The sequence below is a fragment of the Gobio gobio genome (assembly GCF_949357685.1).
Source record: "Gobio gobio genome assembly, chromosome: 7".
NCBI classification, from domain to species: Eukaryota; Metazoa; Chordata; class Actinopteri; order Cypriniformes; family Gobionidae; genus Gobio; species Gobio gobio.
The window spans coordinates 52,159,999-52,287,285 of record NC_137103.1 but is presented as its reverse complement, the minus strand read 5'-3'; the positions used below and the strand labels follow the sequence as shown (position 1 = coordinate 52,287,285).

General features: G+C 37.2%; 1 protein-coding gene across 2 annotated transcripts; it reads right to left on the bottom strand.

Annotated features, from left to right (window-relative positions):
- Nucleotides 1-10,535: 10,535 nt before the first annotated feature.
- fign (fidgetin) lies at nt 10,536-87,664 on the bottom strand. 2 transcript variants are annotated; one of them, XM_079821423.1, is made up of 3 exons: nt 87,516-87,555; nt 86,734-86,845; nt 10,542-13,403 (listed from the first exon to the last, which is right to left on the bottom strand). In XM_079821423.1, exons 2-3 carry the CDS (start codon nt 86,756-86,758, stop codon nt 11,182-11,184), a joined length of 2,247 nt encoding a protein of 748 aa, XP_079677549.1. In that variant the 5' UTR covers nt 86,759-86,845; nt 87,516-87,555; the 3' UTR covers nt 10,542-11,181. The 2 variants fall into 2 exon arrangements, with proteins under 2 accessions (XP_079677550.1, XP_079677549.1); XM_079821424.1 differs by lacking the exon at nt 86,734-86,845 and having other exon boundaries at nt 10,536-13,403; nt 87,516-87,664.
- Nucleotides 87,665-127,287: the final 39,623 nt, after the last annotated feature.

The window sequence follows — 127,287 nt, the reverse complement described above, 5'->3', positions numbered from 1 at the left end:
CATTAAATAACGAACTAACAATGAGCAATATTTTTAACAGCTTTTATTAACCTGCTATTTGAATCAAAATGTTCATGTTAGTTCGCAGTGCATCAACTAATGTCTTTGTCTTTGAATATATTAGTAAATGTTGAGATTAACTGTAAATAAGATGAATAAATGCTGTAAAAGTATTGTTCATTATTAGTTGCATTACTGCAGTAATTAACATGAACTAACATTAACAAAATTAAACTTTATTGTAAAGTGTTACCAAATTTGCATTACATATTAACACTTTACAATAAGGTTCCTTTGGTTAAATATATTAGTAAATTATAGAGCCCGACGGATAAAGGATTTTTAAGGTCAATACCGATACAAATATTTGGTGATTTAAAAACCCGATATTCTGATATATCAGCCAATATGTATAAAAAACAACAAAAACACAAACGCGTAAAAAATTTTTTAAACAGATTTCCCTTACATTAGTTATTTGTAGGTATTCATGATCCCTCAGCCTCTCTAAAATATGATAATGCAGTTTAAAAATAAACTTTAGTTTTATTGTCACAACAGAACAGAGGAACATTTAAAATATATTAAAGTTCTGATAAATAAAATGTATAAAAGCTATGAAACGCCAACACTCATAATGTGGTTTCGTCCGTTTTTATTATTTTTTTTTAAATATTAATTTATCGGCCATCATAAATGCCGATACCAATAGTTTGGAAAATGCCTAATATCGGCTGCCCGATATATCGGTCGGGCTCTACTAAATTAACAATGAAAAATACTTCTATAGAATTTATTAATCTTAGTTATTTCCAACATTTACTAATACATTATTAAAACCAAAAAGTCTATCTTATTATTTAATGCACACTGTAAAAAATGCTGGGTTGTTTTAACCCAATTTGGGTCTAATATATACAAACCCAATCGCTGGTTTAAAAAAGTAACCCAATGGCTGGATTTGTCCATATTTGACCCAAATGTGCATTTTTTTTAAAGAGTGCTGACATGAACTAACAATGAACAGTTGTTTTTTGAGATTCGAGAATTTAGTTAGTCAATACATTAACTCTTTCCTTGCCAATGAAGGAATTTTCAGGCAGTCCGTGTTTTCACTGTGATTCGCTAGGGGTTGTAACGCATCTTCTGAAACAGTACAGAATCTCCTGATTAAAACACAGGCGAAGAAGCAGAAACAAGCAAAAGAAGCATTGCTTACACACATGTAAAATAACACGATCATCGAACATTAACAGAATCAGGGCTTGACATGAACTCTTTTACTCACCAGTGGCTAGTGGTTTTCCATTATCACTGGCCACAGTTCTGACATCGATACCATGAGGAAAAACTGCCATATAGATATTTTTAATATCTCATAGTTTAGCAGCAGGCATATTAGGCTGCTGTCACTTTAAGAGCTGACGCACGGATCCATTACACTGTTACACAAGCGTTTTCTTTCTCAGCTGTTTACGTTCACTTGAAACATTACTGACTGTGTTTACGTGGATACTCAAGACCAGTTTTTTTACATTAATTTGTGTGTTTAAGTGCAATAAGCAGCGAAAAAGAACTTTCACACTTTGGGTGTGAGCACAAAATCTATGGGAATGAGTAAAATTATGCGCAATATGTGCAATTCCACACCAAAATTCAAGCCCTGTAACAGCAAATATTCATCCGGAGTAAATGAAACGAGTGAGTGAGGGGATGCGAGTTTGTGTGTCACTCGCTGTCGGGAGAGATGAGAGAGAGACGCTGGTATTGTGTGTCTATTCTGTGGGAAATGAGTATTGGAAGCATTTCAGTTATTTCAGTATCGATATGTATTGAAAAATCTATATTTTTGACAACACACTATATTGCACTTAGTTTATTATTTTGTAGAAGACTACAATTGAAAAGTATAGGACTGTGAAGCTTTGGGGCGGTTGATGGACTCCATCTGTGTTTTGATCATCGTTCTGAATCCAATCCAAAGATATAGTATTTGACAAAAACGAGCTTTTCTCAGCTTTTTGTTCAATATTTTTTTATTAAACTTAGCCACATTCAAGTGTTGATAAAAAAAAATTAGGACAGTTTTTGTTTTGTTCAAAAGCAAGGCTCTGTTCTTTATTTTGATATAATGCATGTTCAGATATTCATACAACAAAATATTCTGGGTGTCATGAAGATTTTGTGAAAATGATAAAAAATGCTGGCAGGGAAAGAGTTACCGGTAAGCGAATTTAACTAATAGCAAAGTCTTATCCATATTATATATGGCAGCAGTAGTAATAATATGATGTATTTAGTATGGTAGACCCAAACTTCAGACTATAAAAGTATTCACTTCAAAGGCAAAAATAGGAGATAAAATCCTATAGTGTCATACTTACCAATACATTTAGATGTAGAGCTGCATTTACTCTTCTGTCCTACATCCTGAGTTTAAATGTAGGTCATTACCGTAAAGTTTGTTTTAATAATTTAATTCATTTTATTGCACATTCATTAGCCTAATTATTTGCGTAAATAAAATATAAAGCACAATGTAATGAACACAGTGCTGAGCAATACAAACGTGTGACACCTCAGCTGTGGCATTAAGGCAAAATAAAAACTGACCAGAGACTTTTGATGGTGCTAAATCCTCCTGATTAGAAGCTAGCATCAGTCGATGCATGACTCAGCAACACTAGCCGTATCGGCTGCCACACTGTGACCTATATCGAATGAGTAAAGGAGACTCGCAGACACCAACACCAGAGTTGCAGAATTAATTGCATTTTAATGAACACTGAGGCAACCTTCCAGGTATTTGAAATAAAAAGGAAATGTACAATCAAATGAGAAAGAAATTACAACGTGTCTCCCATTAATGTCAGATTCTGAAGGCGTTTGCGTGAATTTATCTTCCCACGAAGAGGCCGGCATCATAAACACACTCCAGCATTGTGTGTTTGAGGTCCGCTCGCCTTCTTTCTCTATTTAAGACATAAATTACAAATATGAACACGAGACGCCTCGATAAAAAGTACTTCTCGTCCCCTCGTTGTGATTTGGCCCGAGCGCGTTCCCTGCGTTTCTGTGGAGGACCCTGTTGAATTGCATCCATTAGGAGAGAGTATTTGAACATGTACAGCCATGGAAATGACACACAGCTCTTTACAAATGAAACCGCCATGGGCACCAAATGCACCAACTTCCCAATGTTAATTGTACTGCAGCTTCCCACGCATAGACCATCCAACTACATAATTATGCCATCAAAAAAAAAAAATCCAGGGCATTAATGGAATGTCTTATTCGAAATGAAGAATAATGAAATATCACAAACAATGGAAACTGTATTTAAGAAATGCAGCAAATGGTTTTGGAAACAGATGCTAATGGTCATCTTTCAGAAGCGTAATTACTGGGTAGCATCAGGACGACTCTGGAAACGTGCCGCTTAAACTCCAGGTATTGTGCTTTTAAAAGCTTTAGTTTTGTTTAATGCAAAAGTACTCAGACTTTTAAGTGGGTTGCGGTGTAAAAACTTCACAGAATAACATCTTCTGTGCTAGGGCTTGGCGATACAATGAAGAGTCAATACATTTACAGTGACTAAACAGCATTGTAAGACACAGCCTACAGGTAAATGGGACGAATATGAATATTTTAAATTTCAAGATGTCAGACTAGTTTTGCAATACGCTTCAGTAGCGAAAACGAGAATTTCCAAAAATCAGTTCAAAATAAATCAATTCGAAAACCTAATGAACTTTTTGTTAAAATTGCACTAGGTGTGTTATTTTTTTCCACAGTATATCATATATATACTTTTAAGCCAATTCAGAGAAAATATCTAAAAATCAAACTACATTGAATATTGCAAACAGGCTGAAAAACAAAGATTTAAAACTAGGGTAGGCAATTTCGGAGAGGCTAGCAATGGCAAGCATAACGCTTCTCATTTACTTTGAATGGGTAACGTCATGCGTTGCCGAACTGAATTGTGCGTTGCGTCGCATTACTGGTGTTGCTCGTGGCAGAAGTTGAAAACTTTAAACTCCAACGCAGGCATCAGCCAATCAGATCGCCTACACTCAAAAAAAAAAAAAAAAAAAAAGGTTCTATATGGCACCAAAAATGGTTCTAGGCTCGTAATCATAGGGGAACCTTTTTTAGTGCTATATAGCACCAATTTTGGTGCTTCAGTGGTTCTTCCGCGGTTCTTTGACTAAGGTGCCATATAGAACCTTTTTTTTTTTAGAGTGTATGCAAATACCCTATCGCAGTTGCTGGCCAATTGCGTTCATGCAACACTGGAAAAGTAATGTGATTGGCTGTTGTGACTATGACGGTCGCGTCAGCACCAGCATCAGACACGCCCACTACCAAGCGTCGATGCAACGTAATGCCGTGTTCACGTCATGACATAATTACCGTAAATAAGATTTGACAACACGTGATGCTGTAATCAGAGCTGTTCACGTCCTTCACGTCTCTTGCACTATTAACCTAAAACATTTCAGTATAGCTCTCAGATTCTAAAGTTGTAATTACTAGTTCTACGATGACGTGAATGCTTTTTACAAGGTCAGCTATTCTGATAGTTACAGTAATTACGCACCTTTAGTCTGCAAAGCATCACAAGAAATGACGTTAAATTACCTCATGTCGCAAAGCACATAACATTATAATGAATGTACTTAGAGCTCTGATTTGTACCACCTGACTGCTGCAGATTCATTTCGGCGTTGATCGTGTTGCATTGAACGCATAAATCTGAGTCTGAGGACGTGAACCGCTCCGAGTAGAACGTCACGGGTTGCCATCTTGTCATTATGTAATTGCCGTGAGCGCAGCATACTCGTTGTTTTGGTTCAGGAGGAACTGTAAAATGCGCCAGCTGTTTGTTTGGGGTGCTGCTAAAAATACATTTTTAATATTTAATTAGACCATTCCTAATATTAATGCGAAAAGGGTTTAAACCAGTAGCCTATAACAAAAAGTGTTTATGAAAAACATTGCATCCATTTTATTTGTACAGCACTTTTCACAGTGCATATACGGTTTCAAAGATCCTAAAATCATCAAATAATTCAAGCTGCATTTACAGCTCATTGAGAATTTCCTACCATTTGAGAGGGTTAACAGTTTTGTACAGATATTAGATTAGACTTTATTGGCTGGCCCCTGAAAAATCCATTAGCATTGATAAACTTGCACATTCACACAATGACAAAATTAAAGAAAAACAAATAAGTGAGATCCGATTGGATGTCTATGCTGGAGCCCAAAAGTTCACGTTAAACGTGAAAGAGAAAAAAAAACCTTAATGTTTGATATATTGTGCAGTGTATAGGTCTCTCTCTTCAATTAACCACGTCATTGCATTTCAAAGCAGATCTACAGTCGACATACAGTTCATAGAGAGATCTGAAGTAAAACTGTGATGCATGAGGAATGCAAAAGAAAAGAAAAAAACGACGTTTCAAAAGCATTTGAATTATCTTTTATTGTCCTTTGTCCCTATACATACATGAAAATACATTTACGTTGAATGTAATTATGGCAATATTGTACATACACACACATATTAACATGTATGTGGTGCGTTTCAAAATGTCATACTAATAACAAATGTACATTAAGTACACAAATGTGCAAGTGTATCTAATGTACAAATATGGTATATGAAATGCCCCTACATTTCATATAGAATTTTCATATATAAAAAATGCACACTTACACACTTCATAATAAGTGCACACACATCCACATGCACACTACAATTCACAAGGGGGAAAGCGATTTACTTCAATTGAAAAACGAAAAGAAAAACTTGCATGTAGAGACCTTGGAGAAGACCTATACAGTCCACAATATCCCAGATCACGGCGGCGTAACGAACGGTCCGAGTTCATGTGGTCAGTGTGCATCGTCTCTGCCTAATGTGTGTCTTTTCAGTATGTGCAGCTACTCCACTGCTCAGTGTACGGACAGACAGTCTTTCTGAGGTAGACTGCTCAAGTTAAAGAACAAGCCTTTTTTTTTTTTTGTTCTTTTAAATCGTTTTTATACATTTTTCTTTTTTATTTTCTTTTATACAAATGTGTGACATTCAAAAAAGACAGAACATAGGTACTACATGTCAATATGTAGCAATGAGGTAGAAATGGTCATAAAGAATAATGATTGAAAAACAAACACTGATGACAGTTACATATTGATGAAAGAAACATCGATAACAGCGCTGAAGCAAATCAACACAAACTGCAGGAAAAAACGAAACAAAAATCAAGCGATATTTTGATTTATATCTACATAGAAGATGTGCTTTAAAACGTCTTGTACTTTTTGGATGTTCCCACATTTCTTCCTTCCCATTTTACAACCAATTAAAGGAATGTTCCGGTTCAATACAAGCTAAACTCTATTGACAGCATTTGTGGCGTAATATTGATTACCACAGAATATAATTTGCACTAATCCCTCAATTTTTGTAAAAAACCAAATCAATTTCACAGTAACACTTACAATGTAAACACGGCAAAAGTTTTTGGAGGGTTTGAAAGCATTTTGTAACAGCACTTGCGTGAATTATGAATCACAAAGCTGTAAATGTGTTTAAGCTGACCGTTCTCAAGTGGAAAGACTTTTCTAGTGGATGAAATCTTGATTATCATGATAACTAGTAATTTTACTCACAAATGTTACTTTACATTGTCATTGAAGTTGAAAAATTGGATGCTTTTTTTAAATGATTTTAATCAAGCTAGACTTAAGGCCTTTACACACCGGGACGAATATCGCTTATCGCCAGTGTTTGTCGGCGCATATTGAGTGTTCACACCCAAGCAATTTTCACTGCCGATGCACCGAGATTCAGGAGATGGCGCCCGATACACAAGGTGGTGCTGCGGCGCTCACTTGTCATGCAGAAGAAGAAGAGAGACAGTATTTACGTACTTTCCGTAATTACGTACACTTTTTGCTAACTGGCAAGTAGCATTAGCAGCTCATCTTCTTCTTTGTCTACTTACTACTTCTTCGTCATTTCAATGTGTACTCGGCCAGACCGTTTTGTGCTTGAGCGCCACCAAGTTGTGTTTTACTGTAACTTCAGCAGCTCCAGGCACGTGAACAAAAGTGCCAATCTCATTGGTCGGCCAGTTTTTAACGCGTCACGTCAAACAAAAAACGAACCCAAGGAGTAAATGATGCTTTTTTTTAAATGATGCTTTTACGCCTTCCGTTTTACGCATCGGTGTGCACACTCCGTCTAGGATTGCGGTATATTCCCTGGTTTTCTCCGGTCAAATTTTAACCGGTCCAATCAGCGAACAGAGGGAGTGGCTGAGAATGATGACATTGATGTTGAGCGCTAGTTTGAGATGACATCCGTCACAACCAAACGTTAGCGATTGGTTATGGCAGATCCACAGTGGTTCTTTTTAAGTTTAAAACTATTGGATTTGCCCAGAGTACTTGCCTTCACTTGTCAATGGAGAATGGCCAGACTCTGTACAAATGAAATGTACGAGAGTCTGGTAGGACCAGGCTACACACTCACATTGGGGCCCTTTGTTTAGTCATAAGGCGTTGAACGCGTGCGAAAATCATCCCGGTGTGAACAGACCTTTAGGGTAACATGTAAATACTTCTGGCTATTATTTTGAAACAAAAAGTGTGTATTTTAATTGGCCATGTACTTTAAATGTGATATGGTGAGCATGGATAGTGTTTAAAAATTTGATAAGTGGCGATTCATACCAATGCTGTTGGGAACATTCCTTTAACCAGTTATAAAGAGATTTCAAAAGTAAATCGGTTTTGTTCAAGGGCATAAAGGCTACAAACATTAGCTTATAGCACCAGACCCGACAACGCCACCAGCAGTAGGACTAGAAGATCCTTTTTCTCTTCAGGGTCGGTCAATGTGGGTTTTGTTCGTCAGTGCTATTTGGCTTTGAAATCCAGAGTACGGTCATTTTCAACAAAACTGAGAGCAATACTTTGTGGATATCACAGGTTTAACCTATGTGACGTTCCATAGGAAGTTCCCTAAATGTGTGGATAAATTCAGATTTGAATATTTGATCTTAGTGTTATGGATCAGTTTTGGATTTTAAATAGTTTTGTTCGCTTTGGTTTTGAGGGAGGACGATTAAGTATGATAGGCTTGAACACAAACATTAAAAGTGCATTTGACAAATTGCACAATAGTAACTTCTTCAAAACAAAAACAAGAATGAAAATACCACTTAAGAAAAAAAAATTAAGGTTCCACTTTAGACGACAAAACGAGGCTAGAAATCGTAGTCCTTTGGGTGAACATATCACTTTACGAACATTGTGAAGTAAGTGGTGTCTCACAGCTACTGAAAAGACTATCTGGATGTCTGTCAAAAAAGCAAACAGATTTTCTTCAAGGATATGTCATATATATACACACATGTACTGGAGGTCTGGTGCCTCCAACCGCTAAATAAGCACCTTTAAATGGTGTCAAATTACACTGCAGTGGACCAAAAAAAAAAGTTGTTGAAAACAGAGTGTGCATTCTCTCCAACATTTGAGACACATAAAGGCAGAGAAAACTGACAAGGGGAACACCAACTCTCTAGTGCTAGACAAAAGAAAAGAGCTGACTCCAATGATCAGAGAAAGTAAACATCAAAAAACAAACAAAAAATACATTCAAACACAAGATTCGTCTTACGGTTACCAACATTCTGTGCTACCTTGAGCCAGAAACATACTGTAAGCAAGTGCACAAATGGCAAAGCTTAGCCAAAACATTGCAAGGTCTTGCTTTATCTAATATTGTGATAGTAGCAAACCTCCAAACTCAAGGGGGCGATAGAGTTTCCTTCAAATGTGTGTGCCAATAAACTGGGTGGACAAACATACAAGTATAGACAGTTTTGCCTTATCCAAATACCCACACTTGCGGTCTTGGCCACTTGAGAGCGTGTGCAAGCGTCAGGAAGTATCAGAAAAATGTCTTAAAAGTGCAGTGCCCTTAAGGCGAAGCGTATCCCATCATGCATTATGTTCGGGAACTCGCATGCCCCGAAATCACGAGATGTCGAGGAAAACGTTCCACTGCAAGTTGAATTAATTCGAAATTACGCCAACTTGAACTCTTAGGCCAAATACAGGAAATGCGTCACGCAAGTAGACAAGTGGTCAAGTACAAAGACCGCAAGTATGAGTATTTGCACAAGTGACTAACCTGCTCAGCATGACTCTCTAAATAAACCGTTGCTCTGCTATTATAGTAGTTGACCTGATAAAGTAATACCTGCTTTAGTGCCCTTGCATACTTGAAATGCGTTATAAACTGCGATCTGACGCCTTTCGGAATGCAACAACGCTTGAAATCTTCTAACTTGCGTCGCTAGAAGCGCTTGTGTACCTGCGTAGAGTATGTTTCTGGCTTTAGGCAATGCAGCCCCAATAAAGCCCAAAGTATACTTCTGTCGTCCGCACTCCATGATGGTCTACGCACTGTCTGTGTGGTGCACCCTGTCACGTGTAGCCCGATTTTTGTGTCCACGCGGACTGTGCACGTTCAACAGCGCATGTGCAAGTGACTTGAGTAAACAGAGTCCAATAGACAGTGCGCACACGGCGAACGCGTCTTTCCACGCTTTTCAAAGGGAGTGGAACGCGGAAAAACGAAGTATACCCAGGCCTTAAGTGGCCCCATTGAAACCCCATTGATAATGTGGGGTTTTTAGAGTCATCTGGGCACTCTAAGCAGAAAAATTGCACAGGTAGTGTGAGACAAACGTGTTGTATCTTCTTTTTTTGGAAAAAAAGGCATCTTGTTCTTTATGGAGGCTTCAGAGTGGAGCAAACCTAAAGAGGTTAAAGACACCACGCTCTCATCTTTCTGTTCTAGTTGCAGAGAAAATAGTGCTAAACTGAGGTAGAACAGAACGCAGGGTACACGTGATCCTTCAGATATCTTTACACCAACACCACACAGCAGCAGGACAGAGTCCAAAACAAGAACAAAACGTACGTAACCGTGTTCCGAAGAACGTGAAAATGTTTCCACTTCAAGAATCTAGTAGCCTCTTTGTAAAGTTTTGGTTCACCCCAACGCTTCTGTCTATTCTGCAGAGAGGAGACAAACACGCAAATGTTGATGTCTACCACATACTCTGGTGTGGACGTGGTTTGAGAACAACCTTATCTACACAACAAGACAGCGTCCATCTCTGACTTGAGCATTCGTTGTAGAGTCTGAACTGTACTATGCAGGGAGGAACCGGTGCTGTAGTCAATACTGGCACACAATTCTGCTTTCGAAACTCAAAGCAATATCCACAATGGAATTTAGAAAGAACAATAAGAATATAACATAAGAAAAAGAAACTCCTCAAATTTTTCTTCCAAACAACCCAGAAATATTCTGGTTACATTCATAGTCATATCCTTTTCATTTTTTTTAATTGGTTGAGGTAAACCTAGAGTTAGAAATTAGAAACTAAACCCAATGTTGTCAGCAGTATGTAGTGCTATCGCATAATTTTTTTTTTTTTTTTGAGGTACTGTACAAATCACAAATCACTTTCCTGAGTTTTTGAAGAAAATCAAACACAAATTAATTTCATAAATTAGGATCCAGATTCAAAGTACAACATGGACCTTCTCCTACCCTTCCTGGGGTCTACAGGTCAGACTTGATTGAGGAATACTGTTGTTCTTTCGAAAGAAGTGTCGAAAACAAGGAAAGGAACAAAAAGCAGAACATGTCTGTCATGTTAAAGCTCTCTATATTAGCACATGCCACCAATGAGATGGTGAGGCAAACAAATCCAAATCAATAAAGCACCACTTCAGGCACTTCATAGCAACAGAATCTCAAAAACAGCAGAATGATATTTACACACAAAGAAGTTTGTCCTCACTTACAGAGCCCCCCGGTAAGTGGAGCTCTGCGTCTGCAGTACTGAGCCCAGAAAACAGTATTTCTCTGTCTGGATTATGTGCAAAGGGCCAGACCTTGACTTAAGTACAGTCATGCATCATTCAACTCTATCTGACCGTCCTTCAGGTTTTTCTTTAGGGGTCATCTACATTTGTAATAACCACACTGTTTAACTGCATGTGTCACCCAAAGAATTCTGAATTGTATCCCCTTTTAGAGTAGGGGAGGTCACCTCACTGATTTAGTTATGCCCTCGCTCTTTACTGACTACAGCCAAACATCTTATTCCATTCAGTGTATGTATCAAGGTCTTTTTGTGATATGCTGGGCTGGATTTTGCAAAACACATTCTCAAAGTCTTGGTATGATACCGGCCTCATCTGACCCGGCATCATCCCGGAAATGTCTGCACCGGACATGCCGTGGAGAGGACCGACCATGGCCTCTTGGCAAAGTCTGACCACATCCAGCCCGGAAAAGCCGTCTGTCCGCTGAACAAGCAGCGCAACCTCTTTGTCGCTGAGGCAGTAGTTGTGCTGAGAGAGCAGCTGGCTGATTATCTGATGTCGTGCGGTGGCATCCGGTAAGGGGACGAGCAACCGCTTTACAAAGTACCTTCGCAGAGACTCATCGATCTCTTCAGGTTTGCTGGTGGAACATACCACTAGAACATGTTCCTCTGGTGAGCTTAGGACTCCATCAAGTTGGAGGAGGAGTTCACTCTTGATTCGGTTCACCGGGCTTTCTTCGCTCAACTGGGCAGACAACAGCAGATCTACATCACTGATGAAAACCACCGAAGGCTGCCGGCAGCGAGCGACAAGGAATGAGGCCTGGACAATCTTCTCGGCTTCTCCCAGCCACTTTGTGACAAGTGCAGAGCCACTAAGCAGGAGGAAAGCAGCGCCAAGCTGACTGGCCATACACCGACTGAGCAGAGTCCGACCCGTGCCCTGAGGTCCAAAGAGAAGGATGCTGCGAGGTAATGTGGCCAATCCGCTGAACAAGTCTGGCCTCAGAATGGGCCATAGGACCTCATCTTTGATGGTGGCTTTCGTCATCTCCAGTCCAGCAATGTCACTCCAGTCCACAGGAGGCATTTGCTGCAGAATCTCAGTGGTGACCATCTCTACCAAACTAGAATCGCTGTTTTTTAACTGCTCCTCAGCAGGGTGGCTGGATGAAGTCGCCGTCCCCATGGAATGGGGGAGATGCTGTCTGTTGTCGTCACCGTGGTCACTCAAAACGGGGGAACCAAACTTTCCAAATGACTCGCCTGACCGCAGGGATCCCAAGGAACCTTTGGAGGATCCGTATGAAGGAGGGGTTAGTGCCCTGCCGGACTGGCTGCCGAACTTCCGCTGCTGATCCGGTGGCATTGACTGCTTTGTGGGCTTAAACGCCAAAGATGATGTGTCAGCATTCCTGTCAAATCCATTCCCTCTGGTTGAGTCAACAAGACTGTTGTCTGGCATTCTGTACATGGGGCTTTGAGCAGACCGCTGCTGGCTGTAGTTGAAATTTCCATAAGTGGAGTCCATATCTCCCTGGCCCGTCATGTAAAACGCTTTTCTTTTCAGTGTGTTGGCCGAGCTGCCATTCAAAGGGGTTGGTGCAATTGGCGCATGGCTGTGGGACTGGTAGGAGTAACCGGAAAGGGTGGAAGGGGGTAGGGGAGTGGGGGCAGCAATGCCTGAGGGCAAGTAAGCCGAAGGAGGGGGTGCTCCTCCTGGGCTGTAGCCTGGGGCAACAGCAGTCTGTGGGGGATACCCTGCTGGAGGGTAATTGTAACTGGAGAGATTGGGGGAACTTGCGTTGTAGCTGGGCACCAGGGTTGGAGGTGGCGGGGGTGGAGGCTGAAGGAGCCCAGCGCTGTGCAAAGGTGAGGGATGTGGGGACGGGAGAGCTGGCGTGCTTTGCCCGCCGCTGTAAGTGGAATGCAAGTACGAGCCATTGTAACTGCTAGCGAATTCCTGAGCGGGGATCCCCGAGTGCAGTGCAGTAGACACATGATTCCCACAGTTACTGCTGGAGTAGCTGGACTCGCTCAAGCTACTAGCCACCCCCGTGGAGCTGCCAACACTTGCCGTCACATCTGGAGGAGGCAGGGCGGGCGTCATGCCAGTCTTACTAGCAGAAACCACATCTGCAGCACAGCTCATTGGGTAGATCCCCTCCTGCCATGCTTCGCTCTCCGACTTGCGTCCATTCAAGAGTCCCGGGACGCTCTCGGAGTATGAGCAGAGGAGCGCCCGCTCGCTGGGACCCTCCAGGATACCAGAATACTTCTCTGCGTACTTCTTCAGAAGGTTGGAGGCCGTCAACGCTGATATATCATCATTGGCCCAGGCATACTGGTAGGTCCGCTGCAGGTGTCCACGGTACGCCTCTGCTTTATGTGCGGGGGATCGTGTGGTGGATGAGATGTCGAAATGTTGCTCGGCCCACTGCGCATGTTCTGGGGTCCACTGCATCTTTAAGCCTAAACAATCAGCAAACAAAAAGAAACAGGGTGTTAGAAACTTGGTAAAAAGTACTCATGAATACAGTCTGATAGATATGTCGAATATATGTACATTTGAGATTTTTGCTTTGGCTGTAAAGGAATTAAGTCATGTGGCTTAGTGTCAATGGGTAGTAAATATATACACAAGTTATTTTCTATAGCTTGAAAATCTTTAACAAAGATATTTTGTATGCTTAATGTTTTCAAATATGCGATTACCACTACTCATGAATTTCTTTTTTTGACACATCAATGATTCAATGAGCAACTGCTATTGAAAAGAAATGAAATGTACACAAACAACAACAACCGTAAAATATTATTTCCACATTTTTTTTTCAGCTCTCCAAGAGTCCTGGCTTCATATCGCAGACACCACTGACAGTTGGTATCGCAGGAACAGTGCAGATTTGGGCCTCCAACACCTGGTTAGCACAGTATAATGCACCCTGCACACAGCCGAGTGACACAGACATCGCAGGTCACTCTATAATCCAACTCTCATCTAAAGCAGTCCCAGACAGTTTCAAATCTGCTTGGAGGAGTGCAGCAAAGCAATCTCCCAGGCAGCGCTCTACTGCTTTCATCACACAAACCCGCAGCACAGCATGAATTACAACAGCTTTCTGTCTGCCGCCCGCCTCCCGGAGCACAGGGAACTGGAAAGGGGGGAAAAAACATGCCTGCCTCCTTCTCATTCGCTCTAATGCTCCCCTTTCTCTCTCTTCCTTTTACTCTGACGCTCTGGGTTCTGCCTCTCTCTTTCTCACTGTCTTTTCTCTCCACAGCCTCTGTCTTTTATTGGCTCCAGGGCTCAAAAGCCACCATCAAGTTTAATCCCAAACTCCATCTGCAAACACAAGCAGTTACATACGCTGTCATCTTAGACACAGCATGGGATTATCAAAGAGACATTTACTCAAGAGCCGACGGGATGACGGGGGTGGTCGCACACACACTCGCGTCTGTAGATAGACTTCTGATGACAACAGCGCTCGGCCGCAGTGTCCAGCAGGCGTGTTATTGTGCACACACCTCCCGCTTATCTGGGCTTACTGGGCCTAAGCACTCACAAACACTATTCACGGCACAAAGAGGAAAGGAGATGTCACAGAAAACGATGCCGTTTACAAGCTTTCAGCCATGTGCCCGTGTACCTTGATCTCTAAGGTCTGTCAAATTACCTACGGACTGAACCGTTTTTATTACTCTATGGCCAATAACAGAGAATTAGCATTTAAAAACTTTACACACCTCATAAAGCCAAGACATAAAAAACTAAGATAATTACCCCCATAACATGTGCATCACAAATAAAATAAATCCGGTAAGACCACAATATAGGTGGACCGAATGCATTTTCCACCTTCTGAATATATACAGATTTGATATTTAGATATTTGGTCCAAAGGAACCACCATTTTGACAATTAAATAATAAGAAATGTAATGCATGAGGCAAAATATTGTAAAATCGAGTTAAAAGCAATCTCCGCACAAACAATATTTAATAAGAACAGAAGTGCAACACTTATTTTTTCGCAAATATTTTAATATATGAAGTATGATGCACCCATGAATTTTATGCAATGGCACAAATGAATAATTTTGATGGATTATTTAAACAGGTTTACAGAAGTGAACCGAGCGAACCACTACTGACATTGAAATCATCTTAACGAGGCAATAAAGGATCATAAAACTAATTACAGTCTTTTTAAATTAATTTCAATATTATCGCTTAATTTTGTGTTGTCAACCAAATCATCACAAATAGAAAAGATATAATATTTAGTACATCACTCTGCCCTAGTTGTATTTACGGCCTCTGTGATGTCTACTCACTATGTCTCTATAAATAAATCCCCTCTGATACCCCCATCAGTGCATTGTGTGTATATCAGAGCACTTTTTCCACAATAGAAGATGGGCATGTGGTTTTCCCTCGCCTGAATCCCCCAGCAGCCTGGCCAGACACCACACACACACACACACACACACACACACACACACAGAGCTAATTAGCAGGATGATGCTGAGCTAATTGTGTTAATTTACAAGGTTTTAGTCAAAGGGATCGCTGCTTTGGCTGGCGAGGCTGTCAGGCCCGCGAGTTAATGACTAAGAAAGGCTGAAGACAAAGAAAGCTGGCAAGAACATGGCAGACATGCCAGCAAGCCCATTAATAAAGCCCAGGGATAAAACCAGCGCGCAAACCAAGACAGATGTCAGTTCTAGCACGATTATCAACTGATCAGCGATGTAACACCTATGTTTAAGACTTGCTAGCAATAAATACATTTAATTATCACAGTCCACTGACTTTTTACCTTGATCAATTTCCAAACGCAGGTCTCTACAGTGTGTGTGTGTAAGCATTTATAAGTGCAAAATTGCTACATGCAAATGTGAAAAATGAAATTATTTGGAGCAATTATGCTGTTGCAAGTGACATCTGACATCCAAAATCAAGGGATTTTTTTCAACAGACCCTCACTTTGCAGACAAATTACGTTTCACACACTGCGATTTGCTGCTTTTGTGTTGCTTTGCATCCAAGTTAATATAAAAAAAAGTGTGTTTGCAGGACTAACGTCCTTTAAAAAGTCCCTTTTCACAGGTATGTTAGTCTTTAAAAACGTGTCCACGAAAAATATACCCGTGATAAGAATTTTAACAGGAGGCTTACGTTTTATTTTTCTATACAAACATCTGCTGCTACATATCGATTTATCTTCATTAATAACCTACTAAACCCTGAACGCATATTTGCAATCATTTGAAGACGAGCTTTTCATTTTTTCTAACTGTGGCTTTAGCGCCAGGGAATATTACCTTGGGAATACAGAGGTTCAGCCTTCTCCCTGCCTCTGTACATCCACTTGTTAATACATTTATTACTCTTCTTTCATGTTCCACTTTCGAATATATATATTTATATATCGCTCCTCTCACAGGCAGGTCTTTGTGAGGAATGTGGGTGTTAACTTGCTCTACAACAAAGTAAGACATTTCAAGAGGTTGAAATCCTCCGCTGCGCACACAGAGAGATTTCAAACAATGCTCTCGTCTCGCTGTTTGATGGGTTTTATGAAACGCACTACACTCGAACAAAAGAACAAATTCACTTCCCGTCACTATTACCGAGCCATTACAAAAATAAAACCTTTCTCAACAAGATTAAAGCAGTTGGAAATGAGACATCAGGGATTTATTTTACAGATGAATAGCGAGAGTTGCTCTGGACACTTTGAATTACAGTACTCACCTCATGTATATGCCAGTATTTGTAAATTGCTTCTTTTCTATTTTTATTGAATATGCTTACTTTGACCCCTCAGTCAGTCGCAGCCCTGTCGTCCCTATAGCTTCTTTGAACATAAATTGGGAGCTTTGTACGATGGCACCACTTGAGAAAGATTTGAGGGAAATAATTGAGAGTACAAGTGAACTATGGAGGAGGAAAAACGGCAAAGAGAGAAAAGAAAATGAATCATGTGTGGTCCGAGTTTATACTTCAACTAAATCAATGACTTCATTCCACTCCACACAGCGCTCAAGTTTCAGTTAGCACTCTGACAGAAACATAAATAACACAAAAAACACATCCTTATAACCTACTGGAGGAACAAAAATGCCATTCGTGCCTCTCTAATCTGAGCTTGCTAACATGTCCACTAGCATTATGATCAACAGCGCGGTTCTTGTGGCCATAGTTCTCCATCTTATAGTTACTAAGGTCTCAATGATCAAATTATATAAATTGGTCATACATGATATACATCATACATGGTCATATAATAAAATAAATACAAACATTTAAATTGGTGATTTTGTTATTAAATAATTGACTAAAAATGAGCAATAATTCTATTAAACAATGTTAATTTCAACATTTACTAATGCATTTTTAAAAAAGGTTTTAGCATTAGGTAATGCACTGTGAACTAACGTAAGCAAACAAACAATACATTTTATTTTTGTATTAACTAAAAATAACGGATTAATAAATGCTATATAAAATATATCTATTATTCTCTCTGTTAGTTAATAAATTATATTTTATTGTCACTATTTTGTATTTTTGTGTTAATTAACAATACACATTAATATATATAAAATCCAATTTAAATAATGAATTGTATTAATTAGTTTATTATTGCCCAATTTAAATAATGAAAATAAATATGCAGCTAATGATAAATACATATGTAAAAAGTAGGTATATATATGTGTGTGTAAAAAATTAGATGCATGTATGCATGCATCTCTCTCTCTCTCTCTCTCTCTCTCTCTCTCTCTTATATATTTATATATATATATATATATATATATATATATATATATATATATATATATATATATATATATATATATATATATATATATATATAGTATGTATGTATGTATGTATGTGTCTGTCTGTCTGTCTGTCTGTCTGTCTGTCTGTGTGTCTGTCTGTGTGTCTGTCTGTCTGTCTGTCTGTCTGTCTGTGTTAAACAATACCCAATTAGTAAGTGTTAACTAATTTAAATAATCAAAATAAATATGTATGTCTATTTTAATTATTTAAAATGGATAACGCTTTCCAATAACATTAGTTAATGATATATACATACATACATACATACACACACACACACACACACATACATACATACATACATACATACATACATACATACATACATACATACATACATACATACATACATACATATATATATATATATATACATATATATATATATATATATATACACACACACTTTTCGGAATCAAATTAGGCCAATCTGCGTTATGTAACAGCTTTAAAAAAAGTTAAAAACTTAAAGATTCAAAAACTTAAAAAAATTGACTAACTTGTAAGATTAGTTTAGGAACAGAGCAAATGTCAGTTGTAATATGCAGTAATTCTTCTCTGTGTAATCTGAATGGTCATATAATTACTTGTATTTGTATTACAGGGCTGTTTGGAGACAGCCTAAGGCCCAAAGCTCAATTTCCACTGATCGACTTCTCACAAAACCCCCTTTTGTTTAATTTACCACTGTCTGCTGGTCTACTTTACGCCTGGAAAATCTTAGATTACGCTGACCATTGTCACTCATCTGGGTGAGATGCCAAACAAAAGCAGGCAAGAGTGATTGATCGCAAGCTGGACTTCCTTAGACGGGATATTCTGAAGGACTCTCTGATAATAATGCACTACTTTCCAAAAGAAGATGCGGTGTTGGTGGGTTTTTGGGTCGCAGGTCATTTCTGAGGGTCACGGACAGCAAGGAAAAACTGTTAAAGGCATATAATAAAATGCTAAATGCTCAGCGAGGGACGTGTAATAAGTAAAAAAAAAAATTCTCCAAGTATGAAGAAAACACTTCCCGTATCCCCAACAGTAATCAAACTCGAAATTCATCTGGCATTTGATATAAACTCGTCAAAATTAGACTCAAAATACATTAAATATGGCTTCACAGCATGCGGCTGGGATAAACAAGGTTTGTGTTGATGACAATATGTTGAGAGTAATGAATTATTGGTTGTTCGGAGGCTGAAACATATAGAAGCCACAATCGACTTTTATTCCATTCAACCCACGTCATTTTGAATTATTAGGCCTGTAAAGTTTATGGTATTATCAAAACATATCAGCGTTTGATTTGATAAAATACGATTTAATACAATAAAAACTTCAACAATCAAGCAGAAACCAGTGATTTACAAACATGTGCTTTGTTCAAACTCCACTATCACACCAACACAACGTCAAAAACAAGCTATACATTTCACAAAGATAATGGTCAACTTTGTCTTCCGTACATCCAAGCATGGACTCATCTGAATGATTAAAGATACGCCATACTTCCTCACCTATTACAAGCTGAAACCTGACAGTAATTACTGATCATCTGTGCTCATCTAATGGCTCTGTTAGTTCTCCGAGTGATCAACACAGCGAGTTCGGATGGAGGGGGGAGCGTGCGGGCGGGCGGGAGCGAGCGAGCGAGTGTGTGGCGATACACTGCAGTGTGTAATTTCAGACACTGTGATCATGGCCAATGAGACAGAGAAGCTGACCTTTTTCGGATCTATTAATCTGGCTAGCCTCGGCCGATTTTAAGCAAACAGCGGCGAGCTTGCGCTCTGTCTGTCCAATTTCCCAGCGCGTAAATTGGACAGCCGCTCGCACCATTCTCAATTCATTACTGTGCTGCTGAAAGGAAGCTACGAGGTGGCGGAGAGGTGTGTGTCCTGGTGTGTGTGTGTGTGTGTGTATCGACTAGGGATGTGCAGTTTGCTCATTTTGACTGCTTGAATACTCAGATAAATCAGATGAGTAACCGGATGGAGTTCGGTCTATATCTCAGTTGATAATTTACGCATATCCACCAGAAAAGAAAACTTCTGCCATTGCATTGCACCTCTTGCAATTTTAATTCTCATCTTGTTTTCCTGTAAAATTATCTATTATAGTTGAATTTACTAAATTGCACAGGATATTATTTTAATAAACAAATTTTTGTAATGCTTTTATTTTTCTTACAACATTAGCAAATAAATTTACAGAACAAAACAAGATGAACGGTAAGACTTTATTTTAAGGTGCCTTAGTTCCACATTACTACATGTACTTACTATAGTAATAACAGTAAATTATGCATAAGTAACTAAACAGCAACTCTATAGTAAGTACATGTAGTTATGAATATTACTCATGTTACAATTGTAACTACGTCCCCTTAAAATAAAGTATAACCGAGAAAACAATTGCACATGAAGTTTTAGAAGTAAATATTGTTTTAAGGATATGTAATGTAGGTATTGTTTTCTAGAAAACGTGACAAAAATGAATTAAAAAGACAGACTGATTCAGATGCAATGCATCAGCAAGAAATGACAAAAATACTGATTATGATTTTTTTTTTAATGCAGTGTGCTATTTTTATACAAATATGACCCGTGTTGGCAAAATGAGTCGGAACACACACGGGATAATTGAGCTACAGGCAAAACAAGTGAAAAATTATGATTTTGAGGTTCACAAAAATGAGTTCATTAAGCCCTCGTCTAGTGATCCCGATGCTCCAAATAGCAATTCAACATCTATAAGTATCTTTATTTGTATGTTTTCTGAGAGTAGTACCTTTCCTTTGTCCATGAAAAATTACCTTGCACTGGATGACAGATCCGAAGCGTACGCAAAGACTCACAATCCTGATATTACAAAATATCTGTCATGGAGCACAAACATTCACACAAATGTTATCTGATATATGTCTTAAGTGAACGTTTGGTTAACTGTTGGGGAAAAAACATCTGATGTGAAACATTAGATCTGTGTGGTACAGTGGATCTTAATATATAGACGGTCTCTCATTATTGTTAATCAAACAATTGTGGTATCATAGAAAAAAAAAAAGTTGAATATAGATCTCTTTTCTATAGATATGGGGTTTGACTTGATGTGTGCCAAATTTGGTGTTATTACCAGAGATTTTAAGGTATGGTTGCTGGGTCATTTTGTTTTGTAACCTTGAACTTTAACTTGATTTTTCTCAAAACGGACTCTATCAACTTATAAAAGGGTGTAGCTCAGTCATTTTTTTGTCATATTTAAACAAGTTATACATAATTTTGAAGGCTTTTTAATAGAGAATGTGAAAATCGAATTGTGCTCATTGTGACTCATTTTGCCAGCACAGGTCACATATGCATCAAATAGTTTTTCCTGTGCTTTACACCACATGCATCGAGTTAAGATGCTGTCAATTCAAAATATTTAATAAATAGGGGTGTAACATTATATTGTGTCAATATATCGCAATACAAAAATGCAACAATCTGTATGTACAATCTATAGTTTACCCAAAATGTAAATGACTGTGTGAGAATAAAATTCAAGTTTACAGAGTTTTAGCGTCAGTACTACATTAAAATACTAATGTATAAATGTTGACTATAATGTATAATAACAAGTGCTGGGAAAAATGTATCGTGATTAATCACATCCAAAATAGAAGTTTTTGTTTACATAATATATGTGTGTTTACTGTGTGTAATTATTATGTATTTATAAATACACACAGGCATTTATATATTTAAGAAACAATTTTTTTTATAAATTATATTTATAGAAGATAAATTATATATATATATATATATACACATAGTATATACATGCAAATATTTCTTAAATGTATACATGCGTGTGTGTATTTATAAATGCATAATAATTACACACACATATATTATGTAAACACAAACTTTTATTTTGGATGTGATTAATCACGATTAATTTTTCCCCAGCACTAATAACAACACAATGGGGCAACACAAATAAGCCAAATGTCTTATGTTACCAGTAAAAAGCCTTATGTTAGTTTAAATATATCTAGTCCGTGAGCGAGTGCAAGCATAGTCATCTAAAATATCTATATTTTCAGCTTCAGAATCATGAATATTTTTGTTCTGGTGCCACCGCTGTCCTGTGCATTGGGTTACCAGCACCAAGTCCAAACCTAATCATTTCCACCCCAATGTAATTCCAGATTTAGCATTTTAAATCAACAGTACATTTTTTTGTTAATCTTTTACCATATGTTTTGGAGTATCGCAATAATATCATATCGTGAGTATCATATGCAGGGTTCGACATTAACGTTTGTCCGCTTGTCCAGGACAAGTGGAAGGGGGCAAGTGAAAGAGTATCCGTCCACGTATCCTGATTAAAACATCAATAATAAAAAATAAGTAGCGTATCACCAAAATGCAAGAATGATTTTGCATTAATGTGGCGATCCATAGTGGATAATATTTAATTAACTGATGCTAACAAGGTTGCGCTATTGACGGTCGCGCAGCCTCTCGAGGAGAAATCACAACAAATGAGCGCCGCTCACACAGAGAAACTCCGCTATACTGCGGTAAACATTCAAAATGTGCAGTTTTTATATTTATAACATATGAAACAGTTAGACAACATCAACCAAGAGTGCTGTTTTCCTGAATACCATCACGATTGAAAATGTTTTCATATGACAGTTCCATAAACAATTAATTAACATTAAGTCACTTGCATTTTAGATGCAATATTCACTGTTTTTGTTCGATTTCAGCAGCAAAAATTGTTCCAAACAAAGATCACAGCAGAACCATAACGCATCTCACAGCAACATGTGTTACTGAATGATTCAGCGTTTGAATGAATCGGTTGAATCAAAGATTCAATGACCTATTCGTAAATGACTGCCTCATTCTTGAACGAATCAGCCGTTTGAATGAATCGTTTGAATGAATGATTCAATGATTCACTCATTAAGACGGTCACCTGCTGCCGCCTACTGGATGGTTTAGTTTCATGTTTAAACATACTTTCCAACATTTCTTATTTGTTTATTCAAAAATACAAATCTCATAACATTATTTAATGCAGTTGTAATAAAATTGTTCAGTGTAAATTATTTAATTTGATTGGTAACAGCCTTATAGTGACTTATTTTAATTTAATGTATAGATAAAATTTAAGTATATAAAATTAAAGCTGAAGCATAGCCTATATTTAATAAGATTAGGGGGAAAATGCCCTTTATAAAAAGGTAAAAATATCACCATTACGCAGATTTAAATATATCAAAGCTGATCGAACAGTGGTGAGAATATTGCTTCAGAATACATTAAATTTACAACACAAAAAAAAAATCAAACTTTTTTCAAGACAAGCTAATTTTTTTACTCGGACAAGTGAATGACCGATTTACTTGTCCGAAGGACAAGCCCATGAAAAGGCTTAATGCCGAGCCCTGATGATATGTATCGAATCGTGACAAGAGGGTTAATCGTCCATTTGATCAGATGTGTGCTGTCCCTAACCTGTGAGGTACAACCCAAAAATAACTATAACAACCACAATTTTAATAATAAAAATGCAAAAAGTTTAAAATAAACAACAAATAACAAGTAAATAAATGCCACTATCAAGTCACTATAGTACCAAGCAGTGCTAGTTTAGTGTCAGTGATATACTACTATTATTATAGTTTGTTGATATTTCAAATTAGACTTTCTGTTTTCATTGTAATTTTACAACTTGTGCACGCCCCTAGTAAATCCATGCAATCAGAATTCTGTTGCATTAAAGGCTTGTTTTTGCTGGTTCTCACTCTGGCGTTTCGCGCGGGTGGATGCTGCGGTTGCCCTAGGAGGAAGCTGTCATAATTGAAACGTGGCCTAATCAGACTCATTACCATTTTGGGCAATTTGCACCACCAAAGATGCTTATTAGGTAACTGTGTTTAATAAAGCGCTCTTTAGAAAGCTAACAGTAATGAGCTCTTTAAAGTCAGCTCGGAGTGTGATTACGCCAGTGGAAGTGTTTAGCCTGGCGCGCACAGACTGCTACATTTAGTCTTGTGCAATGTCATAATTAAGCCATGCAACCTGCTTTCACTGCCTCACAATGGATGCGGCTGCGGCCTGTAAAACCCGGAAAATATTTATAATTACTGATCATTACAGCCCAGGGATTTTTATCTGCGGATGTAAACACAATTATGAGAGCCTCTTGCTTTCATGTGCCTCAAACAGAGGACTCCATATGACAAGCGTGCAAATAGTGTGGACACACATTAATTACATTTATAAATAAAAACAAGCTCGTGTTTTTGTTTCAACGCTCCACAGATCTCTCTTCTCCTTCTCCTCTTTTGGTGCGAGCCTGGGATGTGCTTCTAATTCAATCGCTACTAGAAATCATTATCATTATGGCAATTCATCTTACATATCAACTTAAAAGGTAATTTGAAAATCCATGTCGTCCTCGTTCAAATGCTGCCTGAGACTAGAGGTCATCGTTTAGCCCCTAATTTACTCAAGAAATTTAGTCAAGGCCCTCTAACTGCCGTGGAGCGCTCGATTGTCCTGACCGCACGTGAGCCGTGATGGAGGAGGACATTGATGGAAGTTCTCTCTCTTTTCTCTTTTTTGGCTGGACAATAAAATTAGCATTTATTTATATTGGTGACGTTTATGCAGCCAAAACAAAATTAGGCAGTGTTGAGAGTAGCAAAAATTGTGTTACTTTAATCAAACCATCGATAGATAGATAGATAGATAGATAGATAGATAGATAGATAGATAGATAGATAGATAGATAGATAGATAGATAGATAGATAGATAGATAGATAGATAGATAGATAGATAGAACAATACAACTATAGACAGAACGATAGATGGAACGATAAAACGATAGACAAAATTATTAGAATGGTAGATGGAAATACAACTATAGAATGATAGATGGGATGATACAATGATTGATGGAAGGGTGAAACAAACAGAACAATAGATGAAATGATAGATAGTATGATATAACGATATATAGAACGATAGATGGCCGATAAAACTGTAGTACGATAAAAAAATAGAGGGAATGATAAAATGGTAGAACAATAGATGGAACAATAAACCGACAGAATGATTCAAACGATAGGTGGAAAGATAAAACTAGAATGATAAATGGTATAATATAACGATATATAGAACGATAGATGGACGATAAAATGATTGGTGGAACGATAAGATGAAAGAGGGAGCGATAAATCAGATATAACAATAAACAATATCTGGAATGATAGAATGAGAAAACAATCAATAAAATGATAGAATGATAGATGTCATGATAAAACGATATAATAATAGAGGGAATGATAGAATAACTATCTTATCATTCTATCATTTTATCTAAGATGGACAGATAGATATAGACAGACAGACAGACAGACAGATAGATAGACAGACAGACAGACAGACAGACAGACAGACAGATAGACAGACAGAGACAGATAGACCAGACAGACAGACAGACAGACAGACAGACAGACAGACAGACAGACAGACAGACAGACAGACAGACAGACAGATAGATAGATAGATAGATAGATAGATAGATAGATAGATAGATAGATAGATAGATAGATAGATAGATAGATAGATAGATAGACAGACAGACAGACAGATAGATAGACCAGACAGACAGACAGACCAGACAGACAGACAGACAGACAGACAGACAGACAGACAGACAGACAGACAGACAGACAGATATAGACAGATAGATATAGACAGACAGACAGATAGACAGATAGATAGATAGATAGATAGACAGACAGACAGACAGACAGACAGACACAGACAGACGGATGGATGGAGCAGCCAGTCCTACTCTCCACAGTGTTTTAATGAGTTAATGAGCAACATCATGAAATGAAGACACACTTGCAGTCACACAGCCTTTGAGTGCTTTCATTTCATCAAGCCGTCTAAACACAATTAATCAATTAATGAATGAATTCCTCTTCAATGCATGTCAGAGCCTGAAGTCCATCATTTAGTGATTTGGGTAATTGTGGGCGTGAGAGCAGAGACATGCAGCCACGCCTGAGATGAAGACCACGAGAAAAACTCAGTCACATGATGAGTTCTCGAAAATGTAATCTGTGTGTTCACTTCGATTCCAAGCACATTTCAAAAGCATTTATAACATTCTTACTGAAAATATTTGCCATGCCAAGTGGCATATCCATCAAGCAAACAGTCATTGAAATATTTTCCTTAGACCTTCAATGCACATCACACTTCATTTCAAAAATATTGTTCAAGGTATTTTTTTTTTCTTGAGCAATTCACTTTGAAAACATGAACTTTAGAGTCAAAAAATAAATGTTTCTCGGTTTTCTTATCACATGAGGGTTACCATATAAAATATAAAAATATATTTTCTTTAATACAATAGCCGGACAGTTGCACAACCTAAACATGTTAAGCCCATTAAAAAACGAAATTTAATTTCATTTAACCTCTAAATCTGCGCCCCTATTTTTGAGAATTTTCTGAAAACGATATACCCAAATATAAATGTCTGCAGCTCTTAAACCCTATGGTCTATATTCATAAATCTGGTCTTATTTTAAACTAGACACTTGAAATTTTGTTACCCAAGAGTCATAATAACTCAAAAGTAATATAGGAACAGAGTAAAACAAAATAACAGTAGAATGTCCATGTTTTTTTTTTTTATTGAAATGTATGAGACTTTAATCATGGCCTGAAAATAACCTAATTATAAAACTGAATGTCTGATCACGTTTTGATTCAAATCTGAGGATGATGCTCTCAAAAATGAGCTTCTGTAAGCTTTTATGTCAAGAAAAGTCTAGGTGTCCTTTCAAAAAGGCCCTTTATTTCAGAACATTTGTAATTGTAAAGAGTAGTTTTTCATTTAAATAAATCTGCAATAAACTGCTGATTATAATGGATATACAGTTACTGAAAAACTAAAGCAACCATTTATAGAATATACAAAGTGTAAAAAAACTCATTTAGTTGATAAGAAGTGTCAGTCATAGAGTCAAGGTGTGTGTGTGTGTAAACTGACAGACGCGAGTCAATGGAGACGTCAACACTAGTAGTATTCACCAATACTGCATATGAACACTGCGCAAGATGACGCCTTTTGATTGGTTACTACGTCCATCCATCAAAATTTTGCTGGCTAGGCATTGACTGGCTTTATCCAATGAAAACCATGGGTGCTATGATTGACACCTCGTCAAGCCTGTAATGAGCTTCCTGTGTATATAGAGTCACCCAAACGCCTGTGATTGGAGGAGAGAGACGAGGGAGGGCTCATATTTAGTGGAAGAGTCCAAAGTACAGGCGAGAAAATATGGATTAGAATCGATATTTCATTGAAAATGGACATGATTGATTACTTCAACTCAAAACACTCATGCAAACAAAGAAGGATTTTTAGTTTTGTTTTGTTTTAAAAAAAATAATAATTGTTTGGGATTAAAAAGTGGGATGCATTTTGAAGAGTGGACCCTTACACTGACATGTATGCTGCGGTTTCCTGGCTTCGTCCGATCTGATCCGAACGATAGGAGATGAAAGATGAGTACTGCGTTAATTATGCTAATGTTTACATGGCCGGTCCTTCAGCATTTTATTTAACCCTTTCCTCTCTGGTGTATTTATTGCACAAACAAATCTTGAGTGTTTTAGCTTTAAAATGATGCCTAGTTTGTGATGGTTGATTGTGATTATAAAACAAAAGTAAATAAAAGTACAAACACGCACCGGTGCGGGCTAAGCTAACAGGTTAATAAACAACTGAAAACATGTATAAAACATGCCGTATTTTGATGTAGAAATGAATAGATTCACAGCACAAATGGTAGGGAACATGTTCTGAGACTCTTGTACTGTAGTGTGCACTATGCAGGGTCCAGCGAGCCTGGCTCTCTCAACGAAGTGCGAGTTATTTCTGAAAGCATTTCACCTCAATCAAGCTGTTTTAGAGAGGACATAGTCACACTGAGCCGTGTGCTGCGACTGAATAGCTAAAGCATAAAACTCTTTTTCTTTCGGCAGTGGAGCTGCGTTTTCATTCCCACTGACACTCAGGCCTTCAGGCTTTTTCCAGCATGTCTGTTTAAATTTTCAGACTGACCTCTCATCTGCAGATCCACAGATGTGTGTATCCGACTCAAAACTCCTATAGTTGAAAACAGCAACAGACATTTACTTAACGGAACAACAGATTTATGAGGGCGACCACCTGAGAAAACACATTCAGAATCAACAGCGTTTGAAATCCTGAAATCAGACCATCATTCAAGTGATGTGAACATTTAAAACGATTGAAGATTGACAGATCTAATAAATATTGCAACCTCTGACAGGTGTCATTACTATACCACCACAAGCATCACTAAACAGAACGGCACAATTAAACCGGTTGTCCAAACACACTGCCATTGGCCGACCAAACAGAATGTCCCGCCTCCCTAATCACGCTATTGGTTAATGAGTGTTGCCATGGTGGGCTGCTCAAACAAACAGAACTTTGAAACACTAAACTGAATTAACTTAATTATTCATGCAAAAAAAAAAGTATTTAAAATTGTTTCAGTAACACTTGGCAAAGCGGACATGGCTATTAATATATTAATATGTACGTGTGATATATAATTTAATTTCATAAACATATATAAACTAGGGCTGTCAAAAGATTAATCGCGATTAATCTCATCCAAAATAAAAGTTTGTGTTTACATAATATATGTGTGTGTACTGTGTATAATTATTATTTATATATAAAAACACACACAAGCATGTATATATTTAAGAAAAATGTATTATATTTATAGATAAAATATTTATATTTATATAATATAAATGTATATACAGTATATACATGCAAATATTTCTTAAATATATACATGAATGTGTTCGTATTTATATATACATAATAATTATACAGAGTACACACAAATATATTATGTAAACACAAACTTTTATTTTGGATGTGATTAATCGCGATTAATCTTTTGACAGCCCTAATATAAACACATTCATACATATATTTTATATATACACATACACATTCATTTATTAATTAAGTATATCACACATATGAATATATTAAGCAATACTCTTGCCCAATTTGCTAAGTGTAACCAAAACTATTTATGTATTAAAGATTTAGTAATGTTTATGTTTAATTTGCAATCATTTAAAATGTATTTTGTGTATGTATACATTTTTTTTGAATATTTTATTTATGTATTTAAAACGCAATCCCGCACGCACACACACAAGTGACTTATACATTTATGTATTTTTTTATTTTATCAATATATTTTGTATTTATTTATATTTGTGTGTAGAAATTATATATATAAAGAAATTATATATAGTATATATTTAAATAAAAAAAATATATACACAAATTCACTTTTAATTAGATGAAAAAAAACATAAATAACATTATTAATAATAATGCATTTAATTAATAACAATGTATACATAATGTATTACATCACACACATTAACAGTCACACACACACACACACACACACACACACACACACACACACACACACACACACACACACACACACACACACACACACACACACACACACACACACAAAATAAAATTTAAATGATGGCAAATAAGATAAAAAATTCTGGCTACAGAAATTGTGGTAAAGCTGTACAATAAGGTTTCATTAACTACAGTATTCATCAATCTTATTTAATATTACTTTCAACATTTACTAATACATTATTCAAATTAAAAGTATTTGCTAACATTAGTTAATACACTGTGAACTTTAGTTAATTAATATTAACTAACGTTATCAAAGATGAATAAATACTGTAACAAATGTACTGCTCATTGTTAGTTCGTGTTGATACCTGAACTAATGTTAAGAAATGAGACCTTACAGTAAAGCGTCAGGTAACACTTGTGCTGATCTGCCAAATGAACAATAATTGAATGATGCGATGACCTAAAAATGGCCAAATATCAGCCGATACATCGGCCTATCACATTTACGACACAACTCTGCCTCTCCGCAACCTTGTCAAAAAGAGTCTTTCACAAAAGAACAGTTGGTGCGGTTGAGCACAACCTGAAGTGGTCAATCCGTCAATATGTTTGCGAGTCTTGCATATGCGCGGCGGCGAAGCGAAGCTCTACTGAAGAAACTGGAGGCGGATAATGTGATAATTTCTGTCTAATGTACCATCTGCTATTGTATCAATGTCACCGTTAGCATGAAGCAGCTTTACTTTCCGTCTGTAGCCTGATGCTCTCGAAGGCTTTCAGCGTGGACTGCCAAAGCACTTACAACAGCCCTCCACAGGCACCAAACAACACGGCCTCATCCAGACAAACAAGAGGACTGCTGGGAAACCAAAGGCCCAAATCTAAGCCTGTACCTGCCAGAGCTGCCGAGAGATTTACACTGTGTACTTATCTTTAATGCGGTTGGGCCTGTCAGTCAAGCAGTCAATTTCTAGAGACAAGGCCACTCTTTGTAAATCAGCGTAATATTCACGATTCAATTCTGAGGGAAGACGAAGCGCGGACGGCGTGGACTGTGACAGAGCTGTAATCATTTCAATCTGGTAAACACCGATTATGCCTCTCAAAGCGTCTGGCTGTTCAACTGATACAGTGGTCTCGTCTCTTCTCTTGCACGCTCTGGGAAAGCAGACACGCCGCGGCCTGAGCTTCAGCGCAGGTGTCGCACGCAATTTCAATCAATCCTGCGAGCTCCACGTTCATGATGCGGGAAATTCCTGCACGGTTTCTGCTACGGTATATAGCTGAGAATTAGTAAATTAATCCGTAAAGATAAAGCAAAATCAATCAGATGATCTTTCATGGGATCCAGACTGCGACTAAAACTGTGGTTGAATGCTTCATTTCTATGCAAATCTTCAAACACGGCAAAGTATTCCCAAAAATCATCCCAAAAACTTTTTTTTACAGTGCGTCTAAATTTTTTTTTAATAAAATATTTATAAAATTATATTTAAAAAGGAAATAAAATATGTAAAAAATATATATTTTTAAATAAAATACAATAAAATATACATTTATAAATAGAAACGTAAAAAAAGTATATTAAAAAAATCTACCAATAAAAATAAATAATATAAAATAAAGTAAAGGCTCCTAAATGTCCCTCTGTAGCCATTTTTTCTCAAGTGACTTGAAAAGACTAAAACACAAGAGTTTCATATGAAAAAACAAAGGTAAAAATAGAGAAAAGCAAGACCATTTGAGATTTCAAATACGGACATATCTGTACACTTCTGTGTGACACTGAAACAGGATATTCAATGAGACTAAAGAAAAAAACTAAGGTGTGTGACTTGATTTTATGGATAAGCAATTGATTGAAAACTGGTAGCATTTACTCTACAAATGCAAAAACAGGCATGCGCCGTCAGACGCTATCAGTGCATGAAATAAATGTATTGGGAAACCTAACATTTTGCAGTTTATTTTAGCCGCATTTCCACCACAGGAACTTTCTCCAGGAGCTTGGGACTTTGAGGTGGTACTCGGTGTGTTTCGACCGCAGGAATCGGGGTCTAAATGAAGTTCCGGGTAAATATTTCCCCCCCAGAAAGTCCCTGCTCACGAGGTAGTACTCGGGACTTGGGTGCTGAACATGCTGATTGGTTGAGTTCATGCAGCATTATGATTGGTCGACTCGACGCAGTATTTTATACATTATTGAGTTTATTTGCAAAGCCCTATGTCACCAGACTAATATTCATGGTACATTAGACCGTGATGGAAAGCAACAGGTCTGAGAAAAAAAAAAAAAAAAAAAAGAGTTCCTGGGACAAATTGTTCCGGGTAATTTTGGTGGAAACAGGGCTTTAGTAACCATTAAGCAAAATTCACTTTTGCATTGTGTTTGAACATAAATGCGTGTCGGCAGTGTGTGTACACAACCACCCTATAAATAATAGCAGCAGCTCATTTGCATTTAAAGAGACATGCATTTTTTCCCCTTCCACTCAAAAACAGACGTTTACAACATGGTATAGTAAATTATCTGTGGGGTATTTTGAGCTGAAACTTCACAGACACCTGGGACTTATATTACATCTTGGGGCTTAAAAGGCCTCCAAACCTAAAAAGCGTAAACTTCTCAGCAGTTGGCTGCAGCTGTAGTACATGACATACCCATTTTCAGCTCGGTTGCCTGTTCTTACGGTGACATTAAGGGCAACAGAATCATCTCATCTGCTTCGGTCTCATCCATCAGTCTAACTACAGTGAGCTAATTATTTAGCCCATAACCCAGACATGATGCACATTACATCGGCTGAAAGATAAATCATTACACATGCTACGCTTTCTGATATTAAGTGGTTTGTAAGTACAGTGGATGCATCATATTTCAAGAGCAGACAATATACACAGACGTGACGGCAGCTGGAGTAATGACCACCCATTATCTTATATTGCTTGCAATAATAATTTTCAAGAGACTCGTTTCGTGAAGGGTGGTCCATCAGATGTTTAGGACAAAGACTTTCCTACGTAATACAAAAATCGCTTTTTAAAGGTCGTTAAATGAAGACGCGGATAAAACCCTTGGGGGAGGTTATTTTTACATCTAAAACGCCATTGATCACTGAACATCATATGCGGTTTATAAATATATCATCTTTTATACGCTGCTACCATAATGTTATTAAAACATGTGATAAGTGCTCTATCTGTAGCAGGAATAGACAAATAAAAAGAGAAAAGGATGATACAAGATATTTGTTATATTCACAATGACGTTTTTGATCATTTTTTTATTTACAAATCAATTCAAATTGATCAATTACATAATCAAAATGCTGAATTTATTTTCTAATGATAGCATTCATTTGCCCATCGCTGTATTATCTATGAGAAGCATAACAGACACGGCAAAATTATGTCTGGTCTTGATGGCGGTCATCTGAAACACTACAATCATATCAATTGAAAATAATGAAGACAAATAAAATAAAGGATGGTGAAACAGAAAAGGCAAATCTAGTTACAATTCGTACCGAAGTGGAAACTTGCACGTGGAAAAAAAAACAACCCACAAAAAGAGATTTGATGAATGGTTCAGGTCAGATGAAGAGCTTGTGAAGAGCGTCATGCCCTTGCCCAACACAAAGCTTCTTTTTGTAACTTGAGAAAAACAATTAAAATGGCTATAGAATATTTTTTTCTTTTTCAGTACAACATTTGAAAGTGCTGGATGAGTTTAGCACATCACAACATAACTCCCCCAAACGTTATTAATTTAATTTGGTTAAAAAAACATTGAGAATGCAAGCGTGCAGCCCAAGGACGGTGAATGCATGGGGCAACGGTTTTAGAAAGAAGGGACACATTAACACTTGGACTTTTTGGAGTGGTGGAATCATTTTTATAGAATCAAATTCAATTAAAAATAGGACAATACAAATTACATCTGAATAAAAACCTTGTATGATAACATAACTGATTAATCAGGAATTCTTTCATTATGTTCATAAATCCAAATGTAATCCAGATAAAAAGCAAAACCTTCATAAAAAGCAAATACTGATACACATGTGACTTATCAGTTTATGTTCACCTAAAGTCCCACTGAAGTGCCAGCTTTATTCAATGTGTTGACGTAACTTTCAATGAAACGGGAAGACAGGGCGGGACATATCGAACAGCTCCTCCCCTTTTTAAAAATAGCCAATAGTGTTTAGTTTATTACAGCTTGGCTAGAGCCGTTGAGCTCGGTAAAGCCGCAGTTTCCTCCTAATCTCCAAATTTTACATTTTAAACTCGATCACGTGATCCGCTCTGTGCAATCGTGTCTCTGGACCGACTCGATCAAACTCAATCCATATAGAGACAGAGCGTATTTAGGCCACGTCCACACCGGGGGGGAAAACAATCCAAGGCTCTCCATTGACTTTGTATTGCGTGAGGCTGCCTCATTGTCATTTCGGACTTATAACAAAAAACTGAACAATGTATACAAGCTGATATGTGACAAGGTGTACAGCAAACAAGCTAAAAAACACAGAAATAAGTTTTTATAAGCTGTTGACCCCAAAAAAACGAGCGTTTAAGAAGATAAAAGTGGATACAGACAATACGAAGTGAAGCTTCAGCAGGAAGAATGGGTACATTTTTGGGATCCTGACACTCAATATGTCTATGTGTGCAGTAAACATTCTGTCACTGTTAAGTCAAATATCCAAATGTCCGTTTTATATATTATATTTACTGTCACTGATTACGTTCCCTTCTAGTTGCCGTAGTTCTCAGTGTAATATAACCCGTCGCGCTCTGTCTCAATGGCCTGAATCCACTTTTTTGTCCTTAAACGCTCGTTTTTTGGGTCAATAGCTTATAAAAACTTCTGGGTTTTTGGTTGTGGGTTTTGTTTAGCTTGTTTGCTGTACACTGTGTCACATATCAGCTTTTAGACATTGTTCTGTTTTTTGTTATAAGTCCGAAATGACAAGGATGCAGCCTCACGCAATGCAAAGTTTGTTTCCCCCCCCCGGTGGGCGTGGCCTTCAGATTATGACGCGTGTCGCTCTGTCTCTATTGGTGGAAGAGACTACGTTTTGAATGCTTGTATCTTCTAAATGTGGACTGTCATTGTTTTGGAGCACACTAGTTCATAGGTAACAGTGAGGCGAACATTCATACTAAAAGCCAAAAAAATCATGGGGACTTGGGGCTTTATAAGAGCAACCGCTGTAAGAAGTCTCATTCGAGCATTGATCGATTTCAGCATATCTTCAGCATACCAAACCCTGAGAGGATTTCTGGAGAGAGATTTTTAACTACACGACTGTGCAGTGGAATTCTATTCACCACTTCCAGCAAGTTTGTATAGGTGCAGAGAGTAGGTGTCTGCATTAGTTCTGAGTTTGACAGCCATGAATAACCTCTGTAGAAAACACCTCTGCTGAACCACTGACGCATTACAGAAATCATCCACATTATGCAGATTACCAGCGCATTACGCCACTCATCCTTCACCACCACACTACAGAAGAGCTGGACTCATTTAGTCCAAAACTTCCTTCCATGAGTCTGTTTCACTTGTCTAACAAATGGAACTCAAATAGTTTTTCAGAGTTATGCATTTACATGAATGCATTTAGCAGAAAAGTAAATTACTCTAAAAAAGTATTCATTCAGAGAAATAGTAGAAAAATATAAAAGCGTGCACACTACGAGGCAGTCTATACGTTAAAAAAAGTGGTTAAAGTTAAAGGTGACATGCAAACAATAGAATCTGAACAACAAACAAATGACTTTTCAATGGTCGTACTTTTAAACTGTTGTAGATGAAAGGCTGATAAATGCATGTGCACATTTCAAGTTTGGCATTTCTTGTACTTTGTAATATAATGCAATACTTTCAGTGGTTTTATGTAACACTGATAAGATAGCTGAAAAGCATCAAGCATTGCTTGTAATTTTATTATAATAACTGGCAGAATTACATGGACAAAGCAATGTTTAAATGTCAATGTTAACCGAGAACTACATGAAAGCTACAACTCAATTTGTTAACTTTTAAATAGTTTACACTGGAGCATTGAGATTCGCCAGATTTAAGTAGTTTATATTGAATTTAACACGAATGAAACAAGGCAGTTTGCACTGGTTCATGCCTAAAATTCACAACCCACGTTTGCTGTAGATCATTTTCCACTGGGAATTTCTCGGAAAGATACGTTTTCAAAGCTTCTTTAGCTGAACAATCAACACCAATAGTGATGCACATAATATCGGCCACTATATCCGTATCGGCCGATATACATGTTCAACGTTAACGGCCTGATAAGAATATTTTGCCCGTTATCTTAAAGCCGATAAATAATGGATTATTTCCTGCAGATGCGCATAATGGTTTGTCATAATGGTTTTGAATCGCAAGAAATGTGATCAGAATCACTTCAAAAAAGGAAAATACAGTTCAGTGCTGCTCAAGTCTGTCATATAGACTGCATACAAGTATAAAGTGATCATCATAATTGTGTGATTGGGATTTTAATGGTGAGACTTTTGTTTTTGTAATCAGGCTCTCAAAAATTATACAAATTTAGATTTATCGGCCAATATATCGGTTATCTAGCCTGGTCCTACCAGACTCAAGTACATTTCATTTGTACATGCTCTATTGACAAGCGTTTACTTCCTTGAAGGCGGGTACTCTGTTGAATAAAACTACTGGATCTGCCCAGAGCCACTCTGGATCTGCCATAACCAATCGCTAACATTTGGTCGTGACGTATGTCGTGCGCCGTTCGCCTTTATTTCTCACATGGAAGTCCGTAAAAATAAATGTGCAGCCACCTCAGTGATAAAACCTTGTGCATTCAGATTGTGGTTTATTCACGGTGGAGGGGAGAGTTTCGTGATCGGGAACGCATTGCTCACGTGGTCCATAACATGATTGTTTGCTGTAAATAAAATGTCATATGCTTGGTATGATAAGAATAAATGCTTCCGTAAATAATGGCCCAATTCAAATGTTTACGTGCTTTTCTTTCTTTAATTTTTGAACGGTGATGAAATGTATTGCTCTTGAAAATACTTGCCAGCATTTAAAGAAATACAATGCATCCAAATTACAGCGAAGCGCAACCGCACGGTGCTCTGCAGGCGTCAAAATATATTCAGTGATATATTCTTGAAAACTCAGAGATGTGGATTCGGACAGCAATTAAATTACCACACGACCTTGGTGTTTGTCTAAAGCAGTAGGTCATTCGGCCGGGGATTTTACGCGGGTGGTGGGAGACGGACGGCTATCACTGACTAGCCCCTGTAAATTATGAAAATACGGTCCGAATAGGACTTCAGCCAACTCCTGCACCACTAACGGAGCGAGCTGGAAAATCAAACTTTTCCCGGGCCACAACATCATGGCCACCAACAAAACTCAGCAAAGATTGTTCTTGCTCCGGCTTTAACTTCTGGATATTCGGCAGCAGTGCCACAACGGAATGAATGGGTACGTCTCAATCAGCTCCCTAGTTCAGTAGTCAGTGCACTGATTAGGACATAAGTCAATGGGCTGACTCCCTGATCAGTGCCCTGACTACTGAACTAGGGAGCTGATTGAGACACACCCAATGGCTTCGCTCGCATCTTTCTCCGCCGCCATTACTGAACTACAACTCAATCTAGCGCATGACATCAACATCATCGTTCTCAGCCACTCCCTCCGTTCGCTGATTGGACCGGTAAAAATTTTATCGGAGAAAACCTAAGAATATACCACAATCCCAGACGGAGTACTGAAGGTAAATGAAAATTGAGCGGAAGTGCGTAGGAGGGTGGAGCCAGGCTACCGGTTATCGGCTTTCAAATGTAAAGGGTTATCGGTACCGGCCAAAATTTTCATTAGCATCCCTTAACACCAAAGTATACACTTATGTACAGACTCACTTTCACCCTTACTAAGATCCATTAGTATTGACTTGGGCTGTAATGATTCATTCGGAGCCAGTTTAAAATCGATACAAATGTGTGACGATTCAAGTCGGTTGAGATGTTAAAAGAATCGCGATACACGTTTTAAACATCAGGGACGCTGAAACCATATAATGTGACCTCGCTTTACACAGACGCGATAGCAACGAGCAAATTGTAGCTGGCGCTACGGACTGTGGGTGCACACTTACGCGAAGAAGAGTGAAATCAGTGAATGTTTTCAGTTCATTCATATGTAAGTGTAGCCTGGATGCCAGCCGAATTTAGCCCCGCTCACAAAATGTTTTGCTCGGGCAATTCGGTCTGGACTCGCTCCATAGAGGAGGAATTATGCCCGAACAGAAACTGTTCGGACCAATGAAATCATCAGGGCGGGCTTTAGACGATGATGGACAGATGATCAACATTAACGTAATCATCCACATCATCGAAGGCTCTTGGGTTGAATTTGCTCTTATCCTAAACGGAGAACTTGTTCGTATATGCATTCACCTTCACTATTTCTCTCAGAAACGATGATCGTGTTGGTAAGTACTCTGTGTATCCTTAAATTATTTTATTACTGGCAAAGATCGTTTACACTCATCTTTTCTTGTAACGTTACTTAATCCAGCGTGCGTGCAGACAGGGTTTCCAAGTTTTTTTGCAATGTCGCGCACAATTGCTACTCAAAACTATAGCCCAAAACAATAACTTTCCGGGGGGTTTTCCAGAAAAAAATGGCGTTTGGTTGGCAAAATATGTTATTTTGGCAAGGTTGCCTGCTAAAATTCGCATTCCTGGGTTTATATAAATCACATAATTGGGGTCGCTTCAACCCGCGGACATGGAGAAAAACACGGACTTGGCAACACAGTGCAGTTGAGTTCTGTTGACATTTGACAACTAACGTTACGCGTCGCTCCGTTGCTCTGATTGGTTGTGGGTCTATCCAATTGAGGTCTTTCCTGGCTCGGTTGAAACACGCCCCATAATCAAAGCTCAATGGAGCGGTACCAGACTCAAATTCTGACTAGAATTGAGTATGGCCACGCCAGGCTAATGTAAGTGTGCACACACCTTCAAACAGAAGCATGGCGATGGCAAGCGCGCAGTTTATGTTGATTCGTTCAAATTGGAGGTGTGGCAGCATTTCGACTTTCCGAAGACTAATAATCACCACAATGAGCATGAAAAAAGATAATAGACCAAACCAAATATGAGTCTGATGCTTCTCCATTGGGCTGTGATTTCAACCGAACCAGGAAAGAAAATGCCTCTGCACTCAATTGGATAGACCTACAACCAATCAGAGCAACGCACAGTTGTCAACAGAACTCAACTGCACACACGCTGGAAGAAGTAGAAGAAGAAGATGAGTGTAAACGACCTTTGCCGGTGTTGTAAAAAGAATTTAAGGATACACCGAGTCCTTACCGACACGATCATCATCTTTGAGAGAAATAGTAAAGGTGAATGCATATACCAACAAGTTCTCCGTTTAGGATTAGAACAAATTCAACCCAAGCGCTCTTTGGTGGCGTGGCTGGTTACGTTACTGTTGATCAACTGTCCATCATCGTATAAAGCCCGTCCTGACAATTTGATTGGTCCGAACAGCTCTGGTTCGAGCATAGTTGCTCCACAACGGATCAAGTCCAGACCAAACTTCCCGACCTGGCTGGCATCCAGGTTTACAAGGCTGTTTTCTGCCATAGTAAATTAATTCCAGGCTCTTGCTCATCAAGAGAAAGACCAGCGCAAGGATGTATTCCACAGACGAAAGAGAACGATGTGCTGTTGCAGAACCAGCTGTTGTGTTTATTTCACTATCTATTTCTCTAAATGTGTACATTCATTTTTTTTTCTCCAATAATTAGTTGATTATTGTGGCATATTTATCTAAATGTGTTCTGTTTTTTAACTCTTGCAAGTGTAATGATGCAAATTATAATTCAAATCTTGCCTTTATAACAATGTGAAACCCTGTGAAACTTAAATTTGACAGTCTTTTCATTTCTGCTGTTCCTCAGTGCAGGACGAGGGTGAAGAAGCTGAAACAACCTCCTCCCAGGAAAACACCACTGGAAGATCTCCTTGATGGGACTTTTTGAGGACCGGGTTATTATTTGACATAAAATATATATTTACATTTTACAAAGAAATATGCAGAATTTTGTCTGAGAAATAAAAAGACACTTTCATTTTATAACTTGTCTTAAATCCCATTTTGTTAAAAGTTGAGAGTTAAGAGTTGAGTGAATCGTTACATCCCTAGTTTTGACTGTTGCAACCTTAGTGTTCACTAGTGAGTACAGTGTAAATAAGTGTTTAATACGCTTACTTAAACATTATTGGAATACGTTTTACAAGAAAGAGTTTTTCTACTTCAAAATTCAATACAACTTGCCGTTTCTTTGTAATTTACTAGCAATGTGTTAGAGAAAACGGTTTCAAAGCAAATCCTACACCTTTCTCTTTTTTTCCAGTGCATTAGCTGAGTGTTTGCAAGCCTTCCGAGCTGAGCCTGTCGTGGTTAGCCAGGCGTTTCGGTAGCCACCTCAAATTTTGTCCTCCGATCAGAGCAGTCAGATTGTGTTCGGCTGGTGAACCTGGAAGTAAGCTGGCCCTGACTCAAACTCTCCGAGCAGTCCATGCGTTGAATAATGCATCCCGCGTGTCACAAGAGGCCCTCTGCAGCAATTTCTAAGCCAGATTTAAATGTTCACACTCAATTGAGTCCAGCTATGATACATAGACTCGCTTCGACACACACACTCATCATCATCTACGTCCCACCTGAACGCGGTTTTATGATACTCTCACTGGGGATGAATATAGATCGGAAACAAACACAGATGTAAGACAAGTTAAACAAAAACCAAAGACTTGAAACACCCGAGGGCTGTTTTTCACAGGATGTTTGCATTTGGGCTGCGATTACTGATGTCTGGAGCCAAAAAAAAGGCCATGTGCTGGACTTAAATTACATTTACAATTATGGTCTTCGCGAATGCTTTCTTGCCAAAGATTACAAAAGCTTACAAGACTCGAGACAATAAAACTAAACGCACACACCACGTGCCATTTAACACCTCTTTGACTAGTGAAAACCAAACGCTGGCACCTTAACAATGCTTTAGAAGAATCCGCCTGACAGAAGAAAAATGACTCGTGTGCAGGATGATAAAATGGTTTGCCTATTTTTTAATTGCATGTATCGTTGCTTTTCTCTACAGCAAAACACTGCGTCGGCTGCACGATTAATTGAAATAAAAGTTAAATTGCGTTATGAATAAAAAGTCGCCATGTTCAAATCATCTTTCCATACTAAAAAAAGAGAAGTTAAGGGCTCCCTGTGGTTTTCAGTCAAAATCAATCAATATTAGTATTGATTAGTATGCACAGCAAACCCTTTTTTTCCATTTTAAAAGTTGCAAATCACAATTATCATCAGAAAAATCACAATTGGACTCCCCCCCCCTAAATCTGCAGCCCTAGCAAACACCATGTCTTTCCTCAAGTCCTAAGCAAAAATTATTCTCATGCTTTATAATCTAGGCGTCTAATAAACCTGGCATTGTATATATTGAATATTGCTGGCTCTTTGACTAATTGCCTTTGCTCCTCTTTTGTGAGTCACTTTGGATGAAATCGCCTGCTTAATGCATAAATGCAAAACATATTAATACTTCAGGCGGCGTTTAAGCCTTGCAGTCATACAGAAGCGCTATTTACCTTGAATAAAAACCAACACACATGTAGCATTAATCTAAATTCTGAGCTGAACAATTAGCTCACACCGGGTAAAACATTCAAATGGTTCACTAAACATGAACAGCAAACAGAACCAAGAGAGAAAAAACCCCTCAGGCGAGGTGTTAAGTGAGCAAGTGAAACAATCCACAACACATCTCCGGCGAAATTCATCACGGCATGCTTAAAACGTACTCGCGCGTCATCATTCAAATGCAAATTTAAATGCTCCAACCTTTCCACATAATCACAGATGATTTTATAGCTGATGAGTTGCGCGCTGTTGACGGCGCATACGCGAGGACTAATAGCCCATGATGGCGTTCTGCCTGACTAGCGCTTCGCCGTGAAAAGAGACAACTGTTTCACATTTGGCATTTTCTTATGCAAAGCAATAATTCACAGGGTCCTGCGCATAGGTGGGGCGTCACTATTCTGTCCAAGCCATGCTCATTAAGGCATGCCACCGGAGGTCAAAAGAGCTGAGCCCATCACTTTACTCTAAAGAACACTAACCGCCACACGAGCAGCGGGCCAGAGATGTTTCAGCCAAATACTGTCACTTCCACAACTCACAGAGAGAACTTCTGTATGGGTGGAGTGACAATACTGTAGCAAGCTCAAAATACAGCTACAGAATTTGCTATGGCGTTTATAACACGGTAGATATAGTGGCGTGGCTATTGCGTTAATTACATGTGAAAGTGATGGGAAATAATGGGATAAAACAGAGCTGCAAGTCCCAAACTACTCAAGATGAGAAAGAGCTTAAGGTCAGGTTTATTGTTTACAACTGCAGAGCAGAACATTGCAAGTTATTGATGCTAAAAAAAAAATATATGGTATTATTTTCATTAAAATGGCTTTAACCAAATTAAAAATTAAATGTATTAATTCTATGATTTCCAAAATATTCTCATTTCAAATATATTTCATATTTTATAGATTTTCTTTTAAATAATTCATTTAAAATAAATGTTTGTTTTCTAATTACAACAATTTTAGAAGCATCTAGTACAAAATAACTGTTTAAAATGCAAAACAATCTGAAGGCAATGCAAAAAGACATCAGAGGTGTTTGAAAACACCAAAGCTTGTAATTTTCTTCTTAACTTAAAACTTTAATTATAAAATATAAATCATTGGCTTCCGGCAACGGCCGTACACGTTCACAAGAGAGAACGTGTGACCTCTGACCCCATGTAGGACATAGCTCCTCTCTCATAGCTCCTCTCTTATTCTGGTTCCTACAGGTTTCTTCAAGTTAAATTCAAGTCTTTTTAAGACCATTTATATAAAAAATTAATACCTATTTTGCGCTTCTCCTTTACTTGTTGCTTGAGGTCTGTGTTGTGTTGAGTTGCAGTCTATAGTTGTGGTGCTCTAGCGCGTGATCTTAATTTACTGAAAGCATCATGTGTTCACAGTATTTTGTACTGTGACCCGGGGCTCAATTATTAATTCCGCCACTAATTATTTATACTACGTTATTTAATCAAAATAATCGTGGTTGACAAATGAAACTTTTGAGGAAAAATATAATATGGAGAAGTTACATACAGCACAATTTTTAAGACCCAGACATCAAAATTCAAGACTTTTTAAAGTCTTTTAAGGTATTTTTTCCAAATTAATAAATTCAATGCTTTTAAGGCTTTTTAAGACCCCGCGGGAACCCTGCAACTAGGGCTGCACGATTAACCTGAAATCGCGCTTAAACCGTTTTGGCTTAGTGCGATCATGAAATCAATTTTTTTTATATGCAGCTTGTCAGTGAAGCATGGCTAGTAACGCTGCTCCGTCTGAAAGCACTGCAAGCTGAATCTCTTATAACATGCATTTGAAAAAGCAACACGCGTCAAATATCTTTCCAGACATGAGAAGCATTTATGAACCTCTTGTCCAACAAAAGACATGTTTTTACTCCAAACTCACTTCATAACGACAGTTGAGCATTCTTCTGTGAGATGATGCGGCTTCTTATACAACATATTTTATTGTATTCTATAGCATGATAAAGGCTATGTCAATTAGCATTGAAGAATAAATATAGTTTATTATCATGGAAATACCCGAGAAGACTTGAAGAACTCAGATAAGCCATGTATTGTTGCTGTCGTCTGTTTATTAGTCATGTTTAATCAAAGCGTTTCAATCTTCTGTTTATTCAGATACAGTGATAGTATGATTCCCATTGGGATTTCCTGGAATGACGTGCGTTATCGTACTTTTGCAGGGCATATTTGGAGTTTCTGCGTGAGAGCGCCCTCTGGCTTTCAGATGGAACAGCATTTACTACTGATCTCAGAGCTGTGCTTAACTGACAAGCTGCGCATAAAAAAGCAGCCTTTGCCAAATTGCGTGTGGATTAATTTCGATTAATCCTGCTGCCCTACCGCCAACATTTTTCTTTAAAACTTCTCATTTTAGACTTCTAATTCGTGACTGCTGTTTTGTTTTGCTCTATCTAGGCTTGCTGCGATAGTCGGTTAGTCAGATGTTCAGGCGAAAGCGCTTACATCACTTGTCCGCCCCCACCGTCGTTTAGATTTTTATAGTAATAAAATAATTTAGTTCAGTTAGAGAACAGACACTACAATTAAAAACTGAAAATGTCTGCTCAATACAGCATGAGCCGAATGAGAGTCACAGCACAGACACAGCAGGAGTCAGATTTCATTCATCACGAGAGGCTGACCGACAAGATGATCACGGAAGATTTGGTTTCAAAGCGAAATGTAAAAGCGCATATTTAAGTGAGTTTGTCATTGTACTGATTTGTTGTTGTTTTTTTCAGTAAGAATAATAGGCTAATGAACACACAATTCAAGCAACCCGCCCCCGAATTGGCGCTAATTCTAAACCGAAACTAAAATGAGCACGGCTGCACAGTGCGCACATTTACAGACCAAGTCTGGTGTGTTTTCAGTTCATGCCTATGGAAGCTTAACTTTCATAGGAATTCACTGAAAACACTCGCTTTGATCCTTTACTTTTGGTTTAAAATTAGCCCCCGCCGGTGAAACCGGTGTTGTCACACGTCAATTAACCGGTGGGAAAATGTCCTCACCGTCACATCCCTAGCTCTATCCTCACCTAAGCTTACACTACGCCTATACCATGCATCGGGTCAGAGGTCAAAGTCAGCGATTATAGTTTATAAAGTTATAAATGTGGATATTTTTCTTACAAAAACGCATGGCTTCACTTCAGAAGGCCTTTATTAACCCCAGGAGTACTTTTATGATGGATGGATGCAGTTTTTTGGCTTCAAAAAAAGTTCAGTTACCATTCTTTCCCAAATTATAAAGCTTGGAAGAGCCAGGATATTATTTAATTGAACTCCGATTGTGTTTGGCTGAAAAGAAGAAAGTCATAAACGGCTTGAGGGTGAGTAAATCATGGGATAATTAACATTTTTGTTAGAACTATTCCTTTAACATCTTTCATTAATACTTGCTTGAAATCTATGGAGGAAAAAACAAAATGCAGCTCAAACCTATAGGCCTGTATTTCCTCCTGAAAACTGTACAAGAAAACAGTAGTGATGGTTGTGAAGATCGAAATCAGATAGACTGACTTAGAGGTTTGGATCAGTTGTCCCTCTCCAGAGATTACTTACACACTTCAAAAGATGCGGTTCCCAAGACTGCGACCTTGCTACATGAAGCCTCATTGACCAAAATCCACTTCCTCCCCAACGCGCACATCCTCAGAACTCTGTGTAATCTCCATAAGGATGTTCACACGCGGCTGCTAGCGGAAAAAGCAGGAAGTAGGGCAGGAAGGAAGAGCAGATCTGGCCGAGCGTGTTCTAGCTGCTGTGGCAGTTGCCGTTCAGCTGCTTAGCGCTTCTCTTCTGCAAATTTAATAGCAGCAGTGGGCCGTTATTTGAAATTAGGAGCCAACAGGCCCGGCCCGCCGCAAATGAACAGATTACCTTGTTCAGTGGTCCGACGCAGGATTGTGATTACCTCACACTCTCCCCTCATTACACACAGAGGAATAAAAAGCCACTGTGAATGGAAAAAAACCTGATCGGAATAATCGGATTGCTGTTAACACGCTGTTGATGGAATTAATAAACAGCTGTGCTGCTGATGTTGGCTCAGGTTCTGTTTACAGGAGTAAACATATTAGTCTGTGTGTGAAAGACACTCAGAGCAGTTCTGGAGTCAATATCTGGAGAAATAAAAGCTACACTTTAGCACAAAAATACCAGTTATTATTTCTTTGGTTACTGTCATATTACAAACTGATACAAGAATTGAGTACTAGAAAATGCCTTCAGGATCTGTCTTTTTATATTTTTGATGATAGTTGGGCTAATTTGACTGGGTAAACACAGCCCGATCCGCCGGCGATTTGATTTCGCCCTGCAACTAAGGCTGAAATGCTTCTGTTACAAATTTGCGGGGACCAATCACAAACCGGCTTATCCACCTGGCACGCTATTGGCGGGTTTAACACGATGACGGATAGAGAAGCGATGGGTCGTTGGTCTGATGGGTTGAAGGATTATCCGATTTCGTACAGAGTAATTTGAACTATGCCCATTGATCACACCTCGTGGTCTGATTGGTTGAAGGACTATCTGATTTCGTACAGAGTCATTTGAACCAGGGCTCTGAACCGGTTCAAGGAACGAAAACGAAAACCGGAAACAAACGAAATTTTAAGAGGAACAAAAACGGAAACGAAATCAAAATCAATTTGAATCGTTCTGAACAGAAACGTTAATTTGAAATGACCATTAACCGGTAAATAACGTTATTTTATCGTTCTCTTTAATATTTTAATTTGGCAGTGACCAATCATGAAATGAGTAGTACAGCATGTGACGTTGACGGATCAAGCGTGAGTGAAATGCCCGCGCACCATCATCTATGAATCTCCCGGTACGCAAGTCAGTGTAGAGCGTGCATTTTCATGCCTCAAGTACATTTCTTTCCCTGCTGAGGTCTACGATGAATGTGCAGGTATTGGAGGACATTCTTTTCGAAAGTTTAAATAAGCAGTACGGACTTTAAGCTCAAACAGACTGAGGCTTTAGGCTAGTTTATGGATTTTGTTTAAGCCTGTCCAAGCAGGCTAGCATCTATCAAACATTTTTCCTATAGTCTTTCAGATTGCCAATACAGGACAGGTCAATGTTTTCTACAGACGGTTGATGCTTCGTATTAAATGGTATGTTATATTGCATTAAATGATCAAGCTTTTATTAGCTGACTGAATTTTATTATGTGATGCAAGGACGTGTTAGTGTTTGCTTTGAAATTAGCAGTTGACGGTGCATTAAAAGAGCAATGGTTATCCAGTTTATTTATTCTTTATTCATGCAATTTTTAAAACAAGTCGTGATGAAAAAAAGTTATGTACAAAGAATGTTATCACTCTTCTGAAAATAATTAGGCATAAGAGGGCCACTTTAGATTGTCTAACGCTCCATTAAAACAGGTCCGCTGTTTATGCTTTGTAATTAATGCATGTATTTCTGGTTTTAAAAATGTTATGAAATAAATATTAAATTTTAATTACCATGCTTTATATTATTATTGAGTGAAAATAAGTCTATTTATACATATTTGTTTAAAGTATAGGCCAAATTAAAATAACGTTATTAACCGGTATTTTTTCTTATCAAACCGTTTTCGGAACAGTAATGTTTATTGAGGAACGCAAAAATGGAAACGCTATAATATCGATTCTGCTCGGAGTGAACCGATTGATTTTTTTTTCCGTTTTTAAGCCCTGATTTGAACTATGCCCGTTGATCACGCCTCTTGTGGTCTGATTGGTTGAAGGACTATCCGATTTTGTACAGAGTCATTTGAACTATGCCCATTGATCACACCTCTTGTGATCTGATTGGTTGAAGGACTATCTGATTTCGTACAGAGTCATTTGAACTATGCCCGTTGATCACACCTCTTGTGCAGTAGAAAATACAGAGCAGACTCGCCAGACAAGTGGCTAATTCCAAATTCACAAGTTTTACTGTAACGATAACTGTAGAAATTTTGATTTTGATGTAAATTAGGGATGCGTGATATATCAGCCACCATATCAGTATCGGCCGATATATTCATTCATTCATTCATTCATTCATTCATTCATTCATTCATTCATTCATTCATTCATTCATTCATTCATTCATTCATTCATTCATTCGACTTTATTGTCCACCTTAGTGGAAATTTGTCTTCATCATTACAATGAGAACCTTAGAATTGTGTGCTTGGGACATAGCATTTTATTCATTAAATGATGAGACTTTAGTTTTTATAATCAGGCTCTCAAAAATTATATACAAATTTGGATTTGTATTTATCGGCTTTCAAGTATAAATAATTATCGGTATCGGCCAAAATTTTTATTTTTATCATTAACGTATGCAAGGGTCAGGGTTTCTATAGTTATTATTACAGTAAAACTGAATTTTAATAACAATACTGTGGCGAAGTGGACGAGCGAGAGACATGGGAGGAGCGAGCGAGATCGGTGTGCGTGATTGAGAATGAGCGTCACCTGCGAGGCACACCGGTCTCGAGTCCTCTCATGAGGGAGCACGGAGGCATATAAGGACGAGCGGCTCCAGTGAAGGACGAGAGAGGACCAGGGCTGGCTTTTAAGTTTTATTTATGTTTTGTTTATGTATGCGCGCGGCAGTCGTCTGTGAGGGGCTGCCGCTATTACTTTCACTTTGTTTGTATTATTTTGATTAAAGTATGTTGAACGTTCACCGGTTCCCGCCTCCTTCTTCCCCCACGAACAAACTACATTACAAATACATTTAAAAAAATCTATATATTTTCTTCTCCCCTTGAAGATGTGCATTTGGTCTTGTGTACTCTCATAAATATTTTAAAACATAATATTAAGATAATAATATCATCATTATTATTGGTAAATTACAGTATTATTATTACTATATTACTCAATACTAATAATAACAACTGATAATAAATAACTGTACTTTCGCACTCAAATAAAAAATAATATATTTTGTTATTATTATTAATATAAAAAGAAAAAAAATACATTTTATAAATAAATAAATGTATAATAAATGATTTAAAAATATTTTCAACATTTTAACACATTTTTATTAACAACAACAACAATAATAAAAAAAATATATATAATTTTTAATATATAAAAAGTACAGTAGACAAAACATGGGGAGAAGATGATACTTTGCGTGGTTGAAATGACGGTTCCTTTGACAAAACATCACGCATTAAAGCGGACTGAAAGAAAATACACACACACACACACACACACACACACACACACACACACACACACACACACACACACACACACACACAGAGAGATTGCCAAAAGGCTGAAAAATACCATCACCAAGTCCAATACAGTAGTAGTGTGTCTTTCAGAGTTGAGTTCCAGGTGCCACGATCATCTCACATAAAGGAGTGAAACTCAATCTGTGGTCAGCGGCCTCTCTCTCTCTCTCTCTCTCTCTCTCTCATCCTCATCAGATCCCCAACACCTTCTTCTGTAATGCTACACTTCTCTCTCTCACTCTCGTGTCCTGGGACAGAAGCAGATCTGAATGCCAGTCTAAATTAGAGAAGCCTCCATTCAGACCGGACCAGATTACCTCCAGCATGGCCAGACTTTGATCAGCAGCACACGTTTTATCATTATAAACACCAAAAATGATATTTGCTAACAAAAATAAAAAAGTAGAAGTTTGATACTAGAACATTTCACAAACAATTCCAGAGAAACAGCATTGAATTAAACATGACGTTTTGAAGTTGAAACACTGAAATGGTATTTTCTTGTAAAATTCAGTCTACAAAAGATATGTAAATATGAATGAAAATTGTATTTAATTTTTATTAAGAATTGAATTTTTCATATTTTAAATCAATATTCCACACAATCCACAGTCTGATTTAATGAACATTTTGTGATGCGGTGATTAAACAACTAATAACTATTATATGAAAACTAGAGATGCACCGATGTATCGGCCACCAACATTTATCGGCCGATTTTTGATCAATTTACAACCATCAGCTATAGCATGGAAAAAGGCCGATATATATCAAACCGATGGTTTATTAATGAACTGCGTGACGGCACTGAGCTGTGTAATGTCTGCTGAAGGGCTGGGCGGTATATCGAGGTTTGTACAATATAGCGATATATTTTTTTAGAAACAATATGGAATGAGGCAATACCGTTTATATCGATATACAGTAGATTGATACGAATGCATCTGAAAAACACCGGAGAATGAGCTGATGCAGGGAAAGTGCCTGATACAATTTGTCCTAAACTTGACACATGCTTTATATTAAGGGCTTCAAAATAACTGGTAAGATATAGTCTTCGATATAGTAGATATAGTTCGAGCCACGAACGCTGTGCTAAGCTGAACTTAATTCCTATCGACCAGCTCACTTAGCACAGCGTTCGTGGCTCGACTTGTCGAGACTGTTTTCCAAGATGGCTCCTGTCTGTATACACGTAATGTACTGTCTTTATAAAGTATCTCCTTTTTAAACTGTTTGTACACTTACAAAGTTCTCAATGCTTCGGTTTGCATGTAGGGACCCTCATTATGCTACCGTGTTAGTGTGAGGCTATTTTCAGCCTTGTTAGTGGTATCAACTATTTAACTTTACTTATTCTATGCCCCATATACTAGCGTTATAAGCTAATCTGTTTTTAGAGATAAAACTCTTTACACTCGATTTTCATGAAAACGCATCCCAGAGAACGATCTACTCGGGAACCATGTGTTCATTTTTCACCGGAGTTGTCCTTTAATGCGTTTGAAATGTGGTGCTTTCCTCAGTGCATAACTTCCATTTCACAGGTATTTTCTCCATCTGTAAATGTTAGAAAGTCATGCAAATACTTCCATTTTGCTGTCAGGAGAGGACGAGCCCTTCTGCGTGTGAATCTCCGCTAAAATGCAGGCTTCCGTGAATGAGCGCCGCCACGGGCATGCGCGCCAGACAGAGAGCAAAAGATTATGAACGCAATAATTCGGACTAAAGTATACATATTTCTAAAATATTTGTTGTTGGACAATAAATGTGCCATATGTGGAATTTTAAACCTTCAAGTAAGTGTATTTTTATGAAAGTGACCATTATAATGGGGTAATCAAATATAGGCTAATATGCTTTTGTTTTAATTTTCATTTTTAGTTTAGTGAATTTAAAGAAAATATAAATTAATTTAGTTTTTAGATTGTAAACCCCCTTATATTGCATAGCCTACATTACACTCACTGTATTAGTTTATAGCCTTCAATTTTACCGTTTCATTTGACAAAATCTATCGTCATTTCATAAACACACACACACACAGAAACTCAAAGATCTTCACGGCAACCCGTCAAAATAAAAGTTTCAGTTTAACAAAGTAATTGTGACAGAAATATATTAATGTTGTACAGTAGAAGTTAGCTACGTCTCAATGTAATAATAATATATGTATTTAATTTATACAGTGAAGAATATGGAAACTGTTAAACATACCTAAAAAGCACTGTTTATTTCATACGCGTCTTGTATTTATGTTGGCCTGCTGAATGTTAAATGGATCCAGACGATGTTCATTAGAAATTATTTGATAATGCAGCAATAAACTAGCTAGGCTATAATTTCATGTGTGTTTTTTTTAACTTTGCTGATTTACAACATGATCAAAACACTCCATTTTAATGACAATATTTCAAATAAGAGGGTAAGAGACTAATATCGGCCAATAATTGCTTGTTAAAATCGGTATTGGCCCCAAAAAATCCTACAATCCCTAATGAAAACAACTACTAAACTAAATCTAGGTCAGATGCAAAGATGCAAAGGAAATAAAAACAATTCATGCACAACTGAAGCTATACACCGACATTGAAAATATAATTACCAACAGAACTAGGGAGATTTTCCCTGACGATAATAACCCTGATGGGCTCGGCCTGTCTGTGACTCTGTGCCTCGTCATCTCAGTCTGTCATTCATAAATATGTATTTCTATAAAGCCTCTCCACAGCCCTTCTGTTTGATTGCTTAACATTTGGTTTCTTGCTCTTAGAGACTAATAAAAACTGAAGTATGTGGTGGCTAAAGCGTCTCAGGCTTATGAAATATGTACAGCCAAGTGGCTATTGGATATCTGAATGGAATTCAAATAGCCTCAGCGCCACAGCGGAGCTCCAAAACATCACGCGGCCCTTTAGCTCGCTGAGATCGATAGCCCTTAAAACAGCCTGAGAGAAGAGAAGGACGAGACACAGACTATCAGTTTGGATGGAATTCATTTTTAAAATCCTTCCTCTGTTTCAAACCACACACCTCCACACGCTTTCAAATGAAACTCGCAGAGATATCTAGAGAGCATGAAGGACTGATGTAATACTAATGCTGAGGTTATACAGTACATCATACAGCGGAAGTTTGGACTTTATAATAATAATAATAAAGTAATAGCACAGGCATCAAATCGCTATTGTACAGTAGAATGGAGATAGGTCTCAATGTAATACTAATATTAATAATACATTTCTATACTTTAAGAAATTATATATTTTCCTCCATGTTTTAATTTTAACAGTCAAGCTCTGTTGTTCAGCACTTTGTTGGACAAAAAAAAAAGTTTAATTTCATATGATTAGAAGATAAATTAGTTTTATGCCTTCATTTGGGGTTGGGGGTACATATTTCAAAGGGCCCTAAAAAATTACATTTTTGTTAAACTTTTAATAAATTGTTGCTAAATTGTATTTCGTTCATTTCAATTAATTGATATGCTTTTTGATTACAAAAATGTTATTTAACAATAAAAAATTATGTCAAAAAACATTAAAACGGAAGTAACGGAATAAAAAAAGGACTTTGGGGGGAAATAAAACAGATTTCATGGGGCCCTAAAAAATAATATATTTGTGTTTTTATTAATCCAATTTATTTGAGGGGGGGAAAAAACATTTCATTCACTCTAAAAAATGCTGAGTTAAAAACAACCCAATTTGGGTTGAATATGGACAAAACCAGCGATTGGGTTAAATGTTTGCAACCTGCTGGGTAGTTTCATTTAACTCAACTATTCTTTAACTATTCTTTCAAGCAATAACTATATTGCTTGCTTAAAATGAACCCAAAGTATATCGGAAATTAACATTTATTAATATTAATAATAATAATAATAATTTTGGCTTCATTTTAAGTCAGCCATATAGTAACTTTTATACAATAGCACGCTGGGAAAACATTTAACCCAACCGCTGAGCTAAAACAACCCAACTGCTGGGTTTGTCCATTTTCAACCCAACATGGGTTATTTTTAACCCAGCATTTTTTAGAGCACAGGGCCCAAAAATGCAATTTTTGTTAAACTATCAATAAATTGTTATATGGTATACGTTTCATGATTTCAATTAATTAGACATGCTTTTTGATCACTAAAATTTTATTTAACCATAAAAAATACATCCAAACAAAATAATTTGGAATTTGGGGAAAAATAAAATTTCATGGGGCCCTAAAAATAATACATTTGTGTTTTTATTAATTCAATTAATTTGAGGGGGAAAAACTAGGGACCTAAAATGCAATTTTTGTTAAACTATTAACAAATTGTTATATGGAATAAGTTTCATGATTTCAATGAATTAGACATTCATTTTGACTATGAAAATGGAGTTAAAAAAAATTAAAAAGGGGGAAAAAAAAGGGGTCTACTTTACATCATATTTAGCTGAAGTTGAAAATATACAAACAGATGCATTATCCATTTAAATGGCAGGTAAAAAAAATTATTTTATTAAACTAATATATGTATAATATCCAAAAAAGAACAAATATCAACTAATTACGGCTAGACAATCAGGTTATGACTAATAACTACTCAGATGTTTTCCTGACAAATGGCTGAACAGGATGATAAAACAATCAGCATTTTTTTTTTTTTACTGTAGTTCTGCTTACAGTAGAAAAACAATCAGAGCATGTTTGGTCCAAACGTCCAGAGAGTGACCCACGGGTCTCCGGCATTGAGGCAAACGTGATGTTGAAGTAGCAGACATCTTTAAAAAAAGATTTCATCTAGGTCAGACTGAGTGGAGCGAGACTTAAGAAAGAAAAAGAGATTGGGTTAAACGAAAAAGACAGACAGAGAGAAGCACAAAATCAAAGCATCTCTATCATTGCAGGCCGAATAAACAGCAATTAAGAATCTCAATAATGCTTTAATTAAGAAAAGAGCCTTGAAGAGGGAAACAAAGCCTGGATGGTTGCGTTCCCCTGCTGTAAATTGCACCGTTGTGTCCAGGGCCCGCAGCACTCGCAGTCACTATTGACTGCAGCCACTAAGAAAGGTCAGCCGCAGAATACAGACCGCACAAAAGGTTGAATGAGGCAACCGAAGCAATCTTTGGTCAGTATGAAATAGAAATCTCAGGGCTGTACTCTGTTACAAAGTTACTGAAGTGAGGTAGCCTTGCTGTACAGCAAACTTTTACAAATGAAAAGAGCCTGCTGGGGAAATTGGCTCGCCCACTGATGCTGTGACATGCCTCAGTCATCCAGAACTTAATACAGAGCGCCATCAGCACTGATTACAGCTTATGCATTAGCCATACGGCCCATATTCATCTGAGCAGTTCTACTGCTATTAAACAATTACATTTCTTTAATTGGACATTATTTTAAAGATTCATGTTGATATAACGTAATCTGTATTACGTAATCAGGTTCCAAAAATAGGGATGCACTGATATGCCAGAATTATCGGTTATTGGCTTTCAAATATAAAGACTTATCGTTATCGGCTTTCAAATAATTATCGATTATTGGCTTTCAAATATAAAGAATTATCGTTACCGGCTTTCAAATATAAAGAATTATCGTTACCGGCTTTCAAATATAAAGAATAATTGGTTAAAAGCTTTCAAATATAAAGAATTATAGGTTATCGGCTTTCAAATATAAAGAATAATTGGTTAAAAGCTTTCAAATATAAAGAATTATAGGTTATCGGCTTTCAAATATAAAGAATTATCGGTTATCAGCTTTCAAAAATAAAGAATAATCGGTTATCGGCTTTCAAATAATTATCGTTATCAGCTGTAAAATAAAAATAATTATCGGTTATTAGCTTTCCAATACAAAGAATTATCGGTTATCGGCTTTCAAATATAAAGAATTATCGATTATTGGCTTTCAAATATAAAGAATTATCGGTTATCAGCTTTCAAATATAAATAATTATCGATTTTCAGCTTTCCAATATAAAGAATTATCGGTTATCGGCTTTCAAATATAAAGAATTATCGATTATCGGCTTTTAAATATAAAGAATTATCGGTTATCTGCTTTCAAATGTAAAGAATTATCGGTTATTGGCTTTCAAATATAAAGAATTATCGGTTAACAGCTTTTAAATATAAAGAATTATCGGTTATCTGCTTTCAAATATAAAGAATTATCGGTTATTGGCTTTCAAATATAAAGAATTATCGATTATCGGCTTTTAAATATAAAGAATTATCGGTTATCTGCTTTCAAATGTAAAGAATTATCGGTTATTGGCTTTCAAATATAAAGAATTATTGGTTAACAGCTTTTAAATATAAAGAATTATCGGTTATTGGCTTTCAAATATAAAGAATTATTGGTTAACAGCTTTTAAATATAAAGAACTGTCGGTTATCGGCTTTCAAATAATTATCGTTATCAGCTTTCAAATATAAAGAATGATCGGTTATCGGCTTTCAAATATAAAGAATGATCGGTTATCGGCGTTATCGGCTTTCAAATATAAAGAATGATCGTTATCGCTTTCAAATATAAAGAATGATCGTTATCAGCTTTCAAATATAAAGAATTATCGGTCATCGGCAAATATAAAGAATGATCGGTTATCGGCTTTCAAATATAAAGAATGATCGTTATCGGCTTTCAAATATAAAGAATTATCGGTTATCCGTATCGACCAAAATTTTCAAATCGATGCATCCTATTAAAAATTAACATATATCGTGATAACATGACAACATTCACACAAGGGCAGTAAGTCATTCATAATTTATTGATTCTTCTTAAATCTTCCTTTTCATGTTTTTTTCCCTTTCCGAAGTCTTGTAGTTTTGTGAAACTGCACACACAGACCAGCCACTAGTCACGTGAGAAGCATTTGACCACTGGATTTACAGAAATCATTTCACGTGTTCTCTCAACATTGCAACATAGCATATCAAATCAACTATGGAATCAGTAACAAACTACAATTTGTCAGTAACACACACACACACACACACACACACACACACACACACACACACACACACACACACACACACACACAAACACACACACACACACACACACACACACACACACACACACACACACACACACACACACACAAGTTTTAAAGTATTATTTGATTTAAATGTAAATAATATAAAATTACATTACTAAAGATACAAAGCTAAATTTCAGCTAAATGTTTAATTACCACATGACTAGATATCGATTTAGCTTTGAATATTGAGATTATATTGTCTTCCGCAGAGCTATAGTTGAATTATTAGAGTTATGTATTGTTTTCTTGAAGAATATTGAAACAGTAACTTATTTTTCTTCCTTGTTTATTACTGTAAAGCTGCTTTGAAAATATAAAATGCTATATCATTAAAAGTGACTTGAATCTGCACACTGATATTCATTATTTCAATGCCAAAGTCAGCATTATAATAAAATGCAAATATACATCCAGTGGAAACCACAATACATTAAAATGGGCAGGTTTAAAATGCAACTCTCAATTTTACACAACATGGTCATATTATAAGGTTAAAAGTCCTTGTATTATATATAGATATGATGCAGTGATTAAAACGTGACACAAATGAAAACTCAATTTGTCTAGATTCCTGTTCTGTTCACTCGTCAACTTAACTTTATGAGGTGCATCTTGGGAGCACAAGTGATGATCATGTTTATCAAAATGGATTTCAAGCATTGAAGCAAAAGCCAATAGATCAAATGGTTTTTAACAGCATTTTTAACCAAAACTATCCAGTCCAGAGCGTCCAAACTTTCGAGTGGGAGCACGTGTATTTATAGGAACATCAGAGTAACACATTTTGACAAGGAAGTCTACTACGCTTGTGAGCAGTTTGGATTTTTCTGCCCACATATCATGTTGATTCCGAGTGTTGATTCATCCTGCGAGGTCTAAGACTAGACAGCAGTTCTGACAGAACAAAGTGAGAGGAGATGCACTTGGTACACTTTTTGGCAGGTTAAACAAAACCAAATCTCCCCGTCTCCATCAGTGTAGAGTTTCCCACCGCGCGGTGTGTTCCCAGCAGCCTCGGCGCTCTGCCGGGGCCCTGACACAGATAGATCTGTCTCACTCGGAGAGAGCGATACCTCACGGCCGGGGTTCTCCTGTCATCCACGTATTGATTTGACAAGAGAGACAAAAGGTATAACTCAGAGCTAATGCAATTGTGAAGACAAATGCTCAGCTGAGCAAAAAAAAGAAAAAGAAAAAAGGAAAGAGGTAGAAGAGATGGGCAGGGTTGCCGACCGACAAACACTCAGATAAACAGCGGGAGGGAGCATGGATGGCTTTGGATAGGGTCAGAAAAGAGCACACTAATTGTTCTAATAAGTACTAAAAAAAACGTTTATGCAGTATTTTAACTCATTCACATGTTGTCATGAGGAATTTAACAATTCTGGCTCAGATTCTTTAACTATTAGTCAGAATATTGCCAAATAAGAATTGAAAAATCAAAGAATCGCACAGATTGTGCAGCTTGAAATGGTTCTACAATGCAAAAGATAATTTGATAACCTGATAAATTAATACATTAATATAGAAAGATATCCCTTAACTGGCAATAGTTTTTTCTGGTTTTAAGCTTAAACTTAACAGAATCTAGTTAATTTGTTACATTAAAACAGGAAAACAAAGTGTTAATGGGGTACGATCATATTTTGCTTTTCAAATTAATATTTCTTGCTTTCCACAAGAGAACACCACAAAAATACTGACTAAGAATAAATGTATTACATTTATTTTTAATAATAAATATAAATGTAATACAATTTTTTATCTTATTAACATTGATGAAAAATCATCATAGGATGATTTCTGAATGATCATGTGACACTGAGATTGCAGTAATGATGCTGAAAATTAAGCTTTGATCACAGAAATAAATTATATTTTAAGGATATTAAAATAGAAAACCATTATTTTAAATACTAATAATTTTTCAGTTTTTTTTCTGTATTTTTGATCAAGTAAATGCAGGCTTGATGAGCTTTAATGAACATCATTCCACTGCAAAACAAAATGGCATATGCATGAAAAAGTGCATCTATACAGTCTTTTTAGCTCAATGGAAACCATGCAACACACTCAATACTGATTAGACTGATCACTTCCATTGGCAGTCGCCCCACAAATGAAACCTGAATAATAAAAAAACACTTTCTTTTGTGCATCAAACATGTGGAAAGGAAAGTTTTCACGGGCCGATAGGACAGGACAAGAATCAATGCCTGTAACCTTCAATGTCGTGGATGTGAAGACCATCAACACTGTGATTAATCAAACGGCCAAACGCAACACGACGAGAGGCTGCTTTTAACCTTACGCATCAGAGTGTTAATAAATATTAATAGCTTTCATTTGCACACCACTTTTAACTCTATTTAAGAGCTATAAAGGCAGCGTCAGTGCGCATTTGGCGCTGCACTCAGATCATGTCTGCCAGCTGTAAAAGCCGTTTGACAGGAATACTGAGGATCTAAGTGGCAGAATATTGAATTGACATTTCCAGCATGCCTCTGATCAGCCACATTTTTCCTTTACACGTCTGTGAAGGATTGCAAATAAAGAGCCTCGTTACAGTTGTTCTTTCCGTCCAAAGAACACAGAACCGCGCTCGTGCAGATTAACAGGCGGATGACTGGTCATTTTAAATGGCCGTAAATTAAAAGAAAAAGTCTGAAACTGACTGAAGTATGCAGGATAATAAGCCAGTGCTACACTTTAAATCACTTGATAAACTTGCAATATTCCACAAATGTTGCTCCAAATAGCCTTACAAAGTTTTTTGATCAACTAAGATGCAATCGTCTTTTCTCCCCTATTGTAACGTATTCAAGTAAACAGGAAAAACAAGAAAACTGTGGAGGGACTTGATTTTGTTCATAGGGAACTGATTGAATGGTTGTGGTTTGCTATTGGTGGATCTCATGTGATTGACAGGTTGCCCCGCCCTCATTCTAGTAAAAACATCATCAGAGAAGAGGGAGGGAAAGTTATTTTGATTAACGATTATGAGGGCACATACATGTTTCTTTTTTAAATGTATGATGTTTGTGTATAAATCATTTATAATAAATACTAGGGATGCAATGAAACTCCAGCCGCCAAAAATGACATTTTGGTTTATGGCTGAAAGAGAAAAACGGTCGTAAATGTAAAGATTTGAGAAAGAAATCTGATGTGTATCATTATATTGGATCCTTGTATTTGGTCTTAAAGTGACAGCAACCTATAAATACCTGGTGCTAAGACACTAATGTTAATCAAACAACAAAACTATACATATACAATAATACTAAAATATTAAGGTAATTTAAAATAAGATTTTTTTTTTTTTTGGCCAAGTGCACCCAGAATTTTCATTTTTGGTGCATCCCTAATAAATACTGCAATAGTCCATAAAAAAATTATAATTATAATTTTTATATCATATTTATATCATTAAATTATCATATTTTTAATAATTGTCAGCGCGGACATATTATGTGGTCATGTGCTGATAATTCAAATTGGCCAAATACTGTCCCGATTGGACCATCACTAGAAATAATGAATGGTAAATGCATAATTAAATGAATTTGGATTTTTTTTTAAAAAGAGAGTAGAGAACTGAAACTACAGACATGCTGCGTGGTTTAACATTAAAAACTTCCTGAGATACACTTTGGCCAAAAGTTTTGGGACACCCCTACAAATCACTGAATTCAGGTGTTCAATCTCTTCCATGGCCACAGGTGTATAAATCAAGCAATAGGCATGGAGACGCTCCTACAAACTTTTGTGAAAGAATGGGTCGCTCTCAGGAGCTCAGAGAACTCAAGCGTGGGACTGTGATTGGCTGCCGCCTGTGCAATAAGTCCATTTGTGAAATTTTCACTACTAAATATTCCACACTCAACTGTTAGTGGTGTTATAACAAAGTGGAAGCAATTGGGAGCAACAGCTACTCAGACCACGTAAAATCACAGAGTGGGGTCAGCGCATGCTGAGGGTCACAATGCGAAGAAGTCGCCATCTTTCTGCAGAGTCAAAAGCTAAAGACCTCCAAACGTTGTGTGGTCTTCAGATTAGCTCAAGATCAGTGTGTAGAGCTTCATGGAATGGGTTTCCATGGCTGAGCAGCTCATCCAAGCCTTACATCATCAAGTGCAATGCAAAGTGTGGGATGCAGTGGGGTAAAGCATGCCGCCACTGGACTCTAGAGCAGTGGAGACGTGTTCTCTGGAGTGACCAATCACGCTTCTGTCTGGCAATCCAATGGACGAGTCTGGGTTTGGCGGTTGCCAGGAGAACGGTACTTGCCTGACTGCATTGTGTCAAGTGTAAAGTTTGGGGGAGGGGGGATTATGGTGTGGGGGTTGTTTTTCAGGGGTTGGGCTTGACCCCTTAGTTCCAGTGAAAGGAACTCTTAATGCTTCAGCATACCAAGACATTTGGGACAATTTCATGCTCCCAAATTTGTGGGAACAGTTTGGGGACGGCCCCTTCCTGTCCCAACATGACTGCGCACCAGTGCATAAAGTGTCGGTCCATAAAAGACATGGATGAGTGAGTTTGGTGTGGAGGAACTAGACTGTCCTGCACAGAGTCCTGACCTCAACCCGATTGAACACCTTTGGGATGAATTAGAGCGGAGACTGAGAGCCAGGCCTTCTCGTCCAACATCAGTGCCTGACCTCACAAATGCGCTTCTAGAAGAATGGTCAAAAATTCCCATAAACACACTCCTAAACCATGTGGAAAGCCTTCCCAGAAGAGTTGAAGCTGCTGTAGCTGCAAAGGGTCCATATTAAACCCTACGGACTAAGAATGGTATGTCATTAAAGTTCATGTGCATGTAAAGGGAGGCGTCCCAAAAATGTTTGGCAATATAGTGTATCTGTCCTTCATAGTTAACAACATACTAGTGATAAAGCAGTACACTAGCCACAACTTTATTTTTGATTTCATTACTTTTGCAAACCCTTGCGTTTTCCCACTACTCCCTTGTGGTGTGCCTTTCTCATTGAAATCAATAGCTACAAGTCTAAACCTTAGTATCCAAGTTCCCTTAATTCTTAAATAATAACAAGCCCTTAAAGAGCAGTGAGGGTCTTTGGCATAGTAAAGCAAAGAACTGCTCTGACTACCAGTCACCAGTTAAATGACAAGTCGCCACCTTCCATTAAACGCAAATTAATGTGCAATTATATATGCAGTTAAGTAACGATTGCATCTGAATGTGCTGCATTTGCATGTTCTGTATTCTTGCAATTAAAAGCTAATTAATTAGATACAATTCTATTAAAGAACAAATCCCACTCTTCAATATATACAACCTGGGGTCAGCCACCGCTCAAATGTGAATAGCTTTTTTTTGCGCATGGTGTGAAACTAAAAATAAAAGGTGGAACATATTAATAATCCATGCTGGAACATATAACAAGCAGACATCATGAAAATGATTCACTCTTGAGTAGGGTTGGGTATCTTTTGATTTTTAACTATTCTGATTCTTATCGATTCCTAATTTAGATTCCAATAGAGTAAAAAAAAAACTTAGATATCGTTCACATTTATTATTAGGCTATTATTGCAACACATTTCATTGTAGCTGAATACCATGAACAAAAATCAACAGGCTAGCAACTTTTGCCAATGGTTTAAAAAAAAAAAAAGCCTAATATAAATTTCAAGCATTATTAAAAACAAGAAAACACTCAGTAATTTAAAAAATAACTAACAAATTAGCAATTGCACAAATAAATACAATTGAACAAAGACATTTTCGGGTAGGTACAGAAACTGTAATCAAATGTAAAATAACACAAATTAGTATTATATTTATTATTATTATTGATAAAACATAGACTATACATTACAAATATAGTTAAAAGTTATTCTGTCTAGAACAGCAAGTAAATTGCCTTTTGTTGTTTGATTAACGTTATCACAAATCACGAAAATCACAATAAAATGTGATTAGCGTAACTGATAAGCGGAATCGAAATGTGCGTTTTTTATTGAATCACCGGTTCTGGGCAATTTGGAGCCGGTTTTCAATACCCATCCCTACTCTTGAGCAGTGATAGAGATATTGGTTCACATTAATAATTCTAAAAAGTAGAACCTGAGAAATGTCCCAGAGATATTGGTGCAAAATGTAAATATGTTATTTACATTTTTATATTATTGATTTTTTGCAGTTCAAATACTTTGACTGGTTTGTTTTAAAGAATAGTATAATATTTTGTTCATACATTTTGTTTAAAGTATAAATAATAAGTATAAATAAAAATGACAACAAAGTATTAACTGTAAGATTAAAACAAATGGTCAAAACCAATAAAAAAATGTTAGTATAATAAAATCGCACAAAGTGTCAATACATAGTTTAAAAAGAAAATAATGTATAAACAAACGAATTGTATCTTTTTAATCTGTTGAAAAAAACTGATCATGTTTGCAATTGTCTAATCTGTAGTTTATAAATAATTCTTTACATTTTTGGTAATACTTTACAATAAGTTCACGCAATTAAATGCATTAACTGATATGAACTAACAATGAGCAATGCATTCGTTACATTATTTATTAATCTTTCTTAATGCTAGTTAGTAAAAAAGTACAACAGTTTATCATTAGTTCATGTTATAATGAAGTATTAATTGTAAGATATCATATTAAACAATAAAAAGTTACGTTTATAATGCCACTAACAGCATATAAAGTTGAAAACAAACATTTTCCCTAGAGAACAAGGTTGTGTCTAATATTTGCAATTGTGTAATCTGTACATGCTAACTATTTTAAACCTTACTGTAAAGTGTTCGTTTTTACAATTTTAAGTCAGCTTGTAAAAGTTAAATGTAACAAATGTTTGGAATCATTTATAAACATCTGATTAGACAAATGATATTAAAATACATAAAGTATTTAATCTTTGAAAAATGTTTCCGTGTTCAGTTCGATTTAAAAAAACCCTGATATATGATCTTTTTATCTCGAGTTCTAGTACTTTTTCCTCATGGTGTTTACTTCAGAACTCGTCCTTGAACAGCGTTCAGCATTTCCTTTTCCACCGCACCTCTCTGCAGTAAAGCAACACTTCTGTTATTAATCTGCTGTTGCTGTGCCAGCTTCAGACACTCCTGCCTGAGAAAGTGCCGTTTGTTGAGGAAATGTGAAAATGCTTTATAAACAACCCTGCGAAAGACGAACAATTTATCTCAAAACTACTTCCAGCGTGTGGGCGCTGATCTAAAATATGGCTCCACTGTTTTTGGCTGCGAGTAACGAAACGCTTCGGGTCAGCGTGCTACTACAAAACAATGTTAAACGAGAAGGAAAATTCCCGGTTTATTTGGAAACGGCGTCGCTGAGGTGGATGAGAGGAGGTTGACAGCACAGCCGCATCTCTCTTCGTTTCGTAGCCATCACGAGCAGATGTGACTGTGAGCTTCCTTTATGAATGTTAAAGAGGAAATTGAAGCACACAAAAAAACGATGCAGTGTGATATCACAACACAGCTGGCTCTTTGCACAAGTACAATACGATCGCCTCAAGAGTCTCTTTCACCATCTGTGAAAGGCATGAAATTACAACAGCTGATTGTATTGCTGGCTTTCCTAAACACTCAGGTTAAAGACTTGAGCCGAAGATTACACGCCGAATCCACCACACCGACGCCGGCATGACGTTGCAGGTTGTTTTCCATAGAGAGGGGTTTGCAGTGAGGCTGCAGTGTGTAACACTGACCTGAGTGACCTCTGACCTAGTAAAGCTGCCCAAGGCTCCTGCTCAGAAAATCCTCATTCGTTTGCAATTACCGGCCGTGCCCTTTCCTGACGAGTGCACTACCTAAACCTACAACAGCGCAAATAGGGATGGGAAGCATTAGGAATTTAATGATTTCGGTTCTTTTTAATGATTCCATTAACAATAGCACCGCCCCCTAAATTCCCAACCACAATCACTTCCTAAAAAGAGATTCTATTAGGAAACTAACTTACTTTTCTTCTGCTCTAGCTTCACTGTATATATATATATATATATATATATAAAAAAGAAGTGCTTTTTTTTTTACAAGAAAATACCATTTCAGTCTTTCTACTTTGGCAAGTTTTTGCACACATATTTAAGTAAATCTCACATATGGAATTAAGTAAACTCTACTTAACCAAGTTAAGTCAAATTAACAAAGAAAATAAGTAATTTTAACTTGGCCAGTGAAGGTTGAGAAATTTCTACTTAGTTGAGGTTTCATTTGTGGTTTAATTCAAATTTAAATTTTTGAGTAAAATGTATTGCACTTTTAAAGTGTGTAGAAATATCCAAGTAAGTAACACAATAGATGTTGTGTAGATGCCATATCTACATAATAGAAGTAACACAGCACCTGAACACAGATCTCAATACTACACAATACACAGTGACGGGGTGTTTTTGAGTGTGAATGTGTCATTTTGAGTAGTAAAATAAACTCCAAATGTCACAAAATGGCAAGTTACTAAACCTTACAATAAAAGCAATGATAAAACAGTGTAAATACAGCTGGAAAACAGCGAAAAATCAACCCATTCAAACCCCAGTGCGTGATGGGAACACCAGTATCAAAAGTTGAGTAGTTTTACTTAATTCAAGCTTGTAGAAATTAAAGAATAAAAATCGGCAAGATAAAATTTAGTATTAATATAGAATTGACTTACTTTTCTTCTGCTCTAGCTTCATATAAAAAAAAAAGTGTTTTTTACAAGAAAATACAATTTCAGTCTTTCTACAGTAAGATTTACTTACAAGTAAATTTCACATATGGAATTAAGCAAACTCTACTTAACCAAGTTAAGTAAAAATTAACAAAGAAAATAAGTAATTTTAACTTGGCCAGTAAAGGTTGAGTAATTTCTACTTAGTTGAGGTTTCATTTGTGGTTTAATTCAAAATAATACAATTTGATTCAAATGTATTGCACTTTTCAGTCTTTCTACTTAATTTTTCTTTAGCAAGTTTTTAAACGCATATTTTTAAAGTAAATTTCACATATGGAATTAAGCAAACTCTACTTAACTAAGTTAAGTAAAATTAACAAAGAAAATAAGAAATTTTAACTTGGCCAGTGAAGGTTGAGTAATTTCTACTTAGTTGAAGTTTCCTTTGTGGTTTAATTCAAATGTTATTTTTTGAGTAAAATGTATTGCACTTTTAAAGTGTGTAGAAATATCCAAGTAAGTAACACAATAGATATATTGTGTAGATGCCATATCTACATAATAGAAGTAACACAGCACCTGAACAGAGACCTCAATACTACACAATACACAGTGACGGTAACATTTGATGGATCGTTTTTGAGTATGAATGTGTCATTTTGAGTAGAAATAAACTCCAAATGTCACAAAAGGGCAAGTTACTAAACCTAACAATAAAAGCAATGATAAAACCGTGTAAATACAGCTGGAAAACAGCGAAAAATCAACCCATTCAAACCCCAGTGCATGATGGGAACACCAGTATCAAAAGTTGAGTAGTTTTACTTAATTCAAGCTTGTAGAAATTAAAGAATAAATATCGGCATGATAAAATTGAGATAATAAAGAATTTACTTACTTTTCTTCTGCTCTAGCTTCACTGTATATATATAAAAAAAGGGTTTTTTTTACAAGAAAATACCATTTCAGTCTTTCTACAGTAAGATTTACTTCCAAGTAAATTTCACATATGGAATTAAGCAAACTCTACTAGAAAATAAAGTAATTTTAACTTGGCCAGTAAAGGTTGAGTGATTTCTACTTAGTTGAGGTTTCCTTTGTGGTTTAATTCAAAATGAATTTTTTTGCACTTTTAAAGTGTGTAGAAATATCCAAGTAAATAACACAATCGATATTGTGTAGATCCATATCTATAATAGAAGTACCACGGCACCTGAGCACAAAGACCTCAATACACAGTGACAGTAACATTTGATGGATCATTTTTGAGTATGAATGTGTCATTTTGAGTAGAAAATAAACTCCAAATGTCACAAAACAGCTAAACAGAACAACAAAAGCAATGATAAAACAGTGTAAATACAGCTGGAAAACAGCGAAAAATCAACCCATTCAAACCCCAGTGCATGATGGGAACACCAGTATCAAAAGTTGAGAAGTTTTACTTAATTCAAGCTTGTAGAAATTAAAGCGTAAATATCGGCATTATAAAATTTAGAACTAATATAGAATTTACTAACTTTTTTAATTCTTTCCTGAACTAACTTTTTCATGTAGAAATTGCATGGTTTTTTTCTGTAGCATTTACTTCACCACAAAATCATTTTTATCTGTGTACTTCATCATTTCACATTTAATTCAATGCAGGGCTGGGCGAAATGCCCCAAAAAAATCATCACTAACATTTTTCATATCAGTCTATATCAATAACATCACGTTTTTTTCCCCAGTTTAAAGGCAGATCTTTGCTCCTGAGTGAAAACTGTAGAAACCAAACCAGGTTTTATCATCAGACACTTGCTAAACAGGTTAACATTTTTACAAATTAATGCGTTTAGTCTCGAGTTCGGTCATTTATATAGAGTAAATTTTGGTCTTCCATGGTATTTGGATCATGTTAACCACAGTTAAAATCACGCATTGCACCTCAGTTTCCCTTTCAGACGCAGTATTTATGGGAGGAGATTATTTATTTAAATGAATCGCGCAAGGTGATTTACTAAGGTTTGCGCTCGTCAATTTACTGGTGTTTGTGCCATTATTTACCGCCCAAAAAGCTAGACGCTAGATCGTGTTGGTCATTATGGAAATGATCCGGCTGTGTCTGTGTCTTTAATTTGCATGTCGTCTGTAGATCACACGCTGAACTTTCCACTCCCATCTGCACTTTTTTGGAATTGCGCACTCACACTAATTTGCCCCGTTTAGTAAATCTGGCCCTTAACGTCTTAATGACATTTCACATTTCTGCCATAATACCATGGTTACAGTTTGTGTTACTAGAGTAGATCCGTGGTAAATGTAGGTGATTTGTGGATTGAAAAGCCTTCTAACTGTATCATTGTGGCTAAATGTTTCTCCTGTTTTCCACGTCAGTGTTTTCGAGAATGTCATCTGGCTTTTTAAATCACAAGGCATCTGATTTGTGGTTTGTATGGGAGAACTCTGCACCGAACTGGAACGATTTTCAGTGGATCTCACAGCGCTGTTTAGCGGTCGCGTGATTGAGACGGTCAGCGAGTAAATGCCTTCGCTCTAAGCTCACGCTGCAGTGTGTTTTGAGCCAAGCTGATCAATGATACGCGTTTGCCCTTTCAACATGTTTGCCGTTTAAGGTTTCTCATACGCAACAGAAATGGTAACGCTTATCAGTTATTGCCACCAGTGCGACAGTCTGCAACAAGCATGCGCAGCATTATTTGCAAAGTGCGTCAACTTTATATCGAACACTTCATTTGAGGAAAATTATATTGCGATAAATCATCGTTATTGTTTAATTGCCCGGCCCTAATTCAATGTGTTACTTGTAGTTTTGATGAAAAGATTTTTCACTTAGAAATGGCTAGTAAATTCACAAATAATTGCTGAATAAATCCAACACCAAATTTTCTATCTTACTCTTTAGTACATGTCAAGTCAAGTCAAGTCAAATTTTATTTCTATAGCACATTTACAGATGGCTGAGCCACACCAAAGTGCTTCACAATAAAGTGCTAAGTGCAAATAAGCAAAGTAATGTAGTAAACATGTAGTTACTTAATATTACTCAGTACTTAAATGTATAATTACACTATAACAGACACCTTAAAATAAAGTGTAACCCACTAACCCATGCGCAGCATTATTTGCATAGTGCGTCAACATTATACCACACAATTTATTTGAGGAAAATTATATCACGATAAATCATCATTATTGTTTAATTGCCCGGACCTAATTCAATGTGTTACTTGCAGTTTTGTTGAAAAGATTTTTCACTTCGAAATGGCTAGTAAATTCACAAATAATTGCTAAATAAATCCTACACAAAATTTTCTAGCTTACTCTTTAGTACATGTAGTTACTTAATATTACTCAGTACTTAAATGTATAATTACACTTTAACAGACACCTTAAAATAAAGTGTAACCCACTTTATTTTAGGTGTCCTTGTTACATGTACTGTTTATGAAGCATAATTACATGCAACTAACCCTCAACCAAACCCTAGCCTAACTCTATAGTAAGTACATGTAGTTACTTACTATTACTCAGTATTTAAATATATAATGACATCGTAACAATGACACCTTAAAATAGAGGTATAACCATATTTTTTGTAAAACGTGCTCAAATAATTTTATTTACAACCTTGAAAAAAATTACCGTTTATTTACAATAAACATTTATTTTTATATTATCTGACATATATATCCTTGTAAATATTAATGCCAAAAGGAATACAAAATAAATCAATAAATAACAACTATTACCACACACAATTCTCAAACAAAGTCCTTCATTTGCAAATCAAGAACATCGCTTGCGCTGTATATTTTTGCTTGCAAACAGCGAGAATAACACAATAGAAAGAATTCCCGCTTACCGACTTTGTATTATTTTGTTCGTTCATTTTCTCCCACCTAAAACAATGCCCTTTTTGCTGTGGCACTGTTCTTCCATTTCTTGATGGAAGAAATCTATCTAACATCATAAAAAATAATTCCTTGGGTTCCCGTATTTAAACAATAGACAGGTTCTCTAGCGTTTTAGCTCTAAAGGAACCCACAAAACAAACAAAAGATCTTTTATTAGGGTGTCACACTGTAGACAAACATGAGGGTGTCTCACAAATGCACAGGCTCTGTTGTTTTGTTTTATTCATCGTGTCTGAGCTGTGAAGGAGAGATGAAAGGAGAAGCAGTGTTTTTTTTCCTCAGTGACTGGTCTCTCCAGTCTGCATGTCTCCAGTCATCTGTCACTGGTTTACATACATACAGTGACACCTCCAGTCTCCGTGGGAAGGCAGTGTCACCGCGCTCCCCAGCTAAAGGCTGACTGGGTGGGTACGGATCTCCTCCAGGTACCCCTCGGGACAGACATTAGGCCTTGGTGACAGCATGACAGGCCCACACACACACACAGATTTGTTCTCTGTTTCTCTCCCTCAACACACACACACACAAGCCTGCGATGCACACAAGAGCACGCTGAGGCCTCCTACACAACCCCACGGTTGCATAAAGCATAGATTTTGCATAAAGCGCTGACTTAGCTCCACATAAATTTAGTCAGACACAAAATTATTTTTCAACCCTCCTCCCGGCCTCCAAATGCAGAACTTTTTTGGAATAAATAATGGAAACAAAGAGGCGAAAGGCTTTGGGGAGCATTAAAATGTGGAAGAAATTTCGTCAGGGTATGGAATGAAAAAAATGCCTGTACAAGCCAGACAGACTGGAATAAAACAGAAAAAGAAAAAAAAAATCAGACAAATGCTAAACAGAACTTGAGGCAGTTCTCTAGATATTGCCATGAAATATAACTTATACAATGGTATAAATATTGCATCGTTAACAAATGCAAAAGATGTAATGCATCTTCTCAAAAGCTCAAAGCTAAACGGAGCTTGTACTTCCCACCAGGGACAACTCGAGTACTCGACAGAAAATTCAACAGAGTTCAGTTTGTGCCATGTTTTAATTGCATTGCAGATGATGAGAGTCATCTTTGGCATCATGCCTCACTGTTTTCTCAGCATCTTGCAACATTAGTGTTGGCTTATCAAGTTAAAAATAGCTGTAATAATAATAATAAATGTTAATAATACCACTTAAAACGCAAGTTCGACTCCGTCCAGCTGTTGTTAAATGCATGCACCAGTTTCCAACAACAATCTGGTTTTTAAACTACAAAACAAATCAAAACTTGGTTATCATTTGTTTTTCCATTTTTAAATAAAAAAGAAACAACAAAGAAATAAGTCAGCATGAAACAGAAGTCTTTTATTCCCCATTGTGAAGTATATTCGAGTGAAACTGCTTTTCAAACAAGAAAAAATGTAGGGTGGGACTTGATTTGAATGTTGTGGTTTGCTATTGGTGGATCTCATGTGAGTGACAGGTTGGTTGTCCCGCCCTCACGCCAATAAACACGTCATCAGAGAAGATATGTTGCTGCAAGAGTGAGGAGAAGATATTTTGTAGGGCGGTCACGATTCCTCGATTAAAAAACATTCTCGATTTACCAGAAGTGCCGCATTTCATGGACAAGAATCCACAAACCGCATTAGACCTGTTCAACGTGATTTCAAAATAAAAGTTTAAACCCTGGCTCTGAGTTTGCTGTGATAGTCGGTGTTGCCGGTGTTACCAGTGTTCAGACGAAACACCGGTTACATCTCTTGCCCACTGCGGCACCACCCTCAACGTCATTTTGATTTTTAGAGTAATAAAATAATTTAGTTGAGTTAGAGAACAGGCACTACAATTAAAAACTGAACGTGTCTGCTCAATACAGTGAAAACACTCGCTTTGCTCCGCACCACTCCCGTTATGAATGCCAGAGCGGCCGTGCGCATTTTACTTTCGGTTAAAAATTAGCGATTTGAAAAACCCCCGCCGGTGATACTGGTTTTATCAGTGTTGTCACACGTCGATCAACTGGTGGGAAAATTTCCTCACCGTCACATCACTAATGTCCACATGTTCTTGTTCAAGAAATTACAGTGGCTGTAGCATTTCTATCACAAAGAAGTGGACAAATATTAAAAATTAAGCGGACATTTAAATTAAATTATCAATATTAAACAAGGATTTGATCTGCTGTAAAGTGTAACAACAATCACCAGGCCGTTGGCCCCCTCTGCAGGCATTTATTTTAATACATAATGTATATTAGGGCTGCTCGATTATGGAAAAAATCATAATCACGATTATTTTGGTCAATATTGAAATCACGATTATGTAACACGATTATTTCACATGACTTTGGGAATGTGTTGTATTTATTAAAAATACACCTTTCAACAATTCAATTGAAATTGTAACATTTGTTGTACTTTTTGAACTATTAAAATAAATAATATAACATATATTCAAATCAAAGTATAAAAGTATTCATGTAAAAATGATAATCACAAATAAATAAGATCAACAATATGGTTCGGCTAGATATGCTTTTCAGTTACGTCTAACCTTAGTTTTCAGGTACAGAAATGTCTCAAATGTAAAATAACATTGCATATTTGAGTGCATAAATTAAAGATGAATCCTATTAAACTTACAAAAGCTATTCAATCCGGATCGGATATGCGTCGTCTTTATCGACTGTATAAAGTTCACTTAAGGCATATACAGACTATGTCTGCTAGGATACTCATCAAGATGGACATGTTGACATACGTTTTGTGTGAGTTTGTCCGTTTAAGAGCAAGACTTGAAAGAGAACTCAATATTTGCGCGCTGAGAGACGTGTGCGCGCTCTCGGATGAGCGCAGAGATTTCCTCACAGCGCGCGCGGCTTCTCATTCGCGTCTTCAGGCACTAAACCCAGGTGATGACGGTGAAAACGACTGGTCATATTCAAACATACGGCAGCACTCGCATGCATTGAACAAAGTTTACAAAGAGAGAATTATTTGAAAAATATGAGGGGAAAAAGGACGTTTACACGGCACCCCTGCTCTCGTCAGTTTTTGTTTCTTTATTAGATTGTCATAGGTCACTCTGTTTAATTTTCAAGTGGTTAAACAAATTCGTGGTGTTCCCTTGCGTTGCAGCCACTAGCATGTAGCAAATCTTGCACGTAGCATGTTTCTGCTCGTCGTCTGATTCCTCGAAGCCAAACTGTTCCCAGACAACGGAGTTGGTTTTGCCTTTTTTGCTCACCAAACGCTGCTGTAACTGCCCTCCTTCTGCCATCTTTACTCGCGCAGAGTTTTTAAATTCCAGCGGATGATATGCACACGAGACTCCCGATCTGAGAAAGTTTGTGGCTTCGGGAGGGGCGGATGAGCGCATGCGCGTTTCATTCAGAACGCAAGGCAAAATAATCGTTTTTTCTCGATTGTACTATTTTGGTGATCGTTGGGAGGCAAAATCGAAATCGAAATCGAAATTCGATTAATTGCACAGCCCTAATGTATATAAGAGGATTGTTTATATTGTATATTATGCATTTTAACAGTGTTGTTCTATAAAACCATATGATTACTTGCCTTTGATCCTTTTTTAAAACTAAATATTATTGCCTCATTGTTATTATACATGTATTCATTAAGTAATTTTAAAGGCTATTGTTTGCTTAGGTCTGTTTTTACTACCACGAAAAATCTGATTACTTGATTAATCGTCAAAATAATCGCCTGATTACTCGAATACCAAAATAATCGTTAGTGACAGTCAGTGATGCCAGTAATGCGTTAGTCTAATCTGACTACTTTTTCCAGTAACGAGTAATCTAACGTGTTACTATTTCCAAACCAGTAATCAGATTAAAGTAATTTATCAAAGTCACTGTGGGTTACTATTTTTGTAATTTACCTTAGTAAAAATATATATATTTTTGCTTTCTTCTTGCGTCTCGGGAGAGTATTTATGTTAAGTGAAGTCTTTATTAAAGTTTTTTTTTTTTTCAGGAAATATTTTTTAATCTCAATTAAAAATGTCTGGAAATACATTGCTGACATTACTATTGAAAATGCACTTCCAATAAAGGGAGTGTTGGCAAAAACGTAAAGTAACTTGTAATCTAACTTCGTTACTTTTAAAATCAAGTAATCTGTAAAGTAACAGTTACTTTTTAAAGGAGTAATCAGCAATCAGATTACATTTTCAAAGTAACTGTGGCAACACTGGTGACAGTGATTAAAGATTATGAGGGCACATTAACAAAAAAAAAATAAGGATAAATCATTTATAATAAATACTGTAATATCCCCCCTCCCATTTTGATTTTATGGTGACTTTAAAAGAAAAGGCTTGTAGCAAGCCATTGATTTGTGAATCAGACTACACATGTTGTGTTATGTTTGTTGTTGCACGTAGCAAATGTAACAAATTAGGCCCTATTTACATGCTTACATATAATTTTTATTGGACCTCAACAGGTGCAAAATGCAATGAATACATTCATTAATAACGATAATAGTAATAAAATACACAAACATGCACAAAAGCAATACAATTAATGATTTCATGATCGATCATCTGTCACTTCCAAGTACTCGAGTACTTGTCCAACGCCTAGTGACCAGTGCTCGAAACACTCTCCCATTTCCTCAGTAAAGAGCGGTCGCGCATGAGAGTGTTACACAGCACATTAGCAGCTATTCTGGACAGTGAAAAGTCAACATTCCTCCCTGAGGTGATTTCACGATAATGAACACAAGAGGTGCCAGCCCTCATAAAGCTCTAGGATGATGCTGAACTCTATATGAGCTCTTTCTCTTTTAAATTAACGCAATTCCATGTGGACATTTAAAGGGATCGTCAAATAGGCCAGATCCTAAACATGCTTTACATAGCAATCCATCTCTTAAAGAGGACGGCACACCTACATTTGGCATATTTCTGCATATTAAAATAACATCTCAGCATAATTAAGATTTTTTTCTCTAATACAGTGATAATGACTTAAACGGCTTTATAGAGTAACTCACGCTAATTTCTCTGCTGGGTCATAAGTTTAGGTCCAAAAATACTAAATGCAAATGCAGGCAAGTATTGATGCACGATATACATTACCAATGATAGCATTTTCAAATGAGCAATATCAGTTCGATTTGGCAGATATCGTATAGATAACAGAATTACAGAATAATTTTTCTATGCTGAGTAACAAAAATACTTCGCTGTTATTAATCTTACCAATTGTAAATGTTTTGCAATTCAATTTTCCATGCAAAACAACAGATTTTCACCATGTCACCAAATTTACTAAAGGGAACAGCTAAATTATTCTCAAGCAAAATACACAAAAGTGTTTAACAACAATTAGGGATGCACCGATATCAACAAATCTTAAATCCACTTTTTTATATAACATTTGGGAGCTTGATCACAAAAACAAAAGTCTCACCATTAACATTAAAAGCCACGTCCCAATCACACAATTATAATGATGTTCTCATTATAATTTTATGTAGCCTATATGACAGACTTGAGCAGCACGTGTAGCACTGAACTGTATTTTACTTTTTTGAAGTGATTTCAATCATATATCAAGCAATTCAAAACCATCATGGCGAAACTGAAGTGTCTCAGATGAAGGAAATAATCCATTATTTATCGGCATCAATATATCGGCCGATAACGATAACATAAAAAATGAACATATCAGCCAATACTGATATGGTGGACGATATATTGTGCAACAATCTCTTCTGTACTTGTCCAATTTGACATAAAAGCAACTAAAGATGGGAGACTTCATGCGAATAATTTTAAAGCAACAGGGAAAAAAAAAAAATCGAAATGTAGATCAGTGCATCCCTAGAATCAATCCAACAAAACGCTGACAAGATAGAAAGCATATAGCAAGCCAAATCAGTAAAAATAAGAGAAATATAGAAAACCAAACTTGAGACGAACGCCTCCAATAAAACTCCAGAAAGTGGGAGCTGAGAACATCAGCTATCCAACAAACAAACGTCATAGAGAAGATCCGCAAAACTCTCTGTGGAAATGTGGCGGTTCATATGGGAATCTCATTAAGAGAAACCTTCAGGCTCATTCCAAACCAAATTGGTTCTACTTAGGAGTGAGGAAACAGGGTCATCCTTAACGCCTGCTGAACGGGGTGAAGAGGAAGGGTGGGGGTGCAGAAGATGGGGGGGGGGGGGTTGTTCAGACATCCTAAAAAATAAAACCGAGCCTAAGCCCAAGGGAATGATCATTATAATCCACTCCTGCTAGGCCTCTAAACACTAAACGTTCCACATATTAATCAACCAAATCACAAAAGGGAAGTCTTTTGTTTAGTAGCAATTACACCACTGAATATACAATTACAAACAACTGCATTTTGATCTTGTTCTGCTTATAATATGCTTGATTTAATCTTCACACTCATGTTGAGAGTGCCAACTTAAAAAGTCTGAGCGGTGGGCAGCTTATCACTTGTGTCATAACTCAATATTAACATACACATTAGCATACAATACAATTTCTACAATTAAATTCATGAAATTTACATCTATTCCATAATTATCCATGTTGAAGGGCATGAATGAAGGGCGCTTCACACAATTTATGCGACCAGCGGATTCAGTGATGTCCTTTTATGCTAATTCGCAGGTTAATAATTTATGGGAGTTTCAGCAGATGCACCTATATATTTTGAGGTTAATGTCTATACCACAAAACTATTGAAATAATCAATAAGCATCAATACTTTGGGCAATTGAAGAATAATAGCATGCTGAATTGAATTAACATGCCCCTAACCCGAAAGTATTGACGCTTTTGACGATGCTTTACAGGTTGTCCAGTATAAGAGAATATAAAATTATTGAAATAATCAATAAGAATCAATACTTGTTGGAGCATAAATAAAATTGATTATGCTATTATCCTCCATTTCCCCAAAGTATTGATGCATTGATGATATACCAAAAAATACTTAATAAAACCTACAAGTTACACAAAGAATATAAAACATTAGTTATATAACTGTGTAGATAACGTAGTATACATACAGTGACATTAAACACTGTGCTAATATGAATGAATGAATGAATGAATTTATTTTTATTTCGAGCAATATATAAAGACGCATAACAAAGGCAATAAAGAAGCATTATGATTAGTCTGTAAAACTAGTTGAATTCATCATACTTTAAGATCACAATTCCAACTGTTGCTCGAAAAAGGAGTGGGTAGAAGTTAACTTATTTAAACCCACCCCGGTTACAATTTAAACAGGAAAAACAACAAAACAAGAAAAGGAGAAAAACAAAAACAAAACAAAACAAAAAAAACGAAGGTAGTGCTTCCTTAATTATTGACATTATCCAAACATTCCATTACAATTTGATATATATTCATATGAAAAAAACTCCAAAAAGAAAAGGGGAAATCCCCCCAAAAAGCAAAACAAAAAACACACATTCCTTAGATACACACCATAATATCATGCATTTCAAACTCGATTTAACATTCTGATCAAATATAACAAAACGCGAGCCCCTGAATCATGCGCAATACGACCAGGAATGTGCATTAAGAAAGTAAATCGGGTCAATTGTGATTTTCCCATTGACTCTGACAAGAAAACGCACATAGGTTTTGGAGCCAAAAATCAACAAATGGCGAGGCTGTCAGCCCTTCAGGGCACTAAATGCAGGGTAATGCCTATGAGAGAGAGGTAGGCCGTGAAAGGCTGGGGTGAGTCGGGGTCAGCGGTGAGCTGGTGAGCGCGACAGCTGAAAAGCGCAGCTCTGCAGACTGCTGGGATGAGCTAATTACATTAGCACCCATCATTAGCACAGCCAGCCTGCCACCTCAGCAGCCAGCACTCGTACAGCCCGGCTCAAGATGACCGGCCTTGCATTCTGGTGGCTTTACTACCTGAAACCCACTCCTAATGGAGATCACGGTCATGATGGAAGTCTCCGGGCAGCTGTCTGCTTTGTTTAAGGGATCCAAGATTATGCCACAGAAATAAACACCTCATTTAAGTCGGTTTATAGGCAATTGTTTTGCCAATGGCTGCTAGCTTTCCTAACCCACAAACACACAACTTCAACAGAATCTCCTATCAATTATAATCTGTAGTGGCGTACGTACTTTTCTTGACAGCATATAATGTGCGTTGAGAGAAATATCAAATTATAGAAATGATTTGCATTACCTTTTATATACAGGTTCAAGACGAAACTGGCCCAATTTATATATACTGTATTTAATTAAATTTGTGTGCAATCACATTTGTGCGTCAACGCAGTTAACGTAAAGTGACTAGATTTCATGCTATGTTATTATTTCTTTTTTTATCTTTTAACTTTTTTAATCATTAGCATCATGTGTGAAGTTGCACTTATGGCAGACTTAATCATTTTTTATAAAGAATCTAAATCACACAGAAAATTATTCACAAATTCACCATAATGTCTACAGTTGATTAATCGCACTCTAAAAGTGCTGGATTTTCAACCCAAAATGTGGGTCAAATATGGACCAACCCAAAATTTAACCCAATGGTTGGATTTGTCCATATTTGACCCAAATATGGGTTGAAACAACCCAGCATTTTTAAAGTGGTGTATTAAGAGATGACTTGTTTTGTATTACAAGTTTTCTGAAATGTAATGTTTAGATACGCAAATGAGGCGTTATCTAATTAAATATGCACTAATTTGCATACAAAAGCAGATGCACCTGTATATTTTGATGGTAATGTACATGTAATACCACAAAATTATTGAAATAATCAATAAGCATCAATAATTTGGGCAAGGGGAGAATAATAGCATAATCAATTTTATATGCCTCTAATTTCCTAAAGTATTGATGCTTTGATTAAAGATACTTGACATAAAAAAGAAATGTAAAAAAAGAAAAGTAGGGATGCACAATATATCGACCACCATATCGGTATCAGCCAATATATGTTCATTTTAATGTTATTGTTATCGGCCCGAAAAGAAAATTTGGCCTATATTAAATCCAATAAATAATGTATTATTTATGTGCACTGTTTGCCATGATGGTTTTGAATTGCTTGAAATATGATTGAAATCACTTCAAAAAGGAAAATACAGTTCAGTGCAACAAGTCTGTCATATATAATACATAAAATTATAATGAGAACATCATAATTGTGTGCTTAGGACATGGGTTTAAATAGTGAGACATTTGTTTTTGTAACCAAATTATATAAAAATTTGGATTTAGATTTATCTGACAATATAATGGTTATCGGCTTTCAAATATATATAAAAAAATGATCGGTTATCGGCCAAAATTTTAATATCGGTGCATCCTTAAAAAAATAATAATAATATAACTATGAAGAATATATACAGGAATAAAACTATAAAGTCATGGCCTGGTTTCACAGACAAGGTTTAGACTAAGCCAGGATTAGGCCTTAGTTAAATTTAGGACATATATGTAGCTTTTAATAAATGTGCCTTAGAAAGAAAAAAAAAACATTACTGGTGTGCATCTTGAGACAAATCAATGGCACTGACATACTTTAAGATATATTAGTGCATGTTGCTTTCAGTTAAAACAGCTCAAACACATGCATTTTAGTCTGGATTAAGCCTTGTCTGTGAAACCGGGGGAAGGTGCATGTAAGTGCTGCTAACGCAAAGTTAAAAAAAATATGGAAAAATAGAAAGAAAACAAAAAAGGTACACAACATGCACCATTAAAAATTATACTAAATAAAGGTATTTTTCACTTAAAGCATTTGACTCTCTGGATTATTCTCTGGCATTACTACATGGTGTCATATATAATAATTTTTTCTTGCAATTCCAGTAAAAACTACAACTATGACATGATAGCATCACACAAGATTCTGTTCATACCGCCCACTCGAAATCTTAACCCCTAAAGCCAGCAAGCTTCGGTGCGGCGTCCTTCCTAAGGCCTGGCGCCTGGAGCCTCCGCAGCACTTTCCCCATCTGTGCCCGCTCCTCGCCGCCACACTCAAGGTTTCTCCTATCAATCCTTGGCACACTGCCAACCTGTCAGCCAGCCGCGCTCCGCCGAGGACGAATAGAGCGCCGGGAAGTTAGTGCGCGGAGCGCGGCATCGGCATCGCGATAGCTCACGTCTCCCCATGATCATCAGCCTAATTAAGATCTGACTGCTTTTATGTGATCTTTAGTAGTACATCAAAATATCAATTTGAGACAATTAGCTGCTGAACGTGATAACTCAATTCATCATTCCTGAAGGATTTTTTTCATTCTTCCTTTCACAGGCACAGAAGACAGGGGTGGGGGGGGGGGACAGCCAAAATATTGGCTCTCACACTGAATGTTTTCTGCCATGCATATCAATGGACACTTTTTTTTCCTCTCTCTCAGAGGCTAATTTCAAGACATTAATTACAATTTTATGTTCTCATTAGATGATATAATTCCCTCTCCAAGTCGAGCTTCAAATAACTGTGATCTCCACTCGCCATGTTTTCCCTGGCTTAGGGTAATTCACATGAATTTAAATGTCACGAAACATCAAATAATGAATCAAAAGAAAAGGATTCTAGCAGCCTACAATAAAAGAAAGCGATGCTTGTGAAAATTAACTGGGTGGTTTTCCCATCAAAGCTGTAATAATAGGGATGAACCCCCATTTTCAGTGCATAGGATATTGTGTTTTAATAAAAGACATAAGGGTGCACTAAAAAAAAAAGAAGTGATGCATTGTGGGTCAGCTAAAGCCTTGAGCTTGCAGTCAACAGTGAACTTGTTGCATATGCAGCGTCCGAGGCGAAACAGAAAGAAAAAATCTATTACACGTTTGTCCTACTCTACCCGAGAGCTTCTTTTATCTTCGATTCAACGATAGTTTATTTCTTCAATACATTAATTTCTCTAATGTTTCACATCTTTATGTATTTCCAGACACTTTGCAGCGCATACAAATCCCTCTCTGAACACACAACAGAACATCTTGAAGTGGGACTGAAATTGCTCGTCTCATTTCTCAAGGTTGTTCAATGATAAAGGACGCATTTCTCGGCTGGAAGCAAGGTATGGACAATTCTTGCGTGCCCCTGCTATTCTAAGCCCTGTGAAACCAGGTGACATTGGTTTGTGATTAACAGTTATTCAATCTCACAACTTAGACCAATCACAGCGACACAAATGCATCTAAGGACTTTGTAGACTAAGGATCTGAGAAAAGGGCCTTTCTTCGCGACGGCCAACCTTTAAATTGTCAAAAACGATCAAATCCTGTGACCAGCCGTCAATTCACACCGAATCCGAGGAATTCGAGGTAACTAACAATACCCCTGCGATGAATCAAAACTAGGCTACGCTTCAAAACCAGATCGTTTGGCATCAAAGGTCAGAGCAGAAATAATTATTGTCACGAGTTAAATATTCAGAAAAGTGCAGATTGTCTTTCATGGTGAGGTGCAGGGTTCGCTCTCAGCACGGTGTCTCCTCCATTTCCCTTCAACTAAAGAAGAGAACGCGTCTTGTTCTGCAAAGCCCATTAAAAATCAAAAAGTTTAGTATGTCTAATTAAAATGTAAACAGAGTAATGAAGACATCAGTGATTTAAGGCGATGTCTCTCTCCTTGCCACTGGGGGTATGATAATTACTCAAGCAAATGTGGGAACGCAGGAGAATCTGCGCCCTGCCTAGATTAACAGTTCTGCTGCTAAAACTGGTTTTTCCCACCGGGGGATTGAGTGTTCGCAACCAATCCCCAGCAGGCCGTGCGCTGCCACTTCGCTTTATGCAGCCAGACAGCTTTAGTGACCAGGGACGGTGAAAACAAAAGCTCAGACTCATTGTTTGAAATGGCAGAAAAAAAGAAAGGACTAAAGCGCCGCTTATGTTCCGATCTAATAATTCAGATTGTTTGTTTGAAACGCAGGCGCTGCATTTACTTTCTCGGCGCTTGAATGAGAGAGCGAGCGTTTGTTTTGTTCCTCAGCGCTGTAGTGGATTAGTGAGTCTATCGGAATAAACAGACAAACTAAATAAAGACGAGCACGTTTTACATACAGTGGTATAATGAATAGTCACACTCACGATATATCCGCAGTGATGATTTTAATATGCTTTTAAAATGTTTGTCTCTGATTTAAACCAAAATTGAGCTGGAAAGTTTGATTCATTTCAGTGAATCAGTTCAAACTGTCCATTCCAAACTTTGATTAAACGATTCATTCGCAAATCAAGTCGCTTAAAACTGTTCACAGATGTGTTTCACACATTCAAATATTTTAGTAAAAATATATGCAGGTAAATTGCTGTGATTATTTTAACTAGATTGCCATTTCACATTTTAAATAATTTCAGTGAATCAGTTCAAACTATCCAATCCAAACTTTGATTAAACGATTCATTCGCAAATCAAGTCGCTTAAAACTGTTCGCAGAAGTGTTTCACACACTCAAATGTTTTAGTAAAAATATATGCAAGTAAATGCTGTGATTATTTTAACTAGATCTTCATTTTAAATAATTTTAGTGAATCAGTTCAAACTGTCCGTTTCAGTGAATCAATTCAAAACTCTGATTCAACAGTTCATTCGTGACATTACTAAAAATGTTCACATGCATTCAAATTTGTGTAAAAATATATGCAAGTAAATGCTGTGATTATTTTAACATTTTAAATTGTTTCAGTGAATCAGTTCAAACTGTCCGTTTCAATGAATCAATTCAAAACTCTGATTCAACAATTCATTTGCGACATCGCTAAACATTTTCACCGAAGTGTTTTCTACACATTAAAATGTTTTAGTAAAAATATATGCAAGTAAATGCTGTGATTATTTTAACTAGATCTTCATTTTAAATCATTTCAGTGAATCAGTTCAAACTGTCTGTTTCAGTGAATCAATTCAAAACTCTGATTCAACAGTTCATTTGTGACATCGCTAAAAAATTTCACTGAAGTGTTTTCTACACATTAAAATGTTTTAGTAAAAATATATGCAAGTAAATGCTATGATTATTTTAACTAGATCTTCATTTAACATTTTAATTTGTTTCAGTGAATCAGTTCAAACTGTCCGTTTCAGTGAATCAATTCAAAACTCTGAAATCAACAGTTAATTTGCGACGTCACAATTTTTTTTACACATTAAAATATTTTAGTAAAAGTAAATTGCCTTGAATTTTTTAACTAGATCTCCATTTTACTTTGACATTAAAATTTTTTTAAAAAGTTTCCAGTGAATCAAATTCAAAACTCTGATTCAACAGTGCATAAATTGCTTTAGTAAATAGTAAATAGTTATACTGGTGCATATAAATGAAAATAATTAACTACCATCCTTCCTAGTGTTCATTCAGTAAAAAAACACGGTGGATTATTTATTATATAACTTTATTTTAACTCATATTAACTAATCTTCACAGTATTTAACTATTTTGAATAAATGACTGGCTGAAATTAAGTTAAAAAAATGTAATAAATATCACACTTAGAAGCCATTTGAGAGCAAATGCATACATATTAAATTCTCCAACATCATCAAAAGGGTATTAAAATATTTTCAGGTATTTTTAGCTATAACAGTCTAACCTGAACTATACAATCATGCATTTCTCCAGCAAACCAACCGCTGCTATAACAACAAGAAGCAACCATGTCCTATAATGTTCTGTGTTAACATCCATCCTGAAAGAGTTAAACCTTTTACAACGGAGCCGACTGTCAACAGAACGTGATTTGGCTTTGTTTTGATTGTTATTGTTCTGCCGTGCATGTGTGTGTGTGTGTGTGTGTGTGTGTGTGTGTGTGCGTGCGTTGCCTGCCGACGTATCATAATGAACGGGAGTCCAGTGGCGTCCTCACCGCCGACTGTCAATCACGGTTAAGCGGCGACGCTCCCTTGATCAGATCACATCGCCGGCTAAGTACAGATCAAACCGTCCTGACAAATGTTAAAAACACCACATTTACATGGAGCCGGCAAGCGTGACCCTAACGAAAGAGAAAAGACTTCGAGACAAACACCTTTCAGTGTCTTTTCTTACATGATTATCGACTAGAATAACCCACAGCGAGCTAAATGAATCAAATCAAGTATTCTGCAAATCAATACGTGTGGCACGCTTAAGTCCTCATTTGTTGATGCGCCCCATGGAGAGGCCGATAAACTCGTGAGAGATGAGGGCACTTCACCTCTATTCAGGTTCACGATGAACCGCTACATCTTTTACATCATCAGACAGCCTTTTTGTCCAATATCTCAATGGCGGGAGCAGAATTTTTGCTTCACGCCGCACGATAGAGAGCATCCCAACGCCACGGTCATTACGAGCACAACAACCGCTTAATAATGAAATGCCAGTAACACTGACTTAAGCAAACAATAGTATGTTTAAGGAAGAACACATGGAAGGGAAAGCCTGGAGCACGAACACTTTAGAGGATGATTTCAGAGCCGAGAAAGCAAAACAGAAATCAGGCCTATGTGCAGTTTTTTTTTTAAAACATACATCCCGTATGCTGTCAGTCACAGCGAGGGAGGTAGAGGGAGGCCGACAGACAGAAAGTGTCTAAATGAGCTGGTGGAGAGGAGCGGGGAGGGGGATGTCAAGGATTCATGGTCCTTCATCTTTGCAGTAGAGCAAACACATCTCTCAGTATAGCAACAGACAGCTGCAACCACTTCCAAATGCACTCTAACTTAGATCAGTGAGAGAATTGTCAGCGCACACCGAATCATACGAAGATAACACAGCCAGCTGCCACGAGAAAGAGAGAGCGATCCCTGCGTGGAAATGAAATTTGTTGCGTTTGCACGCATCCGTCTCCCTTGGGGTCCTTCCTCAGCGTTGGGATGAAAAGCGCGCGAGACTGCGCTTAACATATTTGCTTAAAGATGACAAGCCGCTACTGATTTCATTTGAGCCGGGCTTTTGTCTGAAACCGAGACAGGGGGTACCGAATAAGATTTGTTACACAGACTGACAAATGTATCCGTCTGTACGGATGAGTGTTTCATCAATTTGAAACGGCCCCCGAGATCCCCCAAGGTGCTCATCCGCCAGCGAGCCGAGTTAGTCTGAAGGTTCCCTTTAATTGTCACCATTAGATTGAGATAAAACCTGTCATTCTCATTTATACAAACAATCCCAGGAGGCCCGGGCCACTTACACGTCTAACGCACCGGCGGCATCGACTTCTGCCAACGCTGGGCTTCTGAATCTCAAACACCGGCATGCCTACAGCAGGACGCTTGCTATATGTGGACCGGTTCACGTTACTTACATGAAGAAACATTGCCAAAATACACAACAGTCTGAAATATCTTTAAAATCTTTAACGCTAGTTGCTTTTTAGCTAATTTGATCTTTTATAGTTGACGTCCACAAACCTTCATTTGTAAAAATGACAATCAATAGATTAGCCAGAAAATATGCATCACCATATGGTTATTTATATAATCCTATTTGTTTTTAATTTCTAGCAAAAATGACTGGGATTTCAAATACTCATACCATGATATATATACGCTTTTGGCCATACGCCCACTACTAACCTGCAACTCACTTAATTGCTAAAGATTCACATACTGATTCAAAAAAATAACTTTCTTGTACTATTGATGCGGTGTTATTTATCCTTTTAGGAACATTCTGTGCTGAGCTTTGTTATTAACAATTAATACGGCTGAAAAAGAAAAAAAAAAAAAAACAAGTAAGAAAACTATATAACCCACATCACGCCATGGTGAGTAATAGCTCACAATCCCAGCATGATGCATTTGCTTCAAAAAGCTATGCCAAACGCAGATCAATAGATGACCCTTTCATACACTGTAAAAAATTCATGCATGCAACTTACTCGTATGTTGTTTTTTAAAGTGTAACCAGTTGAGCTCGATTTAGAGTTATTAAATAATTTAAAGGTAATTGACCTGAATAAATCCAGATTAAATGTTCTAGGTTATTTGTCGAATCATGCTATTTAAAAAAAAAAAAAACTACAGTGCATTTCACACAAACCCTCCAAACGTTAATGGCCACCCATGAATATGTAAGAGAGCGATTTGTAAACCAGCAGAACAGAAGGAAATTGAAATCTGCATATTGAAAAATATTACATTTACACCAGATATGGCTGGTCATGTCAGATGTGAGAATTCAACCGTTTCTTTGATGAACAACGGCGTTGCCAATATTAATACATCAGACCAACAAAACATCTGAATGATGTGTATGAATACATTTATATAGGCCTTTATGTTTTTAGATGCATATTTTAAATGCAGTGTATACAATACTTTCACTGTAAAACTCTCAAATAATGAGATTATTAAAAAAATGCAAATCAATAATTGGTGGGGGAAAGTATAATCATTTTTCAAATAGAAAAGCTGTCGATTTCTAAATATGTTTATAGTGCATGTAACAAATTTCCAAAAAGCCAATAAACTGCATGATACAGGCAGCTAAATACAAAATACAGAACAATCAAATGTCATAATACAAACTGTAATGAACATTACAGCCAACACTCACTATGCTGACAAAAAAAACCTCAAATAAAGAGATTATTTAAAAATGCATGCAAAATAATTTCAGAACAATTGTGGCTCAACGCGCTTTTAGATGAAAAATTATTTTTACTAATAATAAAAGCGGTCTAATTTTAAATATGTTTATACTGCCTGACCTTGTGAAAGATTTGTGCAAGAAAGAAACCGCATGAAAATGGAGCCAATACATTCACAAGACATAAGAACGCAAACCAATGAACACTGAAGCCAACACTCCCACTATATGTTTGCAACTTGTCAAAATATTGGCCAAACGCAAGCGTCAATCTAATGGTTTGCATGCATCTGGTAATTGCCGCATCAGCCGTGCGGGCTATGAACGTCTTCCATAGGTCTGTGTGTATAGCGAGCTGCCTGTAGCCCTGTGCTAGAATGTCAACACCAGATACATCAAGCAAAGAGGGTGCTGAAAAGGGGAGGGGTCAGCATCTGTCATCACGCACACCACAAAACTCAACATGAGGTTTCATGTCAACCCTGCGGACTCACACGCACACACACACACAGGCTCACGCAAACTGACGTGCCGTGCAATCAGGAGTGTGTGAAGCTGTCGTGTCGTTTAACATGCTCATAAAGCCCAGCCTGGGGTTAAATCGGGACCGAGTTAACGATAACAGAGCTTTCACACGTCAGCCGCTCGCTGCGCCCACAAGAATCACTCCGAGCACCAACCTAGCACATCACTTAGTCAAAATAGTATCATATTAAAAGCTTAAAGTATACTTATTAATAACATTTACACCTCTAACTCGTATCTGCAAAGCTAAATTAGGTCGCTGATGCCTGTCGTGTTAATATACCTCTGCTAACTGCAGTGCATTACACATCTAATGGCTTATTAGACCTCCCTACAGGAAAGGAAAAAACACATGCTCAATGTCCACTTTCATTAAAACACATCACAAAAAAACACTCTACAGTAATGAAATCACTCATCGTGTAGTGCGTTTTACTATTGATAGAGCTGAAGAGGCTTGGAAAACACACTTCAGTCTTAGCCAGGCGATGCTGATTGTGTTTTTAAATAACAAAATGCAAATGCAAGAGGGATTCGGAAAAATTAGAAATGAAAAAAAAAAAAAACTTATGGAGAGAGGGTAGTTAGTCGGTTACGAGTGAAAACCAAAGGTTTGAATATGAAAATGTAAAACAAATTCAACAAAAAAAAAACACTACAAGTTTGCAAGGACAGTGGCGCGGCGTAACCTTCAACAAATCAATTCCTGACCTCAAGTTTCCAGTCTAGCACCGACTCTTAGTTCTGTGGATGTTGTCAAAGAAGGAAAGAAATATCCACAAGTACAAAGAAGAAAGGACATGCATAGAAAACAGCAAAATGTGCATAAGGCAGGGCACACGTCAAAAATGCATGCAAATATGTTCAGGAACTACATAAAATGTAGTAATATACAACCTCACTGATGGATGAAGTGCCATATTAAGGCTGAAAAATGTATGCGGCCACACATACAGTAATTCCTTCCGGTAACTTCTCAGTGCCCGCTTAGACACTAAAAAGTGAGGGAGCAATTTCTACATAATCTCTAAACATTGCGTTTTGATTTAGTATATCAAATAATATAATATAAAAGTCCTTGCGGATATTACTATATATATATATATATATATATATATATATAAAGTGCATTAAGCTGTATATGATGCACATCCCTCCAGAATGAAGTTTTATGTGAATTACAATTAAGCAACTCCAGAAAAAGCTAATAAACTCACCGCCTCACTGATTTTTATCTAAATATAATTGGGTTTAGATGCAAATTCAAGATGCAAAACAACTAGAGCCTAGATAAAACGAAACACATATAAAACGTAAATAATAAAAAAGGGCAAGTATACAATCAAATATCAATGTTACATGTTTTCTTTAAAGATACATATTTAAAGAGCTCACGCTTAATTCAAAAATAAGTTAGTCGTCATCTTGACAGTAAGTTGACATTGTGTTAGTTCAGGTAAACACATGCACATTTACACAACTTTTACACAAACTCGCTTCAGATAGATCAATATAGGAATGCTTTATACGAGTGAAATGTAACAATAACGCGTTGTTGACATGCAATCTAACAGGTTAGGTGAATACGGCTGCTGGTTAAACGCATTTCACGACTAAAACAAAAACACACACCATGCAACTGCACAAAATGTTACAGTGTAAACAATAAATCAACGTACCATGTACACTGGAGCTAGTGATCATCTTCTCAAAGGCGAAAACAGGAGAAAGGAAAACGTGAATTCCAAAGGTTTCTTACAGCCACTTTTTCCTCTCAGCTATCGAATTACACTGTGAAAACCAGGGGCCTTTTCGTCAGGTACTCATTTAACCTACATGCATATAATTAAGCAGGCAAAACCAACAAAAGCTCTTGGACAACATGTGAGAGGAGGAGAGAGGAGGAGGAGAGAGAGAGAGAGAGAGAGAGAGGGAAGGGGGAAAAAAACACATGACCACGACAGCGAGCTCATGTCAGTTTTCCTCCCGATATTCTCTTCATGGAGACATGCATTGCATGTCGTTTTACTTTTACACATTTACGCTCCCTCAAAAAAGTCAAGTGTTAAAAAAAATGCGCATGCATGACACGAGAAAAAAAAAGAAAAGAAAGGCTGTTAAAACTTTTCCAGATTATAATGGTGTATAATGCGGCTCTTGTGCACCAGAAAGTTACTTTTAAGAATTTCAACCCCACCCACTCTCACTTTCCAATGCAAAATCTAATTAATCATATGCAACTATTCAACTTCATCCGCCTGAGCGTTAACATCCCGCTGCACGCGCGATCGCATCTCGTATCAAAACACAATCCATGTATTTAGATACGGGCAGCGCGAGCGCTTCATTTCACCCCCGGTGATGCATTGACTGGACATGCGTTGCGATAAAGGCAGGCGCTCCTCTCCTGTAGTCCAGTTTAATTCCTAATTTCGGTGGAAATCGCCGGGTTATCTCTTACCTGTTAGTATGACAGGATAACCTCTCGGGTTAGAGCGGCATCGATCCGACGGGCTCGCTGATGAATGCTTCTGCGGGTTAAGCGACTTGAAACCATTCCAAGTTAGTGTGGTGAAGACTGACCACTGCCTCTGCCATGTTGGAATTTCAAACCCCAAACAGCTGCTCTAGAGAAGCACAGCGTGCCGCAGATTGCGCATGCGCGCTGCGGGAGAGCCAAATTCAAAACAACGGTCACATTTGCCTAAACACTCACACTGTCCTGTCACAGAGTACACTGACAGGAATTATTCATCAGTGGGCTGTATATGGACTTTTTGGCTGTGTAAACGGTGTATATATAACACAAGAAATAAAATAATGGTGTAATATTTAATATTATTCATATATTGTAAAATCCACGTCGTAAGAGCGCAACACGTTCACCAAATCACTGCGCAGCAACCGTGGCGATCGTTAATATTAATATTTTGTTTCATATTTTGTATACGTTTTCAGAGAACCGTCCGAACAAAGTCAAAGTAGATTCAGTACTACACTAATATTAATAAAAACACACGCTATTACGTCGGTGGCTATATTTTTAAGCGGACGTATAATTGAAGCAGCTACGTTTTAATTAAAAAGTCTGTAATATTTTTTTAAGCTGTAAATGTTTTATAAAATAAATAAGACACCCCAAGTGTGCTTTATTGTATATTGTAAATGGATATAGCACAGTCTATATATAAAATGTATGTGTGTGCACACCCATATATGTATACAAATGTATACGCATATATTATATAAACAAAAACGTTTTCATGTTAGATGTGATTAATCGCTTTGACAGCACTAAATATATATAAAATGAAGAAATTAGTGATTTAATATAGGGGTGTTACTATTCCTCATCCTTAAGGATATTGATTTGTCAATACCACAACTACGCCCACAACAACCCTAGCATTTTACACGAGCAAGCACCAGTCACATTTTCTTCCAAAAAAGTACAGTGCACTTTATTGAATGATACTGAGGATTTCAATATAACATTTCCATTAGTGAAGTAAACGTTTTAATGCTTGAATTCTATTCATGAATTGTGGGATTTAATACCACATAAGCCATTAAAACAATTATTATTTGATCTCATCTGTGGACAGATATTATAGCTTTATGGTCTATCTGGGTTTTTTGGGGGGGGAAATGAAGGGCAAATCTCGATGTGTCTTAAAGGAATCACATCTGAGTTTGACATCCTGTCGTATATCACACCATGACAAAACCACTCCACACCTCTTCTCTGTCGTCTCCCAGCGCTCTTTTGACAACCCGGAGGGACCTGGCTGAGGACCTGGAGTTTAGACACATGATGTGTACTGTGGAACCCACAGTCCCAGCATGGCCTCTCGCATTCGTGCGCTGGGGGCCTTGGGTTGATGCATCGATCTGGCCCTGAGCGTTCCCCGATGAGTTTGCAGGCCATTTCCAGTACAGCCCCAAAGCCTTTGGAGAATTTCTGCCCGTCGGCAGTCAGCACCGCTCCATTCAGCCTTTCTAACAAACGACTGCTTGCCGCACTCCAAGGTAATAATTACTGTACTACTTCAGACTCTGATCGGTGGATACCAATTGAGTCTCTCTTTCTTTTGTTGCATCTCAAATGTTGATTTGATTGAGTCCCACCACACCTTGCAGCCCTCATTATGTCTGAACAATATGTATGTGATGAGGGTAGAGGAAGCGTGTAGTTTAGGAGGGGGGAAAAATAGCATCCGATTAAATGTTGCAGACGCAAATGGTAAACTGGACCAGACAAGAAAGAACAAAGAAAGAGAGAGAGAGAGATAAAATGGCTCCGTTTCAAAACCCAGTGAGCTGCCTATTGTCTAACTAAGTCAGAACATGAAGTTGTAAGCATGTGTATTCATAATGTTGGTTCACCATCAATTGCGAGATGTGTGTGACTGATAAGGCCTACTCTGTATGCGCACACTTTGGGACAGTAAGGGCACAGAAAAGGACGCTGTCGAGTTGTAGCAACCTGTCACTCACATGAGATCACGTAGACAAAATCAAGTCCCGCCCTACATTTTTGTCTCATTCAAGAAGTCATTTCACTACAGTAGCTACGTCACAATAGGGAAGAAAAATTATGATCGTGATTTCCGTTTTATGACAACTTTACATCACACGCACATATTTGGTACATATTTAATTAGATCATTTTTTTAATCTATCCACTTTATTCCTACGCCCCAGGATGCGAATTATGGGTTGAACTTCTGTTAAGCTGCAAACAGTCAGTGAAAGGCTCGCTCTATGAATGCAATAATAACGTTTTTTTTTAAACTGTACAATGAGATGACATTATTTCACTCACCCGTCAACCATAGAACATTAAAAGGACATTTAAAAGTGTATAAGCACTCAACAGACCATGAAAAACAAGTTTTTCTCCACAGCAATAACGGACGGGTTAAATATCACTGTAATAACATATATCTGTTTGGTTCAAATTACTCACGGTTCAGTTTTTATCACGGTTTCGGTACGGTTCGGTATGTGCTATGTTCAGGGTAATTAGGACATTTGTCAAATAAAAATAAACTAAATAAGAACAAATAATCAAACTACAAGCAACAGCACAAATACATACAATAGAGCAAAGATGCATAAAATAAACAGTGCTTTTCAGGTTTTCCAGGTACTGAATAAAGTAATCAAATATAAAATAACATCGTATACTATAATCTCCACTGTATAAATTACATAAAGATGAATCGTTATTGAAGTTACAAAGTTATTCAGTTAAGAGCAGTCATTTGTTGTTTGATTAACATTAAAAACATAGACAGCAGGAAAAGGCGTCTTTCCCTTTAAGACATAATGCACGGGAAGAGTACCTGCTACACATTAGGCTTGCTACGATAGTCGGTGTTGCCGGTGTTACCGGTGTCCAGACTGAACACCGGTTAGGCTACATCACTTGCCCACCGTGGCACCGCCCACCGTCTTTTTGATTTTTTTATAGTAATAAAATAATTTAGTTCAGTTAGAGAACAGACAATACAAATAAAAACTGAACGTATCTGCTTAATAAAGCAGGATCCGACCGTGAGTCTCGGAGGCGGCAGGAGTCATTCATCAGATTTAAGAGTGAGGAGCTGACTGAGATGATCGCGGAAGATTTGGTTTCAAAGCGAAACGTAAAAGCGCCTATTTAAGGGAGTTTGTCATTTGTTTTGTTGTTGTGTTTTTCATTAAAAATAATAGAGCGGCAAAATCACGTCTACCACATCTAGTTGGACGCTTGAACATTTTGAATCCATTCGCGCGTCAACAGCGAATTGGACGCGTGTATAAATCCAGCGTTTGAAGCAAAATAGACGCACATTCAAGGCAAAATATGTCATAGAACACCAAATAATAGAAATATGTCATAAAACACCACTCTTCCTCTTTTCATTTTGATTAAAAATATATATTAAACCGTATTAGCCACACAAATGTGGTCCAGGCAACGCACTACATTATCTTCACTGCATGTATATTTAAATATCCTTAAAAAATAAAGTTATGAAACTTCTCTTTGCCCTCAGTCAAAACGATTTGGCAGACAACAAATTATAGATTCATGACACCAAAGATCGCCCATTAGATCCACACAAGACGAACCACTACAGGACATCAGAGCCAGCGGCAAACCTCAGAAGGACTGGCCGAGGAAAGGCTGCTCTCGCCGGGGTTATGAGCGGTGATTGCCCATGGATCGCCTGGATCTCAAAACTCTCAAAAATATAAATAAACCACAGATTTGAGCTTTAAACAACTACATTATCACCTGAAAAAGTCTTAAAACGACATTTTGTGACACAATAGTAGTATTTTTAAATTATGCAGGGTTTATTATCACGTCACTTTACCACGTGACAGCAGCAAGCAGGCTCCTGATTGGTTAACGCGGCGCGAATTGACGCCAAAGTTCAGATTTTTCAACTCGGGCGTCAGACGCGGATTCGCTTCAAATGCGTGAATGCACAAAAAGCACCACTCGCGCCAGACGCTCAATTTGCATTCCGATTCGCACCATCTGCTCAAACTGGACGCACGAATGAGGCGTCCAGTTTGCGCGAATCCATCACACCCCGCAAAACGCGTCTATCGCGCCGCAGGACCTCCAGACGCGCGTCAACACGCCTTTCCATTGACTCTACGTGGAAATCACTCGCGCCAGACGCTCTATTCGCGTTCGGTGTGAACGCAGCATTAAATCATTGCGCCGCTGCACTCATGGTACGGCACAAAGTTCCTTGATTATTACGCAGGAATGAGAGTATAGTTCCTAGCCATATCGGCCTAGAAAATCAAAACGTTTAATTTTCTGTCGGTCTTAGTACACGATGTAACTACAGAAGAATCAAGTTTTAAATAGGAAAAATATCGAAACTCTATGGTCATTTTTGAGCGAGATGCTAACGGTCTAATCAGATTCAATGATCTATGCAAAGCTATGCTAAAAGTCCTATCGCCAGACCCGGAGATCGGCTGAATGGGTTCGAAAACGGTAAAACTCAACTGGAAAATTAGCTTATTTTCATAAAAAGTGGCTTTTTCCTTTAACCTAACTCTGTCTGTTTGTTTTACACGTTGTTATTTTCAACAAACCATATTATAGATGTGTCATCAGATTTGAGATGAACCGCGGTGCAAGTGCGTGCTGAACAGCGGGTGGAGAACCGTATGGTTCGATTTTCCACCCCTAGTATCTGTATGATGTAACATAAAAACCAAACATGTTAATCAAAAATATTCATTAACGTCAGCGTCGCGTGGTACTATTTCAAAGTGATTTCTGTCATTTTGACAGGATTTACCTGTGAAAACAACCCTGGAAAGAGAGATTCTTTCTGCATTCCAGTGAATTATTAATGGGATATATCGTAAATTATATCGGGAGAACAGACCACAAATGTGCAGTATATGTTGTCATTTTTCATACTATTAGAGCGGAATCCAAAGGGGAAAAAAGAAAATCACGAGGAAAAGAACGCAGCGACTGAAAAGAGCTCTTGCCGTAGTTATAACGTCACGTTAAAATAGCAAGCGTGATGTCTGAAAAATACAAAAATTGACAGCTTTCAGTCAAACTGAATCTTTATTTGTAGGGCAACCTTATGATTTGAAATTATTCGTTTCAGTTTTTTTGAATGGAAGTTCCCCAAACTGGAAGTGCCACCCATAATTCAAAACGCAGTAGGCTCATCAGGAATTAGGTGGATACCTTTCACGTTAAATATATGAATATAAACACATTTCGTCCACAACTGAGTTTGGCGCATTACATTCAGGGATTGCATTCGCTGAAAAAGACTACATGCAATGCTAGATTTGGCATCTTTGTAATACCTTGAGGAAAAGTCTCGCAAGTGCTCCTCTAAATTGCTGCCTACTATGTATTGGAACAGAGCGTTCGAGTGAGAGAGACAAGCTCTGTCAGTACTGTAGATGCAATCAGGACGGTTATTAATCTCCAGGTTGTCAGTGTAAGAAACCGCTGAAGAAAAGCTGCCCATTAGTATTGGTGTTTCTCTACCTGCGCGCTGCACGGGCACGATGCAGGAGTAATGCAGGAGAGCCTGGCTGTCTGCTGCCTTCGACCATCACTCTAAGGACGAGAGGTCAGAGAGAAAACAACCGCTGTGTAGACTCCAGCCAGAGCGGCCGCCATTGTCTCCCAGCCGCATATGAGAAAGTTCTCTCTGCGCCTTTTGTCCTTGTGTCAGCAGGCAGGACATTCTAAATTATTTTGCTCAGCTGCCTCCCTGAACTCTTGCTACGGCACGTCAACACACACATCATCCAGACACACACATACACACACACACATCGGAGACGTGAGTGTGTGCCTGCACTGCCCTAACATCCACCACAAATCCTCAAAAACACTAATACACACACACACACATAACACACTGGCATAACATTAGCCACGGATGGAGCACGGCTCCGGTTTCTTGTTAGTGTATTGATTAGTCATTTAATTGGTAATTACTGTTCAAGTGCACACCGTTCCCTTGTTGCAAGGAAATTTTGATAACATATTTAGTCATTTGAGCTTGTTGAATCAAAATATTCTGATGAGATACAACAATGCACATTGACGTAATTGGCTGTACATTGTTAAACCAATAAGCCACAGTGATTTTACAACGGGATGTTTATCAAACCCCCATAAAGGCCTGTGTATACTGACAGCCATTAAATACCCAGTCTCTGGTTGCTCGTAGGCGGTCCTACTCGAATGCAGTATCCAGTTTTATCCCGTGGTGGATCACTCTCTGTGCTCTCATTGGTAGCTGTCACATTGCATCATTGCATATAGTTGAACTTAAAAAATTGAAAACACATCTGGTGTGTTTCTGCAAATTGCTGTCATCGTGAACAACCCTTAACTGTGGTAATCAATTGCTGTATTGCTTTTACAAAATAGTGGCAACAGCAATACGATAAAAATAAAAAAAAACACCAAGAGTATAGCTGCACAACTTATTAGTTAAAAGATTGCGTTCTCGAATTAAACACCCACACAATCTAATTCCTAAATAACAATTCAGCCATGTCAATTAAATGATGAAAAATAAATAATTTTATGTAAACTTTACATTCATATTTCATATATTTAGGTTTGGTAAATCCCTAAAAAAACAAATGAACTAACAAAAACATTTACTGGTACTTCAGAATAGTCAGAGTACCATGATCTCTATTCTAAGCTGAAATAAATAAGACAAAATTAGTGCTGGGCAATCGATTAATCGCGATTAATCGCATCCAAAATAAAAGTTTGTGTTTGCATAATCTTATTCCTAAATAACAATTCAGCCATGTCTATTAAAATTATGAAAAATAAATATTTTATTTAAACTTTACATTCATATTTCATATATTCAGGTTTGGTAAATCCCTAAAAAAACAAATGAACTAACAAAAACATTTACTGGTACTCAAGAATAGTCAGAGTACCATGATCTCTATTCTAAGCTGAAATAAATAAGACAAAATTAGTGCTGGGCAATCGATTAATCGCGATTAATCGCATCCAAAATAAAAGATTGTGTTTACATAATATATGCGTGTTTACGATGTATAGTTATTATGTATATATAAATACACACATGCATGTATATATTTAAGAAACATATGTTACATTTATATATCAAATATTTATAAGATAAAATATATATATATATATATATATATACACAGTATATACATGCAAATATTACTTAAATATATACAGGAAGGAGTATGTATATATACATAATACTTATACACAGTACACACACACACACACACACATGCACTGTATATTATGTAAACACAAACTTTTATTTTGGGTGTGATTAATTGCGATTAATCGATTGCCAGGCACTAATTTAGATTTTTATTTTTTTTGCTTAGAATGTAGATCATGGTACTTTTTTCAAGTACCAGTAAATGTTTTATTAGTTTTTTTGTTTTGTTTTTGGGATGCGATTAATCGCAATTGGTCGATTGCCCAGCACTAATACAAATATGTTTCTTAATTTATCCAGAATCGTGTCTCTAATAAAGTTGCAATGTGCAATTTCTGAGCCACTAGCTCCACGTAATAGAATTGCAAATGTTGAAATTGAATTATGAAATATTCTTTCAAACAGGTTTCCAAATTACTGATTGGAAGTATCAACAAGTATTAAAAACAATAATCAGAATAAACTGTTGCTACATCGAGTAATATAGTTTAATATCAATGTAGACTGTTGCAACTTGCTGCATTAATATAGAATCTGCGATCACATCTATCCATCCATCCATCTATAGTGTACTTATGTATAATTGCATTGCATTTGTTTGTTTCATTTCACTCCACTCTGCTTGTCTGAAACATGCATATTCAAACATAAACATGTGACTCTGTCATTCCCATTCTCATTGTCCATGAGAAATGATTATGCTCTACTACCAAGTGCGTAAACCATCAGTGTAGTGGTTAATACCTCACCCGGTGAAGTTTAGAGCCAGTGTGAGCTATATAAGTACTCATTAAAGAGGGTGATGAAATAGTCCTTAAATGCATGACATTACACCTTAAATGTGTTTTTCCTCACTTCAGCCGCTCATCCCTGCTGTGGTTAACAACAGCCATTTATCTAAATGGATTTCAACTGATTAACCATTTAAGTAATAATGATCGGGGCAGTGTAGACTCTGCATTAGTTGCTAATTTGATAGGAATGTGTTTCTAAGGTTGTTTACTTAGAAACACACACACACACACACACGCACACACACTGTGAAATTGTCTGGTTCCTCAGGACCGGGGTTAGGGGTTTGTCCAGTCACGTGATGTGCTGTTTTTTAACCTTCTGCCTGCAGACTTTGCTGTCAGCTTCCATCATTTCAACTGAGCTTGGCAGAGATTTCATGAGATTTTTTTTTCTTTCGTTCTTTCTTTCTCGATGGAGACAAATGCTTTGGAGAGAAAGCCAAACAATGCCGGCTCTGAAAGCACAGCTGATGAAGTGATGTGTTTAATTTAATACTTGGCCTGTAATGCTTTAAATCATGGCAGCATCATTAAAAATGTCTTCATTTGGTATTAGGACTTTGTCCTTGAACCGAGTAACAAGTCTGGTTCTGCTTGCGCTCAGATGAACCGTACACATTACCAAACAGCCAAGATCAAGGAATAGTTCACATAAAATCTTGTTGTTATTTGTTCACCCTGATTACCATTTTCAAGATGCCATTCCCGTCAGCTTTCAAATTTTATTCTCCAGTCTTTCAAAACTTCAACAAATGGCAACTTAAATGCAACCACAATGTTTCTTCTTTGTCCTTTTATGAGCTTGACAGTTGTGGTCACTTTAAACAATGTTTTTTAAAGGCACAATATGTAATTTTTCGTCGCTAGAGGTCGCTTATACAAAAGTCGTAGCTTGATGACGCCTTGATTTCGCTGAATCATGGGAGTTGTTGTCTTCACCTCTACAGCCGGTGGAAAATAATGTGATGGGACTCGAGCAGAAATCATATTCATGAATGAGCTGATGTATTAAAGAATTACTGTATATGAAGCAGGGTGTGAGTGGAGCGAGGTTACTGGAGTGATTGCTAACGAGAGATGAGCACGACACACGGCTTAAGAGCTTCCGCTTCTTCTGCCCATGTGTGTGTGGGGTAACGCAGCGCTGTTTTATCATATTACACACATTTGAGTGTGTTGAAAGTTATGTTATAATGCTACTCTGTGTGTTCGCTCGCCGGCTACTATGAGACACTTGTTCACACTGCAGTGAGAGATCGATATTAGACATGGTAAAACATGGTACTCGCGTTAAATCATGAAAAGGAGATTTAAACAAAAAGACTAACTGTGTTGAGCTGTAGAACAATTACTTTTCTGTCGATGAATGTATCCAAACATCCTTAATAAAATCGCTTATTTCTCTGGATTTAAACGTTGTTGGAAATATTTGGGACAATGTACAAGTCAACAAACTATATAACACTGTTCTAGTGGCTTTTGGATATTTTAATTTAAAAATATTACCTTTAATCGTGTATATGGCTCCATAAAGAATGAATGCATTTTCTCCAAAATTCTCTAGGCGGGCAAAGCAGAGGAAGGGGAGGTAACCGTTCCCCATATGACGGCATACAGGGAAGATTCCAGATCGGATTTAGTCTCATTTTCTCAAAGGCAGAGCAGGACACCCAGAACTCGGTTTACACCTATCGAAATTTCTAGTCACTTGGGGACCATATACAGGCTAGGGGAACTCATATTAATGTTAAAAAAAACTAATAAAAAAATTATTTTCATGCCAAGGGACCTTTAACATCCATGGAACCTTTCTAGTGCGCAAAAGGTTCTTTATAATGCTTTTCATACTAAAAACAATTCTTCTTCTAAGAACTGTTCATTGAAATGTTCTTTGGGGAACCAAAAATGGTATATGATGACTCTTTACAATAAGGATCCATTTGTTAACATTAGTTAACTGCAGTATTTTACATGAACTAACAATGAAAAATAATCTCAGTTAAAGGTGACGGAGCCATGTGGAGCAGTTATATGATGGATAGATGCACTTTTATCGACAAATCAGAAACAGCCATTCACTCTCATTATAAATCTTGTAAAAGTTGTATATATTAATATTATTTGATGGACCCAAGCTAACATGAACTAACTAACGTTAACAAAAAATAAATCAATGTGTTGCTCATTGTTAGTTAATATTAGTTAATGCAAGGTAAACTAATTGGACCTATGCAAAGTGTTACCAATGGTTCTTCTCTTAAGAATATATGGAAAAGAGCTGCATGATGTTTCTTAAAAAAAATTCAGAGGAACAAAATTAAGGTGAGTAAAGCCCTATTTTTCGAGAGCACTATTCCATTAATAGAAATGACAGCGAGAATCCAGCCAGTCTGAGATCTCGATTTGCCGGAGAATGGGCTTAAAGAGGGAATAACGGGCAGGCGACAAAGACCAGAGTGAGAGCGCGTGAACGAAAGGGAGAGAAATGAAAGGTTTGGTTTCACATTATATGATGATGTGTAGCCAAGTCCCTTTATGGTCTCGGGCTAACGTCCTAATGGGGACAAGCTCGCAGTGGATGAAGCCCACAGAGGATAAGATACTAAATCTCGCAATAAAAGCAATGTGATTTACAGTAAATTCCAGCAGGCTGACAGCGCCACAGCTGAGGGCATAAACACGCTCCTTTCAGCAGAGCTCCTTCTCTCGCTGAGAAGTACAATTGCGCGGCCAGGCATGCTGGCTCACCAGCAATGACTTTGATAAATAACCAGGAAGTCCCACTGTTGGCTTAAAACTAGAAGTTGTTCAGTTGCAATTCTGCATTTGTCCTCCTTTAATGGGTATGGAAGTGGCTTTAGCCGTAATCTGGCATTGATTGATTAGGTCTCACTACGGCTCCCACCGCCCCCCTCCTCGCCGTGGAATAGACGCCCGGCCGCAGCTGGGCTCTTGCAGAGCGATGGCTGTATTAGGGCCCTACACGCCTTATTTACCTGCAACACAAACACAGTTAATTCCACTTGGGTGGACGGACAGAGGGGTGGACTCCAGGAAAACAACAAACGAGAAGTGACATGTTTTCGTTGGTGCTCGAGATATCTAGTGAAGAGGAAAACAACCGTGGATTCATAGAGCTGTAGCTGGCAGCCGTTAAAGAGACAGAATAGCCGCAGTTTACTGTGAACCCAATGAAGTTTCTGAAGTCTATTAAAGCAAGAGCCACGGGTGAGGGCTAGGCGTGAACAAACCATAAAAGACACCAGTGTTCAATAAATAACTAAATTAATTCATATGTATGTGTATAATTCATCCACCAAGCAATATGGGTTGACATGCAACATAGCCGCCCGGCACATTAAAGGATTAGTTCACTTCAAAATGAACATTTCCTGATAATTTACTCACCCCATCTCATCCAAGATGTGCGTGTCTTTCTTTCTTCAGTCGAAAAGAAATTACGTTGTTTTTTTTTTTTCCTCCACATAATGGACTTCAATGGCAACCAAAATGCTGAAGGTCCAAATCAATGCAGTTTCAAAGGAAGGGCTTCAGAGGCTTTGCACGATCCCAGATGAGGAATAGGGTCTTATCTAGCCAAACCATCAGCCACTTTCTAAAAAAAATTACTTTTTAACCTAAACTGGTCATCTTGTGCTGCTCTGCGGCTCACCACGGATTGCGTAATCACGTCGGAAAGGTCACGCTATGTAGGTGGAAGCACCGCCCCGAGCGACTAATGCAAAAGCCCTTCACCAAAAACACTCCATCTTCACCTTCAAAATCGCCCGGCATCGTTGTTTTACCTTTTTTTGCTAAAGGACATTTGTATAAGTCTTTGCATGCGCACTTTGTAGACACGGGGGCGGTACTTCTGCCTACGTCTACACTCTAAACACAAAAATGGTGCTATATAGCACTAAAAGTGGTTCTTTGGCTCGTAATCATAGGGGAACCACTTTAAGTGCTGTATAGCACCAAATCTTGGTGCTTCAGTGGTTCTTCTTTGGGATGACTGAGGTGCTATACACTCTAAAAAAAAGGTTCTATATGGCACCAAAATTGGTTCTTGGCTCGTAATCATAGGGGAACCTTTTTAAGTGCTATATAGCACCAATTTTGGTGCTTCAGTGGTTCTTCAACGGTTCTTTGACTAAGGTGCTATATAGCACCGCTACCATATACAGAACCTGTTAAGATATGGTGCTATATAGCACCGCTACCATATACAGAACCTGTTAAGATATGGTGCTATATAGAACCGCTACCATATACAGAACCTGTTAAGATATGGTGCTATATAGAACCGCTACCATATACAGAACCTGTTAAGATATGGTGCTATATAGAACCGCTACCATATACAGAACCTGTTAAGATATGGTGCTATATAGAACCGCTACCATATACAGAACCTGTTAAGATATGGTGCTATATAGAACCGCTACCATATACAGAACCTGTTAAGATATGGTGCTATATAGCACAGCTACCATATACAGAACCTGTTAAGATATGGTGCTATATAGAACCGCTACCATATACAGAACCTGTTAAGATATGGTGCTATATAGAACCGCTACCATATACAGAACCTGTTAAGATATGGTGCTATATAGCACAGTTACCATATACAGAACCTGTTAAGATATGGTGCTATATAGAACCGCTACCATATACAGAACCTGTTAAGATATGGTGCTATATAGAACCGCTACCATATACAGAACCTGTTAAGATATGGTGCTATATAGCACAGCTACCATATACAGAACCTAAGATATGGTGTTATATAGCACAGCTACCATATACAGAACCTGTTAAGATATGGTGCTATATAGCACAGCTACCATATACAGAACCTGTTAAGATATGGTGCTATATAGCACAGTTACCATATACAGAACCTGTTAAGATATGGTGCTATATAGAACCGCTACCATATACAGAACCTGTTAAGATATGGTGCTATATAGAACCGCTACCATATACAGAACCTGTTAAGATATGGTGCTATATAGAACCGCTACCATATACAGAACCTGTTAAGATATGGTGCTATATAGAACCACTACCATATACAGAACCTGTTAAGATATGGTGCTATATAGAACCACTACCATATACAGAACCTGTTAAGATATGGTGCTATATAGAACCACTACCATATACAGAACCTGTTAAGATATGGTGCTATATAGCACAGCTACCATATACAGAACCTAAGATATGGTGCTATATAGAACCGCTACCATATACAGAACCTGTTAAGATATGGTGCTATATAGAACCACTACCATATACAGAACCTGTTAAGATATGGTGCTATATAGAACCACTACCATATACAGAACCTGTTAAGATATGGTGCTATATAGCACAGCTACCATATACAGAACCTGTTAAGATATGGTGCTATATAGAACCGCTACCATATACAGAACCTGTTAAGATATGGTGCTATATAGAACCGCTACCATATACAGAACCTGTTAAGATATGGTGCTATATAGAACCGCTACCATATACAGAACCTGTTAAGATATGGTGCTATATAGAACCGCTACCATATACAGAACCTGTTAAGATATGGTGCTATATAGAACCGCTACCATATACAGAACCTGTTAAGATATGGTGCTATATAGAACCACTACCATATACAGAACCTGTTAAGATATGGTGCTATATAGCACAGCTACCATATACAGAACCTGTTAAGATATGGTGCTATATAGAACCGCTACCATATACAGAACCTGTTAAGATATGGTGCTATATAGAACCGCTACCATATACAGAACCTGTTAAGATATGGTGCTATATAGAACCGCTACCATATACAGAACCTGTTAAGATATGGTGCTATATAGAACCGCTACCATATACAGAACCTGTTAAGATATGGTGCTATATAGCACAGCTACCATATACAGAACCTGTTAAGATATGGTGCTATATAGAACCGCTACCATACCAGCGTGAACTTTCCAACGTGATTACGCAATCCGTGGTGTGTCGCAGAGCAGCGCAAGATGAGTAATTTAGGTTAAAAACTATATTCATTTTTATTTTTATTTTCAAATGGCCGATCGTTTGGCTAGATAAGACTCTATTCCTCGTCTGGGATCGTGCAGAGCCACTGAAGTCCTTTCTTTGAAACTGCATTGATTTGGACCTTCAGCATTTTGATTGCCATTGAAGTCTATGATGTGGAGAAAAATCCTGGAATGTTTTCCTCAAAAACTTAATTTATTTTCGACTGAAGAAAGACATGAACATCTTGGATGAGATGAGGGTGAGTAAAATATCTGGAAATTTTCATTTTGAAGTGAACTAATCCTTTAATATAAAATGCCTGTCACCATGGGCGTAGATTACGCGGGGGACGGGGGGGACATGTAATGAAAATGTAATGTACAATTGTAATGTAAATGTAATGACATGTTTAATAAAACGTACATTCGTCCCCCGCACTTTTACCGGGTCGCACCGGTCCTAGTTGACCCGCTCCATGCGGGATTCGAACCGGCATCTAGTCGCACCGCTCTTACTGGCCTACGTCTGTTACACAAGCAAGTTCGTTTACGTAGAAGCCAACGTAAATAAATCTAGATTTAAATTCAAAGACACTAAATAATCTATACATGACCTGTCATTTTATTCGTATCCAAAAATGAGGCGATCTGAACACTATGGAGTACCAACACTCTCGTGCAATACTCCAATTCATACTCGAAGCCGGAGGACGCGCTCTCAAAGAAAAAACAAAACTGATTCGTAGAAGTAAAACCCTGTCACGTTCCAAAGGCATTCAGCGCTGTAGCAGCAGCTGCATACAAATAATCGACTGATGAAAAGTGACAACAAACACGATTGCGACAATATATGGTTTGTGTTTTTCCAGCCATCTCAAGGTATTTATTGACAATAAAGAATATGAATAATGCAGTGCTAACTGACAGCCTTTTTAATGTTTAGTATCTTCTGCTTGCATTTATTTAATAAAAAATAAAACATTAATATTGCGAAATATATTCACATATATTCACAGATGTTTTAATTTGTAATGATATAGTAAAGTGTAATTTATTCCTGTGATCAAAGTTGATCAAAAAGATCAAAATTTTCTGCATCATTACTCCAGTTTTCAGTACCACATGATCCTTCTGAAATCCTTCTAATATGATCATTTGATGAAAAGGAAACATTTATGATTATAATCATTGTTGAAAACAGCTGTGGAAACCATGATGCATTTTATTTTTCAGGATTTTTTAATGAATAGAAAGTTAAATGAACATCATTTATTAGCATTCAATAAAGCATGTATTAAATAGAAATCTTTTGTTATATTATAAATGCCACTTGATCAATTTAATGCATGTTTGATGAATAAAAGTATTAATTTCTCTCTTTTTTATCTTACCACAAATGTTTGAATAGTTTCATGATTGCCACAAAAATGAAGCAGCACAACTGTTTTCAACATTGATAATAATCATAAATGTTTCTTGAGCATCAAATGAACATATTAGAATGATTTCTGAAGGATCATGTGACACTGAAGACTGGAGTAATGATGATAAATTCAGCTTTGATCACAGGAATAAATTACAAAGATTTTTTTCTTTTTTACTATATATTCACATAGATAACAGCTGCTTTACATTTGGATAATATTTCACTGTATTACTTTTTTACTGCATTTTTTATTAAATAAATGCAGCCTTGGTGAAGACTTCTTTCAAAAACATTTAACAATTGTAATGTTTCCAAACTTTTGATAGGTCTTTTTCAGTGATATTTTTTTTTACAAAGCATAAAATCCATGGGGACTTAATGCACAAGTGTTTGTAGTACATAAACCAATCATTAAAATTGCCATAACATATAGGGAAAACATAGATATTAGTGGTTATTGTTCAGCAGTGTATTTGATATTTTACTGAATTAAAAGCAAGAGATGAGATCAATTAAATCTGTCAATTAGACAAAGGTCAGAAAAAAATAGTATTACACCTGACATTTCTGTCCCCCTCACTTCTGAAAAGATGGCTACGCCCCTGCCTGTCACATCTATGTGATTAGTTGCACTGTATTATCGCACAGCTCTATATCCAACTTTATTCGCATACGGTACACTTATGTAAAGCGATATATAGCAAATTTCAACTGCCTGATTGTTTATTTTGTCACAAATGTAATTATCTTCCAGCTCATTATATAGTTGGATATATAAGTATATCACTATATATACTGTATACTTCACTATATAGCATATCTCAACTGCTTGATTGCTTATATCATCGCAAAATGTAAACTATAATAGACAAATTTGGAGTCAACATTGTGGTGGCAGAAAAACAGTGGTAACAAATGGAGGGGGCAAAAGCCATGGAATAAGACAAAAAATGTCTTGTGCGTTTGGATGTCAGAATCAGAATGTTAAAAAATAAAGAACTGTCATCAAAGATGCTCTTTGAAGCTAAACGCAGACATTTATGGTTACAAGCCACAGACTGGACTGATGGATCCTGAAACCTGTGAGGATCAGTCTACTATTAAAGCATGGATTTAATGTTAACAATAGATCTACATAATATTCACATATGCAGTTCATAGGGACATAATAGCTTTACAGTTACAGCATAAAATAATATTTAAACCTAACGTTTTATAACAACATTTATAGGCCTATTTCACAATTCTGAACTTTTTCTTGCAATTGCGAGTTGATATCACAATTCTGAGGGGGAAAAGTCCAAATTAGGAGATATAAACCTGCAGTTCTGAGGGGAAACAATTCTGATATTTCTTCTTAAAATTGTGAAATAGAAACTCAGAAATGCAAGAAAATGAGTCAAAATTGTGAGATAAACTGGAAATGACCTTTTTATTGTTTTATTACGTGCTACTGCAGAACTGTCATTTTCAGCCACGCACAAAACACGTCGTCGCTGTTTACATACACAAAAAAGGTCTATTATCGTCCAGCATTTTATTTATGCTTTCCAATCAAAATCTGGAGTCAGAACTGTTACATTAGAACACAATGCATCTTTACCATGATTTTACCATGGTAAAGGCTGTTCATAATCTTAATGGTCACAATATATACACAATATTTAATAAATTGTTATATTTGTTAATCAGAATAAACAATTCTTATAGCACATAATATAGTTTGTTAGCAAAACTTTAGGCCATTTTACAGTTGCACTGTTCACATTAATAAAAGAAATATGCGGTGTTAATTTATAGTAAGAGCAAATAGGGCGCCTTTTTGGCAGAGGATATTTACACTAACCCCGCCCACTGACGTCTGATTGGGCCAGACTAAATGACAAAATATGCTGGATTGCCAACAGTAGCAATAATGTGGTAAGACGCACGCGCGTGACAGAAAGTTAATGCAAATCGAGTTTGAATCCGCCTTTTCCCATCACAAATCAGATCGGAAAGGCATTTACTTTCAATAAAAATGAAAATATTTGAAAAGTAGAAATACAGTGTCTAACATGTGTTTATTAATAAAGTGTTTATTGGTTAGGGTTTGGGGTAGATGTAGGGAGTCCCAATAAGGTGGCATACATTTAATAATTTTAATAAATATAATAGTTTACACTTATTGTTATAATTGCATGCCATTTACTGTACAACACTGACGTTCAAATAGTATCTGCCAGTATTTATAAGTATAAATAGCTATAAATAACTACCATTTACACTTATTGCACAGAAAATATTGCATTTTTTTTTACAGAGTAAATAGAATAAATCACTATTTTCACAGTATAAATAGCATATCACTAACCACTTCAGCTCTGCACAAACTAAACTTAGTGCAAATAGCCTCTGCCTAAAAAATGTGTCACGTGTGTTTCTACAGCATTTTACAGCGGCAATAAGACCAATATGCACAAGTTAGAGACTGTCTATACTGTTCAATAACGGTCTCTTTGTCGTCATTTATCGAGTATTCATTCAAATCCGATATACACACATGACTAAAAATCAATTTGTGCATTTATTGAACCGATACAGCACCAGGAATTGACCAGAAACAGGGTTTGTGGACGATGTTCGGCGTAATGAAAAACAATGTTTGTTTTGAATGAGGCGCGGGAGGTTGAAAATGTAATTTCGACAGAGAGCCGGATATTGATTGTGTTTTACCAGCAGCAGATCCATTTTAATTAAATATTAAATACGAATGCAGGACACAAGAGCTACAAGTTGTTTTCAGCTGGTCGTCGAGCATCTTCTAAGGAATCACAATCTGTGCCGACAGCCCTATTCTTTAATCAAGTATTTAAATCAGGGCTGGGCTGCAATGCAATTCATTTCACATTCAAAGAATACTTTAGTTATTTTTAACAGGAGGTCTTCGTGTATGAATTTTAATGGAGACACTTAAATGGTAATTATTCTACTCAGACTCAAACGCAGGTAACAAATGGAATTCAATCAGTGGCTATGCATAATGACCATCATTAGGAGACAGAAAATAATAATGACATCCTCTCCGCATTAGAGACACGCGCTCGGCGAACTAAACCCGTAGCCATTATTGATCGCCATGGAGATAAGCAATTGTCACTTTCCCGCAGCATTGTGTGTGAATGTTAAATACAGCGGAACGATCCTCACCCCCCACACACCTTTTGTCTGCTGCTTTTTTTACTTCCATTTTACCGAGTGACAGAATGCGTTTAGTGTAAAATCTTGACGTGCGTCCGGTGTAAATGGATGGACGGCACCGCACATGTTTTTTCTGTCAATTCTGCTTATTGTGCAAAGGTCACGTCACCCTCTCCATGCTGGTTTTGTGCTAATGTGAAAGGTGCACTGACATCGCTTTAAATGGGATATAGAATATGCAAATGACACCATGGAAGTATAGTGCGACCGTAACACAGGTGCCCAATAGTTTACGCTTCATGATTGCTGCACTCATTCAGTACCTGTGAAGGTAAAGTCAATGCTGTACAAGCGTGACGTTTGCAGACATGGTGAAGTTAAACAGCAAACATGACTGCTTTCAGAAAAGTGCTTGATATGAGATAATGTGGTAAGCTGGAGACGGCAACATATAAGGTTTATGCTGTTCAAAAACATCAATTATCATATGAAATGACTAATCACACAAGGGCCAAACAGGATGTACAGTAAATGATATATGTGTGTGTGTGGTCCAGGTAAACCCTACGTTCCTAAAATATGGCAATATCCAAAATACTTGTCCGTGTGGGGACATTTTTTGGTCCCCATGAGGAAAATAGCTTATAAATCATACTAAATGTTTTTTGAAAATAAAAAAATGCTGAAAGTTTCCTGTTATTATAAACATAATTATACACAAAATAATTAATTACGTTTTATGTGAAATGCTTCAGTTGAATTATTTAATTGAAATTTTGAATACAAATAGTGAAAAACAAAAGGTCAGGAGTAATGCAGAGAGATAGACGGATGGATAGATAGATAGATAGATAGATAGATAGATAGATAGATAGATAGATAGATAGATAGATAGATAGATAGATAGATAGATAGATAGATAGATAGATAGATAGATAGATAGATAGATAGATAGATAGATAGATAGATAGATAGATAGATAGATAGATAGATAGATAGATAGATAGATAGATAGATAGATAGATGGATAGATGGATAGATGGATGGACGGATAGCCAAACAGACAGACAGTCACACAGACAGTCACACAGACAGACAGACAGACAGACAGACAGACAGACAGACAGACAGACAGACAGACAGACAGACAGACAGACAGACAGACAGACAGACAGACAGACAGACAGACAGACAGACAGACAGATAGATAGATAGATAGATAGATAGATAGATAGATAGATAGATAGATAGATAGATAGATAGATAGATAGATAGATAGATAGATAGATAGATAGATAGATAGATAGATAGATAGACAGACATATAGATAGACAAACAGATAGACAAACAGACATATAGATAGATATATAGACAGACAGACAGACATATAGATAGATATATAGACAGACAGACAGATAGATATATAGACAGACAGACGGACGGACGGACGGACGGACGGACGGATGGATGGATGGATGGATGGACAGAGGGACGGATAGCTAGACAGACAGACAGACGGACGGATAGATGTGTGTGTGTAAACAGTAAACAATCTGAAGGCTAGGCCAAATATCCTCTGGTTAATAGGCGCATCACTCTATTACCTAGAACATGAAATACATCAAATGTTAGAATTAAATGCTGATGCTGAATGCAAGCAGAAAGCCAAGAGTGTAAAGTTAGTTATGGGTAAATATATAAGAGCGTAAAGACACTGGTTACGAGTGAAGATTGAAGAGTGTAAAGTTATTGTAATTGCGTGTCAGGCGGATGCTGTGGAAGGTGAAGGACAATGGTGTTCAGTCTGGCTCTGAGCCAGTGGGCAGCACACACTCACTCACTCGCTCGCTCACCCCGTCCGTCCTGCAGCTTCTTTTTTTCTCTCGGCATCTCTGTCTTTCTGTTACACATGCACACATTCACAGGTCATTTTCCCTTACACACCTAAACGCTGTCTCTCTCTCTCTCGATCCGCTAGCTGCAGACCGTTGGCGGCACGCGGTGCGCTGCGTAGCGGTGCCAGGGTCTGAGCCCACCCCAGGTGAGACAAGCTCCGCTGCTTTGATGGATCTGCCATTTCAGCCCTGCTCTGTCCGACAGCAGGAGCCCAGGCCTTCACCCTCTCCCTCTTTCCCCCGCCTGCTCATCTCTTAATCTGAGAGAGAAAATATATATCCTATATCTCACAGATACATCCCTCTGAGCCGGCTGGAACAGCACTCATCTGGAATACAGACCAACAGGCTATTATTTATTTAATGCACTGACAGAGAGAAGGAGGAAGAAACAAATGGCAGAACGCAGACATGAGATTTAGGCAGTGAGCGGAGCGCCACACACATAAGAGCCAATTAGTCAAAATAGTCAAGAACATGCGGACGTTTAACGTGGAATGGATTAAACAGTAAAAATTGATTAAAGCCAACGTGAAATGCGGATGATCGCGAATCGTTTTGCGCTCAAAACGTTCCATATTTCAATGAGGAAAAACGAATACGGGACTCGCTTTTATCCATTTTCAATCGTGAAAATGGACGTTACATAACTGTGATAGTTGATTGCGAAGGGTTAAAAGAGAAGTGGGCGTTCACAAACACATGATTTAATTGCTGTAGTTCGCCTGGATGTTATGCTAATGCTAATGTTTTACACGATTAGTAAAATCAAATCTGATCACAAACGGGATGTGCTGTTGTAAGATAAGATTTCTAGGATTTCCGGAAGAGAAAAAGGCTATACTTCTATGCTATTAGTATATTTGCATGACTTGAATGACTTTGTAAGAGCACATCAAATAATTCATATTTAAAGGGTACATAACACACAGTTTCTGCCAGTCTCATGTTGATCTTGAGGACCTATAGAGTAGTATTGATCCTCCATATCTCCCAGGAGTCTTTAGTTTTATCAGATTTATAAAAGACAGATACGCTGTACAGATTCTTTCCGAAAACAGCCGAGCTCGTGGAGGCATGCAAGCGTGCGGAGCTAAAGAGTCACGAGCACACACACACACACACACACACACACACACACACACACACACACACACACACACACACACACACACACACACACACACACACACACACACACACACACACACACACACACACACACACACACACACACACACACACACACACACACACACACACACACACACACACACACACACACACACACACACACACACCCCATCATGGCAGTATCCCTGATAACTTTAGATTCACTACATTTACTATGTTTCACCGAATGCCAACAAAACACAGAGATTTGATGACATTTTGATGACCGGGAACAAACACACACACTTGCACAACTCCGTTGCTGCTCCTGAAAAACAAACTGCATCCACTGTTTCCTTAATGCTGGGTTAGGAAGTTGAACAAGGTTATCTTTCCCTCACAACCAAAAACACACTTCTTTAGTGACATTATCCGCATTTCCGTTACCCTTCAAATTGAGCAACTTGCGAAAATACGTCCAATGGAAACACGTCAATTTCGCAAAAACTCCCCTATATCGTGATATATATATGATGTGTTTTTTCAGCCAATTCGAAAAAGGGATATTTCGCACAACTGCAATGAAACTTCAAATCGTTTCTGTTAGTAGCAAGAAACAAATCCGTTATTTCAATTGTGATTAGATGCTAGATTAGCGATCTAAGAACTCTCTTTATAATGTTCGGAGCTGTCAATCACACGTCGCGAGTGTATCTGCACACTTGCCCAAACTGCCGTTATAATGGATGACGCTGTTATGCTGCACAAAGCTCTTACTGTATTCCTGTCGGTGTCGTTTTTGCTGTTAGTTGTGGTGAAAGCATTTTGTGAGAGAAACGCATTGCAATGAGGAGATCACTGCATTCAAGCCATCAACAGACTGTCTGTGTACTCAATGCTCATCACTGCAGCTTTTCATGTGATGGGAAAAGATATAAAAATAATGCTATAATCAACACTTTCACGATTCGTTCATCTCGATGGTTGTGATGGTAAAAAAACGTAGTAAAAGTATTCGAGAGGGGTTCCACACAAAGTTGGTAGAATAAGGAGGAAGACGACAGGGTCGGCGTGACTGGGACTCGTGTTTATTCAGAACTCTCAGATACAAACAAAATAAACTCTCGCTCTAAACAACTCGGTACAATAAAACTTTCTCAGCGATCTTTCTCCAGCTCTAAGGTCTCTCTGGTCCACATGCAGTCCATCTCTCTCTCTCTCTCTGGCAGCGCTTGTAGACCTCGCTAAACCACGCCCCCTCCGCCACATAATCTAATACTCATTTCAAATGCAAAGATGTCAGCCAATCACAACAGTGGGTGTTTACACTGAAGTCTCACAGCAGACACGCCCCTTCAAACAGAGCATTCAGCCAGAGGGCTAATAACAGTATAGAAAAAATGCCTTTTAATTCTAAATTATGACATTTGATCTGATGTAAAAACCATACTAACAATATAAGTACACCTCAGGAAACATTATAAAATAATAAAAACAATCCATGCCATGGGACCTTTAAGTCACATAACATCGGTTAATGGAAACGGTGTCATTTCGCAATAGTTTTTTATCCACATTTAGAAAGTACCGCAAATTTTTGCGCAAATCTGAAATGGAAACGCAGCTACTGTTGATTTCGTGGGGTCTAAAAACAAAATGACAGCGCTGCCGACGGCTACCGTAACCCGAACAAAGCTCGTTGTTGACGTTCTAGTTCTGGTTGATGTGTGTTTGTGTGTGCGTGTGTGCATGCATTTCCGGGAGAAGTGTACATACAAGGAATTCCACCCTTTATGATGCAATACAGGGCCATACTCGAATTTCTTTTTATAAAGCTTATTAGAATCCTGAAGGAGTGTATTTGGCACAGAAAAACTCTGTCATACATACAACAATTTCTTTTTTACATTTTGGCCATGTTTAGCATGAGAATCAACTATTTAACAGTGTAAATAAGTCAGAACGCATGGAAAAGCATTAGATCTCCCCTTTAATAAAATAATTAATAAAGCGTCATCAGCTGAAAGGCAAGTCGTTTCTGATTATGAAGACTTTCCACTAAAAGGTCAAGTTGTTTTTGGTAAATTTTCACATCTTGAATGACTTTGGTGTCTGCAAGGAAATGTGGCCCAAATTGTCTTTTGCTCATATGTGACTTTGTTATGACAGTGGCTATGCTTACATTTGTTTCAAATGTAATGAATTCATTACAACATTTTAAGGCAACCGGGTTACTTACTTTTTTAAGTTAAACCAACAATATTTTTTTTTACAGTGCACTGTTGATTCGAATAGCAAAAATCTCTTACTGCACGCACCACAACAGACTTTTAAAAGTCTGTGGTTGAAATAAAATGGATGCGTGGAGTCAACCAATCAAAATGCTGCGTGAACTCAACCAATCAGCGCACAAGTCCCTCCCCTGAAAGTTCCTGAGCTTTGAAAAAGTACTACATTGTGAGCAGGGACTTTCTGGGGGGGGACATTTTTTACCCTGAACTTCATTTAGACCCTGGTCCCTACGGTCTAAACATACCGGAGAAAGTTCCTGCGGCGGACTCGTAGGAGTACCGCGAGTGTTTAGGGTGCCATTTTGGACAGGGCCAGAGGCTGTCGTATGCAAATAATTGTGCCCCTGTGATGTCACATGCCACCTCAGATCCAAACCAAGATTTTTTACAGCTGGATTATATAATGCTTTTCTTAAGTTATGGAACTTGCAGGATGTATTAAGGATACAAAGACCTCTTATATGCCACAAGATGACCCCTTTAAAGAAATCAAGCAGAAGTATTACATATACAAACACTCAACAGGTCAATGCTGTACGATATGCATTTCAGATTTTGCTGATTTATGAACACATCATATACAGACATGCCTTTTTGAGACTTGTGAAAAGGAAAATGTCTTAGCCTCTTGAATGGATATCTACTGGCAAACATGTTTTTAAATGTGTTTTTTTCTTTTTCTTTAAATGTATTGTGCAGTCATGTTTCTTTGGTACATTCACATATGATTATCACTGGGGCCTATTATATTTAAAAGCCTCATTGAGGTTTCCTGAAGAAGGTCACAACTGTTAACCATAAAATGTCATTTTCAGCAACAATGGTCAGTGTTCAGGGAGACATGGTCAAAGCACATGGTTTTAAAATACCCACTAAAACACAATTTTTCCTTCCTCTCTCTGCATTCGATGTTGAAGTGGAACTCCTGAAAAACCCACCCATGCCAAGGTCGTTCAATTAACGCCTCTCCCTTTCATGACCGCCAGGAGTGTGATTGAGAGAGAGAGCGAGTTAGATTCTCTGTCTATCACGCTAAAGTGCTGTGTCCATATAGCCGTGGCGGCCCAACATCCTTTTCACAGCTGGAATATTTTGGGAAATGCCTGATATGCTGTGAAAGGGTCTGACAATCCATACGAGTGAATAGCACAGGACCAGAGATGCTTCAAAAATAATAACGCTGAATGCAAGTAGAGATTCTAATTCAAATTTCGAGAGATGTATTACTTTATCTGTAGCAAGGTCATTCACATTCTTAAATTCACTCCAAAAAGACTTTGATTATTGAATAAATATGACAAAAAAAAAGCTAAAGGCTGTAATGTTTTTGCTTTACTGCTCAGGTTGATTAAATCCCAATACGTCATGAGTAAAGTGGCCTTGCTTTATTAAACGCTCTTGATGTATAGTAGCCAAAAACCTCACATTGTTACAATACTTTTAAACTATTTTTGTTTTCTTCTGGGACATCAAAAAATAAAGTGTGGACAGAAAACCTCAAAACATTCACGATATTACAATAGTCCATTATACCTTAAAAGCCATCACAAAGTCTAAATTTACCCTGTTTTAAATACCCTAAATAAATACAAATATGTGTAATCTCTCATCAAAATATAATAACTAGCTCCATTCCAGTATGTAACTCAGTACTAGCCCTATTTATCTGGCACAACAACGAGGAGGATCTTAAATTGGCTAATATAATCAATTTTGAACAAATACACACAAAATACAACTAGTAAAACTAAAAACAAACAACTTATTATAAAATTAAGTAATGAACAGCAGCATTCAATAAAATATTTCCCAAAAGCAAAGAAGAAATCGAGCAAATTGTTAGCTGAACCTTTTCGTTTACGTCTGAATCAACTCAATGATTCAAAAAAGGAATCATATTTCCGCTATGTTAAATATAAGAGAGAAAACAAATTGTTTACTACATTAATGACAACTAATAAAACTAAAAACACACTAATTAAGTAATGAACAGCAGCATTTAATACAACTTTCCCAAAAAACAAAAACAAAGAAGGCATGTTGCGGCTCATTTTTTGAACCAGTTCATTAACATGGACCATCTGAATGAACTGATTCACAAAAAGGAATCAGTCTTCCCCAACGTTACATTACATATGACATGATATGAGAGATTGTTTACTACATTAATGACAGCTAATAAAGCTAAAAACACACTCATTTCTATAAAACAAAGTAATGAACAGCATTCAATAAAATATTTCCCGAAAGCGAAAACATGCTGCAAATCGTTCTCTGAACCTTTTCGTTTTCATGAACCGTCTGAATCAACTGAATGATTCAAAAAAGGAATCATATTTGCGCAATGTTAAATATAAGGGAGTAAACTAATTGTTTACTACATCAATGACAACTAATGACAACTATAAAAACCATATGAACCAGTTTTTGAACCAGTTCATTTACATGAACCATCTGAATAAACTGATTCACAAAAAGGAATCAGTCTTCCCCAACGTTACATTACATATGAGAGAGTAAACTAATTGTTTACTGCATTTGCAACTATTGTAATGTTACTTTTATCTGATTAGTTGGCACTGGTTTGGAAATACAAATGTGCAGCATTTGTTGTGTCCATAAAGCAAGTTGCATTGTGCCAGCTAAGCTACAACGTAGTTAAGTTAATAGCATCACTAATTTCAGTTAGTTACCCCCAACACTGAATGTCAGTAAGTGTCACTATGTAAATCTGTGCTAATCTGTCATTTGGTTTCTGTGTCTAATTAAATAACTTTATTCCCAGCATGAAGATCAGTCACTGGTCCTTCAATTAGAGTCATTAGCATATGCCAATAGAGACGTTTCATACTGGCAGAATGATGTCAGAGCTTCACTTCACCTCTGATTTTATCTGAAAGAACTCCAACCTTATAAAGAGAGAAAGAGACAGAGAGAGAGTTCGGGGGAAGGAGGGTCACTTCTCATTAAAAAAGTCGAAAAAATTAGCTATGAATATGTTAACAAACAACACTCCATTTGATAAAAGAAACACCCTTATCACAAAAAGTGATCTTAATAGGAAATATTTTAAATTATAAATATGATCTTAATATCGTATTATAATGTAATTATAATAACGTAATCATGTTTCATATAACGCATTGATCAAAAGTGTCACTGAAGTAAAATATGAAAAATATGAAGCAGCACAACTGTTTACAACACTGATAATACTAATAAATGTATATTGAGCAGCAAATCATCATATTAGAATGATTTCTGAAGGATCATGTGACACTAAAGATTGCAGGAATAAATTGCATTTAAAATATATATTACAACTTAATTAAATTGTAACATTATTTCACAATATTACTGTATTTTGTATGAAATAAATGCAGCATTCGTGAGCTATACATTCACACACAGACAATTTAATGATAAATATTTGACGTTAAAATGGTCTACTATTGTCAGCCTGGCTGATATATCAGTCTATTACTAATTATTTATTGAATATTTGATCATTTTGACGTCAAATATTTATCATTAAATTGTCTGTGTGTGTGTGTATAGTCTCTAATGCTCACAAATAAATGTTGCATTTATTTCATACAATATTGCCGTCCAGGCTGATATATCAGTCTACCACTAATTATTATTGGACAATGAAATCTTTCATCACGTTGACAGTGATTTCACTACAGTTTTAGGGAGTTTTAGCCATTGCATTTTGCATATAAACCCCTTACCATGGTAAAATTATGTCAATGCCTCTCATAGCTTATTGATTTAACAAAACGGCAGTAACAACAGTATGATCACTGATATGATCAATGCCATTTTGAATTGCAATCAGGCATTAAATCAGCAGTAAATGTCCCATTAACCAGTGGAGTACAGCTTAAAAAAACAACATGAGTTGATGATCTGAAACGTGTCTTCCCTCCAGCTCGACTTCTCTTCAGCAGGCATTTACCACGCCATTGATCAGTGTAAATATTAATTCAAATAAACAGCTATAAATAGAGGCTACATCTCACCTACAGCAGCCTCCTCTAATACCTCCATTACACATATATACACTTGCTCAATATATTGACTGCAGCAGTGAGGGCGAGCTGATAGAAAACGCATGTTTTCAATGTCAAAACAACAAAGCGGGCCAGACTCCTGCTGCAGATATTTTGCATTATAGATCTGAACAGCCAAGAGAAAGATTTGGAAGCGTGTGCGAGGCTTACAAATCACCTGCTTATTATGAAAAATAAAGGAAAGTAGCAGGGTCTGCAAGGCAGCACAAGAAGAGTGTTAAAGTTTCATGCAACTTTAATTCCTAAATGATTAAATGTAAGACTTAATATAGCAAAGAAACGGCTATTTAACTGGGATGATCTCATTGGTATTCGTAAGTAAGCGTACACATACATTTGTGTATATTGAAGTAGACGCTGAATCATACACATTGAATATGAATATGAATCGCAGAATGAATGTAAATGCAATTGAGGTTCATACTCATACAGAACCCCATAGCCTAATATTTATCAGTAAATGATGGAGAAATCGTCAGATAAAAACTGTTTTAGAGGCAAATGTGTTTACAGATGAAATCCAGATGCTAATGAAAGTCATTTGGACCGGTGTTATCATTATTAAAGGCCCACTGAAGTGCCAGCTTTATTCAAGAAGACAGGGCAGGACATATGGAACAGCTCCTTCCCTTTTTTAAAACAGTCAATAGTGTTTAGTTTATATCACAGCTCATCCAGAGCCGTTGAGTTTCCTCCTTATCTCTAACCGTTTCTCCTCCTGATCTCCTCCATATCGCTTTAAAATACAGCTTTCTGTGCAGAATTCAAACAGGTCCAATACGTTTTCTGGTCTGCGCTACCTCAGTCACATGATCCGCTCTGTGCTATAGTGACTCTGGACCGACTCGATCACATGATCCGCTCTGTGCTGTCGTGACTCGCAAACTCACACAAAAAAATCAAAGTTATAGTTTATTGAGTTCGTTTTTGCAAGAAAATCCATGCCTTACTATTTCAAAATGTGAAAAGTGAAAATGGTTTCCATACCAATTTTTACCAGTACAATGAGAAATATTCTTTCGGTCGAGCACTTTAGACAGATGGGCAAATTAGAGGGTAAAAGATCTATATGCGCCAAAAAAAACCCTTCTGTTTTATGCCACATTGAGTTTAGACACAGCCGAAGTACGTCCTGATGTTTTGTAGTCTTTGCCTTTTTCTCTCTCTCTCTCTCTCTCTCTCACACACACACACACACACACACACACACATAAGTCATAGTGAGCGATGGACTCCTCAGTGTTTACTCACTCCAAACCAAATGATCTCTCTGCAGCTCTGCCACTTCAGATGTGAAATGGAATTTGCCGGCCTGTTCTATTCCGAGTCCATTTCTCTCGCCGTGCGCTTTACCAATTCCCAAATAGAGTTCACTCGCTCACAGATAATGTTTGTGAGGATTGAGGCCGACTCCTCTGCCGTTCAGCAGGCCCTGGGGAGGGACCTCCGGAGAGCCTTGCGAGTGGATTGGAAAGTGCACGACGCTCGATTTCATTTTGTACTATTTGCCAAATTGTGTTTGTTCATTTGAAGATGGTTGGATATCTACATTTAGTTGTGCGATTGAGCACCGGAGCAGGAATTGCACCGACGGACCCAGTTAGGCTGTTTTTTTTTTTTGGCTGAGCATCACATCCACCAGACCATGCTTGAAATGTCACCTGAAATTAACTTCCGTGTCTGCTATAGCGAAACTAGCGTGACGATCAATCTGCAATCGGACTTTTCTTACGCAATACTGCAGTGGCGGCCAATGACATTTGTGGTGTGCGATAGAAATATTTGAGTTTACTTTTGCTTGATTGCATTATATGCATGACATGCTAGATAACTGGAATGATAGCATTTGTATTTGTAGGTAAGCGTACACATAAATGTGTGTATGTTGGGGTAGACACTGATTCATACACTTTGAATATGAATAGCAACACACTGACAGCATGAATGTAAATGTAAATGAGGTTTACAGAACCCCATAGCCTAACATTTATCAGTAAATGATGGAGAAACCATCAGAGAAAAGGCTCATATATTGAAATCCATATGCTAATAAAAGTCATTTGGACCGGTGTTATTATTGTTCATTAAAATTAAAACCATAAAAAAAACATTACTTGAAATAAAATTAATAAACTGAAATGAAATAAGTTTAAAGAAAACAGAAAGACACTATGAAAAATGTCAAATCAGCTCAATGCATTAAGTATAAATAAAGTAATCTCATTTATCGACATACAATAGATGGATTCCATAAATTCAATATGTTACCCTGGACCACAAAACCAGTCATAAGTCACATATATTTGTGGCAATAGCCAACAATACATTGTATGGGTAAAAATTATCAAAATCATTTTTCTTTTATGCCGAAAATCATTAGGATATTAAGTAAAAATCATGTTCAATGAAGATATTTTGTAAATTTCCTGCCGTAAATATATATTAAAAAAATATTAGTGCATTGCTAAGGACTTCATTTGGACAATCTTTTTGAACCCTCAGATTCCAGATTATCTTGGCCAAATATTGTCCTATCCTAACAAACCATACATCAACGGAAATCTTATTTATTCAGCTTTCAGATGATGTATATATATCAATTTTAAAAAAAATTGGCCCTTATGACTGTTTTGTGGTCCAGGGTCACGTATTATATATGAACGTCACAAGATTCACTGACATTTTTACGTTTTTAAAATTGTACATAGCACAAATTCTCATATTAGAATGATTTCTGAAGGATCATGTGACACTAAAGACTGGAGTAATGATGCTGGAAATTCAGCTTTGATCACAGGAATCAAATATATTCAAACAGATGTTTTAAATTGTAATATTATTTCACAATATTACTGTATTTTTAATTAAACAAATGCAGCATTAGTAAGCATAAGAGACTATAAATAAACAAATAAACATACACACAGACAACTTAATTATAAATATCTAATGTCAAAATGGTCTAATATTGTCGCCCTGGCTGATATATCAGTCTATCACTAATTATTTATTGAACATTGATATCTTTCATCATGTTGACAGTGATTTCACTACAGTTTTAGGGAGTTTTAGCCATTGCATTTTTCATATAAACCCCTTACCATGGTAAAATTATGCCAATGCCTCTCATGGTTTATTAAGTAAAATATTAAGTAAAAATCGAATTTATTAGACATACAATACCATCCGTTTATGGATTCCTTAAATTCATTATTATATATGAACCTCACAAGATTCATTGACATTTGACATCTGTAAAATTGTGCATACATAAAAAAAGGTTTATGTTACAGTGTTTTAATATCAATATTGACACACACACATATGAATAGCAATGAATATTAATAATCACGTTTGAAGATTTGTCACAGGGGAACCCACAAGTAATCGTTTCGAATCAAATCTCAATATATTATTATCTTTTAACATTTCTGTCCCCTATAGAATGTATTTTGAGGAAAAAATGCTATTAAAATAATTCTATTTTTAAAGGATTATATATTGATTATAATTACCTATTTTCTTAATTTTGAAATATTAAACATTCAGGAATGTCTATTTTCGGTCTTGTTCTTCATTTTAAGTATAAATAAGCAGAATTTAGTGAGGTTTATGCTTAAAAAGAAAGTAATTGGTTAAATAAGGGAAAAGAAAACTTAACATAATTCACAATTTTGCTTCTATCAAGTAAATTAAATTATGTTTTAAATTGTCAAATAATTTCACAATATTACTGTATTTTTAATTAAATAAATGCAGCATCAGTAAGCATAAGAGACTATACATAAATAAATACACACACACACACACACACACACACACAATTTAATGACAAATATCTGACGTCAAAATGGTCAAATATTGTCAGCCTGGCTGATATATCAGTCTATCACTAATTATTTACTGAATATTCAACATCTTTCATCACATTGACAGTGATTTCACTATAGTTTTAGGGAGTTTTAGCCATTGTATTTTGCAAATAAACCCCTTAATCATTTTAAATTTTGAAATATTAAACATTCAGGAATGTCTCTTTTTGGTCTTGTTCTTCATTTTAAGTATAAATCAGCCACATTTAGTGAGTTCCTGCTTAAAAAGAAAGCAATTAGCCAAGTAAGGGGAAAGAAAACTTAACATAATTCACAATTTTGCTTCTCAAGTAAATGTATCTTGATGTATATTGATCTCATATTGATTAGGAGCATGATTTTGTGCAGTGTATATTCCAGCTTTACTAACTACACTGAAATGCCTCAGCCTAATTGAAAACAAACAGTCCAAACACAGATCTTCCTGATCCGCCTTGGCAGGACCATGATCATCTATTAGTTTTCCATTGTGCTGCTGCTCCAGCGGTCCTTCCGTGAGGACTAAACCTGGGTTTTTGTCTGTTAATTGGAGAGCAGAGGGGACGGAACACCATTGATAGGTTCTTCTCTCAATCAGTGCCTCACGCTGTGTAGAGAGAGAGGTCAGAGGCTGGATCGGCCCGTCTCCCCACGGACATCCTGCTGCGGCCCGACCAACACAGCAAACAATTAAACACACGGCTCTTCTGGCCCAAGTGGCTGGAGCGGTCGAGCCAGGAGAAGCTGCAACCCAGCGGGTTGTTGTTAGTCACTCCTTAGAACAATAAACTAGTGGCCTGAGCAATCAATACGGCCACAGCCGCGGCTGCTTCCATTATCGGCCACTCTGAGGCTGGCGGAGCCGCATGCATCCCTGAGCACCTGTGTCTCCGTCTATCACTTTCAACATTTCTCCATCTCGGTCTCTATCTAGGGGTAATCTCGGAGAGTCCAGTCGTCTCACACAGGGACTAAAAGCTCGCCGCACACACACTTTCGAGACAACATTTACTGCATCGCAACAGGTAATTCAGGCACATGCATGCAGACGGTTGTGTCAGCCTCAAATTGCACGCTGTCAGTCTGTTAACAAACCTTACGATGCTTACTGAAGAAAAAAAAACTAGAGGCACTTGTGGAAATTGCAAGCTCCAATTAGATTGCATTAATAATAAAGTGAAATAAAATAAAATGAAAGCTCTGTTTACAAGGTACTAAGTTGATTCAGTAAGCAGTAAGCAAGTTATCGGTGATTTTGTGACATAAAATATAGCCTAAATAAATAAACATCCTAATCAGTTTTTTTACTTGTTTTCCAGAAAAAAATCTAAACATCCTATTAAAACTATACAGTATATTAAATGTATGTTTATTTTTCTTAGTCCATTGGCAAATAACTTTTTTTTCATGTTTAAAAGTTGAAGCCTTTTTTAAGGTTTTTCATTCATTCATTCATTCATTCATTCATTCATTCATTCATTCACTTATTTTTATTAATAAGCCTAAAGGCCTGTTCACACCGGGGCGATTTTTGCGTGCGTTTATCGCCAACGTTTAACGACTCGGGACTAAACAAAGGGCGCAAATGTGAGTGTGCACACCGACGCGCAAAACGCCAGGCGTAAAAGCGTCATTTTAAAAAAAACGCCTTGGGTTAATTTTTTTATTTTGACGCAGCGTGTTAAAAACTGGCCGACCAATGAGATCCGCGCTTTTGTTCACATGCCTGGAGCTGCTGAAGTGACAGTAAAACACAACTTGGTGGCGCTCAAGCACAAAACGGTCTTGCCGAGCACACACTGATACGACGAAGAAGTAGTAAGTTGACAAAGAAGAAGAAGAAAGAAAGAAGAATTTTTTTGCCAGTTAGCAAAAAGTGTGTGAATGGTTTTGGCCATAGACATAATATGTCTATGGTTTTGGCAAGCACGTAAAAACTGTCTCTCTTCTTCTTCTGTGTGACAAGCGAGTGTTAGAAGCGTAAAGTGGCGCAGCACCAGCTTGTGTATCGGGAGCGACATCTACTACTCGGCGCATCGCCAGTGAAAATAGCTTGGGTGTGAACACTCAAGACGCGCCGAAAAACGCTGCCGATAAGCGCACACGATATTCGTCCCGGTGTGTACAGGCCTTAAAACTATATATTAAATGTATGTTTATTTTTCTTAGTCCATTGGCAAATAAGTTTTTCATGTTTTAAAGTTGAAGCCTTTAAAGTTTTTCATTCATTCATTCATTCATTCATTCACTTATTTTTATTAATAAGCCAAAAAGCTAAAAAAGATGAACTGAAACTTAAGGTTATGTGTGCAATACTTTCTTGCAGACATAGAGGGCCCTATTTTAACGATCTGAGCACATGGTCTGAGGCTCATGGCGCAGGTGCACTTCCACTTTTGCTAGTTTGACGACAGAAAAAACAGTCTGTGCGCCAGGCACATGGTCATGGGTGAGTTTTGGGCGTAAAGTGCAATAAACCAATCAGAGTCTCATCTCCCATTCCCTTTAAAAGCTAGTTGTGCTTGCACCATGCATGGCATATTCGCTATTTACATGGAAAGACTGAACGCTTCTCCAGAGAGGAATCCTTTTATTTTTAATATTTGGCATGTTTGTGTGCTGCTGCGCGTCCCTGTGTGTGTAATAAGCAGAGTGTACATGCATTGTGCACCCGCCTATAGGCACATATTACTAGCACAGCCTTTTAATAACACGAAAAATACTGCGTTCTGAAAACCAGGGGCCTATACCATGAAGCCGGTTTAGCTGGCAAGCCAGATATGTTTAAGCTTAGTTTGTGCTAATCCTGGGTTTTAGGTACCATTAAAGTGGTTTGGCTTCTAGCAGTGTTCATCTCCATAGTAACTTATACTCCACGGCTAACCTGCTCCAGCGCAGGTTATGTTCTGGATAAGAGATCTCACACTGAAATTAGACCAATCAGCTGTGAGCAATGTGACACACCTCTGATGCAATGAAGTCACTCCCCCTGTTTCTACTCCAAATTAAAGGTCACTACAGAGTAAAGGGGTTTTTGAAGACTAAAGTGTCTGGCTTTTAACAATGCTTATGTACAATAATACAAATTCTGAATGATTTATTTATCATTTATGTAATTATTATACCCTAAATCAATTTCACATGTATCATTTTAGTTAATCAATCATTAATAGGCACTTAGTTGAAATGAATATAAATAGCCTATACAAAGGTCATACAAATAAGCTTTAAAATCAATAAATAAAGCTATAAAAATTACTACATTTGAGCTTAAATGTTCAATTCTTGATATATCAACTAAACTAACTTCATTACTTTTACTTGCATTGACGTAGTGGATATTTTCTTTAAGCTGTACTCTGTCTATAGACAGCCCTTTTCTTCTTGCTGTGTAAATTTGTTTAAATTCGTAATATTTTTCAATCATGTAATATTCTGCAGAAGAGAGAAATGAATCTCACTGCGAGAAGTGGATCTCAGTTTTACTGATCCGCAGCATGTGATTGGCTGTTCACTACTGCTAAACTCCTAAACTCAGGATCAAAGCCTGAATTGACAGAGAAAGCAGATGATCAGCATCATGGGACCAACAAAGCCTGAATAGATTGGTTTGGTTTTGTCAACTCGAAACTAATCCTGTAACCCGGAGTTTGTTAAACTACCATCATGGTACAGGCCCCTGGTGTGTTCAGGCGCATTGTTGGCGCGTTGCTATTTTGAGGAACTGAAAACGACTGCGCCATTGACCAACAACAAAAACCTGGTCTAAATTCAATGGCGCAGTCGTTTTCAGTTCCTCAAAATAGCAACACGCCAACAATGCGCCTGAACACACCTGGTTTTCAGACTAGAACGCCCATGGGCGAACAGATGGCGCCATTTGCTATTTAAACAACATGGCTGGACGTGAAAATGATAACTGCGTCGGGCTGAAACTAGCAAAAAACACTTGCATTGCGTTTGGACAACCTGTGCAATTCTGTTTGGTTCCACTAGAGGTACAGAAGTTACACACTTCCGTTTTAAATGTAAATAAAGATACATTTGCAAAATGCAAAACTATAATAGTCTTAAGGCCTGTTCACACCAAGAACGATAACTATAAACGTAACTGTATTCGCGACCAGCGGATGATATCGTTCTGTTTATTCGAAACGCCTGCTTTAAATGCTCGAGCTCGTTACAGCAGGATGGATTCTGATTGGCTGTCAGTGGTTTTATCGTTCATCAGCTGGATAAAATCATTCTGAAAGTGATTCTAGTGATATCGTTTCTCTGTGCCGTTATCGTTATAGCTGTGGTTTGAACTCTGCGATTTTTAGAGCTATATCTTTATTGTTATCTTTATAGTTATCGTCCTTGGTGTGAACAGGCCTTTAGTCTTGGATTGTGGAGGGATGCCAAAGAAATGACAAGACCTGAACTTTCATTTAGAAGAGAATTCCTTAAAACATTGAATCCAGCACAAACACTTCACCCTTTCAGTCTCTTCCAATGGAAACGAACGGAAAGATAACACAAATTCAGGGGATTCAGATCCAGCCTGTATTCACAGACAGAGAGCAAGTGTTACTTTTCTTCTCTGGAAATAGGTATCTGCCAACACTGTAAAAGCAGCACTGTCAGAGCCATTGTGAAGCTCAATGATCATATTGTGTGCTGGGTAGAGCCAGGGGGCATTTAGCACAGAAAGAACATGACAATGAGTGTGTGTGTGTCTGTGTGTGTGTGTGTAAGGATCTGGCCTGTACCTGCTCAGAAACACCGGCGTCTTGCCTGAGGGGGAAGCTAACGGATCCGCTATCAAAGCCTGCACACACACACACAAACACAGACACACACAGAGGTAAAGCACACTCAACTCCGATAAAGAACACAAATAAAGAAAGGAGAAAAAGGAACATATTTGTATTCACAGGTACAAAGCAGAGAAAAGGAACAAGAGAGCGCGAGGGATGAATGAAGTCAAACGACATTCCACTCTCGTTGACTTTGTTGTTCCACTCTGCGCTGCCATTGTTTGACTGCTGGATAAAAGAGAGCGTTTGCAAAGTGAGACCAGACTAATGCGATCATTACACGGCCCTCATCAACCTCAGGAAAGAAAACACATCACACACAGTTTACATGACAAAATCTGTGTTTTGTGGACATACTGGGTCTGACAAGTAAATAAAGTCCCTCGTATTAGAAGCATTCATACTGAAAAACAGCCATTTGACTTCTGTAATCTGACATCAAAATGGGATATTTAAAGGGGTCCTATAATGCCCCTTTTTCCAAGATGTAAAATAAGTCTCTGATGTCCCCAGAGTGTATGTGAGGTTTTAGCTCAAAATACCCCACAAATAATTTTTATAGCATGTTAAAATTGTCACTTTTTGAGGGTGAGTAAAAACATGCCATTTTTTGTGTGTGTCTCTTTAAATGCAAATTAGCTGCTGCTCACGGACCCCTTTCAAGAAGAGGGCGGAGCTTCAAGAGCTTGTGTAAGCAGCTCCGATTACCACACGCACTGAAAATCTCCGAAACTGCTCAGCCTTTTATGTTCAAACCGGAGTCGGACAATGATGGAGAGACTCAAGAAGAAGAGACAACATGTAGAATGAGACAACACGTTTCTGAATGGCTAGTTGATGAATGTATGATGTGATGTGGAGTTAACTAACTTCAAGTCATTGATTAGCATATTCTGTCATGATAATCTATAAATCGCTCGTGTGGGAACTGTTGTAAGAAGCACAGAGCCAGAGAATATCTGCTGCATGAAGAGAGAACAGGTATAGTTTAGTTTAATTATGGTTATAACTTAGGTTGTTATCTTGCTTTTATGACATGCCGTTGCATTCGTGTTATATACTGTTTTGCAATAAAGCACATCTTCTCAACATGGCCTTTGTTGTGTGTTCCACGGGGGCGGGGTTTATGTAAATTTCAGGGTTAGTGATGTCACTAACCCGTGAATAAACACGTTGTAATCCCTACCAGCCAAGCGATTCCTTTAAAAGAAAATATCTCCCTTTGCTTTGAACCTTATAGCGTCATAATTTTGCAGATGTTGTTTATGCTCAAACAGCAACATTACACACTAACTTAAAGTAAAAAAAGTGGCCTATCATGTTGATGGATGTGATTATTAGCGTTACTGTAGTGAAACAGAGCAGGACCGAGTGTTGTGGAGCTGAGGAACCACTGGAGCGATTGTTAATAAGATGAACACAACACACGCCTCGCGAACAGCAGGACTTTTATTATGACACAGTCGCCGGAGCCACTTCCGCTTTTACGGTCATGAGTATGAGGTAACGCAGCTCTGTTGATTATATTAGACACATCTGAGTGTGTTGAAAGTTATGTGATGACGTTACTCTGTGCGTTCTCTCTGCGGCTGCTATGACACTTGTTCACATTGCAGTGAGAGTAAAGCGTTTCTGCTAAATAAAACCGAGGGTAACGCAGATATATGAAGCCATCGACAGGCGACTCCCTCACACGTCCCGTTTCCTTGGTTAAAATAGCAATTTCTCACGATTTACAAATAGTTGGAAACGTTTGGGATATTGTTAGTACTCAACTGAACAAAATATATAACACTGGCCTAGTGTTTTTTGGATATTTTACTGAAAAAATGTTACATAGTTCACGTTTAATACAATGTACAGTATTAATTTGGCGAAAATTTCTGTATTTTTTTTACAGTTGTTTTGCCTGTATTTTTTTTATTTATCTTTTTCTGTTATTTTATGGATTTATTTCATACTTGAAGAAAAAAACAACTCAAATTTTATTCAGAGGCCAAAACTGAGCAAAAATATGCAATTTGCAGCAGATACTGATATTTATATGGCCAAGATATTCATAACAGTATAACATATTTGCACAAAATGCATATAACTATTAGCTATGGCACTATATTTCTTCAATAATATGTCTCAGTAAGATGATTAAATGCTTCGTTTTATGATCAAAACTACAAAATATATAATGCAATGCAATACAATAAACATTCCTCAAAAGCCTGATATCATATTTGATATTCACATTTTAACATGATTTCTCAAAAAAAAAAAAAAATGTTGGATGTATGTAAACTTAAGTTGCTTCAGTTCAGTAAGTGTTCATCTTGAAATATTATTAACAATATAAAAGTTACTCTTACATTTACTTAAAAATCAGTAAAGATTTCACAGCAAAAAAAAAAAAAACACTGAAGGGACATTTTTCAATTACAATAAAGGCAAAAAAAAGGTCTAAACTATGAATCAGATGACAGAAGGCATGAAGATTAATGTGCGCAACAGGTTTTTAAGAAGACTTTTAATCAAGCTTATAATTTAGAGGCTTTAGAAATTTGTATCAAATATGAGCTTCAAGGAGAAAAAAAATGTAGGGTTGGACTTCATTTCATCCATCGGGGATGTTACATACCAGAATAAAGTCAGGTGGTTGAGGGATTCATGATATCAGGAGAAATTAATATATATTTCATAGGCAGAGCAAGAAAAAAATATTGGGATTTTAAAATTTGGAATAACATGCAAATAAACACCAAAAAAATACTATGGTATGGCATTTTTTTTTTTACATTTAACAATTTAGTAAAAAAATGTGTACCAAGTGCCGTAATGCCTTTTTCTGTAAGGCTAGTTTTTTGTTTTTAAGCATCACATCAAGCTGTTTTGAATAATAAAAGCAGCACTTTTCATTTGTAGACTTTACCAAATGATGCATTTTGTAAAATGACTATATTGTGAAACATATTAATGTGATAAAATGAGTTCATGTTATCCACCCCTACTTTATGCCTATAGCCAAAGTACTACACTCAC

What these genes read in the sequence shown, in the direction of transcription:
- fign (XM_079821423.1), bottom strand. Translation starts at nt 86,758, where the DNA reads ATGATCACTAGCTCCAGTGTACATG. An exon ending in CACTAGCTCCAGTGTACATG is followed by an intron (nt 13,404 to 86,733) that starts GTACGTTGATTT and finishes CTGATTGTTTAG; the next exon opens with GCTTAAAGATGCAGTGGACC.